At 42.5% G+C, this 143,560-nt stretch overlaps 8 protein-coding genes across 10 annotated transcripts in view; 4 read left to right on the forward strand and 4 right to left on the reverse strand.

Moving 5' to 3' along the window:
• Window positions 1–4,108, forward strand: part of LOC117384294 (uncharacterized) — a 12,292-nt gene extending 8,184 nt beyond the window's left edge. Inside the window, exons 4-8 of the mRNA XM_055228108.1 lie at window positions 542–784; window positions 884–943; window positions 1,376–1,465; window positions 1,539–1,573; window positions 4,034–4,108. Of these exons, the coding sequence (XP_055084083.1) occupies window positions 542–784; window positions 884–943; window positions 1,376–1,465; window positions 1,539–1,573; window positions 4,034–4,108 (503 nt within the window). The remainder of the gene's footprint in view (window positions 1–541; window positions 785–883; window positions 944–1,375; window positions 1,466–1,538; window positions 1,574–4,033) is intronic.
• A 1,781-nt stretch (window positions 4,109–5,889) lies between these two features.
• Window positions 5,890–12,669, forward strand: rwdd1 (RWD domain containing 1). 2 transcript variants are annotated; one of them, XM_055227703.1, is made up of 8 exons: window positions 5,896–6,077; window positions 7,447–7,512; window positions 9,603–9,733; window positions 9,932–10,075; window positions 10,642–10,774; window positions 11,422–11,484; window positions 12,332–12,461; window positions 12,507–12,669. In XM_055227703.1, exons 1-7 carry the CDS (start codon window positions 6,005–6,007, stop codon window positions 12,439–12,441), a joined length of 720 nt encoding a protein of 239 aa, XP_055083678.1. In that variant the 5' UTR covers window positions 5,896–6,004; the 3' UTR covers window positions 12,442–12,461; window positions 12,507–12,669. The 2 variants fall into 2 exon arrangements, with proteins under 2 accessions (XP_033836775.1, XP_055083678.1); XM_033980884.2 differs by having other exon boundaries at window positions 5,890–6,077; window positions 12,332–12,669.
• Window positions 12,670–13,945: 1,276 nt separating this feature from the next.
• LOC117384296 (amine sulfotransferase-like) lies at window positions 13,946–26,597 on the reverse strand. The gene is made up of 7 exons (XM_033981584.2): window positions 26,543–26,597; window positions 24,398–24,541; window positions 22,631–22,848; window positions 17,805–17,931; window positions 15,232–15,326; window positions 14,590–14,770; window positions 13,946–14,114 (listed from the first exon to the last, which is right to left on the reverse strand). Exons 1-7 carry the CDS (start codon window positions 26,595–26,597, stop codon window positions 13,990–13,992), a joined length of 945 nt encoding a protein of 314 aa, XP_033837475.1. The 3' UTR covers window positions 13,946–13,989.
• A 3,206-nt stretch (window positions 26,598–29,803) lies between these two features.
• On the reverse strand, window positions 29,804–44,057 carry zufsp (zinc finger containing ubiquitin peptidase 1). Its single transcript, XM_033980599.2, has 11 exons — window positions 43,938–44,057; window positions 42,878–43,345; window positions 42,276–42,377; window positions 40,984–41,088; window positions 39,875–39,984; window positions 39,270–39,438; window positions 37,102–37,290; window positions 35,141–35,306; window positions 34,333–34,493; window positions 31,812–32,032; window positions 29,804–29,938 (listed from the first exon to the last, which is right to left on the reverse strand). The coding sequence occupies exons 2-11, from the start codon at window positions 43,335–43,337 to the stop codon at window positions 29,891–29,893; spliced, it is 1,731 nt and encodes a 576-aa protein (XP_033836490.1). The 5' UTR covers window positions 43,338–43,345; window positions 43,938–44,057; the 3' UTR covers window positions 29,804–29,890.
• A 7,659-nt stretch (window positions 44,058–51,716) lies between these two features.
• adcy3a (adenylate cyclase 3a) lies at window positions 51,717–83,560 on the forward strand. Its single transcript, XM_033980598.2, has 22 exons — window positions 51,717–51,938; window positions 56,956–57,339; window positions 59,177–59,874; window positions 61,077–61,226; window positions 64,980–65,110; window positions 65,344–65,455; window positions 66,726–66,853; window positions 67,807–67,965; window positions 68,381–68,546; window positions 69,251–69,370; window positions 69,473–69,615; window positions 70,178–70,339; window positions 71,138–71,225; window positions 73,953–74,069; window positions 74,546–74,832; window positions 75,386–75,467; window positions 76,481–76,639; window positions 78,119–78,265; window positions 78,592–78,705; window positions 79,162–79,288; window positions 80,620–80,744; window positions 82,543–83,560. Exons 3-22 carry the CDS (start codon window positions 59,200–59,202, stop codon window positions 82,720–82,722), a joined length of 3,372 nt encoding a protein of 1,123 aa, XP_033836489.1. The 5' UTR covers window positions 51,717–51,938; window positions 56,956–57,339; window positions 59,177–59,199; the 3' UTR covers window positions 82,723–83,560.
• Window positions 83,561–91,228: 7,668 nt separating this feature from the next.
• LOC117384378 (WD repeat-containing protein 26-like) lies at window positions 91,229–113,217 on the forward strand. 2 transcript variants are annotated; one of them, XM_033981686.2, is made up of 14 exons: window positions 91,229–91,881; window positions 97,112–97,211; window positions 98,784–98,840; window positions 99,707–99,843; window positions 101,445–101,542; window positions 103,195–103,351; window positions 103,470–103,608; window positions 104,291–104,431; window positions 106,554–106,673; window positions 107,234–107,379; window positions 107,660–107,868; window positions 108,610–108,804; window positions 110,677–112,609; window positions 112,700–113,217. In XM_033981686.2, exons 1-13 carry the CDS (start codon window positions 91,541–91,543, stop codon window positions 110,697–110,699), a joined length of 1,863 nt encoding a protein of 620 aa, XP_033837577.1. In that variant the 5' UTR covers window positions 91,229–91,540; the 3' UTR covers window positions 110,700–112,609; window positions 112,700–113,217. The 2 variants fall into 2 exon arrangements, with proteins under 2 accessions (XP_033837577.1, XP_055083669.1); XM_055227694.1 differs by having other exon boundaries at window positions 110,677–112,643; window positions 112,734–112,775.
• A 9,013-nt stretch (window positions 113,218–122,230) lies between these two features.
• cnih4 (cornichon family AMPA receptor auxiliary protein 4) lies at window positions 122,231–126,522 on the reverse strand. Its single transcript, XM_033981137.2, has 5 exons — window positions 126,438–126,522; window positions 124,756–124,824; window positions 124,552–124,664; window positions 123,976–124,116; window positions 122,231–122,351 (listed from the first exon to the last, which is right to left on the reverse strand). The coding sequence occupies exons 1-5, from the start codon at window positions 126,504–126,506 to the stop codon at window positions 122,324–122,326; spliced, it is 420 nt and encodes a 139-aa protein (XP_033837028.1). The 5' UTR covers window positions 126,507–126,522; the 3' UTR covers window positions 122,231–122,323.
• A 1,945-nt stretch (window positions 126,523–128,467) lies between these two features.
• LOC117384341 (cytochrome b5 reductase 4) lies at window positions 128,468–142,892 on the reverse strand. Its single transcript, XM_033981642.2, has 15 exons — window positions 142,415–142,892; window positions 139,866–140,019; window positions 138,602–138,702; window positions 138,440–138,521; window positions 138,271–138,355; window positions 136,849–136,906; window positions 136,688–136,781; window positions 136,497–136,529; window positions 135,030–135,152; window positions 132,156–132,296; window positions 131,945–132,088; window positions 131,285–131,435; window positions 131,053–131,139; window positions 129,867–130,028; window positions 128,468–128,557 (listed from the first exon to the last, which is right to left on the reverse strand). The coding sequence occupies exons 1-15, from the start codon at window positions 142,502–142,504 to the stop codon at window positions 128,503–128,505; spliced, it is 1,560 nt and encodes a 519-aa protein (XP_033837533.1). The 5' UTR covers window positions 142,505–142,892; the 3' UTR covers window positions 128,468–128,502.
• Between the last annotated feature and the right edge of the window lie 668 nt (window positions 142,893–143,560).

Raw genomic sequence — 143,560 nt, forward strand, 5'->3', positions numbered from 1 at the left:
GGCGGAGTTATTCGACACCACCTCCTGTCTGCGCTCACAGGCCCCGTCCAAGCTCCTCCCACCACGTGACGTCAGAATCAGAGCGCTGGCTGTTAGAGCGGAGCTAGACTAAATCTTACAAAGCTAACTATAAGGTGCTTTGAGGATTAAAAACATTTAAAAAGTTCATGTTGTAAAAGCTGGATGCCCTGTCAGAACACGAGAGCTTTGAATTCTTAAACGACGCTTCGTGCTCTGGGCTCAAACTCCCCGGAGCTGCAGTACCTGGAGTGGCCACTAGTCGATCTCGTCGCGGAACATGAGCGCTCCTCGTGCTCTCGCCACACGGCCCCTCCTCAATATCACCTGAATATCACAGTTACAAAACGCACTGATCTAAACACTTCCCCTTTAAGATCAGGGGAAACACAGCTTAAAGGGGAGGTCAAATTCAGATAATGAATTTCTCTGACGACACATTAATGAAGAATACCTCACCCAAATGGAAGAACATATGTAAATAAACAGTACTGCCCTCTAATGTTTCATATTTGTACTTCAGTTTCCTTTTCCGGCATACCGTATTCTGCAAAAGTGAGCTGTCGTGTCCATCCAAACGACGGACTCTGTGGATTCCTGGTCAAACTGCTGGTCCAGGGCTTGGATCATGACGGTTTCAGGGTCTGGACGTCCGAGTGCTCGGCTCATATCAGTTACTCAGTGTCTTTTCCTCCTTCTCCTTTGAATCTGAGTGTGGACTGTGAAGTGACCGACCTGAAGTCTGACCACGTCCAGGTGTTTCCGAGTAAGAGCCAGGACTAAACCCAGTCACATCGTTACAAAAGCTTTAAGCCGTTAAAATAAATAATAAACAATGACTGAATATTACTGTTTATCTTTTAAGTTTTTGAAAGAGGAAACAAGACCGAGGTCCAGACCGAGGACGACTCTGAAGAATCACAGGGTAAACTTCACTCAGACGCCAAGTAAAAGTAATGAAGTACTGTATTTAAGTAAACATTTAAGTGTCTGCACATCACTTAAGTACATTTTACAGTGTGTACTTTTAACGTTTACTTCAGTACATTTGAGAGCAGTATCTGTACTTTCTACTCCACTATGGACTGAAAAGTAAAAGTATTTCTTATAGTGAGAGACCTGCTCAGGGTTTATTTTTAACACAAAAATACACAAATACAAACTTCAATTTTCTGTTCATGACGTTTATAAGATTTATTTTTACACTTTAAGTTCATTTTTAAACAGGTACTTTAATACTTTTACTTAAGTTGATTTTTAATGTGATACTTTTACTTGAGTATTTTTTTCTCCAGTATCTGTACTTTTACTTAAGTAACATAATGTGCTGTCTCTGTGTGTCGCTCTCCCTCCACAGACGCGCTCTGGCTCGTGGCGGTGCTGATGCTGGTGCTGCGTTCAGTGGAGGTGCTGATGGTTTCTGTCGTCATGGTGATACTGCTCCGAGGTCAGACACGGCTTTAATATTAAGTCACATTTTTATAACTTTCTTGTGTCTCTAACGCCGCTCGTCTGTGCAGAATACGCCCGCCGCAGTTCTGCCGATGACCACCAGGTGAGAAATGTCACCGTTTTGTGTGTGATCATGTGTGCACTCGTGTGTTTTGTGTGTTTTGTGTGTGATCATGTGTGCACTCGTGTGTTTTGTGTGTGATCATGTGTGCACTCGTGTGTTTTGTGTGTCTTGTGTGTGTCTTGTGTGTGTTCTGTGTGTGTTCTGTGTGTGTTTTGTGTGTGTTTTGCCTGGCCCTCCTCCGCCCCCCTCCCTCCTCCTTGTCTGGCCGATTTTTCTTGTTTTGTCTGATTTTTCCTGTTTGTTTTTGTGTGTTGTTTGTTTTTGTGTGTTGTGTGTTTTTGCGTGTTGTTGTGTTTTTGTGTGTTGTTGTGTTTTTGTGTGTTGTTTGTTTTTGTGTGTTGTTTTGTTTTTGTGTGTTGTTTTGTTTTTGTGTGTTGTTTTGTTTTTGTGTATTTGTTTTTGTGTGTTTGTTTTTGTGTGTTTGTTTTTGTGTGTTGTTTGTTTTTGTGTGTTGTTTGTTTTTGTGTGTTGTTTGTTTTTGTGTGTTGTGTGTTTTTGCGTGTTGTTGTGTTTTTGTGTGTTGTTGTGTTTTTGTGTGTTGTTTGTTTTTGTGTGTTGTTTTGTTTTTGTGTGTTGTTTTGTTTTTGTGTGTTGTTTTGTTTTTGTGTATTTGTTTTTGTGTGTTTGTTTTTGTGTGTTTGTTTTTGTGTGTTGTTTGTTTTTGTGTGTTGTTTGTTTTTGTGTGTTGTTTGTTTTTGTGTGTTGTTTTGTTTTTGTGTGTTGTTTTGTGTGTTGTTGTGTTTTTCTGTGTTGTTGTGTTTTTCTGTGTTGTTTTGTTTTTGTGCGTTGTTGTGTTTTTGTGCGTTGTTTGTTTTTGTGTGTTGTTTGTTTTTGTGTGTTTTTGTGTTTTTGTGCGTTGTTTGTTTTTGTGTGTTGTTTGTTTTTGTGTGTTGTGTTTTTGTGTGTTGTTGTGTTTTTGTGTGTTGTTGTGTTTTTGTGTGTTGTTTTTTTGTGTTGTGTGTTTTTGTGTGTTGTTTTGTTTTTGTGTGTTGTTTTGTTTTTGTGTGTTGTTTTTGTGTGTTGTTTGTTTTTGTGTGTTTGTTTTTGTGTGTTTGTTTTTGTGTGTTGTGTGTTTTTGTGTGTTGTTGTGTTTTTGTGTGTTGTTGTGTTTTTGTGTGTTGTTTTGTTTTTGTGTGTTGTTTTTGTGTGTTGTTTGTTTTTGTGTGTTGTTTGTTTTTGTGTGTTGTTTGTTTTTGTGTGTTGTTTGTTTTTGTGTGTTGTTTTGTTTTTGTGTGTTGTTTGTTTTTGTGTGTTGTTGTGTTTTTGTGTGTTGTTGTGTTTTTGTGTGTTGTTGTGTTTTTGTGTGTTGTTGTGTTTTTGTGTGTTATTTGTTTTTGTGTGTTGTTTGTTTTTGTGTGTTGTTTTGTTTTTGTGTGTTGTTTGTTTTTGTGTGTTGTTGTGTTTTTGTGTGTTGTTTTGTTTTTGTGTGTTGTTTTGTTTTTGTGTGTTGTTTGTTTTTGTGTGTTGTTGTGTTTTTGTGTGTTGTTGTGTTTTTGTGTGTTGTTTGTTTTTGTGTGTTGTTGTGTTTTTGTGTGTTGTTTGTTTTTGTGTGTTGTTGTGTTTTTGTGTGTTGTTGTGTTTTTGTGTGTTGTTGTGTTTTTGTGTGTTGTGTGTTTTTGTGTGTTGTGTGTTTTTGTGTGTTGTTGTGTTTTTGTGTGTTGTTGTGTTTTTGTGTGTTGTTGTGTTTTTGTGTGTTGTGTGTTTTTGTGTGTTGTGTGTTTTTGTGTGTATATCTCGGTGGCTGAGTGGCTCATGTCTCACAGCAGAAGGTTTGGTTGATCCCCGGGTTAGCCCTTTGAGACAACTGTTGTTGTGATTTTGGGCGTTACAAAAATAAATGAATTGAATTGTTTTGTGTGTGTCTTCTGTATGTTTTGTGTGTGATCGTCTGTGTCATCATCTTTTGACTAATACGTCTCTCTCGTTGTTTTGTGTGTGTTTGGTGTGTGTTTGTGTGTGTTTGGGGTGTGTTTGTGTGTGTTTGGTGTGTGTTTGTGTGTGTTTGGTGTGTGTTTGTGTGTGTTTGTGTGTGTTTGTGTGTGTTTTTTGACTAATACGTCTCTCTCGTTGTTTTGTGTGTGTTTGTGTGTGTTTGGTGTGTGTTTTGTGTGTGTTTTGTGTGTGTTTTTTGACTAATACATCTCTCTCTCGTTGTTTTGTGTGTGTTTGGTGTGTGTTTGTGTGTGTTTGGGGTGTGTTTGTGTGTGTTTTGTGTGTGTTTTTTGACTAATACATCTCTCTCTCGTTGTTTTGTACGTGTTTCCAATAATAACATAAAGTTTAGACGTTTTTCTTTTTCTTTTTTTGCACTGTGGTCCATGTTGTTAAAACCATTTTCATAAAACCCTCACAGGGACAAAATGAGAAGAAGAAGAAGAAAAACAAGAGTTGTTTCTTTCAACATAAAAGTCCTGTGTTGTTGTTTTTGTTTTTCTGCAGGAGACAATAAGACAAGTCCAAAAAAATAAAAACCTGAACCAGGGAGGAGTCACTGATCTGAGTCAGCGTTATTAAAATATATTTACTCTTTTTCTATAAATAATGCAAATAAAGGCGCTTTGTTCAGCTCCAAACTCTTGTTCAGTTTCTTTATTTGTCCAGACTCTTTCAGAGTAAAGTGTGAAAATACAGAACAATATAAACAAAAACAAACAAAACAAACATCTGCACAGGTTTAAAACAATAAAAACATGAGCAGGTTAATTATAAATGTTTATCTTCACATTATTAAAGTGTTTATGTTTATCTTCACATTATTAAAGTGTTTATCTTCACATTATTAAAGTGTTTATCTTCACATTATTAAAGTGTTTATCTTCACATTATTAAAGTGTTTATCTTCACATTATTAAAGTGTTTATCTTCACATTATTAAATTGCTGCTGTGACTCCAGTTTTTCAAATGTTCCATTTTTGTAAAGTAAAATAACCAAAAAATGTTCTCTCATTTCATTTCTGGAGCGGCACGTTTTTAGACAGAGACACTCATTAGATCTTGGATTAGAAATTCTTCTCCTCCTCTCTCCCCTCTCCTTTCTCCTCTTCTCTCCTCTCTCCTTCTCTTCTTCTCTCTGTTGTTCAGTTTTTAGACAGTTCAGTTTATAAATACAAATACATTTTATAAGTTTACACAGAGTTTTTCTTCTGACTGATCACGATGGTGAACTCACTTTTTCATGAAGTGAACAGGACAGAGTCGACTCTTTTTGTTCATCTTGTGTCTGTTTGTGTTGTTTATGTAACTGCTGTTCTGTTCTGCTGTTCTTGGCTCTTGTTTTGACCAGGGTTATGGCCGACAGTCGCACTTGTGTTCAGAAAATAAATCGAAGACCAGAACACTAGAGTATTATAGTGATGTGACGTTTGTGAACGAGTCGGCTCTTTTAAACGACGCACAGAAAAACATAACAGGCCAAACAAATGTATTATTATTATTATTATTATTATTATTATTATTATTATTATTATTATTATTGTTATTATTATTATTATTATTTTATTACTATTATTATTATCCATCCATTTTCTTCCGCTTATCCGGGGCCGGGTCGCGAACCGCCACCTTAACGTGGTGGAGGGGTTTGAGCACCCGAATGATCCTGGGAGCTATGTTGTCGGGGGCTTCATGCCCCTGGTAGGGTCACCCATGGCAAACAGGTCCTGGGAGACGGGTCAGACTAAGAGCGGTTCAGAAGCCTCCATGGAAAGAAAAAGATCAAGGCCAGTTACGTCGCCCGGACTGGCGTTACCGGGGCCCCACCCTGGAGCCAGGCCTGGGGTGGGTGCTCGGCAGCGACCGCCTGGTGGCCGGGCCTTTCCCCACGGGGCCCGGTCGGGCCCAGCCCGAAGAAACGACGTGGGGCCGTCCTCCCGTGGACCCACCACCTGCGGGAGGAGCCATGAGGGGCGGGTGCGGAGAGATCCGGGTAGCAGTATTATTATTATTATTATTATTATTATTATTATTATTATTATTATTATTATTATTATTATTATTATTATTATTATTATTATTATTATTATTATTATTATTATTATTATTATTATTATTATGTTTTAGATGCAGTACCGTAGGTTACTAGTGAATGAATTGGACCAGATTAGCAGAGAGCCGATACAACTGTGGATCTAAACTCATAGATAATTGTGGCTTTTAATCCGGCAGTATAAGGTTAATTATATAAGAGAATTCACAGTATGGATAAATAAAAAAATAACATTTACACTATTTTCAATGTAATAAACGTTAAACTAATCTAAACCGTGTCAGACCAGAGTAGCGGACTCGGACACATCGATGTCTCCTCTGCGCAGGCGCACTGTGCGGACATGCGAGCAGCGGCGTGATGTGGTTTCTCCGTCCCAGATAACCCGAAAAAAACCCTCAAAATAACCCGAAAAACCTTCAAAATGACGGACTACGCCGAAGAGCAGAGGAACGAGCTGGAGGCCATTGAGTCCATCTACCCGGACTCCTTTACAGGTGACACATTTATCCAGAAACATCCAGGGAGCTAGCACTGTTAGCATCGACATGCTAACAGTGACGTTTGAGACAGAACCAGGACAGAAAGTGAAGAAAAGCGCGTTTGAGCAAAGATATTTTAATATTACACAGTTATAGTTAATGTTGTGTAAGTGATTCGTGGAATTAAATAACTTTGTTCTGATGGTTTATTTACAGTAGATCATTAAGTCTCCCTCTACAAAACATGCACATGCACAGTATTTATGTTTATATAATGATTTATACACTGTCCTTATGCTTATATATGATTTATACACTGTCTTTATGTTTATAAATGACTTATACAGTCTGTGATCACACATACACTCTGTTTATGTGTCTGTATATGCTTTATACAGTCTATGATCATATTATTATCCATTCATTTACACATCTAGTTGGTTCACAAAGGATAAAAGTATTTTAGCAGTTAACCTCGGTGTTGGGAAGTATCAAAAACACATATTCTGAATACTAACTTTGAGTAACTGTTCTGGGACATGGACCTGTCATGACAACACATAAATAAACCATGATACTGAAACTAACTGACACAAAAATGTCAGATGCCGCTGAACTTTCATTACATCATATTTGATCAGGGCATAATAACAGTGAGTCTTACTGTCCAGATGCCCTTCCAGACATACTGTCATAAACCTTTATATAATGAAAGTGCAGATTAAACTGGAGCAGACGAGCTTTCAGACTATAACCTGCATCATGTAATCGGAGTAAATATTTTCATAAATGACAATTATTTGAGCTCTGATCAGTACCAGCAGAGCGTAAACCCTCCTGTTCTGAGGAATGGATTTTTAAAGGCCCATTTTAGGCTCAACTCAGCTGTTTCCTCGTCACACACAGACCTGGAGTTGTATTTTGTTTCATTCTCACATGTTTAACACACAAACCTGCACATTTAGGCTGAGTTCTTCTCTCAGACTGAAAACACTCTGTTCCACCTTGTGATGTCATCATGTGGTGATACAGGAAGTGCTCCACTGTGTTTTTAAACTCCACACACCTTCATTTATAGAATCATTTGGATCATTTCAGACCTAGAGTTTCCACTTATCTCGACTGAACTAAAGGTAAAAGGAGGAGGAGTTAATGTGAAAACTACCACTTAATGACATCACAAGGTTCTATGAGTGTGTTTTTACCTCTGATCTGAAGTGCCACAGACTCCGCTGGTCTTAGGTCCAGGAGTTTCACACTTTGACGCTCTGATGGACGCTGCATAAACCATCTCTACTGTTTCTGCGTTCTGTGATAACTCATTGCATTTATTGTCTTTGTGGCTATTTATTTAAAATGAATCTCCTGTTTTTGTGTTTCTTAGTTCTTTCAGACAACCCCACAAGTTTCACCATCACGGTCACATCAGACGCTGGAGAGAATGGAGAAAGTGAGTATTCAAGCTTTTACATTAAGAAATCGACTCGATACTGATTCTGATTTCACACTGATAATAAAAAAAACTCTTTCTTTAGACACTGTGCTGTTCCACATTTAATGTTGTGCTTTGTGTTCTGTTCCCATCTGTTATATGTGTGTAATCCCTCAGTGTCCAGTAGGTGTCCCACTTGCTCCTGGTTTAGTCCTGGTTTAGTCCTGGTTTAGTCCTGGTTTAGTCCTGGTTTAGTCCTGGTTTAGTCCAGCAGGTTCATAGTGGTCTGTGGGTCTATACTAGTCTATGTCTTATACTTAGATGCAGACAGTGCACAGTGGACTTATGTTTATTTATATATATATATATATATATATATATATATATATATGCGTTTGTGTTGTGTGAGTTTGTGTCTGTGTGTGTGTGTGTATTTGTGTCGGGGTGTGTGTTTGTGTGTGTGTTGTGTGTGTGTCTTATACTTGTGTCACATCATTTCTGTCGGTGGGACTTTTTTAGTAAGTCTACATCACTTATGCTCCGCCCACAAGTCTACATCACCCATGCTCCGCCCACAAGTCTACATCACTTATGCTCCGCCCACAAGTCTACATCACTTATGCTCCGCCCACAAGTCTACATCACTTATGCTCCGCCCACAAGTCTACATCACCCACACGACAATCCTCCATAAATAAACAAAAACATGACACAAACTGTGCACTATGACGTGACAAACCTGGTGTGATGTGCAGGAGTTTCATTAGTGGGATGAGGCTGATTGTGTTGATAGTGCTCTGAAGGGGGAGGGGCTTAGCACAGAGAGCAGAGGGAGAAGAGACTCAGAGCGGCAAAAACAAAAGTGAAACTGTTAATATGTTGTTTTGGGCAAATGTAACTTTTTCAAAACAATAAAAGGAAACATAGAGGTGAATACCCCGTAGAGGTGAATACCCCCGTAGAGATGAATACCCCGTAGAGGTGAATACCCCTGTAGAGATGAATACCCCGTAGAGATGAATACCCCGTAGAGATGAATACCCCATAGAGATGAATACCCCGTAGAGGTGAATACCCCGTAGAGATGAATACCCCGTAGAGGTGAATACCCCGTAGAGATGAATACCCCGTAGAGGTGAATACCCCGTAGAGGTGAATACCCCGTAGAGGTGAATACCCCCGTAGAGGTGAATACCCCGTAGAGGTGAATACCCCCGTAGAGATGAATACCCCGTAGAGATGAATACCCCCGTAGAGGTGAATACCCCCGTAGAGGTGAATACCCCGTAGAGGTGAATACCCCCGTAGAGGTGAATACCCCGTAGAGATGAATACCCCCGTAGAGATGAATACCCCGTAGAGGTGAATACCCCGCAGAGGTGAATACCCCCGTAGAGGTGAATACCCCCGTAGAGATGAATACCCCGTAGAGGTGAATACCCCCGTAGAGGTGAATACCCCGTAGAGGTGAATACCCCGGTAGAGGTGAATACCCCGTAGAGATGAATACCCCCGTAGAGATGAATACCCCCGTAGAGGTGAATACCCCGTAGAGGTGAATACCCCGTAGAGGTGAATACCCCCGTAGAGGTGAATACCCCGTAGAGATGAATACCCCCATAGAGGTGAATACCCCCGTAGAGGTGAATACCCCCGTAGAGGTGAATACCCCGTAGAGGTGAATACCCCGTAGAGGTGAATACCCCCGTAGAGGTGAATACCCCGTAGAGGTGAATACCCCGGTAGAGGTGAATACCCCGTAGAGATGAATACCCCCGTAGAGGTGAATACCCCGTAGAGGTGAATACCCCGGTAGAGGTGAATACCCCTGTAGAGGTGAATACCCCGTAGAGGTGAATACCCTGTAGAGGTGAATACCCCGTAGAGGTGAATACCCCCGTAGAGATGAATACCCCGTAGAGGTGAATACCCCGGTAGAGGTGAATACCCCGGTAGAGGTGAATACCTCGGTAGAGATGAATACCCCGTAGAGGTGAATACCCCCGTAGAGGTGAATACCCCCGTAGAGGTGAATACCCCGTAGAGGTGAATACCCCCTCTACCGTGTGTTGTTCTGGTCATAGTGAGTAACTTGTCGTCCGTTTCAGCCGTCGAAACCACGTTAAAGTTCACGTATGTGGAGAGTTATCCCGACGAGGCTCCGCTTTGGGAAATCCAGTCCCAGGAAAACCTGGAGGACGGAGACGTGGAGGAGATACTGACACTACTGCAGCAGCAGGTGGGTCCTGTCCACACTGTCCCTACAGGGGGCGCTATCACTGGTGTCTGAATGTCCAGTCCTGTGGTTCAAATGTATTTTCATGCTGATGTAAGAAAAAGCATCATGTGTAAACTGTTATGATGTTCGACCACACAGATCTGCTTCCTCCTCAGGTTTTGTCTTTTGTTTTGAATATTTCTGTTTTGTTCTGAACAGGCAGAAGAGAACTTGGGCATGGTCATGATTTTCACTTTGGTCACGGCCGTTCAGGAGAAACTCAACGAGATCGTGGACGCCATAAAAACCAGAAGAGAAGAAGAGAAGCTACAGAAAGAGAAGGAAGCAGAGGAAGCGGAGAAGGTGAGAGCAGAGTTTAAAGGTCCTGTACTTCACAAAACTGACTCTGTGAGGTTTAATCTATGTTATATGTCCTCCTCGAAATCAGACCTGGAGTTGTGTTTTGTTTCATTCACATGTTTGAGTCACACTTTATTATTAGTCTGTTACATCTACAAAGCTCAAAATGCGACGTTCCACCTTGTGATGTAATCGAGTGGTAGTTTTCAAGTGAACTCCTCCTTTTACCTTTAGTTCAGTCGAGATAAGAGACAACTCCAGGACTGAAATGAAACAAATGATTCTAGAAATGAAGGTGTGTGGAGTTTAAAAACACAGTGGAGCACTTCCTGTATCACCACATGATGACATCACAAGGTGGAACAGAGTGTTTTCAGTGTTTTTATTTCACTATTGTGTCTGTAAATCAAGATATGAACATTAATAACAGACACATCAGGTCCTTCTTTCCCCGAGGTCGCTCCTGTTAGCGTTAGCCACAGGTTTGATTGACAGCGTTGCACATTTCTCTGTCATTTCTGTGCCGTTTGTGGCTTTGACTTATTTCTTTTACTCTGGTTCGTTGACAGAAAGCCTTCCAAGGCACAGTCGTCACAATAGAAAACTTTTTGGCCTGGAAAGCCAAGTTTGAGATGGAGATGACAGAAATCCGGAAGAAAAGGCAGAAAGAGGAGGAGCAGTCGGGGAAGAACAAACTCACAGGTAAAAGAACTAATTTTACCCATTTAAACACGCTGTGCCATGTTTTTACTGTTTTAAAAACGTGAAAAACAGAATTAGTTCATTTAAACAGTTTGCAGTGGTCCAGCTATTCCTCACTGATCTTATGCATTCAGAACATCCTAATTACTCACCATGATGAGTTTATAAGCACTTTTCACAATTCTGAGACCAGGGCGGAGTTTTGTAACGGTAAAGAATAAAACTATACCACAAAACAGATATCACCAGATTCTGTGAGTTCACAAACTCCAGAATCCGTCGTGCAGCGATACGCCCGACAGGTGGTTTGTGACCAATCACAGAGCAGCACTGAGGTTTGTGTAAGCCAAAGGTCAAAGGTGAAGCATCAAGTGAACCAAAACGAAGATGCCGACAGGTCCTGTTTTAGCTTCAGTCCGACTGTTTGAGTCGTGCAGAGGGAAGAGCTTTGTGCTTTTGTCAACATGGCAGAGCTTTTCTCTCAATGGAACAAAAGTTTGATTTTTCATCTTATTTGTTTTGACGCTTCGACCATCAGATTCAAATAATCGTCATGACGTTCCGTGTTTTCTTTGGGATAATGTGTAAAACTCCGTCTTTGTGAGACAGTTTTCCTTTAAGCTGTTTTGAAATGTATTTTTCTGTAGGAAAACAACTATTTGAGACAGACCACAATCTCGACACTTCAGACATCCAGTTTCTTGAAGATGGTAAGACTTTTGTTTCTTAATCTATAAAAAAAATCTGTGGTGTATAAAGTGACCAGTGAATAAAAAACACACTGCAATCAATGCACAGAACCCCTTTACTTCAGGAAAAATATCTGAATTTGAATCAGCAAAACATAAACACGGTCAGTCAAACATTTGGACTCACCTTCTCATTCCATGTTTTTTATTCTTCTTTTTCTTTGTCAAAAGATATTTTGTAAAGTTATTTAACTTATTTTTCTTGCGACACACTTCCACGTTTCTTATATTTGATGTCTTCTGTGTGAGTATAAAATGTAGTAAAAATAGAGGAGACTTTGAAGATTGGAATATAAAATATAAAAGATGTATTTAGTCGAGTTATTTAAGTCCATTTATCTTATTTCATATCTGATGTTTTCTGTTTATAAAATGCAGAAAGTAAAGAACATTGACTGAGAGGGTTTGTCCAAACTTTTGACAGGTGTAATTTGGACACAAACAGGAGATGTTTTTAGCTGGAGACTCAGTTTGTGTTTCCAGTTTCACTGCTTAAATGCAGTTAGTTTAAACCTAAATGGACTCGGTCTGATCTGAATCGTCCATCGGTCGATCACTGATCAGTGCGAGGTCCTGCCTGTGAGGTCCGGCCCGCGAGGTCCGGCCCGCGAGGTCCGGCCCGCGAGGTCCGGCCCGCGAGGTCCGGCCCGCGAGGTCCGGCCCGCGAGGTCCTGCCTGTGAGGTCCTCAGCTGGTTTAGGCGCTGGCAGCTCAAGTTCACTGACTGTAGCACCATTGTTTATGTAAGAGCTACGGGTCACACATTATAATTTTTGTTCATTTCTAATCTGTTTTTTTCTCTTTTGTAGCTGGAAACAACGTGGAAGTGGACGAGTCTTTGTTCCAGGACATGGAGGACTTGGATTTGGAAGATGATCCAGACTTTGACCCTTTGGAGATGGGCAGTGATGAAGACTGAAGGACCTCAGAGCGGAGGACCTCGGACCGGAGGGTCTGGGACCAGGGGGCCTCAGACCGGAGGACCTCAGACTAGAGGACTCTTCTCAATCCAGTCCAATGCAAAAACTCATTTATTTTCTAAAGACTCTGCAGCTCGTGGAAAAACCTGCCTAACAACATAATCATGTTTATTACATTTTTATTTCATCAAATGGCTGAGCAATTAAATTTAACAAATACAGTAAAACATGGTGCTCTTTTTCTTAATGACATCCTATGACCAGGAGATGGCGCCAAAACGACACAGCGACATAAGAGAAACTATTTCTCACAGTGCAGAAGTTCAATGAGCAGTGAGCAAGTGATTTTGTGACTTCAAAAAAGCAAAAGTCAAAGAAAATATAACAAATTTAATAGAGTTACAGTAAAAGGACAACACGTGTAGTGGAAATAGTGAGAGCTTTATGTTTTACACTGATTCACCACAAGAGGGCGCTCAACTCATGTTAAATACTAAGACTATTGGAAATACACATTCACATGTTTTGTTTGTGTCGCTTTCAGATGACATCACAACATTCTATAAACTGATATTTAATACAGATGACAAAGTAAATACAGTTCAAACGCAGGTCACAGAAATGATCAGCCTCAACATTTATAAAGAGAATTCTGTCTGTAAAAAATAAACACGCACTGCCTGGTCAAAAAAAAGGTCACACTCTAATATTTGGTTGTTCCTTTATCTTTGATTACGTCACATTCTCTGTGTCATTGTTTGGATTTCGCTTCTGCAACGTCACAGATTTATTTCCATCCAGTTGTTGCGTTAATGTTTCTCCTGTTTCATTGATGCTGGTCGAGTCTGACGCTGCTCAAAGCTTCTCCAGCTCAAAGATTCTCACTGGGGTTAAGGTCTGGACTCTGTGGTGGACGTGTGTGAAAATGACGTCTCATGTTCCCGAGTCACAGTCTGAGCTCGATGATCCTGACATTGTCATCTGGGAATATGCCCAAAGATCCACTGATGGAATAACCTGGTCACTCAGTATATTCAGGTGTCAGCTGACCTCACTCCTGACTCGTACCTACAGGCTCGGACCTTTTTGCTTAGTTAAATCCAGGTGGAGACTTTTTTTGTCCAGGCAGTGTATTATGAATGAACATTTTGAGTAACTATTCTGGCACAGTTACGTTTTCATTTGGTAGTATTCAGAATAAATAAAATTGTCTAAAATCAAAGAAAGACATGGTGGTACTTTGACCTGCAAAGTTCGATATATCGCTGAAGAAAATACGTAACGTACGTAAAAAAAATCAATCCCTAGTTTAAACACTGTTATAAATGGACAGTATTGCTCCCTAATGTGCTATAAACACACACTGATGACATTATCATTGTGTCATTTTATTAAAGCTCCATCATTAGTTTAAAACATTCACAACATAAGTGTGCTTGGACACTTTCAGATCAGTAACAGACAAAATAGCTAAATTAAAACTAAATTTGTACACTATGTAGTTTTTTCTCTCATGATGCTCTGGTTTTGAGGTCAAAGGTCACAGATTAAGAGGTGTCTCTGATGTCCCAGATAAACGACACAGGGACATCCTTCATCTCTCGTTCGAAGACTTTGTCAAACCGTTCATTCTGGGTGACGGTGAAGTGGTTCTTCCAATCTCCAATAGTTCCTGAAACAATGTCAAAATATCTGTCAGTATCACAGAGCGTATAAAGACGCGACTGAGTGTGATGTCACCACGGCGTTCGGCTCCAAATGAAGCTCATCGAGGCCAGAGCAGGTGTAGGAGCCAATTTGAAGCTGAGTTGCATATTTAAAATTCTGACCGCGAGTATCATAGCAACCAAAGAGCCAATCCAGAGCGAGGCTGTTGGAGATAACGACCCTTCCAGGTCACAGCGGCGCTTAGCAACGCTGTCAATCAAATCTGTTTTCAGATCAAGGTTTAGTTTGTTTTCATCCCTGACAGTTTGGACTGCTCACTAATGCTCTTCTGCAGAGTGGTCACATGATGTTGCAGTGACTCCTTTTCGAGAGATGTGCTTTTGTTTTGTTTACAATGTACATGTAGTAAACGTGATTGTTCTTTTCTTTTGGCACTAACTCGAAATAAACCAATCAATCAAAGGTTGAAAAAGCCGTACCTTTCCTCATGAAGGTGCCCTCTTTGTGGTCTATCAGGTTTGGATGAGCCCTTTTGTAGTTTGCCTTTGACATTTCCTTCATGTTTTTAAAGGTGCTGTGCTTCACCACCTGCTGCACCTCATCCTCAGTCAGTTCAATGCTCAGGAAGTCCGCCATCTTCTTCACTGCAGATGTGAGATCCTAAAACACAAAAAGACGCTACGGGTGATGTCACACTCACTTTATACTCACTTCTTTATATAGACTATAGTTTGAACCACTGCAAACCGTTTAAAATTAACTGTGGTCGTTCGGTCACAGTGATGGAATTACCTCTACATATCAGCTGTGTCCATTTATATTTACAGTCTGTTCTTGGGACTCGACTCGGACTTGAGGCAAAAGACTTGAGACTTGCAAAACAATGACTTGGTCCCACCTCTGGTCTTTGACGAGGGAACGACATTATACCAAAGTAGAAAGTTAAACAAAAATATTTAGCTTAATCCCTCCTTTTTAAATATAATTATGTAAACTACGTTTTAATGAAATGTGCAGTCATATTGTCTTTACAGTTTGGAATGTGTTTGTACAGGATAATAACACAAATATATGTGAGAGTTTTCCCAAATATAACTATTTAAAATGGTGTATTTTCTTACCATGATCATTTCTTCATAAGTGATGAACAGCATGTTTACTTCATCTTTGTGAAGATACCAAGACTTAATGTGTTCAAACCAGCTTCCTCCCAGCACTGCAACAGACACAACACTCACATGTTACAAAATGGAGTGAAACCATCGTCCTGTGGACCCACCACCTGCAGGAGGATCCCTAAGGGGCCGGTGCCGAGAACACTGGGCAGCAGTCGAAGGCGGGGAACTCGACGACCAGATTTCTGGACATGGAGACTGGCTCTGTGGACATGGAATGTCACCTCGCTGGGAGAGAGGAGCCTGAGCTTGTGCGGGAGGTTGAGCGTTACCGACTAGATATAGTCGGCCTCACCTCCACACACAGCTCGGGCTCTGGAACCCAACTTGTTGAGAGTGGCTGGACTCTGCATTTCTGTGACATTGCCCACCACATGTTGGAGTTCACCCTGGTGAACGAGAGCGTCGCGTCCCTGCGCCATCGGGTCGGGGAAGGGTCTCTCACTGTTGTGAGAGAGGGCTGAACAGCAGTGCAGAGCACCCAATCGTCTTGGAGTCCCTAGGGAGGGGTACTAGAAACACCGACTGGGGATTCCATTGTTATCATGGGGGATTTCAAAGCGCACGTGGACAAGGACACGTGGAGGGGAGTGATTCATAAGAATGGTCTCCCTGGTCTGAACCAGAGTGGCGTTCTATTATTGGACCTATGTGTTAACCACAGTTTGTCCATAACTAACACCATGTTCAAGCACAAGGGAACAGACTAGAGGTTAATGATCTTTTTTTTTTTTTGACCTCCGGCCATGTGTCTTGGACACTCGAGTGAAGAGAGGGGCAGAGGTCTAAATCATGAGGAGGAAGCCGGACAGACCTGGCAGGTCCCAAGCGTATCATGAGGGCCTGGCAGAGCACTCTGTTGGCAGGGTCTTCAACTTGCACCTCCAGAAGACCTTCTGGGGATGTCGCTATTGTCCATGCGGCCGCTCATAGCTGTGGTCATAAGGTCTGCGGTGCTTGTCATGACGGCAATCCCCTAACTCAGTGGTGGACGCTGGAAGCAAGGGATTTTATCAGGTGGAAGGAGTCCTGTCGAGCCTTGTTGGCTTGTGGGGCAGCTGATGGGTATCATGGGCACCATCTGGCCAAGCGTGCTGCAGCCCGTGCGGTTGTAGAGGGAAAAACTCAGGGTTGGGAGGAGCCCAGTCCTCCTCCTTACATAGGGCTGTTAAACAATGGAATAAACTCCCATCAGAGATACTGAGCTTAAACAGCCTCACAGCCTTCACAAAGAGCATGGTTATTAGCAAACCAAACGTGCACACATTTAGCTAAAAGAATGAACCATTGATTGTAAGATGTGAATGAAAGTATACATATGTGTTACTCGCTGTGCTCTGCCAACTACTGCAGAAGTGTGAGTGTGTATATGATTATATGGGTATGGATGTTAATTGGATTAAGTTGCTACATGGACAGGTTTGCATTTTAAATCGTATTGGGTATGCGTGTGCGTATATGTAAATTTTAACGTTGACCCCTCCCCCTGAGGACTACAGATGAAAATTAGCTATTAAACTAGAATCTGGTACAAGCATCTCTGCCCTTGCGCTTAATGTAATTGTACATTGTCCTATTAAATAAATAAATGAAATGAAAATGAAGTTCGGGGCGGCCATGGACGAGGACCACCATTTGACCTTAAAGAAATTCTGGCAAACCGTTCAATGCCTCAGGACGGGGCAGCAGCGATTCACCCACACTTTACAGTGTGGGTGCACGTGCAATGGAAGATCCTGGGGAGCCAGAGGCAGACTCACCCAACACCCTGGCTGAGGTGGTTAAAGCTCCTCAGCGGCAAGGCTTCAGGCGTGGATGAGATCTTTCCCAAGTACCTCAAGTCTCTGGGTGTTGTGGGGCTGTCTTGGCTGACACGTCTCTGCAACATCTTGCGGCAGTCAGGGACAGCACCACTGGACCACACCCTCTGGTCCCACTGTTTAAAAAGGGGGGAGAGTGTGTTCTAATCACAGGAGAATCACACTCCTCAGCCTTCCTGGTAAGGGACGGATGGAGCGTGAGATTGACAGTTGGATCGGTGCAGTGTCTGCAGTGATGTGGTCGCTGGTCGGTCTGTTGTGGTAACAAAGGAGCTGAGTTGATTTACCTCAATCTACGTTCCTACCCTCACCTATGGTCATGAGCTCTGAGTAATGACCGAAAGAACAAGGTCGTGGATACAAGCGGCTGAAATGTGTTTCCTCCACAGGGTGGCTGGGCGCTCCTTTAGAGATAGGGTGACGAGCTCAGTCACACAGAAGGAGCTCGGAGTAGAGCCGCTGCTCCTACACATCGAGAGGAGCAGCTGAGGTGGCTCAGGCATCTGCTCAGGATGCCTCCTGGACACCTCCCTAGGGAGGTTCATGTCACACTGGGAGGAGGCCCCGGGGAAGACCCAGGACGCGCTGGAGGGACTATGTCTCTCAGCTGGGCCTGGGAACGCCTTGGGGTCCCACCGGAGGAGCGAAAGGAACAGTGTAAGAAAATAGATGGAATAATTATAGAATTGCATTTGGTACCTTCTCCGTTCATGAACTTGTCAAAAAAGTCGTCAAAACTCTTGGGCGTCTCCAGGAACTTGGCGATTTTGTGGAAATAGTAGAAGGACACGAGAATGTCTTTGGGATTTCTGGCCACATAGATCACCTGAAATACACCACATTACAACATTACAACAGGCTGCAAACGTTTCTTAAAGATGCTCTGTGTAACATTTCTCATTGGGGTCCAGCTTGTCTCCATGGAGATGGTGCTTTGCTTGGTGTGACAAGCAAAATGTGGCAATAAACTTATATCCCTTTTATTTATTGAAGTGCAGCTGTTTTATTGCTATACTGTGGAACATTCCAGTCAGAGAAGTACCATTTCCATGGAGACAAGCTGATCTCCACCCTTCTCCACAAAACTTAGTCAACCTTTTTAAATCAACAAAAGAATACTGTTTGGAGCCTCTGAATCTTCACTGGATCTGTTATGTAAATCAGCCATGTTATTGGGCTCCATCTTGGCAAATACTCAAAGACTGGAAAGAACCAACGGGGCCAGTGTTTGAAAAGTGGCTTAATGAACTGATTTATGTCAGAAATTTGGAAAACTGCACTTTTTGAACAAGACGAGACATAGAAAAAAAAATCTAGAAATCCATATTGACTAAGCTGGACTCAAACCTTGGACAAACTTAAAAACTTTATCAACTGTAAAGAGTACAGGTCTAAAGAAGCTTTAGAAAACATTTCTGAGTGACCTTGATCCATTTCAGTGAAGACTACTTGACGAAATAGCTGTTACTGAGTACTTAAGAAGGACCTGATTTGTCTGTTATTAATGTTCAGATCTTGATTTACAGACACAAAATGAAATAAAAACCCCAGGATCATGTAGAGGGTTAATACGAACATTTAAGACCAGAATGACGAGAGGGGACACAGTTTTTACACAGAAAGTGAATTGGAGCCAGAGTCAATGGAGTCGGAAGTGCACCCATGATCACTTCCTGTTTGGAGCGTGGTGGCTAGCAGGTTAGCTACGTCCAATGTGTAAACATGGTTAGAGTCTTCTTGGTGGTTACGTGAAGCAGGGCCACTAAATACTGTCAGTGTGTATTCTGTGAAGTGCTTCCAGATTATTACTCCGATGTCTGTACCTGTTTTTTCACATGTATTTCAGCAAAATGTAGACTTGCCCCAGTACAGATAGCAGCTCTTGAGGTCTGTCTACATCCAATTATAAAATGTGTAACCATCTAATAATCAGTAAGTGCACATTAGCATGCTAGTTTACCGTCATTGAATAACTGGCAAATAGTAAATGGCCACATTTTTATATAACTTTTCCAACTTCAAGGCTCAAAGCACTTTACATCAAGGAACCACTCACACGTCCACTCACACACACGTCCACTCACACGTCCACTCACTCACACGTCCACTCACACGTCCACTCACACACACGTCCACTCACACGTCCACACACACATCCACTCACACACACGTCCACTCACACGTCCACTCACTCACACGTCCACACACACGTCCACTCACACACACGTCCACTCACACGTCCACTCACTCACACACACACACGTCCACTCACACACACGTCCACTCACACGTCCACTCACTCACACAAACACACGTCCACTCACACACACGTCCACTCACACACACGTCCACTCACACGTCCACTCACACACACGTCCACTCACATACACGTCCACTCACACGTCCACACACACGTCCACTCACACGTCCACTCACACGTCCACTCACACGTCCACTCACTCACACGTCCACTCACTCACACGTCCACTCACACGTCCACTCACACGTCCGCACACACGTCCACTCACACGTCCACTCACACGTCCACTCACACGTCCACTCACACACACGTCCACTCACACGTCCACTCACACGTCCACTCACACGTCCACTCACACGTCCACTCACTCACACGTCCACTCACACGTGCACTCACTCAAACGTCCACTCACTCACACGTCCACTCACACGTCCACTCACACGTCCACTCACACACACGTCCACACACACGTCCACTCACACACACGTCCACTCACACGTCCACTCACTCACACACACACACGTCCACTCACACACACGTCCACTCACACGTCCACTCACTCACACACACACACGTCCACTCACACACACGTCCACTCACACACACGTCCACTCACATACACGTCCACTCACACGTCCACACACACGTCCACTCACACACACGTCCACTCACACACACGTCCACTCACATACACGTCCACTCACACGTCCACACACACGTCCACTCACACGTCCACTCACACGTCCACTCACTCACACGTCCACTCACACGTGCACTCACTCAAACGTCCACTCACTCACACGTCCACTCACACGTCCACTCACACGTCCGCACACACGTCCACTCACACGTCCACTCACACGTCCACTCACACGTCCACTCACACGTCCACTCACACGTCCACACACACGTCCACTCACACGTCCACTCACACGTCCACTCACTCACACGTCCACTCACACGTCCACTCACACGTCCACTCACACACACGTCCACTTACACGTCCACTCACACGTCCACTTACACGTCCACTCACACGTCCACTCACACGTCCACTCACTCACACGTCCACTCACACGTCCACTCACACGTCCACTCACACGTCCACTCACACGTCCACTCACTCACACGTCCACTCACTCACACGTCCACTCACACGTCCACTCACTCACACGTCCACACACACGTCCACTCACACGTCCACTCACACGTCCACTCACACGTCCACTCACACGTCCACTCACTCACACGTCCACTCACTCACACGTCCACTCACACGTCCACTCACTCACACGTCCACACACACGTCCACTCACACGTCCACTCACACGTCCACTCACACATTCACACACCATTGCACACAGACACTGGGGGTGAGGTGGGTTAAGTGTCTTGCCCAAGGACACAACAACAGGATTCATCTGTCACTCCGTCGACCTGACCGCTGTACCATGATGTTCACGTCGAGAGTGGGATTCCAACTGCCAACCATCAGTTGCCACCACTTTACCAACTGAGAAACTGTCGCCCAAATTTTAACATGAACTAATGTTTTTCATGTTTTTAAGACGACCTTTAATGTTTGTTCTGTCCTCGGTTTGTTAAAGTTTGATTATTCACAAATGACACTGGATTTGTGTTATTTTAACTGAAACAACCTGCTCCATCGGTAGATAATTTACTTTGACATAATATGAAGTTAAATATTTATTTTTGCACTTTCTGTTAAGCCTAGTTCAGTGGTGACTTGTTTTGAAGAGGCGTGTGCACATAAACCCCGTGTCCCACGCCCTCTGCTGGTTCACTCTGTGTCCTGGTAGTTTCCATTTATTTATTTTTTTTACCTGAACTTGTCCCAAAAACTATGATTTCTCATGTCACTAATAATTTTGCTGTTGAGGTGACACCCTGCTCCACTAACAAGCCGGACGTCTGGAGATCGTCAACACAGGAAAACCACATTCACAAGTTTACAACCTTTATAAAAGGATTATAATAAACAGGACGCTTTTTCTCCTTGTTTACAACACTCAAAACTGAGTTCTTTAAAAGGACCAAGTTAGTGACACTGATTAACTTTTCTAACATCAACTCTCAGAGAAGGACTCCAGCCTCAAAGGACCCTAAGCCACAGGGGTCAGGGGCCATCTGGTCTTCTGCCTTGAGAAGGAACAGATTCCATTAATAAAGATGTTATTTTTGACATTAACGTCTAGATTCATGTACAATATTGTGAAACTGCACTGTGGAAATATCTCATATGTCTCAATGTTTTACTGATGGAAACATTGATCCGTGTCACATTATATCACTATAATCTGATTACAGTTGTTACATTTGCTAGATTCAAAGTCAGCAAAGTCATATTTGATTTCAAACTGGGTTCAACTTAAAGTTAGGCTACTCTATCTAAGACACACCTACAAAATCGACAAAGGGAACACCTCCCAAGACCACTGAGATAAAAAGGCAGCGACATCAAAATGCACTGACTGGATACTTCCATCACGATCCTCCTCATTGGTCCAGTCCTCACCTCTGACCCCAACAGAGTGAGCCAAGGAAGACCAACTGAAGACTGCACCACAAGACCAGGACATGTCTTTAAACTCAACCTTCAACCACAAGATTCTTCAGTTGATGCACACAAACTCCCCGCATCACCTCAGAACCACCCCCAACCTGCTGCAATTCTGCTCAACGAGGAGCCGCCCGCAGACTGCCTCCTGGACAGAGAGCTGCGACCGGAGGAGCCGCCCGCAGACTGCCTCCAGGACAGAGAGCTGCAACCGGAGGAGCCGCCCGCAGACTGCCTCCTGGACAGAGAGCTGCGACCGGAGGAGCCGCCCGCAGACTGCCTCCAGGACAGAGAGCTGCAACCGGAGGAGCCGCCCGCAGACTGCCTCCAGGACAGAGAGCTGCGACCGGAGGAGCCGCCCTCAGACTGCCTCCTGGACAGAGAGCTGCACGTCTGGCCCTGTGTAAGACCCAACCTTGTGGCGTAATATGCAGAGTTTGTCTTAAAAAGGAGATAAAAATTCCCCTTTGAGATTCATTTGAAGCCTAATTTAATCTAATGTAGTTCCAATTACAATAGAAGTGTCTTTTACGTCGAGATTCCCCAGTGACTAGACTCACATCTTTGTAAAGTATTGAAGTGTGTGCTCTGGATCCCAGGCAGCAGTTACTCAAAATTAGTATTCAGATTAGTATTCTCGTTATTCAAATACTGCTTATATCTAACAAGCTCTTTTTTGATACTGACCTTGCCCTTCCTTTGGGTGAGCGCCGTGGGCATGAGTTCGAAGGGCAGGTGTGTTACTCTCATGCGTGGGGACTCTTCTCTGGTGAAACGCTCAGGTTGTCCTTTTAGTTCAATCCAACCCACTGCGTCTGAGCTTGTATATATGGTCCTCATATTGGCAGACCTCAAGTCGCCTTTGGACTCGAGCAACAGCAAGATCTGCTGCATCCAGATGGTCCCTGAATAAAAGAGGGAAGAGAGGACAGGGTGGCTTTTTTTTTAATGTAAAGTAAATTGGAGCCAGAGTTGATGGAGCTGAAAGTGCCCACGATCACTTCTGATTTGGAATGTGGCAGCTCACAGGTCAGTTATATCCATTTATATATAACAGTCTATGGCAGTGATCTACAGTGGACATGTACTTTTTTGTGCTCTATAGTTATAGTCCATGACATCCATGGATCAGTGTTATATTTTGCACATTTTAAATCACAATATTCATCTAAAATTACTTGATAAAAGAAAAATTTGCTGTTTTCCATGTTGGAAAATTAATTATGGTGCCCCCATCCAACGTGCTTGAGACCATCTCTAAGGAAGTGCCCGGCCACCCTGCGGAGGAAACCCATTTCAGCCGCTTGTTTCCACGATCTTGTCCTTTCGGTCATTACCCAGAGCTCATGACCATAGGTGAGGGTAGGAACGTAGTTTGAGGTAAATCAAGAGTTTTGCCTTTGGACTCAGCTCCTTCTTTACCACAACAGACGATACAGCGACCGCATCACCGCAGACGCAGATCCAACTGTCAATCTCACGCTCACCACCCACCCGGAGAGGGCACCACCTTTTTCCAGTCGAGAACCATGGCCTCGGATTTAGAGGAGCTGATTCTCATCCCAGACACTTCACACTCAGCTGCAAACCACCGCAGTGCTGCAGGTTCTGACTCGATGAAGCATCAGGACAACATCATCTGCAAACAGCAGAGATGAAATCGTGTGGTTCCCAAACCAGACCCCCTCCGGCCCCTGGCTGCGCCTAGAAATTGTGTCCATAAACACAATGAACAGAACCGGTGACAAAGGGCAGCCCTGGCGGAGTCCAACATGCACTGGGAACAGGTCTGACTCACTGCAGAGACACAGCTCCTGCTCCGGTCATACAGGGACCGGACAGCCCTTAGCAAAGGGCCCCGGACCCCATACTCCCAGAGCACCCCCCAAAGGACATCATGGGGGAAATGCCTTCTCCAGATCCAGAACACACACGTGGACTGGTTGGGCAAACTCCCATGAGCCCTTGAGCACCCAATGGAGAGCGAAGAGCTGGTCCAGTGTTCCACGATCAGGACAAAAACCACACTGCTCCTCCTGAATCCAAGGTTTGACTAACAGATTCTCCTCTTCAGTCCCTGGAATAGACCTTATTGGAAAGGCTGATGAGTGTTTCCCCTTTAATTGGAACACATGTTTTATCAATAGAAAGTGAATTGGAGCCAGAGTCGATAGAGAAACGTGCCCATGATCACTTCCTAACACACGTGTCGTAATGTTCCCTCATCAAAAACATGACTGAAATGGTTTTCTGATTCATTCGTACATGTTTGAGTGATCGGTCCTATTTGAACCCTCCTTACAGTTAGTTGTACGACACCACGTCACTTGATTAAGGCTCCGCCCACAAACCAACGTCACCAGGAAGCTCTCTGCAGCTCTGGTGGTCGGTTATTATGATTATTATTTTCCACTTTACTTTTCCATCTCAGAATATAGAAAATCAGGGTCTTACCTGATTTGGGGAATGTGACAGCAAACACATCGGAGTCCCTGATCTCGAGGTCCTTGATCTGGTCCACCTCATGGGGCACGTGAACCTCACTGACGAGCCGGAAATGGTTGCGCCGCCAGAGGGGCGGGGCCTTGTGCCCTGAAACTAAAGAGGAGAAGCCTCAGTGGTTCATTTGATGTCATTATACATAAGATGGACAATACGCTAAAAAGTCCAAATATCAGCCCGATATATGTGTCTATCCGCCTTACATCTCTAGCAGAGGGCGTGTTTGTTTTTACATCTATTTGCTCTTAGTTGTAGCTCTGTACACAGATACAGGCCTGCAACGATTATTTTAGTACGTCACTACTCAGAGCTACGTTTTTAGTCGAATAGTCAAACAAGTTTTATGGTAAATGGTCATAATTTTGTACAGCAGTTTTCGATCTTCAAGGCTCTTTGTGCACTTTACATCAAGGAACCACACACACATTCACACACACCCCTTCACACACACACATTCACACACACCCCTTCACACACACCCCCTCACACACACACACACCCCCCCCCCTTCACACACACACATTCACACACACACCCCCACACACACACCTTCACACACACATTCACACACACACCCCTTCACACACACCCCTTCACACACACATTCACACACACACCCCTTCACACACACACATTCACACACACATTCACACACACACCCCTTCACACACACACATTCACACACACCCCTTCACACACACCCCCCCCCACACACATTCACACACACCCCTTCACACACACACACATTCACACACACCCCTTCACACACACACATTCACACACACCCACATTCACACCCCCACCCCCACACACACCCCTTCACACACACCCCTTCACACACACACATTCACACACACATTCACACACACACATTCACACACACATTCACACACACATTCACACACACCCCTTCACACACACATTCACACACACCCCTTCACACACACATTCACACACACCCCTTCACATTCACACACACACATTCACCCCCACACCCCCACACACACCCCCACACACACATTCACACACACACCTTCACACACACATTCACACACACACATTCACACACACACCTTCACACACACACATTCACACCCCCCCCACACACACATTCACACACACCCCTTCACACACACACACATTCACACACACACATTCACACACACCCACATTCACATTCACACACACACCCCTTCACACACACACATTCACACACACCCCTTCACACACACATTCACACACACACCCACACACACACACCCACACACACCCCTTCACACACACATTCACACACACCCCTTCACGCACACATTCACACACACACCCCCACATTCACACACACACATTCACACACACACCCCTTCACACACACATTCACACACACACCTTCACACACACATTCACACACACCCCTTCACACACACATTCACACACACCCCTTCACACACACATTCACACACACACATTCACACACACACATTCACACACACCCCTTCACACATACATTCACACACATTCACACACACACATTCACACACACCCCTTCACACACACACCCCTACACACACACCTTCACACACACATTCACACACACCCCCACACACACCCCTTCACACACACACACACACACACACCCCCACACACACATTCACACACACCCCTTCACACACACATTCACACATCAGTGCACACAGACACTGGGGGCAAAGGGGGTTAAGTGTCCTGCCCAGGAAGTCGTGTCCTCAGGAGCTGGAATCGCACCACGTGTGCGTCAGTGGATCTGACTCAAAGGTTGGAAAGCTGAACTTTGTTTTGAATCAGTTGACAAACGCTCTACCAACTGAGCCACTGTTGCTGCATAAATCCATGGAAATAGGAAGTTAAAAATCATACTTCATAACTTTTCCATTCGGATAAATAAGTTTTGTGTCATACTGTGGAATGCATGATTTTCAGTTTTTCAGAGCAATAAACAAAACCAAAATTAAACGATGGTTTTGTTATAATCTATTCTAGCTAAAAAGTTCCATATTGTGGCTTTAGGTAACATTTGGAGCACATGGTACAGTGTGTAACAGCTGTGTGCATTACACTTACACAGAAGTTGTGAAAAAGGCTTTTTCTCCATGTCCTCACTTTTCTGTTCGTCCATCTTTGTTTCAGAGGTTTGTTCTCCGTGTATGTCACTTGAATCCATCTGGAAAATGCAGGATACACACCAAATCCAGAGTTTTAGAGTTGAAATAAAAAATGCCTGTTATATGAATCCCAAACTTTCTGGTCACGACTACTGAACATATACAGGAAAAACAGTTTGAGTGGACATTTAAAGTGGACAGGTGGGTTATTTAGTTACAGACAGGTGGGAGTGGATTTACAATTTTGAATGGTGAGGACCAAGTGCATCACATCCCTGTGGATAATGAGGACACTGTGGTCAGTTTGAACCAAAATGGCCCGATTCGATACGAAGGAATAATCAAGGCAAGTTTATTTCTACAGCACAGTTGACACAGAGTAATAAGTAAGAAAGAAAGAAAGAGATTAAAATCACAATAGAACAAATCAAAACATAAATAATTATCAGAAAATGAACATTAAAAGAAAAAAGGCAGAATAAAACCCTTTTAGTCACATGCACAGCTAAACAGATCCATTTGAGTCTGGATTTAAACATCGTCAAAGTCAAGGCCTGAGTCACATCTTCAGGAAGGTTTTAACTGAACAAAACTGAAACACTGATTCACCAGGTTTAGTCCTGGTTTAGACCTGAGCACAGGACACATGTGCTCGTACTTCCTGGTTCTAGTCCTGACCCGAGCAGCAGTGTCTGGATGTTCTGGATGTTCTGGATGTTCTGTTCTGTGGCTCATTTGTAGAGTCCAGTGATCAGGACGTTACAGTCGTCTAATCTACTGGACACAAATGCAGGATAAGTCTCTCTCTGGTTTTGACAGTTTACCTTTGATTTTTCACATGTTTTTAGATGTAAAAAGCTGCAGATGTTACTGATTTGATGTGTCTGTTAAAGTTCAAGTCTGAGTCCATTTTTACCTCTAGATTTCTCTCCTGATTTGAAGGTTTTAGAGAGAGAGACTGGAGGTGACTGACACTTTCTCTATGACTCTGTGGCCAAAGATGATGACTTCATACACACATTCACACACACACACACACGCACCCCCACACACACACACACACACACACACACACACACACACACACACACCAGTGTACACAGACAAGGGGGGCGAAGAGGGTTAAATGTCTTGCCCAAGAAAACAAAAAGCAAATATTCATCATTTTGAGCACATGGTACAGTGTGTGACAGAGCTGTGTGTATCACACTTACTTGGTAGATGTGTAAAAATCTGCTTTTTCTTTATGTCCTCAATTCTTTGTTCATCCAACTTTGTTTCAGAGGTTTGTTTCTCCGTGTATGTCACTTGAATCCATCTGGAAAATTTTGTGTGTGTGTCCATCCATCCATGTTCTTTCTCTTATCCGGGCCCGGGTCACAGGGGCAACAGTCTAAGCAGGGACTCCCAGACTTCCCTCACCCCAGACATGTCCTCCAGCTCCTCCGGTGAGACCCCAAGGCGTTCCCAGGCCAGAGAGACAGTCCCTCCAGCGTGTCCTGGGTCTTTCCCGGGGCTCGGCTCAGCTCCTTCTTTACCACAACGGACCGATACAGCGACCGCATCACTGCAGACGCTGCACCGATGCAACTGTCAATCTCACGCTCCATCCTTCCCTCACTCAAGAACAGGCCCCCGAGATACTTGAACTCCTCCACTTGAGGCAGAAACTGTCCATCCACCCGGAGAGAACAAGACACCTTTTTCTGTCGAGAACCATGGCCTCAGATTTGGAGGAGCTGATTCTCATCTCAGCCATTTCACACTCGGCTGCAAACTGCCCCAGTGCTGCAGGTCCTGACTCGAAGAAGCATCAGGACAACATCATCTGGACCCTCTCCGGCCCCTGAATGTGCCTAGAAATTCTGTCCACTGGAGGGTGTGTTCTAATTGCAGGGGATCACACTCCTCAGCCTTCCTGGTAAGGTCTACTCCAGGGACTGGAGAGGAGAATCCGACCGATAGTTGAACCTCAGATTCAGGAGGAGCAGTGTGGTTTTCGTCCCGGTCGTGGACACTGGACCAGCTCTATACTCTCCATTGGGTCCTCGAGGTTCAGGCGAGTTTGCCACAGTCCACACGTGTTTTGTGGATCTGGAGAAGGCATTCGACCGTGTCCCTCGTGGTGTCCTTTGGGGGGTGAGTATGGGGTCCGGGGCCCTTTGCTGAGGGCTGTCCGGTCCCTGTATGACCGGAGCAGGAGCTGTAGGTAGGTAGGTAGTAGGTCAGACCTGTTCCTGGTGCATGTTGGACTCCACTGTCCTTTGTCACCGTGTGTTTATTCTTTTATTATTTTTATCCCAGTGTGAGGTGAGGAGAGTCTGGAGTTGGTAAAATCACTTTGTAAAACCAAAGCGTCAAAAGATATTGAGGCCATACACTTCAGACTGAATGACATGTACTTCTAATAGTACTACTAGTACAATTAGTACTACTAATACTAGTTCTACTACTCCTACTGCTGTTTATGTTCTACTTTACAGCCAGTCCATTGAAATGTATCCTGATTGTTGAGACTTTACCTCTGAGTTTTAAACTGAAATGCACTGAATTCTTCTAGGAGTCGTCGTCTTTTGTAAAACTACAGATCTGGACTGGATCTTAAACTGATCTTGAACCACCTAAAATACAACCATGTATATTTAACATTTTTCTTAAAATTTGATTGAAAAACAATCTTTCTTAGAATGATGACTCATAGTATTATTAGTTTAGTCCTGAGAGTCCGTACTTTATTACTCATCGTTTTGATTGTATTTGTTCCTTATTCATTTCTTGTCTGACAAATCCAGAGTGATATTTCTCTGTATTTCCCCAAAGCCTGAGGATCTTCTGGGTCCCCAAATAATACCACCCCTTTTATTTTACAGATGATTTAGACGTGGACACGTCACAAAGACTGAACAGTAGTAAATGTAAACACATTAAACACATTAATCTAGAGTTCATCCAGGATTCATCCAGACTTTTAAGTGTTTTCTTTGCTGTACTTATGGACTACCTTTGGAGACCCCCTGTAATGTCCCTGAAGCCCCACAGGGGGCCCCGGACCACACTTTAGATTACACTGTGCTAAAGCCTCTGCCTGCAGAGTCTCTGTTTAACATAAATGAGCCTCATCTGAAAGTCGCTCCAGTGTCACAGAAGTGTTTCCTGCTGATTTCACTGAGCTCACTGCCCTCAAGGATTACCCAGAATGCACCACTCTCTTGCAAGGAACAGGAAGATAAAAGACATTATGTTTATTTAAGGAAAAACACAACAGAATAAATACGAGCAGCATGTTTGTCCTGAGACGAGGGTCTGGTCACGGGATCCGCTCGGCGCGTAACGCCTTTGAATTCAAGAGGCGAATCTGTTAAAAGAAAACGACAAGTGAGTGAGGTTATATCACAACATGTTCAACTAGTCCAGAGACCTGGTTTAGACCTGGTTTAGACCCGGTTTAGACCCGGTTTAGACCCGGTTTAGACCCGGTTTAGACCCGGTTTAGTTCAGATCTGGTTTAGTTCAGATCTGGTTTAGTTCAGATCTGGTTTAGTTCTTCTTTAGACCTGGTTTAGTTCTTAAACCTGCGCTTGAATCCATCTGGAGTGATATTGACCTGGTTTAGTCCAGTTTTCATTCCTTGGGCAGATGGACCAGTGTAAACAGAAAATGCTGTAATCATTTAATTAAACATGGGAGTAATCAATGAACTGGGGCCGTTAGAGGAACACAGATTTCATTTTGGAGAAGTAGAAGGACAAATACTAATCCATACTAAAACTAGTACTGAACCAGATGCTAACGAGTATTCGGGACTGTAGGCCTTTAGCTGCCTTTAGATTAAAAGGATTTAAATGGGACGACTTAAGAAAAGAGAAGAAAGTGAGGGATTTACCAAAAAATAGAAAATCATTAGCCATTTATATGTAAAAAAAAAGGCAGATTAAACTCATAATACACAAGTCGTATATAAATACAATGCTTCCCAGTACGTTTTTCTGCATAAATAGTTGTTTCTGCATGAACGCCCCCTGCAGGTGTGTTCTTGTGAGTGCACTTTGGGGCACACACACATTACAGGGATTTGTTTATTGGTTGCCCTGATTTAGCTGGAGACAAACACAGGTGTGATCATGGTCACGTTTCCAGCTCCAGGTTTGTATATGACTGAGTTTTATTGATGATTTTACTGAGATGCTTTCAGTCGTATGCACAGACTTTGATGGTTTAGTCATTACAGGTGATTTTAATGTACATGTGGATAATGTGTTTGACAGAAACACTAAAGAGCTCAGGTCTGTGAAACCTTTGGTCTGACTCAGCACATCAGTGAGTCCAGAGGGCACAAAATGGTTAAAGATGAGCAGAAAGCTCCATGGAGGAATGATGACTCGGTCAGGGCACAGAAAAGGGAGGAGGGCCGAGCGGGAATGGAGTCAAAGCTCCAGGTTCATTATGAGATTTACAGAGAAAAGATGCACATGTACAACCACAGTTTATGTAGAACAAGAGAGAGGGATTTTTCTGACATTATTGGAAGTTGAAGTAACAACTCTCATGTCCTGTTTGCAACAGTAAACAGATTAACAAACCCCCCAGCTCCACTGACTCACTCTGCACCTGTAACTGACAAAACTGTCCCAGAGATCATCTCCAGTCTGAGTTCATCTACACCTCCATGTGTTACCCACTAAACTTCTAAAGTCTGTGCTCAGTTTGCTGTCACCACTCGTTTGCATAGTTAATGTGTCACTTCAATCTGGAACATTCCCAAGAGCTTTGAAAACTGTGGTTATCAAGTGTCTCCTAAAGAAGAGCAGTCTCGCCACAATATTGAACAATTATCGACTGATCTCAAATCTGCCATTTTTAGACAAAGTCCTGGAAAAAGTTGTTTACCAGCAGCTTATTAACTTTCTCCAAATGAACAACTCCTTTGATGTTTTCAGGCTTTAGACCCACAGACTGAGACTGAGGTCTACAGCCAATCGTGGGGCAGTAAGAGCATGTGGTACTGAAGAGGAGTCATCGATGTGGCTCTGGTTTAGACCTGGTTTAGACCTGGTTTAGACCTGGTTTAGACCTGGTTTAGACCTGGTTTAGACCTGGTTTAGACCTGCTTCAGTTCTGTTTTAGACCTGGTTTAGACCTGGTCCAGTCCTGGTCTGAGGTTCCTGACCTGACAGACATAAACACATAAACACACACACACACACACACACACACACACACAAACTGACCTGTTTGTCTTGCTCAGACAGGACGCCCTCTGCTGCCACCAGCTGGTACTGCCTGTGCTTCAGTCCAGAGGGAAACTTGCGCATTTGTCGCAGAGCCACGGAGACCGAGTCTGGACTGAGAACTCGTCTAACGTCCGAGGAAGAAGAACCAGGATCCAGCATCAACAGACAGAGCGCTCCACTCCTCCTCTGCTCCAGCCCCACCACCGTGCGACTGTGACCTGGACAAACGTTTTACTCCTCTGAGCTTTAAGCCAAGTTATAATGTTACCTCATCAACCAGTATATTAAGAGCGTAATACGTGTCCTTTAAAAATATAACTACAGATAGTTTGCCATGAAATTACATTGGGTTGTTCTGCATGTATGTCTGTGGAAGAATGTTCAGCAGTTACTATAGTGACACAATGATCACATTAGCAAACACCGATTTAAAGCTTTTTTGACTCAAGACAAAATACAGCATGGATTTAAACACTTTCAGGAGCCTGTGGTCAGTCCGAGCTCATGGTCCAGTTCAGGAGTTTGATTTCCAACAAAAAGGTGAAAAACTGTTGGCTAATGCTAATGCTAGCTTGTGACTGCAATTTAATGTGTGAGGGACATGTTTAATAGCACAAATCAACTCTTTCAGGGCAGTGCAAAGACTAAACTTAAACTTCAGTAAGAGCGCTTCAGACAAAGCAGTGCCTACAGTTAGCTTCACAACTCTCTTCTAATCTGGATGGTACGGAAAACAGTGTCCAGACCACCACTAAAACCTTCTCTAGACTTGCCCCAACCATAGACTGTTTATATAAATGGACATAGCCTCTGCGTTCCAAACAGGAAGCGATCGTGGGTGCACTTTGACCTCCATCGATCCTACACCTGCTCCAGCCTCGATGAGCTTCATCTGGAGCCGAACGCTGTGGTGACGTCACACTGAGTCCACTTCTTTAGACAGTCTATGGCCCCAACTTTTACAGGACAAATATTCTGTGTTTGTGTGGCTTTAAGTCCTGTTTAAAGATGCTTTTTGTCACTTTGGGATTAGTATTTCACATTTTGACCTTGAAATAATGTCTAAAAACACACTTTAAAATCTACACTCTCTTTTTCAATGAGGTTTTGGGGCGTTGGAGCTCCCTCTGCTGTCAGCAATGGGAAAAGAAACAAATTAAGACCTAAATTAAGTCCTTATACCCCGTGAATGCTACGGCTAATAGTGACGTTTTATGGACTATGGAAAAAGACTGGAGTTTTACCTGTGAAGCAACAAACCTGGCAAAATGCAAACTGAGCATTTGTGAGTGCTCAGAGAAGACAACTCAGGATGAGGGGATTAATTAAACGTGAATGAAGCAAAAATACAACTCCAGATATGTTTTTGAAAACAGGACGATGATCGAAAATGGTTAATAGTCCATCCATCCATCCATTTTCTTCCGCTTATCCGGGGCCGGGTCGCGGGGGCAGCAGTCTAAGCAGGGACTCCCAGACTTCCCTCACCCCGGACACGTCCTCCAGCTCCTCCGGTGGGACCCCAAGGCGTTCCCAGGCCAGAGAGACATAGTCCCTCCAGCGTGTCCTGGGTCTTCCCCGGGGCCTCCTCCCCCCGGTGGGACATGCCCAGAACACCTCCCTAGGGAGGCGTCCAGGAGGCATCCTGAGCAGATGCCCGAGCCACCTCAACTGGTTCCTCTCAACGTGTAGGAGCAGCGGCTCTACTCCGAGCTCCTCCCGTGTGACCGAGCTCCTCACCCTATCCCTAAGGGTGCGCCCGGCCACTCTGCGGAGGAAACCCATTTCAGCCGCTTGTATCCGCGACCTTGTCCTTTCGGTCATTACCCAGAGCTCATGACCATAGGTGAGGGTAGGAACGTAGATTGAGGTAAATCGAGAGCTTCGCCTTCCGGCTCAGCTCCTTCTTTACCACAACGGACCGATACAGCGACCGCATCACTGCAGACGCTGCACCGATCCGCCTGTCAATCTCACGCTCCATCCTTCCCTCACTCGTGAACAAGACCCCGAGATACTTGAACTCCTCCACTTGGGGCAGAGACTCACCACCCGGAGAGAGCAAACCACCTTTTTCCGGTCGAGAACCATGGCCTCGGATTGGTTAATAGTTAATTTTGCTTAATGTTCCTTTAATACTATTATATGTATTAGTTTATGATAAATTTCAACGTAAATTTTACAAACAAACCTATTCTGCAAAATCAACTTTTCAGAGTTTTCACCAGGTTGCAGTTATTTCCTTCTTATTTTTCCTCTAAAATTGTATTTGGACTGATTCATGTTTGAGTTTAATCTTTAATCGCTTATTTTCAAGATGCCATTTTGCCGATCGATCCCCATTTTCATCTCCACCTGTGCCACGCCCACTGTGCCACGCCCACTGTGCCACGCCCACTGTGTTCTTTGATGAAGTGGTTTTAGATGAATATTGTGATTTAAAATGTGTAAATTAAAACAGAATGATCCACAGAGATGAGAACCATAGAGACACAAGCACAATCGCACTGGTTTAAACCTTGGTGCTGCAGGTAAAGTGGCGGGAGTTTGGTGTGGATGATCCGAGGAGGGAGTCTGCCGCTGTTTTGTCCCAGGTGGAAGTACTGCCTGACCCACTCAAACAGGCGGGGGTGGGTGTCTCCAGGACCTGTGGGCTGGTGGAAGTCCACGATACGAGCCCTGAACGAGGAAAACATGAACATTAAAGAGGTATTACCTGCTAACACATACCATTTGAAACGCACCTGCTCCCCGTGCTAAGTCACTCCCCCTTCAGAGCACAATCAGTGTATATCCCACTAATGAAGCTTCTGCACATCACACCAGGTTTGTGAAGCTATAGTATATTGTTTTGTATCATGTTTTTTGTGTATTTATGGAGAATTGTCGTGTGGAACCGTGGGTGATGGGTGATGGGCGGAGCACTGTACAGAATCGTACTGTTAACTATAAAGAGGGTTTGAACAGGACCCAGGAGAGAAAATGCTCAACGATGCATCGATATTTTTAAACTGGGTGTTTTGACTCATTTAGACGTCTGCAGGAATCACACTCAACCTTCATAACACCATCGGCTGTTGTATACGGGTGTAGCTCATGTTTGTTGTGATGCACAGGTGTAGCTCATGTTTTTTAGCCCTTGGAGCCTGTAGGATGAGCCCAGCCTCGAGCCACTTGGATTAGACTAAACCTGTTTCCCCGCCTCTGTCCCCGCCTCTGTCCCCGCCTCTGTCCCCGCCTCTGTCCCCGCCTCTGTCCCCGCCTCTGTCCCCGCCTCTGTCCCCGCCTCAGTCCCCGCCTCAGTCCCCGCCTCAGTCCCGCCTCACCTGACCCGCAGTGAGGTGAGCAGACTGTATATTTCCGTGGCTCCGATCCAGGCTCTTGTTCCCTGGAGTCTGTGGTTAAAGTGGGACGCCCCGTGTGGATCCAGGCCCTCGCTCCAAGCCTCTTCGATCAGACGCTGCACCCGAGGGAGACTGGGCACCGCCATGTCTGCACCAAACAGAACACCGTTACCATGGACACGGTCAAATCTAACATCCCACCGTGATTTACACAAATGTAACTTCACACAAACCAACCCCTGTGTTCATTTAAAGGCACATTATGTAACATTGATACTTCAGAACATTTTCCTTGAAGATACATTTTATGCCAAACTGTGGAAGATTATAGCCAAAAGAACAACATTTCCATGGAAACAAGCAGAAGCAGGTCGTCCTCCTTCAGGCAAAGTAAGAGCCAGGGTCGTGGAGATGCAAGTCCACTCGGAGTAAGGATCTGTGATTTTCAGAGCAATAAATAAATGAAAATGACAAAGAATCTAAAAACAAAAACATGTTCAATCCTGGTCCAGTCCTGGTCCAGTCCTGGTTCAGTCCTGGTTCAGTCCTGGTTTAGACCTGGTTTAGACCTGGTTTAGACCTGGTTCAGTCCCGGTTCAGTCCCGGTTCAGTCCCGGTTTAGACCTGGTTCAGTCCTGGTTTAGACCTGGTTCAGTCCCGGTTCAGTCCCGGTTCAGTCCCGGTTCAGTCCCGGTTTAGACCTGGTTTAGTCCTGGTTTAGTCCTGGTTTAGTCCTGGTTTAGTCCTGGTTTAGTCCTGGTTCAGTCCTGGTTCAGTCCTGGTTCAGTCCTGGTTTAGACCTGGTTTAGACCTGGTTCAGTCCCGGTTCAGTCCCGGTTCAGTCCCGGTTTAGACCTGGTTTAGTCCTGGTTTAGTCCTGGTTTAGTCCTGGTTTAGTCCTGGTTCAGTCCTGGTTCAGTCCTGGTTCAGTCCTGGTTTAGACCTGGTTTAGACCTGGTTCAGTCCCGGTTCAGTCCCGGTTCAGTCCCGGTTTAGACCCGGTTCAGTCCCGGTTCAGTCCCGGTTCAGTCCCGGTTTAGACCCGGTTCAGTCCTGGTTTAGACCTGGTTCAGTCCGGTTCAGTCCGGTTCAGTCCCGGTTCAGTCCCGGTTTAGAACTGGTTTAGACCTGGTTTAGTCCTGGTTTAGTCCTGGTTTAGACCTGGTTTAGTCCTGGTTTAGACCTGGTTTAGTCCTGGTTTAGTCCTGGTTCAGTCCTGGTTCAGTCCTGGTTCAGTCCTGGTTCAGTCCCGGTTTAGACCCGGTTTAGACCCGGTTTAGACCCGGTTTAGTCCCGGTTCAGTCCTGGTTCAGTCCTGGTTCAGTCCCAATGAGACACAGGGACATTTAATTTTCTGTATTAAACATTAAACCAGTCCATATCTTTCTGTTTTTTAACTCTTGCTTCACCTCTGCCAAAAACACAAAACCTATGACATACTTGATTATCTGAAAAAAAACCAAAAAAACAAAACACAGAGACGGGACAGGAACAAACTGAGCTCCTGGGATCTTTTATAGTCATAAAATAAAATAAATGGTCCAGACAAAAGAGGAACATGCAGGTTTTATCAGACCATCACTAAACCAGAGTCTAAACTTTATACTCACATAAATAAATGTGAATGAACCTTTAATTACATCCAAAATACAGGGACAATTTAAACATTTTCGGACACATTAAATCATTATTAAATCAATGTTTAAAGTAAAGAGGCGTGGCTCGTCTCCATGGAGATGTTTTGGCATGTTCCACAGTGCCACAGTATGTATGCTGCTGGTCTCCATGGATATAGAAAAGATTAATGCTACACTAATATTCTAGAAAAAGTAATAACATCTCCATGGAGACGAGCAGACGGCAGACCCGCCACTGGAAATGTTACATGGTGCATCTTTAAGTAATTGCCTGTGATATGAGGGATATTGCTCTGTGTTTAGTACCTGGCAGGACAGCAGTGTATTGGTCCAGCCTGAGCAGGGAGGACAGCAGCATTTGGAAGTTCCTGTATCCGCAGCCCCAGCCTCGGTCCCCGTCTGAGGAGCAGAAGTGATCGGTGTCTCCGCACAGCCACACGTGGACGCAGTCTCCGCCTTCAGACTGGAAATGCTCTGACAAGGCCTTTAACACTCCTAAAACAGAGACAGAGACTTTACAGCAGCACGACCGTGAACATACTGTCACTGTAGGGAAATGTGTCCGCTGCATTTGACCCATCCTTCTGTCTCTGGGGCAAACGTAGACTGTATATATAATTGGACACACCTAACCCGCTCGCCACCGCCACAGACTCCGCCCCTCTCTCTGTACCTGCTGCTGTCAGACTCATTTTGGTCTTAAATGTTCGTATAAACCCGCTCTACATGATCCTGTTGTTTTTATTTCATGACTGTGTCCACGTCTTCTTTCCCCGAGGTCGCTCCCTCTGGCGTTGGCACCAGGTTTGATTGTGTCCACTCCCTGTTAAACCAGCGTGGACGGGAAGGGGCGTTACCTTCAACACACTCGCTTTTTGGTTGTGATTATTCTCGATCGGAATTCCAAATATGGCGCTTGGCTGCAAATCGTCCCTCCACCTGCTCCGGCCTCGATGAGCTTCATTTGGAGCTGAAGCTGTGGTGACGTCAGACTCTCAGTCACTTCTTTCTTCTTCTGTGGAAACCTCACAGGAACATCTCCAGATCTTGAGCTCGGCTTGGTCAGGAGGAGAACATGCAAACCAGACCCAGACACAGGAAGGCACGCCAGTTCAACCTGGGCTTCTTGCTGTGAGGTTAAACAGTTTTACTTTTTGCAAAAACAACTGTAATGAAATAACCGTAAGACGCATAAGTTTAATGCCATACTGTGGAACATTCCAGGCAACATATTGTGCAACTTCAATTCCTCTTCTTCCCAAGATTATCAATAGGAATATCAATGTTATCTGCCAAAAAAACAACAGACTAATACAACATTCTTCATCTCAGTGACTGTGAGCACCTGCGAAAAAAACATCAGGTTTTTATAAAGCAGCAATAATTAAGCCTTTATGTGAAAGTATGTAAAAGTATGTGAACTTATGTGAAAGTATGTGAACTTATGTAAAAGTATGTGAACTTATGTAAAAGTATGTGAACTTATGTAAAAGTATGTGAACTTATGTAAAAGTATGTGAACTTATGTGAAAGTATGTGAACTTATGTAAAAGTATGTGAACTTATGTAAAAGTATGTGAACTTATGTAAAAGTATGTGAACTTATGTGAAAGTATGTGAACTTATGTAAAAGTATGTGAACTAATGTAAAAGTATGTGAACTAATGTAAAAGTATGTGAACTAATGTAAAAGTATGTGAACTTATGTGAAAGTATGTGAACTTATGTAAAAGTATGTGAAAGTATGTGAAAGTATGTGAACTTATGTAAAAGTATGTGAAAGTATGTGAACTTATGTAAAAGTATGTGAAAGTATGTGAACTTATGTGAAAGTATGTGAACTTATGTGAAAGTATGTGAACTTATGTAAAAGTATGTGAAAGTATGTGAACTTATGTGAAAGTATGTGAAAGTATGTGAACTTATGTGAAAGTATGTGAAAGTATGTGAACTTATGTGAAAGTATGTGAACTTATGTGAAAGTATGTGAAAGTATGTGAACTTATGTAAAAGTATGTGAACTTATGTAAAAGTATGTGAACTTATGTAAAAGTATGTGAACTTATGTAAAAGTATGTGAACTTATGTAAAAGTATGTGAACTTATGTAAAAGTATGTGAACTTATGTAAAAGTATGTGAACTTATGTGAAAGTATGTGAACTTATGTAAAAGTATGTGAACTTATGTAAAAGTATGTGAACTTATGTGAAAGTATGTGAACTTATGTAAAAGTATGTGAACTTATGTGAAAGTATGTGAACTTATGTAAAAGTATGTGAACTTATGTGAAAGTATGTGAACTTATGTGAACTTATGCTCAAAAACAGCTGCACCATTTAAACTGAGCCTGGAACGTGACCACGAAGTGTCACCTGGAAACAAACCAAGGAAGAAATGATCAAACTGAAAAGGCTGGATCGGTCGATGGTTTGAGTTTGTTTCGTTTCTCAGGTCGTATGTTCTTGTTCCTCACCTCGAGTCCTGGTTTGGCCGTCGTCTCGCCCTGTCGCTAAAGACTCCATCATTTCCGCTCGTTTACAGTGAAACTCTGCAGGATCCATGAGTCCACGAGCCACAGCTCTCTCCAGTCTCTGCTCCATCTGTTTACGATAGCCCCCAGTGCCGTCCAGGCCAAACTCCTTCTGCAAAAACATGGATACGGGACAAAAGGATTCATAATTATACAAATAAACGAGATAACTAGATGTGCACATTTATTAGTGATGTCGTTTCTTTTCAACAGGGGAAAAGGTTTCACATCTGCCATCTGCTGGTGAAAAAAAAATCAAATTAACTTACAGATGGTAGGTTTAAAACTCCGTACTTTTATGCATTTATTTTTATTTAAGGATTTTTAAAAAGAGTGAAACTCATTGGCGTGTGATTTTATGTCCCAATAAAATTCAGTTTCACCACCTTTATATAAACAGCTCCCTGATAGAAAAGTCTTGTTTACTCAAAAGAAATAAATATAACTAAATATAATTAACGCTGGAGGAGCTGCTCGTATGAAGTGTTTGAATAAAATTAAAGTAGATTTAAACGACCAAAGTCCAAAATGCAAAAATATCGTCTCACCTGAAGCTTCTTGAACTGTTCCTTCTCCAGTCGTGCCTCTTCCTCTCGCCTCCTCTGCTCCTCTTCCTCCTGAAGTCTTCGGGCCAGTTTCAGGTCTGAGCCAGGACTCGCTGAGAACAGATCAAATATATAAGGACGCTGGAACTTCAACTTTTTCACTTAAAGAGCCAATTTCACACTGTTTAAAGGGCCATGTTCCTCTGTTCTCTGATCTGTTCTGTTTCCTCGTCACAAACAGACCTGGAGTACTGTATCCTGGTACAGAAAATACATAATACTATGTGAAACAAATATAAAGATGTTTTTAATCCTATGTTGTATTTTTAAACCATAATTTAAAAGAAACTGTGTAAAACTATTTAGAGTACTCAGAACACAGTCCTCTGATTGGTCCATGTGACTGAACACAGTCCTCTGATTGGTCCATGTGACTGAACACAGTCCTCTGATTGGTCCATGTGACTGAACATGTTACAAAACACATTTTAATTTAAGTATTCAGTGTTCTGTCATTAAATACATTTGAGAGTATTCTCCCTTCACTGTTAAAGACCTGGAGCGATATAGAATCTAACACACCTAAACCTAAACCGGGACTACACCTAAACCGGGACTACACCGGGACTACACCGGGACTACACCGGGACTACACCGGGACTACACCGGGACTACACCGGGACTACACCGGGACTACACCGGGACTACACCGGGACTACACCGGGACTAAACAGGGACTAAACAGGGACTGCACAGGGACTGCACCGGGACTACACCGGGACTACACCGGGACTACACCGGGACAAAACAGGGACTACACCGGGACTAAACAGGGACTAAACAGGGACTACACCAGGACTACACCAGGACTACACCAGGACTACACCGGGACTAAACAGGGACTAAACAGGGACTACACCAGGACTACACCAGGACTACACCGGGACAAAACAGGGACTACACCGGGACTACACCGGGACTACACCGGGACTACACCGGGACTACACCGGGACTACACCGGGACTACACCGGGACTACACCGGGACTACACCGGGACTACACCGGGACTACTGCAGTACTCTGTTATGACCTGGTGGAACAGCGGCTCTCACCGTTCACAGACGCCTCGTGGTCTAAATGCAGCTCCACGTGTTCCTGAAGAGTAAAACTGTTGGAGCAGACGACGGAGCACATGGGACACTGGAACTGACTCTGCCCTGGAACAAGAGTGAAAAACACATTCATTTATAGATATTTTACTAGTTTCACTGTTTTTTGAACTTTCTGTTAAATCAACAGTTTTGTGCTGCTGTGATTTTGAAACACGCCGTCGTCTCCAACCCGCACACTGCCTTATTTATGTTTACAAATGTGACAGAGAAATTATACTGGAGATTCAAAATGGCCACCTTCAGAAAACCCCTGGCCTGACTCAGAACTGTGCCCTCCATCACGGCACGCAGCCTGAGTCCAACGCTGCCCCCTGCTGGCACACCTATCCCTGCTTTATGTGGGTCACCATGGTCTTTTTGCTTTGGGGTGTTTTTTTTGGACACGGGGTTTGTTTGGTTAAGGGTTTTTCCAACGTCTTTAAAAATTAAGAACCAGAAAGTTAAAAAAAATGATAAAAAGCACTGAACCCTTATCTTTATTTTCTGGGTCCTGATTAAATATGTTTTGATCTGCGTTTGTCCAATAATCAGGTATAAGTATAAGCTAACGCAGCGTGCTAAGAGTTGTTACTGAACCAGGGATAAAAACAGGGACAGGATCAGGACTTTCTGTTCAGTGCGACACTCACTTATGATTTAATTATGTTTATCTGCTCATTTTCTCTGTGACGTGTTTGCGACGTCAGGGGAAAGCTTTGAATTAGAAATCAAGGAAATAATCAGAAGTGCAAGAAGTACGCCAGTCTGTTACTTAAGTAAAAGTACAAGTACAGGAGCAAAAAAATACTCAAAAGTATCACGTAAAAAAATCTACTTAAGTAAAAGTATTAAAGTACCTGTTTAAGGCGATTTTGATAAAGATTTTAGCTGAATTTCGTTCAACAGAAACAAAAGTTTTTTTCTATTTGTTTTTATTTGTATATTTTTGTTTTATTCAAATTCTGAACATGTTAAAATAAACTCTCAGCCATTTCAGCAGGTCTCACACAATAATAAAAATACTTTTACTTTCAGTCCAGTTCAAAAATGTAGTGGAGTAAAAAGTAAAGATACTGCTCTCAGATGTACTCAAGTAAAAGTAAAAGTACACACTGTAAAATGTACTTAAGTAAAATACAGATACCTGAAATGTTTACCAAAGTGTAGTACTTCACTACTTTTACTTTGTGAGGTTCCACGTCTGGAAACAGCACAAATACTGAGTCTGTAATGAGTTTGTTTTGGTCGTGTACCTTGTGTTTTCTGCGCTGGGTCCAGATGCAGCTCCACATGTTCCTGGAGGCTGAAAGAGTCACTATAGACGCAGGCGCACACGGGACACACAAACCGACGCTCTGAAACAACAACAAATATCAAACTGGGATTTTTCTGACAAGCATTGGAGTTTCAGGTAGATTTGCAATTTAAGTTTTGAATAAACATATTCTGCTCCAGGATAATTTACAAAAAAAAAAAACAAAAAAAAACAAAATCTGAACTGACAAACTATTACAAGGACATTTGAGAACATGTGTGTATCTAAACTACAGGGTTAGACGTTTGTATGTAGAATAAAACTCCATGGAGACACAGGGAGGGCATCTGACACAAAAATCCAAGAGCAGATTTGAACCACAAAAACTAAACAACAAACGTGTCAATCAGGCGCTACCAAACAGACAGAACGACACACAGCAAATATTCCATCTATTCTGATGCTTTCACTCAAAAATAGCAACAGTAAAAGTAATATTATTTGTGGCTTCAAATCAGTACTTAGATTAAACCGTGCATGGAAAAGTTTAATTTGCCATTGGCGCCCTCTGCAGGCAACAGTGGAAACAATAATAAAAACCTTTGTGTGGAGAGCTCATTCGTTTCTTCTTGTCCGCTCCACCTGTAGCTTCACTGTTGAGCTTCTTACCCTGTGTTTTCTGTCTCAAAGGACTCAAACCTGAACTCCTCGTATGACTACTGGCACACGCTTTAGATCTGACAGGAGAAGGGCTAGAGGTAGAAGAATTTTCACTGTCCAGGCCACTGCAATCTGAAGACATGAATAATTCAGGACTCGACAGATATTTAGTCAGATCTGAATTCGTTGAGGGATTGGTTTGGTGATTAGCTCTTATAGGAGACGTGTTTTGTTTGTCTGGGTGAGCCGTGTTGATATGAAGGCCGAGTTCGTCGTAGGAGACTCCAGACAGAGAGCAGAGGGGGCAGTCCATGGTGTTCTCCAAATGGCTCAGTAAAAGGTGAGTTTTCAGGTCCTCCTCCAGCAGCAGCTCCTCACCACAAATGTCACAGGTCAACATTGTGAAACCTGCGGAGACAAAGATAATGTTATATATGGTATTCATTTGATATTTATATGGTATTTATATGGAATTTATATGGCATTGTGCTTTATTGTAATAAAATAAAGGTCTTAATAAGTTTCTATCACATTAAGAGAGCACTACGGTGACTCCTAGTGGTCACTTGGGGTCATAACTGTTTCTGTTGTTGCTAAACACAAGAAATAAAATTATTATTATTTATTTATCTTTATTTCTACAGGGAGAGCACAATGAGCGTACTCAAGACTCTCTTTTTTACGGGTGCCCTGGTCAAATACAGAACAACAAAAGCAAAAACAAACAAAATAAATAAACACATAACTGCACTGGCTCATTTAAAACATTAAATCTGCGGAAATACTGCACAAGGAAAGGTCTACACGTTTGGGACATCGGACATGAATTAAACAAAAGGATCTACATCATTTCAGTCTTTAAGTCGCTGTTTTTCTTGCTAAAATTCACAAATCTCTAAAAAGCCCCATGTGATAAACGCGAAAACAACAACGTCTGCATTTTAAACAACAACAACATTTACGCTCATCACCAGCAGCATCTTGATCTGGAAATACTCACGGTTTATGAAATGTGAACCACTCGGTAAAATGCGGTTTATTTGCAGAGAAATGTTAGTTTTTGTTTCATTTCTGTTTTGAATTTGTTCAAATATAAACCGGATGTTGTTTCTTCTTCGCTGAGGGCGAGAGCAGAGCGCAGCGACACCCCCCGGTCACTGCGGAGAACTGCCACTGTTCACACAGTAACATGTCAGACTGTTTACACTTTTACAGGTCAGTTTTTAAAGATTATTATGTTATTTTAATGGATCCATGGATTTTACCAAGAAATTATGAATCATATTTAAGTATATTTCCAGGGATTTTTTAAATGATATGGACTGCCAAAGAATAACCAAAGGAAAATAACAAACAGGATTTGGGTTAGATCCTAAATACTTTAAATTAAACTAGACTTAGATTTAAACAGCAGTAGAAGAAGTACTCAGTTTTGTCACTTAAGTAAAAGTACAGATACTAGGGCAAAGATGTACTTAAGTAAAAGTATCACATGAAAAAAGTTACTTAAGTAAACGTGTTAAAGTACCTGTTTAAAAATGTACTTAAAGAGTAAAAAGTAAAAGTATTTCTCACAGATTTTGAGTCTTATAAAGCTTCAAATGTGATGATTTTGATAAAGATTTGAGCTGAATTTTGTTCATCAGAAACAACTGAATCGATCACTTTTTCTCTGTTTTTATTTGTATATTTTTGTTTTATTCAAATTGTAAACATGTTAAAATAAACTCTCAGACTTTTCAGCAGCTCTCACACGATAAGAAAAATACTTTTACTTTTCAGTCCAGTTCATAAATGTAGTTGAGTAGAAAGTACAGATACTGCTCTCAAATGTACTCAAGTAAAAGTAAAAAATACACACTGTGAAATGTATTCAAGTAAAGTACTTTGACAAAGGCTTAGACAAACTTTACTGATTCACGAGGGAAATGGACACAGCAGATTCACACACGATATAATAAAACAGATAATGACAAAGTGTAAATGGTAACAATTCAAATAAAAAGCAGAAATACCAAGAACCTGGTGTAAATAAGTCATGATTACTATATGTAAAAAAAAATGGTAAATGCAAAATATATCTTTAAATATCTTTAAGTTATAAATATAACTCTTTTCTGTGGCATTAAAGTCATTAAAATATCACTTAGTGATTAAAGCCACTGTGACTTTGAGCAAAAAATAGACTAAGGTAAAAACATGTTTAAAAGACAAGATGGAGGATACAAGTGTTTAGATATGTTTCCTCCACGGGGCGGCTGGGCGCTCCCTTAGACAGAGAGGAGAAGGAGCTCGGAGTAGAGCCGCTGCTCCTCCACATCCAGAGGAGCTGCTCAGGACGCCTCCTGGACGACTCCCTGGGGAGGTGTTCATGTCCCACCAGGAGGAGGCCCCAGGGAAGACCCAGGACACACTGGAGGGACTATGTCTCTCTGGCCTGGGAACACCTGGGGGTCCCACCGAAGGAGCTGGAGGAAGTGTCTGGGGTGAGTGAAGTCTGGGAGTCCCTGCTTAGACTGCTGCCCCCGCGACCCGGCCCCGGATAAGAGGAAGAACATGGATGTTTTGTTTTTTCCATTTTGTATATTTTCGTGAGTGGGCTTGCATCTCCACAAACCTGACTCTTGTTTGGCCTGGAAGAGCGCCTCCTTGTGTTTTGTTTTATATATAAAACATTGTTGACATATTTAAACATTATGCAGTGCACTTCCGCTCCGCTGAGGTTTTGTGCTTCGTCTAATTCAATTTACAGAGATTTTCCCTAATGATGCTGAGATTCCCTCTGAGCATCACACGAGCGTCCAGAGGATTACAGGTGGGATTAAACAGGACCGGTGTTTGAGAGATTAGGACAGATTATGAGAGTTTTAATCTGATAAAATGGGGCGTTTTCAAAATCACCAAACGCCCAAAATGTAATTGAACACAACACGTGTACTTTGTGAACGAGGGATTTTTATTTGACTTGGAAATGTAAACACTGTCCTCATTTTTCTCTTTATTTTACTATTTTCTAAGACATGAAATATATGAAGCAAGATGTACAGATTTATGTACAAACACGGCACATGAGCTTAAATAAGACAAATATAATCACGTCGCTTGTTCAGGGCTGGAACAAAGCTGCTTTTGTAGTTTGGGTTTTGCAGAGAGGTTTTTTAAACCTCCGTTGTGACGGGAGCAGCTGGACTCATTATTATGAGGATGGAAGTCGTCTTTTAAATGTCCTCTGCCAGCCTCCGTACCAGCCCAGAGTAAAGCCACGCAGGGTAAAGCTGAGATCAACGAGCTCGTTTTACCACCTCGTTCAGACTGTTTCTGTTTTTAAGAGACAAGTTTCCAAACCATGAAACAAAAGGATAAAACAGACTCAATAAAACATCGATTAAACAGTGTCAGACAGAGTCCATGTGAAGGAAGGTTAAAAAGACAACAAATGTGTCATTTACCATCTCATCGGGGTCGCACGCTGACCTCCTCATCGGAGTCGCACGCTGACCTCCTCATCGGGGTCATACTCACCTCATCGGGGTCATACTGACCTCATCGGGGTCATACTCACCTCATGCGCCCCCTGCAGGGCTCAGGCCTAAAAACACTGAATGAGAAGGGGGAGGGGCTTTAATTTCATCTTTGTGCGTTGCCCTTGACCCGTGGGCGCGGCTGGAGCCCGTCCAAGGCCGTTATTGATCTGAGCTCTGAGTTTGAGCGGAACAATCGAAACATGAACAAGCCACTGCAGAAACACGAACAGAAACATGAACACAAACACAAACAGACGCTGCCTCCTCCGTCACACCAGGACAGTGTCACGTTTAAGACGACGTCACTGTTCACAAAGTGCAGGGTAAATCTGTTTGAAACATTTAAAATGTGAAAAACAAAAAAGTTCATTTCAAACGGTTTGGTCCAAAGTTTCTCCTCACTGACCTGATACATTCAGAACATCCTAATGATTCACCACGATGAGTTTATAAGCACTTTTCACAAACTGGTGGCTCGTTAGCTATGTCCATTTAAATAAACCGTCTAAGGTCTCAAGCCCAGTCAAACGTGATCGTCCAATCAGATCTGTTTATTTGAGTGACACGTGTGAAACGAGGGAGCTCATTGGTCACTTGTGATTTACAAATAAAATCCCATTTCTTTTACACAGTTTAGGCTTTTATATCATGTCATGTCAGGCATCATCACGGCTCAGATAAGTGAGCACATGGATCAGTACATGAGCACAGAAGGACAAAGACGCCAGGGGAGCGCCCCCTGTGCTCATGTATTAAACCAAAACTAACAGAATTAAAGATATGCTCAGCATCCTCCTTAATGGAGTAAATATAAATACTGTAACAGAGACAAAGTACCTATGGGTCCATTTGGACCAGACTTTGTCTTTCAAAAAGCAGATAAAAAAAGTGCACAACTAGAACATCTCTTCCCTAAGACACATGAGGAACAGCCTGACAGTGGAGGCCCTTTACATATTTTAACGCCATGATGATCCACACATGACCCACTGTGTCCGGACCAATGAGACGCTCAAACCTCTCAGATCATCTACAATCAGGCTCCAGAAAAAAAACTTCATTATCACCACTGTAATATCCTGTAAATATAAAATATTCAGTTACAACAATTTAATTCTGTATTCAAATCTATGAAATGTATTTAAAATTATTAATAATGCAGCTCCACCTACACCGCATGTGTCAAACTCAAGGCCCGCAGGCCAAATGTGGCCCTCCACATCATTTTATGCGGCCCTCGACAGGGTAAATTAAAGGTATGATTGTCTTAAAATGTCATTTTATCAGGAGATCACAGTTACACAGCCATATTTTAACATCTACACAAATACATATTTAATATTTGCAACTTGAATAAGTAATAAATACAGAAACAGTTAACTAAAAAGTAGTTTATTTATTTTTATTTTTTAGATTTATTTTACATTTGGCCCTTTGAGGGCAGCCATTTTGCTGATGTGGCCCTCGGTGAAAATGTGTTTGACGTCCTTGACCTAAACTGAAAAAATATTAACTTTCTTCTGAACAAACTCCAGTCGGTCTCTGTGGTTCCAAACTGATCCTCGGCCTTTGCTCAGTCGCCTTTTCTTTTCAAACCATCAGACGGTGGGATCAGCTCCAGACTCTGTATTTTAATGTGTTCACCTGTTTATAAAACTGTGGGGGATTCAAAGCTTTTGAAAGAAAAATACAAACTTATGATCCTGTCGTAACGCCAGGGAGGACCAAAGAGGTGCAGAACTCGAGGATTTACAGTGTTTTATTTACAGTTAGTGAAAATATCAAACAATAGTCCAGTAATCTGACAAGCGTCGTGGAACAGGGAGCGAGAGCCCAGGGGCGTCGGGGGGAGCTGAGACGGGAACAGGGAACCACCGGGAGCAGCATGAAGACAGGACCGGGAACAGAACCAGAGGAAGGACAGGGCGGACAGGAGAGCGGGAGCCGGAACCGGAGGCGTGGAGTGGCCGGGGTCCAGGACGAGACAGGGAGGTGAAGGTGAGGAGTTTGACTGTAGGAGCAGGAGTCAGGAACAGAACCAGAGACCAGGAGCTGGGGAGGTCAGGAGAACCAGAACGTTGACACGCGGACAATCTGGCACCGAGTGTCTTCTCCCAGCTCCTCTTATCCACGGCAGGTGGTGATGATTACCCTGATGGGAAGCAGGTGCGGGAGGAGCCGGGAGCTCCGCCCAGCTCCAGGTTCAAGCAGGTGAGGGAGGGGGAAGAGCACACAGGGAACAACACAGGAGCAGAGACACGTGCCTCATGACAGATACTAAGCAGGATGTCGAACACGGTGGGTTCTACGGCAGAGTTACTGAAAAATCATATCCAGATCAACCAAAACAAGAACCGCTCTCTGGGAATTAGATTTTTCAGACTTCTGTACAGGTTCTTCTGTATCCCCCGCACGTACGAAGATTAAGCCCCCGTCCAGCGCTAGCAACCAGTAAATTTACCTGTCGCTAACAGCAACCGGCTAATTGAATAATTTTCATTTTAAACCCCTCCCATTTGGATTACTCATTTATCTTCTAAGAAATGCCTTTAGTTGTTCAGTGCAATGTGAGCACATGTCCCACAATGCACTGAGTTTGAACTAGAGTTGTTTCGTTATAGAGATAAAATAAATAAAGATCTGAATGAGAAGGGTGGCCCTGAAAATACAATTAATTTAAACAACTGAACAAACTAATTTGCATTTGTTTTTGGTGTATTTAATATTTATTCTGTTAATCACTATGGAAACATGTAACCCAGTGTTAAAAACATCAACACCTGATGCAGACCTCGTTTGGCGACGTCCAAGGCGACGTCCGAGGCGACGTTAGGTGACGTCTCTCGAGTCCGAGGCAACATCTCTCGAGTCTGAGGTGACGTCCGAGGCAACGTACAAGGCGACGTCTCTCGAGTTCGAGGTCACGTCTCTCGAGTCGCCCTCATCATGGTTGGATGAGGCAGGTAGTCGCACGAGGGTCTGGCCTAAGGAGCCACACTGGCCCTGATCACCACTAGGAGCCAGAGTGTTTGTGTAATGCACTTTAAAGATGTTTTATTTTAAAGATGTTTTATTTTAAAGATGTTTTATTTTAAAGATGTTTTATTTTAAAGATGTTTTATTTTAAAGATGTTTTATTTTAAAGATGTATTGACTGTGCACTCTAAAAAAGGAAACTAGTAATTACCACATTTAAACTGTTTCATTTGATTTATTCATATGGTCATTTTGTAATTGTGAATATTTTTTGTGAATACTTTATTATTATACATACAGTATGTTTATTATTTTGTAATGGATGTAAACAGTATCAGAAGAGTACTATAGTAATATATTGCATTATTTTAAAGTACTTTAATCTGGCCTTGTCTCCAGGTCACGTTTGTTTCAGACCTGCAGAGGAAAAACACAGTGAACACTGAAAGAACATTGAACAGACAATAACAGACATGGAAAAGAACTTCAAGGACGATACTATGCCCAGGTATATTTTATTTATTTATATTTAAAATACAGCACGTGCTGTATTTTTGTTCATTGTAAAACAATTCTTGAATCCACTCATAATTTGACTTCTAATATAAATCATTTTTCACTTTAACTCAAAGTGTGGTCAGTGTGCTCTGTTGTTTTTCTCTGTGCTCCTTCGTGTCTAGAGTCTGATCTCTTTTCACTCTGGTACTAACAGTAAAGGTAACTACATCACAATATCCAAATACGACAAAAAGGGACAAAACGCACCTAAAGTCCTACAAACAGTTTAATTAAACCCATGGATAACACGCAAAGTTAAATGTCTGAACATCATCTACAAGGCATTCTTCATTTACAGACATTTAAATGACTTTTTCATTGTTTTTAGGAAGTTCAACAAATTATATATATATATATATATATATATATATATATATATATATATATATATATATATATACACACACACACACACACACACACTGGAAACCCTGAGGTCAAAGGTGGAAACACCTCTAAAGGTCGTGGAGAATGAGCCAAGATCCTGTGGGACAGACACAGACAGAATGGACCGACCGGACACTGTGGAGGAGAAACGACAGAGCAAAGATCTGGACATCACAGAACCAAGAGAACATCAGGAAAAACATGAGAAACTAGAGAAATACCAGGGGCTCAAAGAAGAGCTGGAGAAGGTCTGGAAGGTGAAGGCCTCAGTGGAGCCCGTGGTCATCGGACACTCGGGGCAGTGACCCCCAAACTGGAGCAGATCCCAGAAAAACATCAGACATCTCAGTCCAGAAAAGAGCAGCAAAGACACTGTAGAACCATCAGGCTCCCAGGAGGACCTGAGCGTGGAAAAAGAGGGGATGAGAGAGACCACCCGCAGAGGGGGAGGAGGAGATTTTAGTTTTAAAGTTTTATTTGGTGCATTTTGATCAGTTTAAGTGGAGGCAGTGAGATCAGATCAGACTTTTCTTTACTCTGAGTTTTTCTTTGTTGTTGTTGGAGTGAGACTCGACACAGAGACTCATCACATCCTCCTCTCTCACTCCCTCCTTCTCCCTCTCTCTCTCAGTCTCATATTCATAAATACTCTCCCTCTTTCTCCCTCTCTCTCACTATCAATCTCTCCATATTTATAAATATACATATACCGTTTATATACTCTCACTTCCTCCTCCCTCTCTCTGTCTCTCTCCTCTTCTTCATCTCTTTCTTTATCTCTGTCTTTCTCTTTCTCTCTTTTCTTTCTCTGGGAGAGGAGGTGGAGACAGACACAAAATGTGGAGATGCTCGAGTCAAGTTAAACCTGATGCACAAACACCAAACCGGAAATGCAGCAAAATAAAATTTACAAAATAAAAGTTTACAAAATAAAAGCTTACACTGCAAAACGTTGGTAGTTTTTATTCAGAAAATATTTTTTTGATCAGGACATCGATGAACACTGGGCTCAGGGTAAATCAAAGAAAGAAACTCACAAAAAACAAATCAAATCAAATAATCATCAAAAAATGAACATTACAGGAGAAAAGTGCAGAATAAAACACTTTCAGTCACAGATAGTCCTGGTTTAGTCCTGGTTTAGACCCTGTTTAGTCCTGGTCTAGTCCTGGTTTAGACCCTGTTTAGTCCTGGTCTAGTCCTGGTTTAGACCCTGTTTAGTCCTGGTTTAGTCCTGGTTTAGACCCTGTTTAGTCCTGGTCTAGTCCTGGTCTGTGTTTTATTGTGAAAGGACACCGGATGTAGTCGTGTCCTCTGTTTGACTTGTCCGTGGACGTGTTCCGTGTCTCAGTTGAAAACACCCAGCTCCGGCTCCAGCTCCGGCTCCGATTCTCTGCAGGTTCGAGTCTTTTCTCGGTTCCCTTCGCGGCTCCAGACTAAACCGGGCCAAACCGGGCCAAACCGTGCCGCGCCGTGGAGCATCTCGTGCGTAAATCCTGCGGGACCGTGGACCCTCCCCGCGCACGAGGCGGTGATGACAGGCTCCGCATCTGGAGGTAAAACATGTGAATCTGAGTCTTTTTCGCACAGAAGCCGCAGTTGGAGCGTTTTTCCGCAGCGCTGTGCCGCTCTGTGCCGCTCTGTGCCGCGCTGTGTGCGCCCCCCGGACCCTCCGCTGACCGAGCCTGTGTCCGTGATGCTTTGCGCGCAACATGTAGCTCATTTTAGGCCTGAAGTCCCGGCTCAGTGTGAAGAGCCAAAAGAATCGACTCCTGCTCATTTTGATCCAGGAGGTTTTTATTAAAGAGCCGCAGGAGGATTTAGGCCGCGGCGTCTGAGGAAGAGACCAGGGTTTGAGACCAGGGTCTGGTCCAGGGTCTGGTCCAGGGTTTGAGACCAGGATCTGGTCCAGGGTTTGGTCCAGGGTCTGGTCCAGGGTCTGGTCCAGGGTCTGGTCCAGGGTCTGGTCCAGGGTCTGGTCCAGGGTCTGGTCCAGGGGTTTGGACAAAAACTGGAGATAAAATGTGTTTTAGTCAAAAGAGGAAATGACACGTGTTTAACCAGAGACAACAGGAGGAAAATACATGTTTAACACAAACCTGCAGATTTAGGCTGAGTTCTTCTCTCAAACTGAAAACACTCTGTTCCACCTTGTGATGTCATCATGTGGTGATACAGGAAGTGCTCCACTGTGTTTTTAAACTCCACACACCTTCATTTCTAGAATCATTTGGATCATTTCAGTCCTGGAGTTGTCTCTTATCTCGACTGAACTAAAGGTAAAAGGAGGAGGAGTTAACATGAAAACTACCACTTGATGACATCACAAGGTGGAACAGAGCATTTTGAGGTTTGTAGATGTAACAGACTAATAATAAAGTGCGACTCAAACATGTGAATGAAACAAAACACAACTCCAGGTCTGTTTTTGAGCGTTGGAGCATGAGCTCGATGACACGTGTACGATGTGGGCGGGGCTGTCGTGAACGTTGGCTCAGATTTGGAGTCGTGTTTGTGGCCGTCAGCCCCAGGGCAGCTGCAGGAGTAAAGAGTGAATAATAGACTTTGAGAACAGGTGCTGCTGTAAATCGTGTTAATATCGTGATGTGGTGAGTCTGTCCAAATGTGCTGTTCCTTAAGTCTCCAGTAGAGGCAGATATTTTGTTTTGGTTGAACCTGTCGCCTGAAGAATAAACTCAGAGGTTTATTTAACATTTAACACATGACCACACGGCTCCTCACACGTTTATGGTTAAATAAAAAGACTGGTGGGAGATTTTAGTCCATTTTAGTTGCATAATTTGGGCAAAATAATCAAAATCAGCAAAATCATCTACATCTACATCGACAGATCTTATCGCTCATCAGTTGCTCCGGATTCTAAACTCTCGGCGTCGGCCATGAAAAAAAAACAACAAAAAACATATAATTCGATGTCGACTGATTATTACAAAAATGTCTGAGTCCAACCTGGAGATCGACTGAAACGACAGAAGCAAAACTGAAAAATAAAGTGTTTTTTAAAAGTACATCCCCCACGTGTGAGAGCCGCATGAACCAAATCACTCTGAGGACTGAAAGAGGACAAAAAGAGGACAAAAAGAGGACAAAACGGGGACTAAATGAGGACTAAATCCAGCAGCAGGTTCAGAGACAGGACACACTCGTGGTCACTTCCTGTTTGTAGCATTAGCAGGTTCGCTCTGTCCGTTTATATAAACAGACTATGGTTCCTTCACATTGTGACGTTCCGTCGGTTCTGTCCCTCTGTGGTGTCGACAGAGGGACAGGGGCCGTGGAACCGGCACATTTAGACTCAACTCCATTAAAACTAAAGGCAAAATACAAAGAGAACAGCACACGGAGAACGGAGAACAGCGCACGGAGAACGGAGAACAGCGCACGGAGAACAGAGAACAGCGCACGGAGAACAGCGCACGGAGAACAGCGCGCGGAGAACAGAGAACAGCGCACGGAGAACAGAGCACGGAGAACAGCGCGCGGAGAACAGAGAACAGCGCACGGAGAACAGAGCACGGAGAACAGAGAACAGCGCACAGAGAACAGAGAACAGCGCGCGGAGAACAGAGAACAGCGCACGGAGAACAGAGAACAGCGCGCGGAGAACAGAGAACAGCGCACGGAGAACAGAGAACAGCGCACGGAGAACAGAGAACAGCGCGCGGAGAACAGAGAACAGCGCGCGGAGAACAGAGAACAGCGCGCGGAGAACAGAGAACGGCGCGCGGAGAACAGAGAACAGCACGCGGAGAACAGAGAACAGCGCACGGAGAACAGAGCACGGAGAACAGCGCGCGGAGAACAGAGAACAGCGCATGGAGAACGGAGAACAGCGCACGGAAAACAGCACACGGAGAACAGAGAACAGCGCGCGGAGAACAGAGAACAGCGCGCGGAGAACAGCGCGCGGAGAACGGAGAACAGCGCGCGGAGAACAGAGAACAGCGCGCGGAGAACAGAGAACAGCGCGCGGAGAACAGAGAACAGCGCGCGGAGAACAGAGAACAGCGCGCGGAGAACAGAGAACAGCGCGCGGAGAACAGAGAACAGCGCGCGGAGAACGGAGAACAGCGCGCGGAGAACGGAGAACAGCGCGCGGAGAACGGAGAACAGCGCGCGGAGAACGGAGAACAGCGCGCGGAGAACAGAGAACAGCGCGCGGAGAACAGAGAACAGCGCGCGGAGAACAGAGAACAGCGCGCGGAGAACAGCGCGCGGAGAACAGCGCGCGGAGAACGGAGAACAGCGCGCGGAGAACGGAGAACAGCGCGCGGAGAACGGAGAACAGCGCGCGGAGAACGGAGAACAGCGCGCGGAGAACGGAGAACAGCGCGCGGAGAACGGAGAACAGCGCGCGGAGAACAGAGAACAGCGCGCGGAGAACAGAGAACAGCGCGCGGAGAACAGAGAACAGCGCGCGGAGAACAGAGAACAGCGCGCGGAGAACAGAGAACAGCGCGCGGAGAACAGAGAACAGCGCGCGGAGAACAGAGAACAGCGCGCGGAGAACAGAGAACAGCGCGCGGAGAACAGAGAACAGCGCGCGGAGAACAGAGAACAGCGCGCGGAGAACAGAGAACAGCGCGCGGAGAACAGAGAACAGCGCGCGGAGAACAGAGAACAGCGCGCGGAGAACAGAGAACAGCGCGCGGAGAACAGAGAACAGCGCGCGGAGAACAGAGAACAGCGCGCGGAGAACAGAGAACAGCGCGCGGAGAACAGAGAACAGCGCGCGGAGAACAGAGAACAGCGCGCGGAGAACAGAGAACAGCGCGCGGAGAACAGCGCACGGAGAACAGCGCACGGAGAACAGCGAACAGCGCGCGGAGAACAGCGCGCGGAGAACGGAGAACAGCGCACGGAAAACAGAACAGCGCACGGAGAACAGCGCACGGAGAACAGAGAACAGCTGCTTAAACAGGAGAAACTTGCACCCCCACGAGAACAGCACAAGACACAACTGTTCTGTTCAGATTTTTGTCCATGTTCTAGTTTTAGATGAATATTGTGATTTAAAATGTGTAAATTTTAACAAAATGATCCACAGAGGTCACAGATGAGAACCATAGAGACTCAAGCAAAGTAGCACTGGTTTAAAACAGACAAATGTGAAGTGAATGTACAGTTACCCAAACAGTGCAAAAATATTATCCCATTATTATTATTCAGGTTTTTTCCGTGTTCTGATACCAACTCGATACAGCGGCTTTAAGGGGGCGGAGCTAATCACTGTACCTGTTATTTCAAGTAACGACCGAACTTTGTATTAAAAGCTCAAATATTCTGAGAGTTTCTGGGCCAAATCCCTCCAGTAAATAGTTTTATTACATCAGTTTATCGGTCCAACCAGGATATCGACAGAAACGATATTTGGATGGAGCCGATATTTGAGGCCTGTCGGGTCTTTGTAATGGAGAGGCCCACAGCCAATCGTCTGTCAGGAAGGTCATGTGGTTTGGGGGGGTGTCATTGGGTGAAATGGCTCAGCAGGGGCGTCGACGGGGGGGACTGAATGGGTCTGTGGTCAGGATAATCACTGTATCGACTTGTTCAGGAAATGAAACATGGAACAGTGTTTTTGGGGTCAGTATTTCACCTTTTCTTTGCTCCACTGGGACATTTTTGGTTATTTTGTGTCGACATGATCAGATTTAAGGCGTAAAAGTTTGAATAAATAACAAACTAACGACTAAATTAAAAACTGGGACTAACTCTTGGGCCAAACTAAATATTTATTGAAAATATTTAACAACATCTGCCTGTTTTTCAGAAGAGGAGGATTAAATCTGAGGCGACAGGAGCAGATCCTAATGAGTCAACAGAAGTGGAACGTTTTACCAAAGCATTCTGGGGTTCGTAGTGTTAGCGGTGCGAGCTCTGTACTGGCGCGGCGGCGCGATGCTCTGATAAATATTTGTATGATCTCACAGGTCAAATTGAGTCTGACGTGTTTTATTCTGCTGTTTATTCACTGCAGCTCATGATTTTAACAATATTGTAGATTTATAATAGTTTTTGTGGTTTAAATCGGCTCTTGGGTTTTGTGTCAGTGGCGTTTCAATATTATCGTTTATCATCTATATTTCATCAGCGATATATCGACCTTCAGATTATAACACATGACAGTCCAGTATCGGTATCGGTGCTGCTGTGTTACTACTGACTGTCCAGTTCATTCTCTGGAGAATTAAGAGTTTTAAAGTACGATGTGGCTCAAATACCGAACAAAACATGTTTATAAAAGTTTATCAAAGGCATTTTAGTCAATTTTGGAAGCACCGAGTGAGTGTGACGTCACCTCACCGAGGCTAGAGCAGGTTTAGCGGTGAATTTGTAGCTCCATGTTTGGAATTCTGACCACGAGTATAATAGCAACCAAAGAGCCAATCAGGAGCGAGGCTGTAGAAGGTAACGCCCCTTCCCGCGCACACCGCTGGTTTACGTACCACATTTATACAAACAGTGTATGGACAAGACCATTTTACGTTTATCACATGAAAAAATCTGACAGCTGCTTTAAACGTTAATTCTTCATCTCTTTCTTCTGTTTAGGTTTTTGGAGCAGTGACGATGAAGAAAACTGGACGTCAAACAGCCCAAAATGTCCTGGACCAAACGTCTGAAAACACGAGCTCAAAAAGAGAGACACGCAAACATAAAAATCTACTCCGCAAATGTGGAAGTATTTAGGACACTGTTTCTAAAATGCTGAATGAGATTTGATCCGGGAGGAGGTGCATTCGAGGGACACGGGATTAAACGGCGTCGTTGTGAACATGTAACAGAGGAGACGTCCGAACGCACCACAGGCCTGACAGTCAAACTCTGGGGCAGAAGTTTTGTGTTTACATCACACTCATGAGCGAGACGGAGGAAACGCCATGAGGGAGACGGAGGATCTGAACTGGGACTAACGGCTTCTTTTGGGTTAAACAGGTAAGAACGACCCGGTTCATTTTAATTTAAATTTAAACATTTAATTTGACATTTTTCATGTCATTTTAATGTTTTTTATGTATTTTATGAATGTATTTTCTTTATTTCTATTTTTTATTTTTATTTTAAAGCCGGGGCACTCAGTAAGTTTAGGACAAAATCTTTACAGTTTTTATTATTATTATTATTTTTTATTTATTTATTTATTTATTTTGACGTCGACGTTTCATCTGTGTCTGGACTGGGCTCATTCAAACCTGTGAATGTCTCGGTTCAGATTCAAGTCTTAAATAAAACGACATAAATGTCACAGGTCGAAGGTGCGACTCCAGCTCCACAGATGAATGATGTGGTTGTGTCCTTGGGCAAGACACTTAACCCTCCTCACTCCCAGTGTGTGTGCACTGGTGTGTGTGTGGTGTGTGGTGTGTGTGTGATGTGTGTGTGTGATGTGTATGTATGTGTGATGTGTGTGTGTGTGATGTGTGGGTGTGTGTGGGGGTGTGTGTGTGTGTGATGTGTGTGTGGTGGGGGTGTGTGGGGTGTGTGTGTGTGTGTGATATGTGTGTGTGTGTGTGTGTGATGTGTGGGGTGTGTGTGTGTGTGTGTGTGATGTGTATGTGTGTGTGATGTGTGTGTGTGATGTGTGTGTGTGTGTGTGGTGTGTGTGATATGGGTGTGTATGTGTGTGTGATGTGTGTGTGGTTCCCTGGTGTAAAGTTGGACTGTGTTGTATAAAATGAGCGTTGACCAAAGTCGGTCCAGTGGCAGAAAAACCATGATCTGACCAAAAGCACTTTGTAGATTCTCCTTATGTAAAAACTCACTCCGCTTCATTTATGTTTCTAAAAACTCTGTGTCGTTTGTTTCTGTAAAAACCTCATTATTTTAAACTCTTTAAAGGCGTCCGATGCCATAAATGTTCTGTGATTTTATTTAATTTAATTTTATTATCTGTTTTTCTTTTAATTCACTCGTGGCGTCTTAGCTGCGTGGACACACTTGGTGGCGTTACCTGCCCGTCTCCATAGAGATGAATACATTTTATGCCATACTGTGGAACATTGGAGCAAAACAACATCCAGGAGAACAGAAGGTTTTGGACCGACTGTTGCTTTTTAATCTAAAACACACATGGATCAAAGTGCTGCTGTCTGTGGGCGGCACAAACACACGTACAGATTTATCAGGATAAAGTCAGACGCCCACCTGTGCTTGAGTCTCTATGGTTCTCATCTCTGTTATAATTTACACATTTAAATCACAAAATTCATCTAAAACCAAGTATGAAACAAGTCCAGCTGATTTCAAGTTACAAAACTGTGGTGTCCAATAGGAGCTGACGTCGTAAACGTCGTCACAACAAAGCGCCGCTGTGGCGCCCCCTATGGACAGAGGCACGTCACACTAGAGCAGCGGATTTTTTCATTTGTACCAAAATGACGACGCGACGCTGCAGAATCTGAGTATCAACGATTAAGAAAATAAAACTGGAGAAGGAAGTGCGGATGTCACAGTGGGCGTGGCACAGTGGGCGTGGCACAGTGGGCGTGGCACAGTGGGCGTGGCACAGTGGGCGTGGCACAGTGGGCGTGGCACAGTGGAGGTTAAACGGGGCAGATCGACAAAATGGCGTGTTGAAAATAGTGGATTAAAGATTAAACTCAAACATGAATCAGTCCAAATAAAACTTCAGAGGCTCAACCAGAAGAAACGACCAGAACGAGGAGAAAAACTTTGAAAAGTCCATTTTGCAGAACGCGTCTGATTTGAGGTGATAACTGTCAAACTGTTTTCCTGTAGCGTTACTAAACCTTTCTTCTTTCTTCTCTTGCAGGCTGACTCGTTCATCCCTCCATCATGCCTCGTAACCGTGCGTTTTCGGAGCCGGAGTACTCTGCGGAGTATTCGGCCGACTGCTCCGTGACCTTGCCCTCTGACCCCGGTCAAGCGGTCGGACGCACACACGAGGTCACCGTCCGCAGCTCCGGGTGCTGCCTGTGCCTGCCCCGGTTCATGCGTCTCACCTTCGCTCCCGAGTCTTTGGAAAACCTCTACCAAACCTACTTCAGACGACAAAGACACGAGACGCTGTTGGTTTTGGTCGTTTTTGCCGCTCTTTTTGACAGTTACGTAATCGTAATGTGCGCCGTGGTGTATACGGGTGACAAGCTAGCATCTGTGCTAGTAGCGTCGCTCGGGCTAGCCGCGGACATCGTTTTGTATTTGTTGTGTCGGTTTGGGCTGCTCCCAGATCGAGTGTCGCGCCGCGTGGTGCCGTACGCGCTCTGGGTGCTCATCGCGGCGCAGATCTTTTGTTATTTGGGGTTGAACTACGCTCGATTTCACCAGGCCAGCGACACGGTTGGATGGCAAGCGTTTTTTAGCTTTTCCTTCTTCTTGACGTTGCCGCTAAGACTGACGCCGATTGTGCTGATCACTACGGTGTCCTGCGGCGTCCACACTTTGGTGCTGGGAGTTACAATCGCACAACAGCAACAAGAGGAAATACAAGGAGCCTCACTGGGACGGCAGGTACGAATATACACGAAAAAAACATCACACTGTGATTAGACCCGGGACTGGACCCGGGACTGGACCCGGGACTGGACCCGGGACTGGACCCGGGACTGGACCCGGGACTGGACTCGGGACAACATTGGGAACTGGACCGGGGACTAAAGTGGGACTAAAGTGGGACTAAAGTGGGACTAAAGTGGGACTTAAAAAACATAATAGTTGTTGATGTTTACGTTTCGAGTTTCTGAAGTTCAGACGGATGATTCATCTGTGAATCATTCGTCTGAATAAAAACACAAGGATCATGGTGGATTTGGCAGGAAAATGATTTTACAGAAACATAGAGCTGAGCAAAGTCCAGGGTGAACTTCCTCCTTAAACGTCACGTTGTCTGAGTTTGTGCTTGGTTCCTGCCTGTGGTTTCATCCCCTGAACAAACGTAGTGTATTTGTTCTGTATTTGTTCTGTATTTGTTCTGTATTTGTTCTGTATTTAACCAGCCCATAACCAAATACTCCAACCAGTTCAACAGTGAAGTAACAGGAACTCAGGAGGAAGTAGCTCTTAGTTTTGTTAAACAGTAAATAACTTCATGTATTTTATGAAACAGCTGCAGTTGACTTAAAGGTTAGCTCATTTTTACAGCTTGTCAAAAGTCATTTAGAATTTAAATGACTCTCTATAAACCTGTTTCAACTGTGTATTTTGAAATGTGATATATTACTACAGAAAATATCACTGTAAATATGTTCAGTTCAGTTTTGCAGTTGCCCAGAGCTTTAGAGCAGAGATGCAGCACAGACAGTTTATATAAATGGACATATCCAACCTGCCGCCGCCGCGTTACAAACAGGAAGTGATCACCTGCTCCATCGACTCTGGCTCCACTTCACTCTCTGTGTTAAACTGTCTCCTCTCTGTGTCCTCTCTGTCCTCTCTGTCCTCTCTCTGTCCTCTCTCTGTCTCTGCTGCTTCAGACTCATCCTGGTCTTAAATGTTCGTATTAACCCTCTACATGATCCTGGGGTTTTTATTTCACTTTTGTGTCTGTAAATCGAGATATGAACATTAAAAACAGACACATCAGGTCCTTCTGTCCCCGAGGTCGCTCCTGTTTGTGGTTTATTTACACAGTATATTTGTTTCCGCTCTTGTTTCATATAAATATAATCTATGAATTGACCGATACAAACCGTTACTGTTCTGTTCTGTTGCAGCTGTTGGCGAACGTGCTGATCTACGTGTGCTCCATCGCCGTGGGCATCATGTCGTATTACATGGCGGACCGTAAACACAGGAAGGCGTTTCTGGAGGCGCGACAGTCACTGGAGGTCAAACTCAACCTGGAGGAGCAGAGCCAGCAGCAGGTCAGACACTTCATGTGACCATTATTCACACAAAAACACTTAATAATCCTCTTTGTACAAACATAAAACCAATGTATCTGTGTCTTTAAAGCCCTAATGTGTCATTTTTTAGCCTAAATATAGACTAAAGTAATGTTTTCATTTTATTTTTTTATTTTTGATGTGTTTATTGGACCAGAAAACACAGAAAAACACACGTCCTTACTGTGAGCGAGCGTGCATCTCCACAAACCTGATTCTTCCTGCTTGTTTCCATGGAAATGTTTTCCTGTAATATTCCACACTGTCCCACTTTACTGTTGTTGTGTCCATGGGCAAGACACTTAACCCCCCTCAGCCCCAGTGTTTGTGTGTCTGTGTGTGTCGGGGTGTGTGTGTCTGTGTGTGTCGGGGTGTGTGTGTCTGTGTGTGTGTCGGGGTGTGTTTGTGTGTGTGTCTGTGTCTGTGTGTCTGTGTGCGTCGGTGTGTGGGGGTGTGTGTGTCTGTGTGTGTGTCTGTCTGTGTGTGCGTCGGTGTGTGTGTCTGTGTGTGTGTAGAAAAGTGCAGTATAAAAACGTGACTATTATTTAAAAGTTAAAATTAAAAGTGACATTTTAACTAAAATAATCAGAATCATCCTAAAAGTATCGGTATCGGTATCGGCCATGAAGAAATCCACACCAGTCAATGTCTAATCGTATTAAATCCTGAAATAACGACCACTTTTGCTAGTTTTATATATTTTAATTCATTTTAGATTCATTTATTTGTAATGTTTTGTACAATGACTCTAGTTTCTATATTTTTATGAATTTTATATTATTTTATTTGTAATATTTCGTGCGTCTTAACTTTTCACTCGGTCGATTATTTCAGGCCGTGAACCAGCGGCTCGGTTCATTTCCACTGATTTGCATTGAAAGAAATATGGAAATGCTAATAACTAACTCGGCGAATGCTAATGGGGCTAACGCCGCCGGAGTCGAGAGGTAACCGGGCGCTGTGATTGGCCGTGGCCGTTACCGTGGCAACTGGCCCTGTGAGACGGCGATGTCATCAGTAATCACGGCTCTGGAGGAGGATATGGAGACGTCTGTGAGGATTTCATTTTTCCTCAGTGTTTTTGAATGAGCAGCGATGGTTTAAATGGAAATGCAAATCTAAGCTCACGGTTTATTATTTTACATTTATATTTTGTTATGCAAGTGTATTTTTAACCTGTGTTTTTACCACAGTGTTGAAGTAACTAAATACTTGAAAATATCCATGGGTTTCACTCTGTTTAGACTCGATGTTTCAGCCCGTTAAAGATCAAATGTTTTGTTAATTACTCTGAAAACTCTGCATAAATTTAGAATAATGAGAAAACAGTTACTTTAATCTGGTGATTTCTCTCTCACGATAACACATTCTGAAGTCCGATATATCGCTGAAGAAATATAGACGATAAACGATAATATTGAACCTCATTTCTGCCACTGACACAAAAACAAAACTGTTCTAAATCTACAATATTTTTAAAAATCATGAGCTGCATTAAATAAACAGCAGAATGAAACACTTTAGTCGATAGTTTGAGTCTTTAACGAGTCAGACAAGTTATTTATCCAAACTTTTACGGCTTAAATCTGATCATATGGACAAAAAATAAATAACCAAAAATGTCCCAGTTGTGCAAAAAAAAAAAAAGGTAACATGAGAAAAACTGACCCCATAAATATTTCCATCTGTCGTTCACCTTAATTCTGTGATTATCATGAGGCCTGTGCGCGACCAAAATGTTTTTTCTGTATTTTGAACAGGGCGCTCATGAAAAGAGTCTAAGTCCCGTCTCTGGGTCTTTATACATTTAAAATAATAATAATAATTATTATTATTATATTTTCTCTATATCTCCATATTCCCTAAAGACAAAAGTCTGAGTCACTTTGGAGCCGTTTTCACAGTGTGGCTCCTGAGTTTGAAGCTTTGGACGTCGTTTAGAAAAAGAAATTATTAATAATCCAATCCAATCCAATCCAACTTTATTTCTAATGCACTTTAAAAACAACAGAGTTGACCAGAGTGCAGTACACAAGAGACATTTTAAAAACACAGATAAATGACAAACATACAAATAAATAACTACAGACTGTACACTATAAAAATCAACATATCAATAAAAAGCTAAAGAGAAAAAGTGCGTTTTAAGAACTGATTTAAAAGTAGAGAGTGACTCAGCCTGTCTAATGTGCAGGGGCAACCCGTTCCACAGTTTGGGACCAGCCAAAGAGAAGGCCCGGTCCCCTAGAAGTTTCCTCCTAGTTTTTGGGACCACTAAGAGTGAATGTTCTGCAGACCTGAGTGAGCGAGCGGGAGTATAGGGATGAAGCAGGTCTGACAGATATTGCGGAGCGAGGCCATGGAGGCATTTAAAGACAAATAAAAGAATTTTAAAATCAATAAAACATAATAAATAATAAAACATCTATGAGTTTAACAAATGTGGACTGAGTTAATAATTCTCTGTAAATCTGTTTGTCTCTTGAAAGGCACTGTATAAATCCACTGCATCATTATTATTATTATTATTATTATTATTATTATTATTATTATTGTTATTATTCTGTAGGTCCGTGCAGGCATTGGCCCTGTCCGTATGTCCACACTCTCCCTACAGGGGGCACTATTTAGAAGTCATGACATTTTTAGTGGTGTCTGAGGCCGTGTATTTGTCGGTTTCACTTCATCAGCTGCATTTGAAGGACAATTATGTCACTTCCGGCGCGACGAGGCCCGTCCCATTTCATGCACCCGATAAATGCGGCTGAAAATGTGCCAGCGTTTCCATGGAGACTGTGAACGAAGCGTCCGAGCAGACTTCACACACTGATATATCCCATCACGCATCATAAATAATTACAAATAAAACTAATCGTTCAGTGTCACACATTTAGATCATGAGTCAGCAGCTGTCACGGTTGCGTCGTAACATAAACGCACAGACAGCGGTTGAAGTGCGCTCCGTGGCCCGTCCCATTTCAGCACGATGGGACACAGAGGAGAACCCTCTGTTGGCGGGTACATTGAACGGTGCGTCGGACGGTGCGTCGGACGGTGCGTCGGACGGTGCGTCGGACGGTGCGTCGGACGGTGCGTCGGACAGAAAACCCCAGTGGACAGAGACGGGTCTTTAACTGGACACAACACGACTGAAAGAAGCAGAATCTCTGGTTTATGTCACTGTGGATCTGATCGTGAATAAAAGTCTGAAATCTTAAATAAACGGTTGCTGTGTGACGTTGCTAGCGTTAGCCTCTGACTTTAGCTTGAGCTGTTTAAAAGACGACAATTTCCACATCTCAGATAAAAAAAATAAAACAAGTCATTTTAGGTGAGATCCATAAAGACCTGAGCCAGTCCAGTCGGATCAGTTTTTATGACACAAATCAACTTTTATCAGAGTTTAGCCTTTTTTTTCACCCAGACCCAGTCGCACGACCCGAGTCGCACGACCCGAGTCGCACGACCCGAGTCGCACGACCCGAGTCGCACGACCCGAGTCGCACGACCCGAGTCGCACGACCCGAGTCAGATGACCTGAGTGACATGACCTGAGTGACATGACCTGAGTGACATGACCTGAGTGACACGACCCGAGTCAGCTGTGTCTGAATCTGTGAGCGAGTCTCTATAGAGTCCACTAAAGATGTTGGGCTGTGGAGTGAACCAGGGGTCAAGGGTCAGAGGTCAGGGGTGGACATTTGGACCCACTGTGTCTGTGTTTCCCTGTAGGAGCGCCTCCTGCTGTCCATTCTCCCAAAGCACATTGCAGACGAGATGTTACAGGACATGAAGAAAGAGCAGAGTCAGAAGGAAATGCAGCAGTTCAACACGATGTACATGTACAGGCACGAGAACGTCAGGTACAGATCAGCTTAGATCTGTTTATGTTTTATTTCTGTGTGATTTGTTTTATTTCTGTGTGATTTGTTTTATTTCTGTGTGATTTGTTTTATTTCTGTGTGATTTGTTTTATTTCTGTGTGATTTGTTTTATTTCTGTGATTTGTTTTATTTCTGTGTGATTTGTTTTATTTCTGTGTGACCCTGTTGAGCCACAGTAAAATACTGAGTTGTTTTATGTCTTGTCTCGTCAGTATTCTTTTCGCAGACATCGTGGGCTTCACTCAGTTGTCCTCGTCCTGCAGCGCTCAAGAACTCGTCAAACTCCTCAACGAACTCTTCGCTCGATTTGACAAACTGGCTGCAGTAAGTCAAATAAAAAACACAAAATAAAAGTTTCCTGTTCTTCAAACATGCATCAAAAACCTGAAACGTGCCGTGATTTCAGTATGCTCCCATTTAAAGGTGCACTCTGTAACTTTTCTGGTGATGGGTCTGAGAGCTGCTGGTCTCTATGGAGATATTATTGTTTTGCCTGAAATGCTCCACAGTACGGCATTAAATATATCTCATCACAAACAGACCTGGAGTTGTGTTTTGTTTCATTCTCACATGTTTAACACACAAACCTTCAGATTTAGGCTGAGTTCTTCTCTCAAACTGAAAACACTCTGTTCCACCTTGTGATGTCATCATGTGGTGATACAGGAAGTGCTCCACTGTGTTTTTAAACTCCACCTTCACTAGAATCATTTGGATCAGCTCCTGGAATAGCTACTTACCTCGACTGAACTAAAGGTAAAAGGAGCTGTTAACATGAAAACGACCACTTGATGACATCACAAGGTGGAACAGAGCGTTTTGAGCTTTGTAGATGTTACAGACTAATAAAAAAGTGTCACTCAAACAAATGAAACAAAACACAACTCCAGGTCTGTTTGTGAGGAGGAAACAGCGTTAGAACATGGATTAAAGCTACAGGAGTCAGTTTTGTGTGATACAGGAGCTTTAATGCCATCTTATGGAACATTCAAGGGACAGCAATAACGTCTCCATGGAAACAATTTCATTTATTTATTTTATTTTACCTTTATTTTACCAGGCAAAACATTAAGAACAATTTCTTATTTACATTGTTGGCCTGGGCCAGAGCAGCCGGGGGGAGTTAGACTCACATCATTTCATTAAAAAACATTTACATCTGTCTCTAAAAATCTCCTTTTGTATCATCAGTAAAACATTTACACGTCTTTAAAAATGACCTTCAGTTTACATTTAAAAGCAGAAAGAGAAATGAAGGAGTCCAGTTAAGTTCAAGACAAAAAGGTTTAAGATTGTCTGAAAACTCAAGAAAAAAATACAAAATGAATTAAAACGGCTCATGTTCAGTCCACGGGCCTTTTAACAGTTTGATTTTACACAAAAAGGTGAAAAACTGTTGGCTAATGCTAATGCTAATGCTAATGCTAATGCTAGCCCACACCAGCTCACCTGTCGTAGTTCCAGCCAAATCAACTTTCTCTTCAGACTGATTCACTTCAGGCTCTTCAGACAGAGCAGTGCCTACAGTTAGCATCAGATATACGATCCCTAAATTATAAATCTCTTATAATCACAAAAATATGTTCGTTTTCAGAAATACCACCAGCTCCGGATCAAGATCCTGGGCGACTGTTACTACTGCATCTGCGGTCTGCCGGACTTCAGGGACGACCACGCCGCCTGCTCCATCATGATGGGACTGGCCATGGTCGAGGCCATTTCGTGAGTGTCCCGGGACTGTGGGCGGTGACGGCGCCATCTGGTGTCAGTCACGTGACCTGTATTGATCAGAGCCACAGATTGAAATTGATGTTTTGAGGAATGAAAGTCAAGTCAGACATGAGGCTGTTGGACCGGTCCTGAGTTTGCAAAAATAAAATAAAATCATTACTGTAAAAAAGTTGTAGGAATGAAGACGTTTGTCTCATTCAGTGAAGACAAACGTCTTCATTCAAACGTCTTCACTCCTACGATTTATCCAGTGACAAATAAAAATAAGATAAAAAAGATTAAAAAAACACCCAAACATCACAAAGATTAAATATCAAAAGTAGAACATATTCCCATAAAGCTGCATTGTGTAACTTTTCTATTGAAGATGCCGAGAAAGTTCCACAATGTGACATTAAACCTCTTGAGCCGACTCACTACTTTCCACAGATCTGACCTATAACTTGTGCTTAGTCGTGTTACTGCTGACTCCAAGGAGATGGATAAGCTGAAAATGCCATACTGTGGAATATTCCAGGCAAGGCAATAATAATAATAATAATATCTCCATGGAGACCAGATGTAGGCGAACCCTCCACCTGAAAAGTAACATAGTGCAACTTTAAACAACACATTTAAAGTTGCACTATGTAACAATAAAACAATAAAAGGAAACATGGAGATTTAAATATGTGACAGTTAATACCCCGTAGAAGTAAATACCTCCTCTTTAATACCCCGTAGAAGTAAATACCTCCTCTTTAATACCCCGTGGAAGTAAATGCCTCCTCTTTAATACCCCGTAGAGATAAATACCTCCTCTTTAATACCCTGTGGAAGTAAATACCTCCTCTTTAATACCCCGTAGAGATAAATACCCCTGTCAAAGTCTGAAGTGACATGTTGGGGGTGTGATCCTTGGCATGATCCTTGGCGTGATCCTTGGCGTGTTAAACTCTTTGCAGGTATGTGAGGGAGAAGACGCAGACGGACGTGGACATGCGTGTGGGCGTCCACAGTGGGACCGTCCTGGGCGGCGTCCTGGGGCAGAAACGATGGCAGTACGACGTCTGGTCCACGGACGTCACTGTGGCCAACAAGATGGAGGCCGGCGGGATCCCGGGGTCAGGCTTTTATTTTGTTTTAATTTGTTTTTCTTTAGGGGAACAGCTGATCTAAATTTGACTTGTGAGATTTAAATAAGAAAATCACATGATATTGTCGTGATATTGTCACGATATTGTGATGATGATGTCATGATATTGTGATATCGTCGTGATATTGTGATATTCGTGATGATGTTGTCATGATATTGTTACGATATTGTCGTGATATTGTGGTGATATTGTCATGATATTGTCACGATATTGTGGTGATATTGTCGTGATATGGTGATGATATTATCGTGATATTCCATTTTCATGACGTTATGTGCCTTAAAGTTCACAGAGTTCATTTTGTGTGAAACAGGAGCTTTAAACGTTTCACCTGCTCCATCTTTAAATCGTCCTCATAAACTGCTGTTCCTTCTGTTCTCAGGCGTGTTCACATTTCCCAGAGCACGATGGAGTGTCTTCACGGAGAGTTCGACGTGGAGCCGGGAAACGGAGGCGACCGCTGTGACTACCTGCGAGAGCGCGGTATCGAGACCTACCTGGTGGTGGTGCCCAAGGGCCCCGTGGGCAAGAACGGCATCAATGGAGTCGTGAGTGCGGCTGAGGACTCGTACTTAATAAAAATAAAATCATAGGAAGGACCACAACTTATGTTTGCGATTCCTGCTCCCACAAATGAGAGCTGCTGTTGTGTCCTTGAGCAAGACACTTAAATGTCTGTTTTCTGTTGGAACAAAACTGACTCTTGTATTTTTAATCCATGTTCTAATTCTGTTCCTCCTCAAAAACAGACCTGGAGTTGTGTTTTGTTTCATTCACATGTTTGAGTCGCACTTTATTATTCGTCTGTTACATCTACAAAGATCAAAATGCTCTGTTCCACCTTGTGATGTCATCAAGTGGTAGTTTTCACAGTAACAGCTCCTTTGATCTTTAGTTCAGTCGAGATAAGAGACAACTCCAGGACTGAAATGATCCAAATGATTCTATAAATGAAGGTGTGTGGAGTTTAAAAACACAGTGGAGCACTTCCTGTATCACCACATGATGACATCACAAGGTGGAACAGAGTGTTTTCAGTTTGAGAGAAGAACTCAGCCTAAATCTGCAGGTTTGTGTGTTAAACATGTGAGAATGAAACAAAACACAACTCCAGGTCTGTGTGTGACGAGGAAACATTAGATCAGATCAAAAAGTCACATGGACCTTCTTTAATATTTGTCATTATCTCTTTTGTTTATTGTTTTCTTGTGTTTTTATTGTATTTTGTTGTATTTTGTTGTTTATTTATTAGAAGCTGTCTGTCACCTCGTCCAATGGGAACTCTCCTCTTCTCATCAACACCACAGAATGTAACGGAAACGTGACCACGGGCTGCACCACGCCGGAGGAGCCGGACGAGCTCGACGCCAGGGTAAAACATTTATGTACAAACAGGAGACTTTACAAACGGTTTAAAGTCGTAAAAATAAATAAAAAACACACTGAACGAGAGAGTCCGATCTTCTTCCCACAGGTGGTGAACCCGTCGTTCCCAAACCCGCGGAGGAGGCTGCGTCTGAGGGACCTGGCGGAGCGAGTGATCGACGCTCAGGAAAACGAACAAGAGCTGAACAAACTGTTGAACGAAGCTCTGCTGGAACGAGAGACAGTGCAGGCGTGAGTTTGGACCCGGACCAGACCCGGACCAGACCCGGACCAGACCCGGACCAGACCCGGACTAGACCCGGACTAGACCCGGACTAGACTCGGTTTCAGTCCAGGTCTAGTCCAGGTCTAGTCCAGGTCTAGTCCAGGTCTAGTCCAGGTTCTATGTTCATGTTACTCGGAAACTCTGCCATACTCTGGAACATTCATCTGGACTGGATGTTCCAGAGTGTGGCATTAAAATGACCAGTTGTCGTGGAGACACTTTTTAAACTGTATTTTTATTAGCAAGAAAAACACATGGAGTTGATATAAAGCAAAGCAATGAAGAAAAGTTCCATAGTGCACCTTTTAAACTGTTAAACCTCAGTCTGTCTCAGGTCTTTCCCCTTTCTCCTGTGGAAAAGATGCCACGTGCTGGTCTCCATGGAGATGCTATTACTTTGTTTGGAATGTTCTACAGTTAGGCATTAAACTTTTATATTAAACGTCTGAACAGATCTTTAATTTCAGAATAGTTCTGATTTGAATCTAACTTGTTGTACATATATTTATATATTTTTTGTTCTCTCAGTTTAAAGGGGAAACACACAAACAGTCTGTCTCTGCGTTTCGTGGACCCGGAGCTGGAGACACGTTACTCTGTGGAGAAGGAGAAGCAGAGCGGAGCCGCCTTCTGCTGCTCCTGCGCCGTCCTGCTCTTCACCGCCGCCATGGAGGCTCTCATAGACCCCGGGTGAGGGACGCACACGGGAGGGACGCACATGGGAGGGGGGACGCACACGGGGGGGACGCACACGGGGGGGACGCACACGGGGGGGACGCACACGGGAGGGACACAGATTTACACCACAGAATATCAACACGTCACTTATGACACACATGATTCTTTTCGTTGCTGTGATTCTCGCCATCGGAATTCCAAATATGTGACTTTACTCCACATCGTCCTGTTCCTGCTCCAGCCTCGAGGAGCTTCAGTTCTCACTGAACTCCGCCGCGTCACACTCCGTGACGTCGCACTCCGTGACGTCGCGCTCCGTGGCGTCGCGCTCCGTGGCGTCACACTCCGTGGCGTCACACTCCGTGGCGTCACACTCCGTGGCGTCACACTCCGTGGCGTCACACTCCGTGGCGTCACACTCCGTGGCGTCACACTCCGTGGCGTCACACTCCGTGGCGTCACACTCCGTGGCGTCACACTCCGTCGCTTCTTTACCGTCTGTGGTTTTGTCACTAATGAAATGATCAGGTCTTGGATATTTCATGGCAAAGTACAAAGTGTTTAATACGACGAGTCTGTGTCTTGAGTCTGACGTCATCGTCTTTCTGGAGTCTGGTTCCGACACCTGAAAAATCTGGAAAATAAATTGTCCTGTTTTCCAGAAGTTGAAATGACCTGGAAAATGTATTTTGTCCTTGAAAATGTCTCCACACTTTGGTGTATTATTGAATATCAAATTAATAAAAGCTTTTTCAATTCAAGTTTTGGTTTAGTTTAATAATAATATTTTTCTTTGCTCTTTTATGAAAGGCTGATCGCAAACTACATCACGTTTGCCGTGGGAGAGGTTCTGCTGCTCGTCCTGACCATCTGCTCGCTGGCGGCCATCTTTCCCAGGGTCAGTGAACGCACCGCACAATCATTAGATTTTAAATAAAACATCAAACGCACCTCTCGACTCCAAACATGCAAATTGTGAACGAAGGACTTTGTAGTTCAGTGGATTCAAGTTCAAGAGCTCTTAAAGTTGTATTAGGTAATTGGCGGCGTAAACGACACTCGTCCAAACGTCGTAATTATAAAGTATAATTTTGAACAAGACAAAAACGATAATGATTTTTGCAAAGCTTCTGTTGTGATTCGTCAGATTAAAACATTTATGTAACTTGATCTTTACCGAGCACTTTAGTTTAGTTTATATTTATTCCAGTCGTTGAAGTGGTAGTAGAGGTTATGTAGTTGCAGTAGTAGTACTAGTAGTGTTAGTACTCGCCTGTTAATATTTGTTGACAGTGATGGAAGAATACTTTGAAAATGTATTTAGTGACAGAATACTGAATGCCCAAATAAAAATGCATTTTGTAATTTATTCTGATACATGGTCCAATCCACAGACTGTTTATATAAATGCACAGAGCTAACCTGCTAGCTGCTGCGCTCCAAACAGGAAGTGATCGTGTGCGACTTCCTGCTCTATCGACACATCATTTTGGTCTTAAATGTTCGTATTAACCCTCTACATGATCCTGGGGCTTTTATTTCACTATTGTGTCTGTAAATCAAGATCTGAACATTAATAACAGACAAATCAGGTCCTTCTTTCCCCGACGTCGCTCCTGTTAGCGTTAGCATTAGCGTTAGCAACAGGTTTGATTGACAGTGTTGCTAAGCGCCCGCTCCCTGTTAAACCAGTGGTGTGGGCAGGAAAGGGCATTACCTTCAACAGCCTCGCTCCTGATTGGCTCTTTGGTTGCTATGATACTCGTGTGTGTGTGGTGTGGTGTGTGTGTGTGTGTGTGTGTGTGTGTGGGGGGGGGGGGGTGGTTCCTCGGTGTAAAGCACTTTGACGTTTACCTTTTACACCTACAAATAATAAATACAAAAAATATATTCATAAATTTATATCAAAATAATCCTTTGGCTCTAGTTTATTTAAATTGGAGCAGTTCGAATTCAGAGTCTTTATTTTATTTAAATTAATCCGTGTTCAGTCTTTATTTTATTTAAATTGCTCCTCGTTCAGAGTCTTTATTTTATTTAAATTAGTCCGTGTTCAGTCTTTATTATATTCAAATTGCTCCTCGGTCAGAGCGTTTCTGTTCTGACCTCTGTGTTGTTGAAAAGCTCTCACTTCCAGGCTGTTCATTATGTTTTTGGCACCCCCTCTGAGCTTTTGGCTACTTCCTGTTTGTGGAAACTCCGATATATCGATACGTCCCGGTGGAGCGGGGCCAGTATTGATCCGCACAGAGTCCGGCGCGGCCGACCTCTGACGCGGTGTGAAGATGCGCTGTCACTGTTAAAGCCGCGGGCGTTTGGAAGTCGAGTCGATAAAGTTTTTCACATTACAAAATGTCCGACCATCAGCTTCAGTTACACGGTCCAGAGTGAAGCGGCGAGGCGTAAGGCGGTCATTGTATAGCTGTGTGCTCTCCGGGCGTAACACACAATAACACAATACACCGGCCACTGCAAAAGAACGATCGCCCCACTGTTTGCCCCGGGACAGGGGGACCTCCAGCTGGTGAAGGGTCAAAATCTCACACAAGTAGGAAGGAGCAAGACCACTGAGTGCATTAAAAACAAACACCAGAATTTGAAAATGAATTCTGAACTGGACAGGGAGCCAGTGCGAGGACAGGACGGGGGGACGTGGTCATGTGACTGTTAGTGAACAGACGAGCTGCAGCGTTTTGCACGAGCTGCAAACGGTGAAGACCAGTTTGATGAATCCTCACATAGAGTGTGTTACAACAGTCTATGTGGGAACTGACAAAGGCATGGAGCTTTCTCCAGGTCACCATGGCTCAAGAAGGTTTAACCTTTGCCAGGGGGCGGAGCTGAAAGAAGCTCGCTCTGACCACAGAATCTATTTTTTTATCAAATTTTAGACCACTGTCCAATTTCACCCCCAAATTTTTGGCAACGTGGTTGAAGTGGGGGCCCAAAGCAACAAGACCAGGAGCTGAGATACTGGGCAGGTTGGATGTTCCAAACACACATTCTGTTTTGTCCTCATTCAAACAGAGACAAATCTGGGACAGCCACAGTTTAAAATCATCTAAACATCTGTTGACTGTCAGAGGAACTAGGGACAACTAGACAAATAGAAGGAAGGACACGTTACACTTGGACTTAGACAACATCAAAATTAGGACTAAACCAGGACTAAACTGTGATCACACAATAATAACACAAATATAACTTTAAAAATGCAAAGAGTTGTGTTGTATTTACTATCAAATAATAAGAGAATCTGGCAACTTTGGGGCAGATTGAAAACAGAAATGTGACAAAAAACACAAAGCAACTGAACAAAATACAGGTTTAAAATAAGAAAAGTAAATTAGATGCACAAATAAAAGATGCAGGGAGCACAAACGAACGAATTTCAGATTATTGCCTCAGATGGAGTAAGTTTTAGTTCATTTTTATAATATTTAAAGTGACAGTATGTAACTTTCTGGAGGTGGCCCAGCATTTGAATGAATCCAACTTAAAGCCACACTTTGGAACATTCAGGATACTCCTGGGTCAACGGGGTTTGAACCTTAGTATTTTCAGAGTGACTCATTTCTCCCAGAATGCACTGCGATTTAAACAGTCAAACTGTATTTCTCTGCAGGTTTTTCCAAAGAAGCTGGTGTCCTTCTCCACGTGGATCGATCACACGCGCTGGGCCAGAAACACCTGGGCCATGGCGGCCATCTTTGTCCTCACCACGGCCGACATCGTGGACATGGTGAGCTCCTGAGACTCGGATCACACCACACACACATGCACACACACGTACACACACATATACACCCACACAGCCCCTCCCACTCCGCACACAGCTCCACCCTCTCCTCCTCACACAGCCCCACCCTCTCCTCCTCACACAGCCCCTCCCCCTCATCACGCAGCCCCTCCCACTCCTCACACAGCCCCACCCTCTCCTCCTCACGCAGCCCCTCCCCCTCCGCACACAGCTCCACCCTCTCCTCCTCACACAGCCCCTCCCCCTCCTCACACAGCCCCACCCTCTCCTCCTCACACAGCCCCTCCCCCTCCTCACACAGCCCCGCCCCCTCCTCACACAGCCCCGCCCCCTCCCTCTCTCACACACAAATAGGATGATCTTTAGGTTTACTCTAAAATCTGTTTTTCACAGTGAAAATTGTCATGTAAAGTGTTTGAGTAAGATTAAAATCTGACGTCTTGTGTCTTTGTGTCCAGTTGAGCTGTTTACCTCGTCCATCAGACCCCTCCTCCCCCACAGCCCCGCCCTCCCCCCCCCTGTCTCCCTCCTCTGGACCGGGACGAGGGGGCTGTCCCGAGAACCCAAAGTACTACAGCTACATCGCGGTTCTCGCCCTAATGGCCACGACGATGCTGGTCCAGGTCAGTCACATGGTCAAACTCACGCTCATGCTCCTCATCACCACGGCAACCGGCATCGTCAACATCTACAGCTGGAGGGACATCTTCGACCGCTACGACAAAGAGCGCTTCCAGGAGTACAGGTAACCACGGGGGCGTGGCTTAATGAAAGAGTAAAAGTAAATGAGATACAAACAAAACATGGAGGTAGAACAGAGGAAGGTTCATGTTGTTACTTCAGACGGAGGAAGTCACGTCTGTCCAAGTCTGATATATTTTTATTAAAGGTACAGTCTGTAACTTTCTGTGGGTGACACGACATCTGCATGAATCCATGGAAACAAAGTCAAAACCCGAATTATCCATGAAGACAGATTTGTTTTATGCCACACGGTGGAAGATTATACAACATTTCTGTGGAAATGAGCTGAAAGAGGCTCTGGGCCAAGTATGAGTCAGGTTTATGGAGATGCAAGCCTGCTCAGAGTAAAGGCTCATGTTTATCTGTTTAAAAAAAGTTTCATACTGTGGCTTTGAGTTAAGTTAAGTCTGTGACTTTATAATAAAATGACGAGTGGGTGGAGCCATAAGCCTCACTTCCTGTTAAAAATACAAGAAACAGTATTTACAACGATCAGCCTTTATGGAGTCAGAGGATTTATACCAATAAGAATAAACTTTCCTGTTTTGTTTCAGCCCAAACTTGGTTCCCTCCAAATTCACCATGACCGTTATGATCTTTATTATGATGGTCAGCTTCTACTACTTCTCCAGACATGTGAGTTTACTACAACTACAACTACAACTACATTTAAAACAGGAGCAGGTGTGAGTATAAATGTCTCCACATTATTAAACTGCTGCTGTGGCTCTGTCCAGTTTTGCAGTTTATTCCATTTTTAGAAAGCACATTTCAGTTGTAGAGCGGCATGTTTTTAGACGGAGACATTCAGGAGATCTTGTATTATAAGTTTTATTTATATATATATATATCAAAGTTCAACAAATAAGTGGTATTGTTGTAACATCAGGTGCAGGTGCGGACCAAGGAGTGCAGACTCGGGGCAGATTTACGGTGTTTATTTACAGTTCATGCAGAAACAATAGTCAATAGTTCATTAAACACACACAAGGAGCGGCAAACCAGGCGGGCGTAGTGTAGATCAGGAGCAGGGAAAGCCAGGACTGGAACGAGGGCAGGATCGGGAACAGGACCAGGGCAGACCGATCAGGGGTAGTCTGGACTGTACCGGAGCTGGAGCGCAGAATCAGGAGCAGGGACGAGCGAGAGCAGGAATCTGGAAGGTGCAAAAATCCAATGAGTATCGAGCAGACGGGTAACAAAATGCAAAAACTGAGCTGGAGCATCACGTTGACACACGGACGGTCTGGCACCGAGCGTCTTCTGCCGAGCCCTCATATACTCGGCAGCAGGTGCTGGTAACTGTGCTGATGCGCTCCAGGTGCGCGCAGGAGGAGTAGGAACTCCGCCCAGCTCCAGATTCAGGCAGGTAGGGGAGGGGCAGAGCACACGGGGAGACAGATAATGCAGGCATCATGGCAGGTAGATTGAATCAGTCTGTCGTCGTGGTCTCTTATAAATACATTTTATAAATATGTGTTGTTTTAATAAATACATTTACACAGTGCTGTTCTTCACACAGCGATGGTCGACCTTCTTTTCCGTAGATGGTTTAATGTTATGAAACTGAACCTTCAGATCCTCTCAGTGCTTTAAGTCTGAAGTGTCCGTGTTTATTACATCTCCATCTTCCTCCGTCTTTGCTGCAGGTGGAGAAACTGGCCCGGACTCTGTTTTTGTGGAAGATCGAGGTTCACGAGCAGAAGGAGAAGGTTTACGAGATGAGACGCTGGAACGAGGCTCTGGTCACAAACATGCTGCCGGAGCACGTGGCCCGACACTTCCTCGGCTCCAAGAAGAGGGACGAGGTTTCCAAATTTCAAACTATTACTTCAGATGGAGTTTTTTTTTTAAACAGAGTATGTAACTTTCTGGAGTTTGGACGTCATCTGCATGAGTCTTAGGGGCCCAGAGTTTAACTATCGTCCTACTGAGGGCCCATGTGAGGCTTCTTGCCCCGGGCCCCCAAATCTGTCGAGGGGCCTGTTTTTAATGAGCATTTTAAAAGTACACAGGCCTGTTGTTATGACACATTTTGTTGTATTTTGTTTTTTTTAACCGTTTTCCTAAAGCAGGAATAAATACTTTAGTTTGTTAGTGTCAATAGTGAGCAGCAGGTGGCGTACTACACACACACACACACACACACACACACACACATACACACACACATATATATATATATATATATATATATATATATATATATATATATACATACATACACTCAGAGACTGGAAACATCATTTATTTCCTTTAAACTAATAATAAAATAAGACCAAACTGATCCAGATGTTTTATGTAACATGTTTTTATCTCTCAGGTAACGACAGAACAGCTTTGTGTAAATAAAAGTTCAAACATGACGAGATTTTCTGAGCTGAATATGAGCCGTAAATCATCTTCAATCAATTAATTTGTTCAATCATAATATTAATAATTAGAAGCCGATGTCTGATCCCAGAATCATATCATCTCGTGATTATCATGATACTTCCATACTAAGGTTTTATTTCATTTTTTTATACTTTTGGAGTTATTATTTCACCTGTTGTGTCTGTACATGAAAAAAATTAATCCCGATCTGGGAAATGGCTGATCCCTGACGTTTCCTACTGAAGCACAGAACTGAAAATGTGAAATTATTCAATACATGTTACAGATATTCACAACCACAACCTTTTTTTTTCTTTATTTTTTCTAATTTCTCCATTTTATAAACACACAGGAGACATCAGATAAATGGAATTAAGTAGTAAAGAATTTTTTTTAAATTGCTCTACATTTTTTTAAATATGCAAATATCCTTTGCTTTGTCAACAAATATTTATTATTTTTCTTCACTATATAATTCCATATATCTGATGTCTTCTGTGTGTAACATGTAGAAAGTAGTAAAAAATAAAGAAAAAAGCACTGAATGAAAGAGTCTAAACCTCTGACCGATGTCATGTTATTAGATATTCATTTATGATATGAACCATAGAGTCGTGTGATCAGTAGTGATTTATTATAGGGCCGTGTTTGGCGGCACGGTGACTGAGTGCCATCACTCATGTCTCACAGCAAGAAGGTTGGTTCGATCCCCGGGTCACCAGGCCTTTCTGTGTGGAGTTTTTCATGTTTCTCCCCGTGTCTGGATGGGTTTCCTCCGGGTACTCCGGTTTCCCCCATCAACCAAAACATGAACGCCCTTCGAGACAACTGTTGTTGTGATTTTGGGCGTTACAAAAATAAATGAATTGAATTGAATTGAATTGTTTATTTAGTGTTTTCTCCCGTCGCAGGAGCTGTACAGTCAGTCGTACGATGAGATTGGCGTTATGTTCGCGTCCATCCCAAACTTCTCTGACTTTTACACCGAGGAAAGCATCAACAACGGAGGCATCGAGTGTCTGCGCTTCCTCAACGAGATCATCTCGGACTTTGACAGTGTAAGACAAATGTTTATGTTATACACACAGATCTGTGTTTAAAGATGCACTGCGTAACTTTTCTGGAGGAGGGCAAGCTGTCTCCATAGAGATATTATGTCATTATCCTGGAGGTTCAGTGATCAGACCCGGACAAGAGCGTCTGAAAAAACGCTGTGGTTGACGTCACACTCACTAATTTCTCACCTCTTTAAAAACTGCCCAACCGTGGAGCTGCCAGGCGCCCTCTGCTGGACCGTCACATAGTTCAGCTTTGAATGTTCAGAGTCTCATTTCAGGCACCAGCCCATTTGAACAGCAGAAGTTCATTTATGATTCTGTTTCAGCTTTTGGATGAGCCTCAGTTTCGGTGTATCACCAAAATCAAGACGATCGGCAGCACGTACATGGCGGCGTCCGGGGTCACGCCCGACGTCTCCAACGGATTCTCCTGTGTCAAGGTTTGCACTGGGCCTCAGGGGCTTTTCTGTCTTTACCATAAAGACTCTGAAACTTTTCACACAAAGTAACGCCAAAGAAAACATTTGGCTTTCAAAGTGCCACCAGGACTAAACCAGGTCTAAACCGGGTCTAAACCGGGTCTAAACCGGGTCTAAACCAGGACTAAACCAGGACTATTCCAGGTCTAAACCAGGTCTATAATATATATATATATATATATATATATATATATATATATATATATATATATATATATATATATAAAATCCAGTTCTAAAAGGACAGAAAATGAGGAAATGCCCAGATTAAATAAAATTAGTTGAAAATGTCAGAGTGAAGTCACCTGATGCATCGAGTGGAGCTTTATGAAGATTGAGTTTGTTTGTGATGATTTTGTGATGTGTTTGTTTGTGATGATTTTGTGATGCGTTTGTTGTCGGTTCTGTTCTGATCAGAAGGAGGACCTGACCGACCGCGAGCGCTGGCAGCATTTGGCGGATCTCGCAGACTTCGCTTTGGCCATGAAAGTCACGCTCATGAACATTAACTACCAGTCCTTCAACAACTTCATGCTACGAATAGGTACAGTATTTACATTACATCTTTAGAATTGTATTTTTGTGTCATCGTCTCCATGGTAACGCACTTAACCCCACAGCCCATTTCTGTCACAGTTGTATACTCCACATACGTCTGTATCTGTACTTTTACTTAAAGTACATTTTAAACAGGTACTTAAATACTTAAGAGTAAAAAGTAAAAGTATTTCACACCAGTGTTGTTCAAGTGTAAATGTAGTGATGTAGATTAAAAAAATTAGACATAATTTGTTCAACAGAAACAAAAACAAATCAGTGTCTTAACTTTTCTTCTGAATTTTGTACAGTTGTCCCTCGCTATATTGTGGTTTACCTTTCGCGGTGTCAGTGTTTCATGGATATTTTTTTTGTGCAATTTTGCGTGTTTTTTTATGAACGTGCATTATGTTCTGCGTCCTGATTGGCTGTTGGACTGTAGACCATTGTGTCGTGCGTCCTGATTGGCTGTTGGACTGTAGACCATTGTGTCGTGCGTCCTGATTGGCTGTTGGACTGTAGACCATTGTGTCGTGCGTCCTGATTGGCTGTTGGACTGTAGACCATTGTGTCGTGCGTCCTGATTGGCTGTTGGACTGTAGACCATTGTGTCGTGCGTCCTGATTGGCTGTTGGACTGTAGACCATTGTCCATCAGTCTCCTCCGTGCCGTGTCTCCTGTCCAGTACAGAATGTGTTCAGACAAATTTACATAAACGTTGGATCTCAGTGTGACTCTGAAGTGCTGTACGTTTGCGATTTGTTTTCTCCCCGACAAAACCCACAATGTCGATGAAACGTTCTGCACCGACAAAGACGCCTACGAAGGTTTGAACTTTGAGAGAGTTTAAACGAGAGAGAAATGTGAGAAAATGTTAACGCCTGTGTGAGAAAAGTGTATAAAGTGTGTGGTGAGGGGTTTTACAGCAAAAACAGAGAGAATAATGTAAAAAATAAAGCTGATGCTTCACAGATTTCGCTTATTACGGGTTATTTTTAGAACGTGACCCTGAGATAAACCAGGGACCTGTGAATTTATTTTTCTTATGCTCAAACCGAAGCTTGAACTTGAAAACTTTAGCCAGGATGTTTCCACGAACATGATAAAAATAACTCCTCAAATGCACCGATGTAAACTACACCTACTGCTCTCAGATGTAGTGAAGTAAAAGTAAAAAGTATCCACTGTAAAATGTACTTAAGTAGTATTTTCTAGACACTTAACATCAAACACAGTATCACAAACATAGACTTGCACTGTTCTCTGTGGTTCTATGACAAGAAATGATGGCTTATTTTTATTATTTGTATTTTGAAAGATGCTTCATATTCACCTCAGGTTTAAATAAAGGCGGAGTGCTCGCTGGAGTGATCGGAGCTCGTAAACCTCACTACGACATCTGGGGAAACACGGTGAATGTGGCCAGTCGTATGGAGTCGACTGGAGTCATGGGAAATATACAGGTTCACAGGAAATATACACACTTCCTCCACAAACCACACCCTTCTGCTCCAACCACAGCTCCACTGGCTCCCCATCACGCCGAGCACAAAACTCTGCTTCTCACATTCAAAACCGTCCACAACTTCGCACCTCCATCTCTCTCTGAGTTCTTCCTCATTGCCACGCCTGTCCCCTCCTTCTTCCTCCTCTTCCTCCTCCGCCTCCTCTTCTTCCACCCTGGAACACCCTCCTTTTGACCTCACTCTCAAACTTCAAATCCTGACTCAAAACCTCCCTCTGATGTTTGAATCATAAGAGAAACAACTGTCCCGGACATTCCTCATGCAGTTGCTTCTTTATGGTTCTCATGTCTTTTAAGAGTTAGTTTTTTTTCTATAAACCTTGTGGAGTTAAAGGACACACATTATACTCTGTTAAATCTTCAGTATCTCCTATAAATCTAAGTTAAACTCACTACATTTTAGCAGTAGATAAACTGAACCTTCTGACAGTTAAAATTCTATCAGTACTTAAACTCGGGGAAGTAAAAATAATGTTTTTTAAGTGTTCACCATTTTCGTTTTCGCCCTGAACATCTCAATCCAACTCACTTTGCGTCACATTTAAAGCATTTCCGGGTTTATGTCTCTTATTTGATTCTCGATGTTACGTTTCGTTTATCGTCTGAGGTTTATTCACAAACACATTTTCTTTAAGATCGACCCACAGGAAGAAATCAGGACTAGTCAGGTCTGTGGAGATACTGCCCCCTGTCTTTGACAAACACTTATTATTCCTTTAATGGCGTTTACTCTCGGGGCGTCTCTGGGATTAAAATGTCGAATTTGACCCATGTGACTCAAAGTTCCACTGGACACTGAGGCTCGTTCCTCGGGGCTGGATTTGCTCAGATTAATGTGGGAAGGAAATAAAAAATATTTAGAAACAAAAGAGTTATGAATTTACAAAATAGACTTTTTTCCCTGGAGCTGTATTCTTCTTTGTTGAATCCTGTTTAATAAGTCGTTTCCCTCTGAGCACTTAAAATACATGCAGTTTATAATTTCCCGGGATTGTTATGTCACAGGTAAAAGCTGGGAGGTCTCCTGTTCTGTTTTCAAGTCCATAAGTCTTTGCCAGACTCATTCTACGGATTACTCCTGCAAGCTTCTGTTGGCATTAGACGTACACCGATATTGGCTCTTTCATGGCAGATGTGATATCGATTGTTTAGAATCTAGACAAAACATGGATGATAAAGTCTGCTGGTATTTTTTGGCAGATTTTGTTTTTTTCCCCAAATATACAATTTCACTTGATTGTAAACATATCTATTCAATTCAATTCATTTATTTTTGTAATTTTGTAATCTACCACCCTGTTTTACTACAAATTGAATAAGAGCTGTGTCGTCACCTTTTGTGCAGTGTCGTCTTTGCACTAAACTGTTCAAATGAAGCTCAACCCAAACGCTAGAAACCAGATACACCAAAAACTGCAAATATCTAATATCTGCTCATTATATCGGTCTGTTTCTAGTTAGTGTATCAGGAAATGTTGCTAAAACCTAGTTGTGGTTTGCTTATTCAATAGTAATTCCCTCTTCGGCCAGTAGATGGTGATCTAACCCCAGTTTCCACTATTGTAGAAACACAGAAACAAGATGTGCAGGTCGTCATTATTTTACAAACCCAAAGCAAAGATGCTCAAAATCAAGTTTAATGACCAAAAACAAAAGTCATGCATAATGTTTGTCCTTTTATTAACAATTGTGCAGTGCATTTTGACATGTCACTAAACCGAGTGTGTCTCCCCCAGGTGGTGGAGGACTGCTACAACATCCTGAAGGAGTACGGGTTCCGGTTCGTCCGTCGAGGGCCCATTTTTGTTAAAGGCAAAGGCGAACTGCTCACGTACTTCTTAAAGGGGCGGGACAAACAGGGCTCCTTCATTAACGGCTCCTCTGTTACGTTGCCGCATCAGGTGGTGGACAGTTAAGGACGAGTGGCTCCGCCCAAAGGCGATGATTTTCATAATGGACAGAACACTGACTTTCCTGAAATCAACCACTGTTTAACCTTAACCATTCTCGAGACATGGGCTGCCATTTTGAGGACCAGCAGAAATGGTAAAACATGCCAAGAGGTCGTAATGGAGGAGTTTTATTTCCTTAATGATTCACGATGCCAAGCTTAAAACTTCAAATTATGTGTGTTTTTTATTTTATTTGTGGAAAGATAGAAGAAGTTAAATGTTGCTCAATTACGCAATTTTTAAAGTTATGGTATGTAACTTTTTGGCCAAAAAAAGGCTAAAACATTTTTAATTTTGTGTTTTTATTGCACTGAAAAACTGCGTCCTTACTGTGAGCGGGCTCGCCTCTCCACAAACCTGCCTCCTCCTCATGATACTTGTTTCCATGGAAATGTTGTCCTGTATTCCACAGTATGAAGAATGTTCCAAAGTATGGTTTTAATTTTCTATGGAATCATGCAGATAATGTGCCACCTCCAGGAAGTTACACACTGTGCCTTTAATTATTTATATGGTCACATTTTTATTTAGGAACATCAAGGAACCACACACACATTCACACACCAGTGCACACACACACACTGGGCTGAGGGGGGTTAAGTGTCTTGCCCAAGGACACAACAACAGTCTTTATCTGTAGGAGCTGGACTCGCACCATCAGCCTGTGGGTCAGTGATTCTGACACAGAATCAATAATGTTTATGTTGAGAGCGGGATTCAAACCGGCAACCTTCAGATCAGTGGACAAACACTCCACCAACTGAGCCACATTTACAGTTAAAGTCTGCCGGGTTTGGGTTGAGGGTGGTGTTGAGGGTGGTGTTATCTCCAGCTCCATGTCAGGTCCATTACTTGTATAATGTTAAACATCCACACGGGAAAATGTTTAGTGTCAAATCTATTTTTTGTTTTATTATTATTATTATTATTATTATTATTATTATTATTATTATAAGATCATTATTATTAAGATCATATTTTACCATTTGAAACATCTGAAACAAAATGTGCCTGTAAAAGTCTTGGTTGACGTAGATTCTAAAATTCACAATTATTTATAATTAATTAGTTTTTTGTTTTTTGCAGTTTCTTTAACCTTTTTCTTTTAGACGATAAACACATTTACATTTTTTTTCCTCAAAACTATAACTTCTTGTTCTCAAAATTACAAAATTAACTGCAAAAAAAGTGGAAAAAAATCTGATACATTTTTGTTTTTAAGATAAAAATGCAATTTTATTCAATTTTCGCAGCTTTTTGGACAGTTTTCACGTAGAAGACAAACTCAAATATTCTGTTTCCAAATCTTAAAATCATTTCTCAATATGTCGCCGTCTCAACTGGACGTTTTTGAAGGACACTGTGGGACATTTCTGTAACCGTGGTTCTATCTTTCCACAAATATAACATGTGTCAGAGTTGCCGTGGAGAGTGTGGGTTTCTGGTGCATGTGTGTGGATGTGTGTATGCAGGTGTGTGGGTGGGGGTGGGTGTGCAGGTGTGTGTGTATGTGGGTGCGGGTGTGTGTGTGTTTGTGTGCGGGTGCGGGTGTGTGCAGGTGTGTGTGTGCGGGTGCAGGTGTGTGTGTGTGTGGAACTTTTTCATCTTGTTTTGAACTGATTTGAGGTCAGACCCTGAAGGCCTCGTGGACACAGTGATGGGAAGAAAACTGAATCTTTGGAATATCCAAAGTCAGTCACACTGTGGGACACACTGAGTGAAGAGACAGTAGAACATGGAGGAGGAGAGATCGATCGATATGGGGATTTTTTTATGGCCGATACCGACAGTTTAGAATCCAGAAAAAAACGATTGCCAATATTTTTGGCCAATTTGAATATTTCCCACAAATGCTGCTGTTAAATGTGCCACAGACTCACAGGCGTCACACCACAGCCCTGAGAGGCCTGTGTTGTCACGTTTTGTGCAGTTTTCTGTTTGCACGAGTCTTAAAAGCTTTATGTGTGTTTTTTATGCAGCAGGTCGGGCAAATCGATATTGGCCTCTGCTGGAGATGCAAGGCCGATACCCCATACCTTAAAAAGTGCAAATATCGGCTCGATATATCAGCAGCATATGGGTCTCTCTCTATGGAGGTGAAATTCTAACGGTATAAAATGGAAGTGCCTCACTGTAGCTGCGGTGGAAGGAAAACACCTTCAAATATTTAAAAAGTTCAATCTTTTCATTACAGCAAAAAAGTTAAAAATAAAAATACTTGAAATGACTTTGAACAGATATATTTTATTATCTTGCACTAAAGGAGCACCATGTAACTTTTCTGGTGGAGGTCAGCTGCCGCTTGCTCGTCGCCGTGTTGCCTGAAATGCTTCACACTACGGCATTAAACTGAACTATGTTGGGTTTGTCTGAGATCGAGGTGTTTGTGTTGCTAAAAGAAATCACTTGAAAAATGTGTATTTGTGCTGTAAACGTCGTCACCCTTCCACAGATCTGACTTCCTCCTTGTATCCATGGATGTAGATACATTTAAGGCCGTACTGTGGAACATTCCTGACATCTCCATGGAAATCAACCAATGACAAACGCTCCATATTAGGCCTTTACCTCTGGACAGTTTTGATTCCAGCACACAGATGTTTAGTTTTCCTTCCACTGTGAGCCGATCGCTACATTTAACAAAAACAGATTATTCTTTGTCCAAACATTGTATTTTGAACTGTTTAAAATGTTAAGAATGTGGAGGTCTGGGGTCTGTACCTGTTGTAAAGCCCACGGCTGTGCTCTGAAAATGGGATAAGTGCAATAGATCCCTCCCTCTACTTCTCTCTGAACCATCTCTTCCCCTTTAAACTGTATTTTTATAATGTCATTTCATTTAGTTGTATTTATGTGTAAATATAGAGTGTTTAATGATCGCAGATGTATTTATTTCAGAACTATGGCGTAATCTTTGGTGCAGGTTCATTCTTTTTTTTTTGTTCTTTTTGTCAGACCAGAGTTTGTTTACCTGCTTTCACTTCCTGTGTCCTTCCTGAGCAGCGTCACGTGATGGTTTAGGGGAAGCTTACGCCCCCTGCTGTCTGCCTTCTGCAGGACTGTGTCCTCTGTGTGACGTGGTCCACAGTCTGTAAAGACGTGACTGAGCGAGTGTCACGTCACCACAGCTTCAGCTCCACATGAAGCTCATCGGGGCTGGAGCAGGTGTAGGTATTTGGACTTCTGACCGTGAGTGTCATAGCAACCAAAGAGCCAATCAGGAGCGAGGCTGTTGAAGGTAACGCCCCTTCTCCTCCGCACTGCTGGTTTAGCAGAGAGCGGGGAATTAGCAACACTGTCAGTTAGAACCATTTGGAACCTGGATTTAAACATCGTCAAAGTCGAGACCTGTGTCACATCTTCAGGAAATAAAATTGAAAAATTGAAATAGGAAGAATGTTCCAGGTTTAAACAACAAAACTGAAACACTGATTCACCAGGTTTAGTCCCGGTTTAGACCCGGTTTAGTCCTGGTTTAGACCTGGTTTAATCCTGGTTTAGTCCTGGTTTAGTCCTGGTTTAGTCCTGGTTTAGTCCCGGTTTACTCCCGGTTCAGTCCTGGTTCAGTCCTGGTTCAGTCCCGGTTTAGTCCTGGTTTAGTCCTGGTTTAGTCCTGGTTTAGTCCTGGTTCAGTCCTGGTTCAGTCCTGGTTCAGTCCTGGTTTAGACCCGGTTCAGTCCTGGTTTAGTCCTGGTTTAGTCCTGGTTTAGTCCTCCTCATGTGAGATGTTCTTTGGTGCTGGTCCAGACTTGTGGCTCCTGTAGCGCAGAGACTTTAAAGCAGCTCTGTGTGAACTACACCTACACCGTCACTACACCATCACCGTCACTACACCATCACCGTCACTACACCGTCACTACACCTTCACTACACCATCACCGTCACTACACCGTCATGTGACACTGAGGACTCTACAGGCAGTGAAACATTAAGCAGTTAAACTTTTGGCTCATTCAAACTGATTCTTTTGTTTCTTACACAATGAAAATGTGAAAAGTGCCAATGATAAATAATAATTAACGTGGCTTCAATGTCAAAGCTCTGACCACAGCTGTTTACTGCACATTTCAAACATAACCTCATGATTCTGTTTTCAATTCTTTGTTTTTTGTCCAAGGTTTTAAAAAAGGCCCATGACTCTGTTTCTGATCTAATGTTTCCTCGTCACACACAGACCTGGAGTTGTGTTTTGTTTCATTCTCACATGTTTAACACACAAACCTGCAGATTTAGGCTGAGTTCTTCTCTCAAACTGAAAACACTCTGTTCCACCTTGTGATGTCATCATGTGGTGATACAGGAAGTGCTCCACTGTGTTTTTAAACTCCACACACACACTCTAGAATTATTTGGATCATTTCAGGCCTTAAATAGCCACTTATCTCTACTGAACTAAAGGTAAAAGGAGCTGTTCACTTGAAAACTACCACTTGATGACATCACAAGGTGGAACAGAGCATTTTGATCTTTGTAGATGTGACAGACTAATAATAAAGTGTGACTCAAACATGTGAATGAAACAAAACACAGCTCCAGGTCTGTTTTTGAGGAGGTTAGAAGATGAATTAAAGCTACAGGAGTCATTTTTGTGTGATACAGGACCTTTAAAGGGAATATTCAAATATTTGCTGTTTTTTGTGCAGTTAAAAAGTCAAGCAGAATAATCCATTGAGAAAGATACTTATTGTTTTTCTTTCAAATTAACCACAAACTAAATAACAAAATTATATCCATTAAATCATCAACTTGTAAATGTGTCACACAAACAGGTCCAAAAATACACATTAAAATATGTTAATGCTGATCTATATGTGTGTGTGTGTCTGTGTGTGTGTCTGTGTGTATTGTGTGTGCGTATGTGTGTATCGTGTCTGTGCGTATGTGTGTGTATTGTGTGTCTGTGTGTGTGCGTGTGTGTTTGTGTGGTGAGTGCCTTGAAGGTGGAGCCTTATAGAAACATGTGACCATTTTCCATTTATACTGTGGAACATTCCGATAAAAGCATTACACATCTCCATGGAGACAAGCAGGTGGCCCCAGAAAAGTTTCACAGGGACTTTTAAAGTGAAACATTCAAACTGCAGCAGGATGGTTCCAGTGGTGCTGTCTGCTCATCTGACACTAAAAGGGTCTATAGCGCTGACAGTGGTGAAAGAGCAGAACTACACCGTAGCTCAAATCGAGTTGGTCTGAGTTTTATTCACAGTTGTGGTTCGTGTTTGAAGTTTAAAGAGACTGGTTTAAAGGAGGTTCATGTTGCTCTTTAAGTTGAAGTCTGTGTGTCCTCTTAAGCTCACATTTATACTGTGTGTCCTCTTAGGTCACATTTATACTGTGTGTCCTCTTAGGTCACATTTATACTGTGTGTCCTCTTAGGTCACATTTATACTGTGTGTCCTCTTAGGTCACATTTATACTGTGTGTCCTCTTAAGGTCACATTTATACTGTGTGTCCTCTTAGGTCACATTTATACTGTGTGTCCTCTTAAGCTCACATTTATACTGTGTGTCCTCTTAAGGTCACATTTATACTGTGTGTCCTCTTAAGGTCACATTTATACTGTGTGTCCTCTTAGATCACATTTATACTGTGTGTCCTCTTAAGGTCACATTTATACTGTGTGTCCTCTTAGGTCACATTTATACTGTGTGTCCTCTTAAGGTCACATTTATACTGTGTGTCCTCTTAGGTCACATTTATACTGTGTGTCCTCTTAAGGTCACATTTATACTGTGTGTCCTCTTAGGTCACATTTATACTGTGTGTCCTCTTAAGGTCACATTTATACTGTGTGTCCTCTTAGGTCACATTTATACTGTGTGTCCTCTTAAGGTCACATTTATACTGTGTGTCCTCTTAGGTCACATTTATACTGTGTGTCCTCTTAAGCTCACATTTATACTGTGTGTCCTCTTAAGGTCACATTTATACTGTGTGTCCTCTTAAGGTCACATTTATACTGTGTGTCCTCTTAAGGTCACATTTATACTGTGTGTCCTCTTAGATCACATTTATACTGTGTGTCCTCTTAAGGTCACATTTATACTGTGTGTCCTCTTAGGTCACATTTATACTGTGTGTCCTCTTAAGGTCACATTTATACTGTGTGTCCTCTTAGGTCACATTTATACTGTGTGTCCTCTTAAGGTCACATTTATACTGTGTGTCCTCTTAGGTCACATTTATACTGTGTGTCCTCTTAAGGTCACATTTATACTGTGTGTCCTCTTAGGTCACATTTATACTGTGTGTCCTCTTAAGCTCACATTTATACTGTGTGTCCTCTTAAGGTCACATTTATACTGTGTGTCCTCTTAAGGTCACATTTATACTGTGTGTCCTCTTAGGTCACATTTATACTGTGTGTCTACTCTTAAGGTCACATTTATACTGTGTGTCCTCTTAAGGTCACATTTATACTGTGTGTCTACTCTTAAGGTCACATTTATACTGTGTGTCCTCTTAAGGTCACATTTATACTGTGTGTCTACTCTTAAGGTCACATTTATACTGTGTGTCCTCTTAAGGTCACATTTATACTGTGTGTCCTCTTAAGGTCACATTTATACTGTGTGTCCTCTTAAGGTCACATTCATAATGTGTGTCCTCTTAAGGTCAGATGAATAAAATAAGAACAAAACCAAGTGGGTTTTTTGTGTGTGAATATTTTGAGGGTTGTCTTGTCTCCTACATTTTTCAGGCAACTGAGAAACAATCTGCAGCCTCCCATCTGTGGTTTAGGGCTTTAAAGATTTGCTCTTGGGTTCAGTTAGTCCTGTTTCAGTCCTGCTTCAGTCCTGTTTTAGTCCTGCTTCAGTCCAGCTTCAGTCCTGGTTTAGTCCTGTTTTAGTCCTGTTTCAGCTCAGTTTCAGTCCCGCTTCAGTCCTGTTTAGTTTGTTTTGATAAGAGGTGTGTGAAAGTTTAAACTCTTCCTTAATCTGAGACCTAAAGGTAAGTGGATAATCTCACTTAATCCTCTGGAGAAACTTGACTTTTGTCTCCTGAGTCAGTTTAAGGTTGTGAAAAGTTCAGATACGTCTCAGCTTCTGCCAGACCGTTTCATTTCATCATAATAAACCCATAATTTATTGTGAAAACCTCCATTATCTCACATAACAACACCAAATCTGCATATTGCCAGTACTTCACATAAGTATAAGTACTATGTGTACAAGTACTTTGGTCTATCCCATTATTTTGGCCCATGATTCCACGTTTCCAATTTGCTCTAAACTTTGTGCAAAATAATTCACATATTCTCATATAATCAAAGGTTTGGACAGACTGTCTTCTACATTTATATCCCCACAGACAAATATATGAAGACCCCAGAGACGTCCTCCTCCAGTGGGACCCTGAGGCGTCCCAGCCCAGAGTCTGGTCCCTCCAGGACACGCTGGAGGGACAATGTCTTCTGTCTGTTTATAAAATGTTGAAAGTGGTGAAAGAAAAGAAAACAGAATGAGAGGCCGTGTCCAAACCTTTGCCTCGTTGTGTAGGTCGTGTAGATTGTGTAGGTCGTGTAGATTGTGTAGGTCGTGTAGGTTGTGTAGGTCGTGTAGATTGTGTAGGACGTGTAGGTTGCGTTTATGAAGTTTATTAGACTCTTCAAATGTTATTATTACTACAAAATACTGCAGTAGATGAACCTTGATTTTCTGAACAGAACTACCTCACTACAAGTACTCAGAATTCTGAGTTTTGTTTTGGATTTTTTTTTTTTTACAAAAAAACCCTTACCACAGGCTAACGTTCTAACAACAGGCTAACGTTCTAACAACAGGCTAACGTTCTAACAACAGGCTAACATTCTAATGACACCCACAGGCTAATGTACCCACATGCTAACGTTCTAATGAAACACACTGTTTCTAACATCCCACAGGCTAAAGTAATCTAACAGACGTTCCAACGAGAACCACAGGCTAACCTTCTAACAGCAAGCTAACGTTTTAATGAGAACCGCAAGCTAAAGTTCTAATGAGAACCACAGGCTAATGTTCTTTGAAGGTTTGGGAGTAAACCTTTGGAGAATGTCTCATGTTCGGTTCTCTAAATGTTCTGGGAACGTTAGTTTTTTAGTTATAATCTTTAGAGAAGTACAGATGTGCTAATGTTCTAAAGAAAATAGAAACCACAGCTGTTGTGATGTTATATATATATATATATATATATATATATATATATATATATATATATATATATATATATATATATATATATATATATATTCTTGTCATATTTTGTACCTTAGTTTTAAAGTATTTAAAGTCTTCAAATGCAGCCCTGTGATTGGTCCAAGTAACAGAAAACACAACACATTTTAATGCAGTATTTCAGTATTCTGCAGATAAAAACGTTCTCAAATGTTCACATCTCTTAAATATAAAATTCTTTGTGATCCGGTCCAGTGGCGCCTCCTGGAGGCGACGCCTGGACAAAACGTGAAGGAATTTCCGCTGACGTCACTGCGTATGTCCATAACAAGGCTGCAGCTGTCTGCGAGCGCAACAATAACAAGCTCGACCCAGACGCTTCTGTGCGTAAAAACGGGCCTGACAGCGCACAGAACCGACAGAACCCGACAGAACCCGACAGAACCGACAGAACCCGACAGCACCGGGCCGTCCCACACCATGCGGGCCCGGGACTGAGCCTCCTGCTCCGTGTCGCGGGTGAACACTCGGCCGCAGCGGAGGCGCTGCATCTGGGTCAGTGCGTCGGGCCCGTGTCGTTTCCTCTGAGGCGGAGCGGAGCGTCCAGAGCCGCGGTGTCGTGAACATGCAGACGAACGGAACCGGCCCGGAGCCGCAGACCGAACTGTCACGGCCCAACGGAGCCCAGAACGGAGACTCCACACCGGGAGAAGAGAACGGGCTCCCGCCTGTGTCCAACAGTGATGTCGCCAACAGTAACTCACTGAGCAACAATAACACCGGACTGAACACCGGACTGAACACCGGACTGAACACCGGACTGAACACTGGACCGAACCCCCCGGGGACAGAGGACAGGCCGCATCAGGACGTCTCCTCCGCGGGGAAAAAGAAGAAGTGTCTGTCTCAGTGTGAGGAGGATGTGATCAGACTCATAGGACAACACCTGCACGACCTGGGGCTCAAGTAAGTCCTGGGGAGGGGGGGAGGGGGGTCAGTGCAGGGGGAGGTCAGTGCAGGAAGGGGGGGGTCAGTGCAGGGGGAGGGGGTCAGTGGGTTGACTCTGGGACACGGTGTTGTCCTCATGTGAATGTGCACGTGTCTGTGGATATAATGTGACTGTAGTGTGTTTAAAGGGCCCGTATGACTCTGATCACACACAGACCTGGAGTTGTGTTTTGTTTCATTCACACGTTTAACACAAACCTGCAGATTTAGTTCTTCTCTCAAATTTCAGTCCTGGAGTTGCCACTGAACTAAAGGGATGAGACAATAAACAAAAATACTTTATAATAATCGATTGTGGGACATTGTATAACATTTTATAATAGATAGATAGATAGATAGATAGATAGATAGATAGATAGATAGATAGATAGATAGATAGATAGATAGATAGATAGATGGACAGATATTACAGTGGGACAAAAAAAAATTACTCATCCACCAATTGTGTAAGTTCTCCCACTTAAAAAGATGAGAGGCCTGTAATTTTCATCATAGTTTCACTTAAACTATGAGAGACAGAATGAAAGAATCCAGGAAATTACATTGTAGGATTTTTAATGAATTAATTGGTAAATTATGGTGTAAAGTAAATATTTGGTCAATAAAAAAGGTCATCTCAATACTTTATTATATTCCCTTTGTTGCAGTGACAGGTCGTTTTCTGTCTCCAGAGGTTTTCACTGTTGCTGTAGTTTGGTCCACACAACACGGACTTTCAACTCCCTCCAAAGATTTTCTATGGGGTTTTCCTCATTGCCCGGGCGTGTGTTTGGATCAATGTCACACTGAAAGACCCAGCCACGTTTCATCTTCATTGCCCTCACTGATGGAAGGAGGTTTTACTCAAAATCTCACGACACATGGCCCCATTCATTCTTTCCTTTACACGAATCAGTCGTCCTGGTCCCTTTAAAAAAAAACAAAAAAACAGCCCCAAAGCATGATGTTTCCACCCCCATGATTCACAGTAGGTCTGGTGTTCTTTGGATGAAACTCTGCATTCTTTCTCCTCCAAACACGACAAGTTGAGTTTTTACCAAAAAGTTGTATTTTGGTTTGATCTGACCCTGTGACATTGTCCCAATCCTCTTCTGGATCATCCAAATGCTTCTGTCAAACTTCAGACGGGCCTGGACATGTCCCGTCTTAATCAGGGGACACGTCTGGCACTGCAGGATTTGAGTCCCTGGTGGTGTAGTGTGTTACTGATGGTCCCTTTGTTACTTTGGTCCCAGCTCTCTGCAGGTCATTCACTCGGTCGTGTGGTTCTGGGGTTTTTGCTCATGTTCTTGTGTCATTTTGACCCCACGGGGTGAGATCTTGTGTGGAGCCTCAGATTGAGGGAGATTATCAGTGGTCTTGTCTTTCATTTTCTAATAATTGCTCCCACAGTTGAAAAGCTGCACTTTTCTGGACTGAGATGTCTGATGTTTTTTCTGGGATCTGCTCCAGTTTGGGGGTCACTCCCTCAAGTTCTCCGATGACCACAGGCTTCACTGATGCCTTTACCTTCCAAGCCTTCTCCAGCTCTTCCTTGAACCCCTGGTTTTTCTCTAGTTTCTCATGTTCCTATTTCCTGTACACTGTGCCACTTGGTTATGTCGCTCCATGTTTGTTTCCCTGCAGCGTCTTACACCTGCAGTCATGTGCTGGTCTCAGGGGCCTCTTTGTACAGCCTACACTTGGGTCTGGTCTGGTGTGGTAGATCTGGGCCTCGCTCTGGTGCTCAAGGCAGGAGTCAGTTTTGATGCAGGACGTTTAAAGGTTTGTTTTGGTTGTTTTTATTATCGTGTGATTCTAACGGGACATTTGAGTCTGAAACCTGCTCGTTCTCATTGGTTTGACATCTCATGGCTTCATCTGGAATGCCCTAGTGTATGGCATTACATTTCTTTATCTCCATGGAGACAAGTAAAAGACCAAGTTACGGGTCAGATCTGTGTGTAACTCATGTGATTTAATACATGCAAACTGTGGGCTATACAGGTTTAATGTCATGCTGTGGAACATTCCAGGCACAGCTATAACAGACAACAGGTGGTGCCGTGGCGACCGTCAACCAATAGTTACGCAGTGCAGCTTTAAAAATAATGTGTTTGTCTCACAGTATATCCTTCACTTTATGTTTGAACACAGAGATGAAGAATCAACAGAAAATAAACACAATTAAATATATTTATATAATGTGATGTTTTATTCATTTTGTCTGGGCTTTGTGTTCGTTTAGTCGAGGTTTATTTATGATCCAGTCCTGGGTTGGTCTTGGCTTAGCTTTTGTTTAGTCCCGGTTTAGTCCCTGTTTAGTCCCTGTTTAGTCCTGGTTTAGTCCTGGTTTAGTCCCGGTTTAGTCCCGGTTTAGTCCCGGTTTAGTCCTGGTTTAGTCCTGGTTTAGTCCTGGTTTAGTCCTGGTTTAGTCTTGGCTTAGTCCTGGCTTAGTCCTGGTTTAGTCTTGGCTTAGTCTTGTCTCACACTGGAGCTGCTCAGTATTTATGACCCTGAATAAGTCGCCATTTTAATGTGTCTAATATAACACAGACTTTAGTTTTTTTGGACTAAATAAGCAAAGAAAGTTTATATAAAAACAAAAACTACATTTAACCGTTAATTATTTTGGCAGTTACTTAAATTAAGAGGGACCAGTTCTGGGGAGTAACTGAAAACATCAACCAAAAATACACATTTTGAATACTATTTTTAAGTACAGTGGACAGGGAGCTGCAGGGGGGTCAGAGGTCACAGGTTAGGGGGTTAGGGTCAGATGGTGGACAGTGAGCTGCAGGGGGGTCAGAGGGGTAGTTTTCACGTTAACTCCTCCTTTTACCTTTAGTTCAGTCGAGATAAGAGACAACTCCAGGACTGAAATGATCCAAATGATTCTATAAATGAAGGTGGAGTTTAAAAACACAGTGGAGCACTTCCACATGATGACATCACAAGGTGGAACAGAGTGTTTCTTTTCAGTTTGAGAGAAGAACTTAGTATGAATGTGCAGGTTTGTGTGTTAAACATGAAACAAAACACAACTCCAGGTCTGTTTGTGAGGAGGTTTGTGTATTACACAGATGAGAGCAGTGCATTATGGGCCTTTAAACCTCGTATGTGTTTGAGACTGTTGTTTATGTGACATATTTGTATCACACTCAGACAAAAGACTTTTACAGCTGAAAGAACGCGGGCACCTCCCAGCTCAGACTGAGCCATGACAAAGACATTTTCCCCAGTAATTCCTGTTTTTTTTGCAACAACACTACCTCAAGTGATTATATCAAAGCTAAACAGAAGCTAACAGGCTAATGGAGCTAACAGGCTAATGGAGCTAACAGGCTAATGGAGCTAACAGGCTAATGGAGCTAACCTCCGACCTCCGGAGGTCACATCCGGACAGCACACACAACACACACAACACACACAACACACACACAACACACACAACACACACAACACACACAACACACACAACACACACACACAACACACACACAACACACACAGCACACACACAACACACACACAGCACACACAACACACACACAACACACACAACACACACACACAACACACACAACACACACAACACACACACAACACACACAACACACACAACACACACACAACACACACAACACACACAACACACACACAACACACACACACAACACACACACACAACACACACACAACACACACACAACACACACACAGCACACACAACACACACACACAACACACACAACACACACACAACACACACACACAGCACACACAGCACACACACAACACACACAACACACACAACACACACACAACACACACAGCACACACACAACACACACAACACACACACAACACACACACAACACACACACACAACACACACAACACACACACAGCACACACAACACACACACACAGCACACACAACACACACAACACACACAACACACACAACACACACACAACACACACACAGCACACACAACACACACACACAGCACACACAACACACACAACACACACAACACACACAACACACACACAACACACACAACACACACAACACACACACAACACACACACAACACACACACACAACACACACACACAACACACACACACAACACACAGCACACACACACACAGCACACACAACACACACAACACACACACAACACACACAACACACACAACATACACATAACACACACAACACACACACACAACACACACAACACACACACAGCACACACAACACACAGCACACACAACACACACACAACACACACACACACACAGCACACACAACACACAAAACACACACAGCGTTTGGTAAAATGTCTCAAGTGAAATGGTCCAAATATTTTATTATGAAAATGGAGGAGCTCAGAGTCAGAGGACAGAGGGATCGATATATATATATATATATATATATATATATATATATATATATATATATAATTTCAGTTACAAATGTTTGTATTGCAGTAAATACAATAACTTAAATTCAGTGAGTGTGGACGCCACTCCACAGATCTGACCTGTAACTTTGCTTGGTCACCTGCTTGTCTCCATGGAGATAAACAATTTTATGATACAGACCCAGAAAAGTTACATAGTGCTCCTTTAAGGATTTGCATTAATCAATAAAAGAGACGGTACAGAGTGAGGTGTAAAAACACGACTGCACCAAAAAACAGGACTAAACCAGGTCTAAACCAGGTTTAAACCAGGACTAAACCAGGTTTAAACCAGGACTAAACCAGGTCTAAACCAGGACTAAACCAGGTTTAAACCAGGACTAAACCAGGTCTAAACCAGGACTAAACCAGGTCTAAACCAGGTCTAAACCAGGACTAAACCAGGTCTAAACCAGGTCTAAACCTGTTGAATCAGTGTTTGAGTTTTGTTCAGTTTAAACTTGTCTCTTTCTTCCTGTAGATGTGACTCAGGCTCAGTTCTGTTTGTCTGTGACTCAAAGTGTTTTATTCTGCTCTTTTCTCCTTTAATGTTAATCTTATTATGTTTATTTGTGATTATTTATGTTTTGATTTGTTGTATTGTGATTTTAATGTCTTTATTATTCTGTAAAACACTTTGAATGACTTTGTGGACACATCGTGCTGTACAAACTCGCCTGTTTCCATCGTTTAATGTAAAAACTCATGTTAAAGTGACGTTCTTGTTTCTGCAGTCAGACCGTGGATCTTCTGATGCAGGAGTCGGGCTGTCGTCTGGAGCATCCATCAGCCACAAAGTTCAGGAACCACGTCATGGAGGGAGAGTGGGACAAGGTGAGCCACGCCCCCTCATGTGTCTTTATTTCTGCAGAGAGAGCCCAGTGTGAGCACAAGACTCTTTTAATGCAGAACAATACAAACAAAACCAAACTAAAGAAACACCCGCATAGGGCCATGCTCTGTTCCACCTTGTGATGTCATCAAGTGGTAGTTTTCACATTAACTCCTCCTTTTACCTTTAGTTCAGTCGAGATAAGAGACAACTCCACGACTGAAATGATCCAAATGATTCTATAAATGAAGGTGTGTGGAGTTTAAAAACACAGTGGAGCACTTCCTGTATCTCCACATGATGACATCACAAGGTGGAACAGAGTGTTTTCAGTTTGAGAGAAGAACTCAGCCTAAATCTGCAGGTTTGTGTGTTAAACATGTGAGAATGAAACAAAACACAACTCCAGGTCTGTGTGTGACGATTAAACATTAGGACAGACCAGAGCGTCTGGGGCGACAGTGGCTCAGTGGTTGAGTGTTGGTCCCAACCCGAAGGTCAGAGGATCGAGTCCCGCTCGGACCAAGTTCTGTCGTTGTGTCCTTAGGCAAGACACTTCACCCACATTGTCTAGTATAAAAGTGGTGTGTGTGTGAATGATGGTGGTGGTCGGAGGGGCCGATGGCGCAGATTGGCAGCCTCACTTCTGTCAGTCTGCCCCAGGGCAGCTGTGGCTGTATCTGACCATCACCAAGTGTGAAAATGAATGAATCATGAGTCTAGTGTAGAGAAAAAAGCACATTACAAGTGTAAGACATTATTATTATTATTATTATTATTATCATGGGACTTTAATGCCAGTTAGTTCCATTGTGCTGATTTTAATGTCAGTATTTAAAGTATAAAAACTCTATATTCCCAAGTTCACTTTGAAGGAAAAAAGTAAAAGTGATGAATGTTGAAACCACAGAAACACGCCCCCTGCTGAAAACAAAGGGTATTACTTTGAGGCGGTTTAAACTCAGTCAAAATATCAGCTGCCGGAATCAGAGACGTTTTTTATAAGGGAAGATACTACCACCTAAATGATCCGATTTATGGACTAAACCGGGACTAAACCAGGACTAAACTGGGACTAAACCTGGACTAAACCTGGACTAAACTATCATTAGTCTGTCTACATCTCCAAAGCTCCAAACGCTCTGTTCCACTTTGTGATGTCAGAGTTCGGTGAAGGTGCGGAGGAGGAGCCAACGTCGATCGGTGAATCAAATGAATGAAGCAACATAATTCAGGATATGTTTTTTATTTTTAAAGTTATTTTTTCATATTATGAGACCTGTGACAGTCTAAACGATGTTCTGTCCTTAAACCTGAGCAGGTTTAGGCTCTACATGAACATCACGTCCTCACCACAGGGAGAACGATGCTCTTGTTGGGTCAAAGTCGTGCGATGTTATTTTTAGACTTTTATGTCTCACCTTGAACCAAACAGCTGTTTGTGACGGAGCCGGGGGCAGTTTGTCAGGGACTAAATGTGTCGATATGTGTGACGTGGTCCGTGCGTTTGTGTGGAGTCTCTTCTTTACAAATGGAATTCATGAAAAGTAAAATAGTTTTTGTTTTTTCTTCAGGCTGAGAGTGACTTGAACGAGCTCAAGGCGCTGATGCATTCTCCCAGTGCGATTGTGGTAAGTTTAGAAATGTTTAAAGTACGAAGCCTAAAATAACTGTAATCACAACTGAACCTGGCTTTCCAGATCCTTAACCTACAGGACACAGTTTATGGACATGCCTCGTGTGAAAGATCAGACCCTCCAGATTCACTCCCTGAGCTGCAGAGGCCGCACTAGCACTGAGTCCTGATTGGCTGCAGGTGCTGAGGTTTAGGGACTGACCAATCAGATCAGAGAGTCGGGGTTTAAACAACTGCATTTAGTCGTAGGAACTGGGCGGAGTCGGGACTCGGGGTCGGGACTCGGGGTCGGGACTCGGGGTCGGGACTCGGGGTCGGGACTCGGGGTCGGGACTCGGGGTCAGGACTCGGGGTCAGGACTCAGGGTCTACTCCAGTGTTGGAACGTAACAGAGTTAAAATAGTGAAGTACTGTACTTAAGTACACATTTTATGTATTTGTACTTTACTTAAGCACATTTTAAAGTGTGTACTTTTTACTTTTACTTGAGTAAATTTGAGAGCAGTATCTTTACTTTCTACTGCACTACATTTATGAACAGGATTGAAAAGTAAAGGTATGAACTGCTGTTGAAAAGTCTGAGGCTTTAATTTTAACATGATCAGAACAAAACAATCTTTATCAAAATCACCACATTTGAAGCTTTATAAAGATTAAAATCTGTGAGAATTACTTTTTACTCTTTAAGTACAGTTTTTAAACAGGTACTTTAATACTTTTACTTAAGTAGATTTTTTTTTTTTCATGTGATAGTTTTACTTGAGTATTTTTTCCTCCTGTATCTGTACTTTTACTGAAGTAACAGACTGGAGTACTTCTTCTACTGTGTGTAAACGTTCGTTTCTTCTTCTACTGTTACAGAGGATGACGTTCCTGCTGCTGCAGCAGAAGTACCTGGAGTTCCTGGAGGATGGCAAGGTCCTGGAGGCTCTGCAGGTTCTGAGGGCGGAGCTCACGCCTCTGAAGTACAACACAGAGCGGATACACGTGCTCAGCGGGTCAGTCACTGCCACCTGTGTGTCAGATGCCCTCCCTGTGTGTCAGATGTGTGTGTGTGTGGTTCTTTTGAGTGAGGTGGAAAAGTGCTACATAAAAAAGTGGCCAGTATATTCTCCTTATTCACTGTTAGCTCATTGTTAGCTCTTCGTTTGCTCATTGTTAGCTCATCGTTATCTCGTCATTTGCTTGTTGTTAGCTCATTGTTAGCTCGTTGTTTGCCCGTTGTTAGCTCGTTGTTAGCTCATTGTTAGCTTGTTGTTTGGCAGTTTTTTGCTCGTTGTTTGCTCGTTGTTAGCTCATTGTTTGCTCGTTCTTTGGTTGTTGTTAGCTCATTGTAAGCTCGTTGTTAGCTCATCGTTGGCTCGTTGTTGGCTCGTTGTTGGCTCGTTGTTGGCTCGTTGTTGGCTTATAGTTAGCTGGTTGTTGGCTCATATTTGGCTCGTCGTTGGCTTGTTGTTTGTTCGTTGTTGGTTCGTTGTTTGGTCGTTGTTAGCTTATTGTTAGCTCGTCGTTTGCTCGTCGTTGGCTCATTGGTTCGTTGTTTGGTCATTGTTAGCTTATTGTTAGCTCGTCGTTGGCTTGTTGGCTCGTTGGTTCGTTGTTTGTTCGTTGTTTGCTCGTTGTTTGGTTGTTGTTAGCTCATTGTTAGCTCGTTGTTAGCACATTGTCACATTGTTGTAAATGCAGGGCTCTGGTGTTAAACGCTGAGTCCGGCTGTGGGGGCGACTGTTTGAGGAGTAGTAAGATGAGCAAAAATGAGTCAGTGCTGCAGAGCTGCGAAACACAAACTGAAACAGAAACACTGAGCACGAGGAAACGAAACAAACTGAAACAGAAACACAGAGCACAAGCAAACGAAACAAACTGAAACACTTTAGGAGGGAACAGTTTGACTTGAGTGTTAGGACATGGACAGTGGGCACGACAGACCAGGACAAACATGGGTTAGTTCTGATTTAGACCTGGTTTAGTCCTGGTTTAGTCCTGGTTTAGTTCTGGTTTAGATCTGGTTTAGTCCTGGTTTAGTCCTGGTTTAGACCTGGTTTAGTCCTGGTTTAGACCTGGTTTAGTCCTGGTTTAGACCTGGTTTAGTCCTGGTTTAGACCTGGTTTAGACCTGGTTTAGACCTGGTTTAGACCTGGTTTAGTCCTGGTTTAGACCTGGTTTAGTCCTGGTTTAGACCTGGTTTAGTCCTGGTTTAGACCTGGTTTAGACCTGGTTTAGTCCTGGTTTAGTCCTGGTTTAGTCCTGGTTTAGTCCTGGTTTAGTCCTGGTTTAGTCCTGGTTTAGTCCTGGTTTAGTCCTGGTTTAGTGTGTAAATTGTATTGTGCAGATACTAAAAGTGAATAAACTCTAGGGGGCGACAGTGGCTCAGTGGGTCAGTGTTTGTGACTGATCTGAGGGTTGGCGGTTCGAATCTCGCTCTTCCAGCTCCCACAGATGAACGCTGTTGTGTCCTTGGGCAAGACACTTAACCCCCCTCACCCAATGTCTGTGTGCACTGGTGGGTGTGAGTGTGTGTGGGGGTGAGTGTGTGTGTGTGTGTGTGTGTGAGTGTGTGTGGTTCCTTGTGACCGTTTATTCGCCGGTTTATTCGCAGGTACCTGATGTGCAGTCACGCTGAAGACCTCCGAGCCAAAGCCGACTGGGAGGGAAAGGGCGCCGCGTCTCGGACCAAACTCCTGGACAAACTACAGAGTGAGTCATTACGATTTAAATAAAACAAACAAAAGGTCGTCACAATAATGATCTAATGGTGGCAGAGTGGTTAGCACCGTCACCTCACAACAAACAGGACCTGCTAGCCGCCGCGTTCCAGACAGGAAGTGGTCATGTGCCCACTTCCTGCTCCACTGACTCTGGCTCCAATTCACTTTCTTTTGAAATACTGTGTCCCCCCTCTCTGTAACTGCTGCTGTCAGACTCGTCATTTTGGTCTTAATTGGTACTTTTTCTTTGCAGTAGTGGGAAATTTTAGCTTTTTTTTTTTTAAATAAGATTTGGGCTGTAGAAAGTTAAATAAATAACTTCTATGACTCATTATAGACACAAACTGACTTATGTGCTGCGTTCTGTAATTTCATTATTTCGACTCATGTTTTTGTTTTAATATAGTAGATTTAGATTCTTTTTTGGGGATATTTCTGCTTTATGAGTTGGTTTATTATCTATATTTACGTCAGCCTTATATCACACGTCACGCCATCTACTGGTCATTTCAGTGTTAGTGTAGTCAGACATTTTGGATTGTGTGAAACACTGGAGCGTGTCTGACCCACATCGGCGCCGACGCACTGACGGCTCTGAGGACGACTCTGAGCTCGCAGCACAAACACGTCAAGGTAAACACGTCTCCCAAACAAAACTGTGCCTAAAATAAAACCAATATGACACGTTTATGTCACAATGAGGAACATTCCAGGCAAGAGACAAGCACCAGGAAAGTTACGTAGTGGAGCATTAGGTTTTTATAGAGGCTAATCTGGACCAGAGTTCTATATTTGGAATTCCCCAAGTGTCATATCAACCAAAGAGCCAATCAGGAGTGAGGCTGTTGAAAGTCCGCACGGCTGGTTTAACAGGGAGCAGGTGCTTAGCAACACTGTCAATCAAACCTGTTGCTAACGCTAACAGGAGTGACCTCGGGGACAGAAGGACCTGATTTGTTTGTTATTAATGTTCACATCTTGATTTACAGACACAATAGCGAAATAAAAAGGATCATGTAGAGGGTTAATACGAACATTTAAGACCAGAATGAGTCTGAAGCAGCAGAGACAGAGAGAGGAGACACGGTTTTTACACAGAAAGTGAATTAGAGCCAGAAGTGCGCCCATGGTCACTTCCTGTTTGGAACGCGGTGGTGGCAGATTAGCTATTTCCATTTATATAAACAGTCCATGGTTGTATGATTGTGTGGAGTTGGGCAGTTGTGGGCTTGGTTGGTTGGGTGAATGTTTTTTTGTTGGGTGATTGGGTGATTGTTTTTTTTTGGTTGGGTGGGTAATTGGGTAATTGGGTGATTGTTTTTTTTGTTGGGTGATTGTTTTTTTTTTTGGTTGGTTGGGTGATTGTTTTTTGTTGGGTGATTGGGTGGTTGTTTTTTTTTGGTTGGGTGGGTAATTGGGTGGTTGGGTGATTGTTTTTTTTGTTGGGTGATTGTTTTTTTTTTTGGTTGGTTGGGTGATTGTTTTTTGTTGGGTGATTGGGTGGTTGTTTTTTTTTGGTTGGGTGGGTAATTGGGTAATTGGGTGATTGGGTGGTTATTTTTTTTGGTTGGTGGGGTGGTTGGATGGAAATGTGTGATTGTTTTGAATGACTTCATAAATAAACTTGGACCTGTGTCCTAGCGTACCTGCCCCCGTCGGTGATGCTCCCTCCTCGAAGGCTCCAGACTCTGCTCAAACAGGCTGTGGAGCTGCAGAGGGAACGCTGCCTGTACCACAACACTAAACTGGTCTCTGGACTGGACTCTGTGTCTCTGCTGCTGGACCACACCTGCAGCCGGTAACTGTGTTTAAATCTGTCGTAGGAGTGAAGAGGTTTGTCTGCATCCAAGCCGCGGGTTGGATGCGCAGACAAACCTGGACCAGACCTGATCTTTGGGTTTTTTGTTTTGTTTTAGGAAGCAGTTCCCGTGCTACACTCAGCAGATCCTCACTGAACACTGTAACGAGGTTTGGTTTTGTAAATTCTCCAACGATGGAACTAAACTGGCCACAGGCTCCAAAGACACGACCGTCATCGTGTGGCAGGTTGACCTGGTGAGCTCAGGGCATTAAAGCACACTGTGTAACTTTTCAATGTCTTGTATTTACACCACAAAAAGATATGAGTTTATATAAGTTAAAATCCCAACATGTGTTTCTTTAGTTGTAGTTATAGAGTTATGTGTTTATGTGTTTATTAGATTAAGTCATAATCTAGAATATGTTTTTAGGCGGGCATAGTTAGACCTGGTTTAGTCCTGGTTTAGTCTTGATTTAGTCCTGATTTAGTTCTGGTTTAGTCCTGGTTTAGTTCTGGTTTAGTTCTGGTTTAGTTCTGGTTTAGTCCTGGTTTAGTCCTGGTTTAGTCCTGGTTTAGTCCTGGTTTAGACGTGGTTTAGTCCTGGTTTAGCCCTGGTTTAGTCCTGGTTTAGTTCTGGTTTAGTTCTGGTTTAGTCCTGATTTAGTCCTGGTTTAGTCCTGGTTTAGACGTGGTTTAGTTCTGGGTTAGACCTGGTTTAGTTCTGGTTTAGTCCTGGTTTAAATCTAAATGAATATTGTGATTTAAAATGTGTAAATTGTTACATAATGATCGACGGGGGTCAGAGATGAGAACCATAGAGACACAATAGGGCTGATTTAATCAGTACCTGAGAAAATGTCTTGTTTAATCCATTCTTGACGTGTTTTTCTGTGCTAAAAAGGTTAAAATAATAAATAAATGTGTTTGTTGTGGCAGGAGACTCACAGTCTGAAGATGCTGAAGACTCTGGAGGGTCACGCGTACGGCGTGTCATATCTGTCCTGGAGCCCTGATGACCTTTACCTCATCGCCTGTGGCCCTGACGACTGCTCCGAGCTCTGGCTGTGGAACGTCCAGGTAACACACAGGAGCTGCTTTATCTGGGCTTATAGCTCTGGTTTAAGGTTTATTGTAAATACTTCTATAAGTATAAATATGTATATATGTATATTTATAAATATGTATTATATGTATATATCAACATCAAATCAAAACTGCAATTTGATATGGTGCAATTATTTATATACAAGAATATCCTCTGCAAAGGACAAAATATATTTTATGCAGGTTTTTTTTGTATGAAGAAATGTGCTCCGTGCAGTTTAGACGTCTGGGGGGTGGTACGCTCCACTGTTAAATGACTCTATATTAATATGTTAAGTTTGCACCGACATTGAAGACCTTAGACCCTCCTTAGACCCTCCTTAGACCCTCATTAGAACCCTCCTTAGACCCTCCTTAGACCCTCCTTAGACCCTCCTTAGACCCTCCTTAGAACCCTCCTTAGCCCCTCCTTAGACCCTCCTTAGACCCTGTTTAGACCCTCATTAGAACCCTCCTTAGACCCTCCTTAGACCCTCCTTAGAACCCTCCTTAGCCCCTCCTTAGACCCTCCTTAGAACCTGTTTAGACCCTCATTAGAACCCTCCTTAGACCCCCCTTAGACCCTCCTTAGACCCTCACTAGACCCTCCTTAGACCCTGTTTAGACCCTCCTTAGACCCTCCTTAAACCCTCCTTAGACCCTCCTTAGACCCTCCTTAGACCCTCCTTAGCTCTTCTTTTTATGCTCCTGGAAATGGAAACATTCTGTTTATTGGTTTATATTCTGCGACGTAAATCTAAATTCTCCTGGAGCTGAGCAGTTTAAAGTGTCCAGCCTCGAGATGCAAATCCCAGAAGCTCAGATCTGGAGTTACTAAGTGCTGATTAATTCCTGATTTACAACAAAGGCGATCTGTGTCCTGGGCCGCGTCCCATTTCTGTTTTCTGCCTCCTGTTTCCTCGACTGTCAGTCAGAGCAGAGAGCCAATAAGATACAAGCAGTTCCGCTCTCCCATCTCCTCGGGGGCGGGATTTAAAGTGAAGGAATCGAGGCTTTGAGGAGACAAGTGCACAGAACTAGGACGCACCCGGCTCTCCAGGACGACCACCTGTCATGTGACTATGGTGGCCCATCTGTCCACACTTCATCCACAAAACGCTCACTCTTTTATCTCATTTACAAACACTCGTTCTTCGGGCGTTTATTCTGTTTCTTGGGCTGCTGTGGACACAAAATCATGTTTGTTTGACTTGTTTTTGGCTTTAAAATGAGAAAATGAATTGATTCAGAAGGAAGTGGAGCCGACGTGTTGTCAGAGGAAAACCTTCTCCACTCCACGCTTTAGGATCAGTATCGGCCCATATTGATCTTTTTGGACACCGGCCCATTCTCTGTGTTCTGTTTTTGAACAAATGAGCCAGTGTTTAAACAGAATCTGCTGCATGTCACACAAACAAGTGACTAAATACTTTTCACTGGGATAAAATCATTATTTTATTATTACAAACCTGAAAAGTTTATTTGTGAACATGGGGGGCAGTATATTGTTTCATTTTTTGTGGGTATTGAATCTAATTGTTTTATTTGAGATTTGATATTATATTTGTTCAGTATAACTTGATGCACATTAATTAATTAATTAATTAATTTATTTATTAATTACTTTATTTACTTAATACTCATTTAAAAAATGAAAGAGAGAAAGGGCATGTGTATTATAATATTAAATTGAACTATATATTAAAGGCACACTATGTAACTTTTATGACAGAGGGTCCACCACTTGCTTGTTTCCTTGGAGATGTTATTTATGTTCCGCAGTATGGCATTTAAATCGTCTGTCACAATGGAAACAAGCATTTTTATTTGCAATAAATGTAATAAAATGCCACACTGTGGTGCATTGTGTGGTACATTATAGACACAATAGTGAAATGAAAATAATAATGTTCTTCACAGTTTCAGAGCAATAAAATGCCACACTGTGGAACATTAAAGCCAAGGCAAAAACAGCCCCCACCACCAGAAAAGTGCAGCTTAACAACTACAAATGTAAATCTGTTCTGTCTGAATTGAACTCTTCACTTTGTTGCCAGATCCTGAGATTTTCCTTTAAAAATGGAGTAAGAATATAATCTCTCCCCTGTGTGAGCAGACGGGCGAGTTACGGACCAAAATGTCTCAGTCTCACGAGGACAGTCTGACCAGCGTGTCCTGGAACCCAGACGGGAAGCGCTTCGTCACCGGTGGGCAGCGCGGGCAGTTCTACCAGTGTGTGAGTACAGACTCTGCCACCAGGGGGCAGCACAGTCCGGTCTGTCTGAACAGGACGGGCTCAGAGTTTGGGCGGGAAACCTCTGAGAAAACCAGTCGGGGCAGCAGTGACTCCAGGGGAAACTTTCCTTGTGTCTTTAAGCAACACACTTCACCGCCTTTATAATGAATGTGATGCTTTTATGGTGAATGTGATGCTTTTATGGTGAATGTGATGCTTTTATGGTGAATGTGCTGAGTGGCGGCGGCGGTCAGAGCGGCTGATGGTGCAGACTCGTGGCCTCACTTGCATTAGTCTGCCCCAGGGCAGCTGTGGCTTCAGACGTACCTCCCCACCGAGTGTGAATCAATAATGACTCTGTTTTTTAGTTGTTTTCTGTATCTCTTTAACGCTCCTCCTTCTCTCTTCCTCTCTATCTCTCCTCACTTTTTCCCACCCTCTTTCTCTCACTCCAATCCCTCTCTCCTCTTCTCCCTCTCACCTCTGTCCCCCCTCCCTCTCGTCTCTCTGTCATCCCCCTCTTGTCCCCCCCCTCCTCCCTCTATCCCTTCCCCTCTCAGGACTTGGACGGGACGCTGCTGGACTCGTGGGAGGGCGTGCGTGTGCAGTGTCTGTGGTGTCTGAGTGACGGACGCACAGTTCTGGCGTCGGACACTCACCAGCGAATCAGAGGCTACAACTTCGAGGACCTGACGGACAGAAACATGTGAGACTTTTCTCTCGGACGTGTTCACGGACCTCGTTTATTTTTATTTTCTCTGTTGTTTCTCGTAGTAACAATAATCACAGAGTATTTTTTCCATTCGATCAGAAATGTTTTGGTTTGAGGACAGAAATATCACATGATTATTCTGCAGTTTGTTTTTTACTTTAATGTAATTTAACCATCGCAGTATTTACGTATAATAGTATACATCTATTTTACTATATTTCTCGTCCTTGCTCTGACTTGAACCGTTTCTTTAATCTTGGACTGTTTGTTTCAGAGTGCAGGAGGACCATCCCATAATGTCCTTCACAGTTTCTAAAAATGGCCGCCTGGCTCTGCTGAACGTGGCGACTCAGGGCGTGCACCTTTGGGACCTGCAGGACCGGGTGCTGCTGAGGAGGTACCAGGGCGTCACCCAGGGCTTCTACACCATCCACTCCTGCTTTGGGGGACACAACGAGGACTTCATCGCCAGCGGCAGCGAAGGCAAGACTCAGGATGTGAAATTTAACAAAACAAGAAACACTTATGGGCGGAGTCAAAAACTGTACTTGGAGTTAAATGGCCTGTAGTAACAAAAGTGACTCCTGTAGCTTTAATCCATGTTCTAACGCTGTTTCCTCCTCAAAAACAGACCTGGAGTTGTGTTTTGTTTCATTTGTTTGAGTCACACTTTATTATTAGTCTTTTACATCTCCAAACCTCAAAATGCTCTGTTCCACCTTGTGATGTCATCAAGTGGTAGTTTCAAGTGAACAGCTCCTTTTACCTTTAGTTCAGTCGAGATAAGAGACAACTCCAGGACTGAAATGATCCAAATGATTCTAGAAATGAAGGTGTGTGGAGTTTAAAAACACAGTGGAGCACTTCCTGTATCACCACATGATGACATCACAAGGTGGAACTGAGTGTTTTCAGTTTGAGAGAAGAACTCCAGGTCTGTTTGTGACAAGGAACAGATCAGAGAGCAGTGCATTATGGGCCTTTAATCTTTTGTGCATTATTGAAATGATCAGATATACAAAAAAAACAACAACAACAACTTGCATTCTAACCACGCACTTCCTGATTCTCTGATATTGAAACACTTAGACGCAGCTCACAGTGGCCTCATTTTGACATTAAAAGCTGCCTTTACGGAACGTCTGCCCTGGGACGAGACGAACTTAAATATATGAAAAAACTAAACTTTGTGCGTCTCATTTCCGTGTCTCGTGTCCATCTCAGATCACAAAGTGTACGTGTGGCACCGTCGGAGCGAGCTGCCCATCGCAGAGCTGACCGGCCACACTCGGACGGTCAACTGTGTGAGCTGGAACCCCGCGGTCCCCGGGCTCTTGGCCAGCGCCTCAGACGACGGGACGGTCCGGATCTGGGGCCCGGCTCCGTTCATGGACCTCCCAGAAGCAGAGGGCCTCAGCGGTACGTGGGAATGGACTTGATATCAGAAAAATAACGACTCCAGTGTTAAACGTCCTGTGTGGGAACTTTTTAATGTTTGTAGTACAGTAAGATTTGATCTGGAGAAAGTTCAGTAACTTTATCGACTTTTACAGCTTTTGTTTACAAACAAAATTTTACTTTTAGAAAAGGGTTTAATGGGACTCGTCGTCTTTAGGGTTTTTGAGTCAGTGGCAAAAAGTCCACTTCTTTATACAGACAATGAAACTACTGAAACTTCTAAGTGAGGCTAGTAGTAGCTAGCAGGACGACGTCAGGGGAAGAATGTCAATGTTCATATCTTGATTTACAGACACAAGAGTGAAATAAAAACACAGGATCATGTAGAGGGTTAATACGAACATTTAAGACCAGAATGAGTCTGAAGCAGCAGAGACAGAGAGAGGACAGAGAGAGGACAGAGAGAGGACAGAGAGAGGACAGAGAGAGGACAGAGAGAGGACAGAGAGAGGACAGAGAGAGGACAGAGAGAGGACAGAGAGAGGACAGAGAGAGGACACAGTTTTTACACAGAAAGTGAATGATTGATGGAGCAGGAAGTGCGCCCATGATCACTTCCTGTTTATGGCGATGGAGCTATGTCCATTTATGATGTAAATGGACGTAGCTCCGTGGCTCCACCCCTGTTTATCACAAGATTATTGAATTGCGTTTGTGGCACCAAAGTATCCAGTTTTACTTGTTATACCTGTGCCTAGTGGAGGAAAGACAGTACCACCTGAAAACATATAGATTTAAGTGTAAATAAATAGATTTAAGTGTAAATAAATAGTGTATAATTTGTCCTGATGATCCCGACTGTAAAAACTGAAAGCTTCTGTGCATCAGTTTCAGTCACATGGCAGTATTTGTGTTGTCAATTGGTACGACAGCAGTTCTAATTTTTCATCACTCTGAAACCTGTGGATAAATCACAGTGTAGAATAGTTTTCAGAGCAAAGGAAAATTCTGTTCTGTAACTGGACAAAATTTGGCTGTTCGTCGAAGACACGTCTTCAGTTCTGGTCAGATTCCTGCTGGACACTGCCTTATATCTGTCTGAAGGAGGAGCTAACACACCTGAAGCTAACACACCTGAAGCTAACACACCTGAAGCTAACACACCTGAAGCTAACACACCTGAAGCTAACACACCTGAAGCTAACACACTTGTTTGGTGACAGTTTCTATTTGTTGGCTTGGTCTAGAAACCATAAACAGACAGGTGCGGTAATCTTCATCTTTTCTACAACTTTTATCCAGTTCATAGACTGTTTATATAAAGAGACATAGCTAACCTGCTAGCCGCCGCTATTGTGTCTGTAAATCAAGATATGAACATTAATAACAGACAAATCAGGTCCTTCTTTCCTCGAGGTCGCTCCTGTTAGCGTTAGCCACAGGTTTGATTGACAGCGTTGCTAAGCGCTCGCTCCCTGTTAAACCAGTGGTGTGGGCGGGAAGGGGCGTGACCTTCAACAGTCTCGCCCCTGATTGGTTCTTGGTTGCTATGATACTTGTGTTCAAAATTCCAAATATAAAACTGCTCCAGTTTAGCCTCTACACCTGCTCGAACCTTGATGAGCTTCATGTGGAGCTGAAGCTGTGGTGACGTCTCACTCCATCAGTCACTTCTTTACACAAACTATGATCCAGTTACAGAATTTTGTTTCTTTTTGCTGTGGCTCAGACCTGGACATTTACTTGAGATGGTGGTGTCTATTTTACATTTCATAAAAATGGGAAACTTAAATAAGCCTAAATTATTTCTACAAAGGTTTTTTTCATCTAAAAGTAAAACCATTTTTCATTTCGCTGAATATTTCTTGCTAAACCTCTGTGTTTGTGTGACAGAGTGCCGCAGCATGGACAGCTGATAATCGCTCCTGCCACTTGGACTTTTCTCTCACCTGATTGGACAAAGGGACGAATTTTCTGAACAGCCATTGGACAGCGGCTCGTATGTGGGCGGGGCATAAAAAGGGAGTCAAAACCAAAACGATGAACCAATGGAAACACTGATGTCAGGCTCCCGTTTTCAAAGCCCCGCCTCCTCCCCTTTGGACCATGAAACCCAAATCTTACTATTTATTACCAATATTATTATTTAATCTCCAGAGAAAATGGAGGAGCTCTGATGAGAATCGACTCGCGGCGTGTTTGAAGGATGTATCGCCCACTTGAAGAAATACTTGTTAAATTGAAATGCTTTTAAATATTTCGTTTTTGTCCCGGTTTACATCGCTTTGACGTGCACAGACGGAGCATGTTGCCTAGAAGAGAAGTCACTTTTGAAAAAGAGGTCACTACGTTTGGGTTCAGATGGAGGGAGGAAGTCTTTTTTGAGCATGAAGAGCGCCCCCTGCACTTAAAACAAAGCACTATATTAGTAAAAGTCAAAAGTCAAAATCTGTAACCAGACAAAAAGTTGTAGGAGTGAAGACGTTGGACGAGCAGCCAAACGAGCCTCTTCTACAAGCCTCTTCTTCAGTTGGCTCGCTCTGTTGTTCTCTTTGTTTCCTTTGTTTGCTTTGGGACTGAGGATGGAGTTATAGATGGGAGAAAGATGATGTCTAAGGCCCAGATTAAGTAAGTACTTTATGAAGATGTGAGTCTGGTCGCCGGTGAATCTTCTCGAGTTCAGATCTGAATAATCTTGAATAATCATGAAATCGTCATAACACTAAAATCATGACATCGTTTCAGTTTTCAAAATGGCGTCTGCTCTTCCTGCCTCCATCTGAACTCTGCACTAAACTGGCTCCTGTTTGTCGTTCGCTGCCTGATTTAAACCAATCGCTTTTTCCTTTTGGCCTTTGACGTTCTTTTATTTATTCATGTGCTGTTTTTCCTGTTACACCTTTGAGCTTTTAACTCCAGATTTTGTTTATTTTTCAGCGTCTCATGTTGTCTGTTTTCTTGGATTGCTGAAATGTTTATGAAATGTATTTATTTGAATTTTTAAGTTTGTTTAAAATGATTTTGTGGTGGAGCAGGTTTGGTACGGCACACTCACGGAAAAACGCCAACGTTTTAAAAAAAACGTTCCTCATATTCAATGATCAGACCAAAGCCAAATCAGTGTGACTCATTTTAAAGACCATTTTGTGCCATTTTAAACTATAAATAGTGACGACAAATTCTGATTATGTAATGTTGTTAATGAAATCGTTAAAAAGAGAAAATACTTTTAATAATATGTCACTAAAATATCTTAACCCTCCTTTATCCTTAATCAATGCAAAGTTTTGATCATTTAAACATAAAAGTTGCAGTATGTAACTTTTCTGGTCATGTGCCCATCTCCATGGAGATGTAATTGATTGGCCTGGAATGTTCCAGGGTATGGCATTAAACCTATTTAACTATAGTTGTTTTCATTTCTCATAAATACCTTGAAAAACATCAACAGTTCTTATGAGCGGGCTTGCCTCTCCACAGATCTGACCTGGAGCTCAGCCTGATGGACTCACCTGCTTGTCTCCATGGAGATAGATCATTTATAGAGCGTACTGTGGAACATTCCAGACAAGCAAAGATAAATGTCACTAAGTGCCATAACATTACTATGAAATTATTCAAATAATTAGAGTAATAGACTCTGTGCACGACAGCGCCCCCTGTCTGTGAGCGTCACTACTGTCCAGGTTTATCTCTGAGGTTTTTGTCCAGACACTAAAATGAATAAAGATTTAAAGATCAGACAGTGGACAGGGAGCTGCAGGTGGGTCAGAGGTCAGGGGGTCAGACAGTGGACAGGGAGCTGCAGGTGGGTCAGAGGTCAGAGGTCAGGGGGTCAGACAGTGGACAGGGAGCTGCAGGTGGGTCAGAGGTCAGGGGGTCAGACAGTGGACAGGGAGCTGCAGGTGGGTCAGAGGTCAGGGGATCAGACAGTGGACAGGGAGCTGCAGGTGGACGTCACTGTCACATGTTAAACACAAATAAAATGAAAACTTCACCAGACACGTCTTTGTTTAGAGACGTTGGCTCAGTGCTAATGCTAATGCTAATTTTGAGGCATAATACACATTAAACCACCACAAACTACAGTTATTTTTATAAGCAGAATACTTCAGTCTTTATTTTAATACATTTTAATTTTAATAGTAGTTCATTTTAATAATTTTCTGATTTTAATAAAAGTGTTTGTTAGCTCTGAGACAGTGAGCTAGCTAGCATGTGCACAGAGCCAGTAAAATGTGATGTAACAAAATAATAATAATGTCTTACACTTGTAATGTGCTTTTTCAAAGCCTCTACACTAGACTCATGATTCATTCATTTTCACACTTGGTGATGGTCAGATACAGCCACAGCTGCCCTGGGGCAGACTGACAGAAGTGAAGCTGACAATCTGCGCCATCGGCCCCTCCGACCACCACCATCATTCACACACACACCACTTTCATACTAGGCAATGTGGGTGAAGTGTCTTGCCTAAGGACACAACGACAGAACTTGGTCCGAGCGGGACTCGATCCTCTGACCTTCGGGTTGGGACCAACACTCAACCACTGAGCCACTGTCGCCCCATAATGACCAGAATTCAAGAAGTTATGAGTAAATAAATAAATAATATATTTAATCACACTTCAAGTTTTATAAACAGGTTTTAATTTTTGTATTTAATAATATTTTTTTTTTCCAGTGACCGAATCCACGTGAACATTTCTCATCCATTTTTCCCATAAACTTTCTGAAAAAGGCACATATGAAAAATACATATGTTAAAGGCGAACTGAAAACACTTAGGCTGAGTTCTTCTCTCAAACTGAAAACACTGTGTTCCACCTTGTGATGTCATCATGTGGTGATACAGGAAGTGCTCCACTGTGTTTTTAAACTCCACACACCTTAATTTATAGAATCATTTGGATCATTTCAGTCCTGGAGTTGTCTCTTATCTCGACTGAACTAAAGGTAAAAGGAGGAGTTACTGTGAAAACTACCACTTGATGACATCACAATGTGGAACAGAGCATTTTGAGCTTTGCAGATGTAACAGACTAATAATAAAGTGACTCAAACATGTGTGAATGAAACAAAACACAACTCCAGGTCTGTTTGTGAGGACGTTAGAACATGGATTAAAGCTACAGTTTTGTGTGATAAAAGACTTTTCACATTTGAATTTTTTGAAATGTCTGTGGGAAAAATGAAATGAACTGTTGAGCTCCATTATGACCCAAGACGAAAGAAAAAAATAGGCAGCATTTTGTATCGTCTTTGCACTTTGTTAATGCAGCTGGTCTGTATCTGAACATGTTCAGTTTTCTCACAGATTTCTTGTTCAGTCACGTTTGGCTTTGGTCAAAGAACAAAAACTCTGCTCACACTGGCACCGCTGTGGTACAAAAACAAATGCTTTGATTTTTAGGTTAAATATTAATAACAAACCTCTTTTAAATCAAATATGCACATAAATATTTTACTCATCTGTTTCATAAAACTGTGAAATTCTTGGTTTAGACCCGATGTTTTCAACAGATTTACATTTGTCAAGTTTGTGAAGAGAAACAGGAAGTGTCCCCGGGTCCGTGCGCCCCCGGGTCCGTGCGTCCCCGGGTCCGTGCGTCCTGTCCAACCAGGAAGTAAATTTATACTTTAGGAATCATTTATGGAAATGTAAAACTAAATTTAAATCAAACCTGTTCTTCAAAGAAACTTTTCAAATGTTTAAGCATTTGACGTACACGCCCACGAGGACACGCCCGCTATGACACGCCCACTATGACACGCTCACTATGATGTACACATTTCCTTCTCCAGTTTTATTATTTTATTGTGATTTAAAATCTGCAAATTATGACATAATGAATCAGAGATGAGAACCATAGAGACACAAGCACAATATGACTGATTTAAAAATATCCACCGTGTTTACTCCGTCTATGCACGTCCTGGTTTAGGGTTTCAGTCCTGGTTTAGTCCTGGTTCAGTTCTGGTTTAGTCCAGTTTCAGTCCAGTTTCAGACCAGTTTCAGTCCTGGTTCAGTCCTGTTTCAGTCCAGTTTCAGACCTCTTTCAGTCCTGTTTCAGTCCAGTTTCAGACCTCTTTCAGTCCTGTTTCAGTCCAGTTTCAGTCCAGTTTCAGTCCAGTTTCAGACCTCTTTCAGTCCTGGTTTAGTCCAGTTTCAGTCCAGTTTCAGTCCTGGTTTAGTCCAGTTTCAGTTCTGTTTTGGGCCGATAGTTGGTGCCAGTTTCAGCAGAGTGTGTTCCTGTGGGTGTGTCGTCGGCACCGTAGATGTTGTGAATACTTTTGTAACATAAAGACTTGTACAGAGATTTTTCCTAAAGTCTCCGGATCGTTGCCTGATATTCCTGATCCGTGCTGTAGTTCCTCTGTTAAGGCATGTTCCCTCGGGCGGCTTTACGTTTCAGGCTCCCACTTATTACAATGGGACTGGACTCAATTTAAATAATAATAATAATCATTATTATTATTATTATTATTATTATTATACTTTTATAGAACAAATGAGATGTTTACTTTAAAGATGCACTATGTAACTTTTCACTACTTGCTCGTCTCCATAGAGATGTTATTGCTCTGCCTGGAATGTTCCTTAGTATGGCATTAAGCATTTTATTCAATTGCACTCATTTTTATTGCCCAAAAATAACTTCTTCTTGCTGTGTCTGGGCTCTCCTCTCCACAGAACTGGCTGTAACTTGGCCTAGTGGCGTCACCTGTCAAGAAAACAGATGAGTTTAATGCCACACTGTGGAATATTCTAGACAACAGTAACATAGTAAACACACTCACACAAACACACACACACACACACACTCTCTCACATACACACACAGACATACACTCTCACACACACACCCCCTCTCACATATATATACACACACACACCCCACACCCCCCCCCCCCACACACACACACACACACTGGGGTGAGGGGGGTTGAGTGTCTTGCCCAAAGACACAACAGCAGCGTTCATCTGTGGAGCTGGAATCGCACCGTCGACCTGTGGATCTGACGCTCGATCTGTGATGTTTATGCCGAGAGCGGGATTCGAACCGACAACCTTCAGATCAATCAACAAACTCTCCACAGAAACACTTTCAAAATGGATAAGTTACACAGTGCAGCTTTAAATAACTGATGATAAATGTTTAAAAATATCCCAGATTGCACTTTATGAGTTTGGATCTAAACACGTGTCAATCGTGTCATGAAGGTTTAGTTCATCATGAAAATACAACTTTACAACAACAATATTAAAATGAAACTCACCTGTGCATGTACTGCTATTGTGCCCCTGTGCAAGACACTGAGGAAGGGCATCTGACGTAAAAGCCGACCAAAACAACACGCAACTCGTCCTGCGTTTTAAAAAAATAAAAACATGAATGAGTAAACATGGTGTTTAAGTGGGAGCCTCTTCAGAATCACCAGCTTTGCGTCGTCACAAACTCCGGTGTAAAATGGCCGTCTCTCCGCACTCGTTTTGGTGTTTTTAATCATTTCTTTTCCTTCGCGCTGGCGTTCCTGGCGTCTCTCTCTCGCTCTGAAATCAGGACCTGTTGTTTTGTAAAAGTTCGCAGACGGATTGATAGACGCCATTTTGCATTTTAACCGTGTTATTACAAAAGTGATTGTACTGTTCTGTAATGTTCTGTAGGAGAAGTGTCATGTAACAGATTTTAAATAAAGTATTCAGGGGTTTAAACAAAATAAAACGGCTTTACTGTTATTAACCTTTTTAAAGATACACTGCGGAGCTTTTCTAGTGTACGTTCTCCGTTTGCCTTGATTGAATGTTTCGCAGCATGGCATTAAATGTTTATACACCCACCGAGACACCAGGTGGCACCAGGTGGTTAAAACTACGTTTTGTTTAATGCCATACTGTGGAACATTCCGGCAGGTGAAGCAATAATCCCTATTTGGACTCCACTAAAAAGTTCCACTGTGCAACTTTAACGTATATTTTTAGTAGGCTTCTGTTTTCAGTTTCTTGTTTATAGCCACAGCTGCCCCGGGGTCGACTGACAGATAAGGTGGGTAAAGTGTCTTGCTCAAGGACACGTAGACTGTATGTATTTGGGCCATGCTGAGATTGAACCACAGACCTTCTGGTTGCGAGGTGAAACGACTGACTGTGCCACCCAGCTGAAGATATTGTTTGTTCAGCTGAAGAAACAAGCTGTTTCTTCAGTTGTCCTCTTTGTTTCCTTTGTGTCCACAGATTTAAACTTCGTCTTTTGGTCACATTTTTCAAGGCACTCAAAGCACTTTACAACAAGGAACCACTCACACATACTCACACATTCACACACACCCCCACACACCCCCACACACACATTCACACACCAAGGTGGGTTAAGTGTCTTGCCCAACACAACAGCAGCATTCATCTGTGTGAGTTAGAATCGCACCGCCAACCATGTCAGTGGATCAGTGGATCTGACGCTCAACCAATGATGTTTATGTCAAGAGCGGGATTTGAACCCCCAACCTTCGGATCAGTGGACAACTCTACCAACTGAGCCACTGTCGCCCCTTTTGACATCAGAACTAAAAAAAGATGGACCAGTGCATCTCCAAATAAAACAAAACACTTTAAACTTGTACTTATTTATGAAACTTCAGTAGTTTTTTCTCCAAATGACAATGACACTGCATAAAAGTTTTAAGAGGAAAAAGAAATTCACATTTTGAGAAACTGAGGCTGAAACGAGGATCATCAGGACAAAAACAGGAATGTGACACCAAAGACCCTCCTGTGTCGGAACTGAACCAACGAAGAAGTACTGGAGTCTGAAGGGCTCTTTAGACCTGGTTTAGACCCGGTTCAGACCTGGTTTAGTCCTGGTTCAGACCCGGTTTAGACCCGGTTTAGACCTGGTTCAGACCCGGTTTAGACCTGGTTTAGACCCGGTTTAGACCTGGTTTAGTCCTGGTTTAGACCCGGTTTAGACCTGGTTTAGTCCTGGTTTAGACCCGGTTTAGTCCTGGTTTAGACCCGGTTTAGTCCTGGTTCAGACCCGGTTCAGTCCTTTCACGTTTAAGGCAAATTCTAGCTGAAATGTAAAATGAATAATGGTCATTTTAAATTACACACTGAAACTGTCCATTTGTTCTGTAGTTAAGAAAAAGTCAAACTGTTTTTAATCAGTGAATTTAAAGTCACACTACGTAACTTTTTTTAGTGTGGAGGGTCCACTTCCTGCTTCTCTCATTTAAATATTATTTCCCGGGTTGTACATGTGTTTTCATTCATACATAGTCCAACCCTAAATAAAAACATGCTTCTTTTTAGCAGGATTGCCGCTCCACAGATCTGATTTGTGCCTTGTGGCGTATCTGCTTGTCTCCATGGAAATGGCTCATTTAAAGTCACTAATAAAAACAAGCAGGTGGCAACAGTTTGAATAGACAAACACAAATAAGAACTGGAATGTTCCACAGTATGACATTAAACTCATCTCCATGGAAACAGGCAGGTCACTTTACAAGGCCATGTTACAGGTCAAATCTGTGGAGAGGCGAGTCCTGAATAATGGCAGAATAGATACGTTTATTGCTATACTGTGGAACTTTCCAGGTAAAGCAACGACATCTCCACATCTCCCCCCCGACCCCCAGCGAAGTTACATGTTGCAGCTTTAAATCAAGAAAAAAACAAAACCAAAAAAACAAAACAAACACTTCATATAAAAACTGAGACAAAGATTGTACAGGAAAAGGCCACAAAAGGCCACAGGCCCTTTTCACAGAGACGCTCCTGGTTCTGGTTCTGGTTCTGGTTCTGGTTCTGGTTTGGTCCAAGCGCGGAGCCGCTCTTCTTCTTCTTCTGTTCATTCATTTTCTAACATAAATCACTATTTAAATGTCAGACAGAAGATGATCACAGACGCCGTGTTAAGACTTTACGATGATGTGAGCTCTTAACCAGAGGAAACTTGTGTTTGTGTCTCAAAGCTAATGCTAATGCTAATGCTAATGCTAAACTAAATCTCAAAATAGAACAACAATTTTATGAAAATACAAAGATGAGCCCATTGTTTTTCTGTGAAAAACCCTTCAGAGCGTAGCACTATTTCAGCATCAATAATTAATTTTAATTTCAGTTAGCATTAGCATTAGCTTCAACACACAAATCCCAAATTTTCTAAACGCAGAAGCTTCCTCTGGAGAAGTATGTACATCGTAGTAAAGGTCTGGACGTGCTGTGATTATCGTAACTCTGTCTTGTTTGTGATTCGGCTCATTTCCAACACATAATGAACAGGAGGAGTGACTCGGCGCTTTCTGAGCCGTGACGTGACAGCGAGAACGCCGTGAGAGCGCAGCTAGAGCGAGAGCGCCGCGAGGGCGAGAGCGCCGCGGCTCTGTGAAAAGGGCCTGATGTCACAAAGACCTTTCAAACATCACATTTTAAGACTTAAGCCAACATTTCAGAGCCAAGTTTAAGATTCTCATTTGTTCTGACAAATGTTTAAAAACAAACAAATATTAAATACATTTATGTGACAAGTTAAAGAAGCACTGTGTAACTTTCCTGGTGAGGGGTGTTGATATTGTCTTCCCGCGTATGTTCCACAGCATGACGTTAAATCATAGATTTATATCGCCATAGAATCACCATAGAAACAAGCAGATGGCCCTCCAAGGTCTGGGCCAAGTTACAGGTCAGGTCTGTGGAGAGGCGAGCCTCACAGTACCATGTTCATTCTTATAAGTGGAGTTATCACTAAACAAAATCGTGCATTCTGACTGATAATGCCATACTGTGGAAAATGACAGGCAAAGCAGTTCAATCTCCATGGAAACAAGGAGGAGCCAGACCCCCTCCCACCCCACCAGAAAAGTGACTTAGTGCAGCTTTAAATACAAGTCTTTTTAAACCAAGCCCCAAAGTTTTTTTCACGTGCATTTCTGAAATCAGGCGATAAACTGCGTCTGTGTCGTTCTGTGGAGTGTTTATGTCGAATCAAAACATTTAATACAGAAATAAAACACATCAGTGCTACAGCTCCGCCCCTGCGTCACAAAAACGCCACGAGGAAATAAAACACATCAGTGCTACAGCTCCGCCCCTGCGTCACAAAAACGCCACGAGGAAATCACAAAAATAAAAGTTTAAAGATGGAAAACTGGAACCAGCCAAAACATTATGACCCACAACAGCGTAAGTCTGGGTCAGTCTGGGTTTAGTGAGTCCAGGAGTCTAACAGGTTTAGTCAAGGTTTAGACTTAGTTTGGTCCTGGTTTAGACCTGGTCTTGGATTAGACCTGGTTTAGATCTGGATTAAACCTGGATCAGGCAGTTTAGAGAGTTTAGACATAGTTCAGTCCTGGTTTAATCCTGGTTTAGTCCTGGTTTAGTCCTGGTTTAGTGCTAGTTCAGTCCTGTTTTAGTCCTGTTTCAGTCCTGGTTCAGTCCTGGTTTAATCCTGGTTTAGTCCTGTTTCAGTCCTGGTTCAGTCCTGGTTCAGTCCTGTTTTAGTCCTGGTTTAGTCCATGTTTAGTCCTGGTTCAGTCCTGTTTCAGTCCTGGTTCAGACTTTAGCTCCTCTTGTGGTGGGTGGTCATAATGTTCTGGCTGATTCCTTCATAAAAACACGTCTGATGTTTGTTCCTGTGATGAAATCTTAAAGTAAAACATTTAACTTTTATTACAGCATAAGTTTGTTCACTGCTACGTTAAAACACTGTTGAAGCTCGTTGTTCCATGAGTTTGCTCATGTTTACTCCGGGTTATGGGTCTGGAACCTTTGGTATTGCACTTTACATCAAAACTCTGCAACATTTGTAATAGAAAACAGGATTGTTTATAGCATCAATTACTGTAATAAAATTACAAAGTGACTGATGCTATAAAAATCGAATATTTGGAGTTTAAAGCTCCTGTATCACAAAAGTGACTCCTGTAGCTTTAATCCATGTCCTAATGTTTCCACCTCAAAAACAGACCTGGAGTTGTGTTTTGTTTTATTCACATGTTTGAGTCACACTTTATTATTAGTCTGTTACATCTACAAAGATCAAAACGCTCTGTTCCACCTTGTGATGTCATCAAGTGGTAGTTTTCATGTTAACTCCTCCTCCTTTGACCTTTAGTTCAGTCGAGATAAGAGACAACTCCAGGACTGAAATGATCCAAATGATTCTATAAATGAAGGTGTGTGGAGTTTAAAAACACAGTGGAGCACTTCCTGTATCACCACATGATGACATCACAAGGTGGAACACAGTGTTTTCAGTTTGAGAGAAGAACTCAGCCTAAATCTGCAGGTTTGTGTGTTAAACATGTGAATGAAACAAAACACAACTCCAGGTCTGTGTGTGACGAGGAAACATTAGATCAGATCAGAGTCGTGAAACATGGACCTTTAAACTAAAGTGATTATCAGATATGTGCTAATTAATGAACTTGAAACATAAGAGCCATTACCAAAAAAACAAAACAAAAAGAAACACATGTGGTCTTTAGTTAATCTCATAGATAATTGGCCTCCATAAAACAATTTTACTGTTGTAAGTCAGTGGAAAAAAAACAAAACCAGACCCAGACCATTCAAAACTCTGGAGTTTGTTTCCATTGTACATTATTAAAGGTGCATTATGTAACTTTTGTAGTGTAGGCTTCTTTTCTCGATGGATGTCCTTACTTTGCCTGGAATGTTCCACAGTATGGCATTAAATCAATCTATTTCCATTGAGAATTAGCAACAAAAGCAAAGGTAATGGTTCAATAAATGCAAGATATTTGTTTAAAGGCGACATGACTCTGTTCTGATCTGTTCTCATGTTTCCTCGTCTCACACAGACCTGGAGTTGTGTTTTGTTTCATTCTCACATCTTTAGGCTGAGTTCTTCTCTCAAACTGAAAACACTCTGTTCCACCTTGTGATGTCATCATGTGGAAGTGCTCCACTGTGTTTTTAAACTCCACACACCTTCATTTATAGAATCATTTGGATCATTTCAGTCCTGGAGTTGTCTCTTATCTCGACTGAACTAAAGGTAAAAGGAGCTGTTCACTTGAAAACCAGACTAATAATAAAGTGACTCAAACATGTGAGAATGAAACAAACTCCAGGTCTGTTTTTGAGGAGGGAACAGTGTTAGAACATGGATTAAAGATCATAAGAGTCCATTTTGTGTGACGCAGGAACATACCAGGATATACAATAAAATGTCCATGGAGATAAGCAGGTGTTGGAAAAGTTACATACTGCACTTTTAATGATGAATAGATGATGCAGACAAGTGGTTCTCAAATACTTACATCATATCTAAAGCTACGAGAGGCAGTATGGCACATATTTTTATACAACTGAACATTTTTGGACAATTTAGATGTTTTTTGTGTCTTTTCTTGCCCCAGAGCCAGTGTTTGAGAACCAGTCCTCTGTGTGATGTACAGAGTGGATGTTTGCAAATAAATGCATGAGTCTCTTCAGCTCAGCCGTTCACAGGCTGCAGTTTGAGAGAAAAAGAACCCAGGCGTTTGAACCTGATTTGATTTGGCGTTTGGATCCTCAGTCGTTGATGAGCGCGAGAATCATGCTGTAAGAGAGAGAGAGAGACACTACGTCAAATGAAAGTACGGGTTTTTATGGTTAAAATTTGGCTTTTATTTTATGGTTTCAAAATAAAAGCCAAAGTTAAATCTGTCAACTGGACCAAAAGTTGTAGGAGTGAAGACGTTTCGCTGCTCATCCAAGACGCTTCTTCAACTTCCCAGAACTGAAGCGACTTTTACGATGGATCAGACCTGGACGACTGAGGAATTACACAGCTGTCAAACCTGTTACTAACACTAACAGGAGCGACCTCGGGGAAAGAAGGACCTGATTTGTCTGTTATTAATGTTCATATCTTGATTTACAGACACAATAGTGAAATAAAAACCCCAGGATCATGTAGAGGGTTAATACGAACATTTAAGACCAGAATGAGTCTGAAGCAGCAGAGACAGAGAGAGGAGACAGTTTTTACACAGAGAGTGAAATAGAGCCAGAGTCGATGGAGCAGGAAGTGCACCCATGATCACTTCCTGTTTGAGGCGGCTAACAGGTTAGCTATGTGCATTTATAAATACAGTCTATGGCTTTTACACTTTGAAACTAAACTTTAAATCCTCTTCAGGCTTGTGTTTGATGAGGGAACAAGAAGAACATGGGAGGAAGCTCCAAAAAGTTGATTTTGCATAATAACCCCTCATTTACTCTGACAAGACTGAACATGTTTATCAGATAAATGTTTCAGTTGTCTGTAGATTTTAAAAAACACAGCATTCTGCAGGAGAAATTCAGGATGAAGCTGGAAACTACTGTTCAACTAAAGTGATTCTTTAAACAATACACAAGGCCGAGTGATGCTTTAGCTTCACACACTGTAGTCCTGGGTCCAGTCCTGGGTCCAGTCCTGGGTCCAGTCCTGGGTCCAGTCCTGGGTCCAGTCCTGGGTCCAGTCCTGGGTCCAGTCCTGGGTCCAGTCCTGGGTCCAGTCCTGGGTCCAGTCCTGGGTCCAGTGCTTTGTTTTCAGATTTTGAGTCTAAAAAAGCTTCAAATGTGGTGATTTTGATAAAGAATTTTGAATTCAAGAAGTTTGTTCAACAGAAACAACTGAATCCATTGTTTTTTTTCTATCTGTTTTTATTTGTATATTTTAGTTTTGTTCAAATTCTGATCGTGTTAAAAAATAAACCCTCAGTCTTTTTAAAAAGTCTCCCACAATAATAACAATACTTTTACTTTTCAGCCCAGTTCATAAATGTAGTGGAGTAGAAAGTACAGATACTGCTCTCAAGTGTAATCAAGTAAAAGTAAAAAGTACACACTGTAAAATGACTTAAGTACACGTTTTATGTATCAGTACTTTACTACTTTTTCTCAGAATCTTCATTGAAATGAAGAGTAATCCCTGAACAGGCTGCTCCAAATCTAAAGGCAGAAGTTGGCGGAGCTGAACGAGGTCAATAGTTTAAACCGTTAAGTGTTTACTGTTTGTACTTTCTCCCTCGCGCTCTCTGTCCTCCCTCTCTCTGTCCTTCATGTCTTCTCTCCTCTCCCTGTCCTCCCTGTCCTCTCCCCGCTGTAGTGTCTGTCCTCTCCCTGTCCTCCACGTCCTCTCCCTGTCCTCTCTCCGTCCTCTCCGTCCTCTCCCCGCTGTAGTGTCTCTGCTCTACCTGTACAAGTAGATGAAGAAGCAGAGCAGATGGTAGCCCAGTTTGATCATGGCTTCCTTCATGTGAGACTTGAGCTGTCCGCGGTTGTGGATCTCAGTCGGGTCAAAAACTCCCATATTCCCCAGCGGCACCTTCACGTACCTGCACACACACATACACACACACCCCCACACACACACGCACACACACACACATTTGGTTAATTAAAAAAAAAATCTAAAACTTTCTCCCGTCAAAGTAAACTGAATTAGTAATATTAAGAAAGTTAAATTTGTGAGTCTAGTCCCCACCCTAGTCCCTGATAACTTTATAAATAAACTAAAAAACACACATTGTTTTATCAGAGCCAGCTCAGTAGATTTAGTCACACTCCTGTGTGTTGAGAACTTATAGCTGTACGTAACGCTAAAGATGTTACGATGTTTGTTCACAGCTATTCTAAAATCCTTCAGTTATTCATTATTAAAAGAAGCTCAATTTGGAGCTCGAAGGCAGCTCTGTGATAACTGGAGAGCATTAGAAGCATTTGAGAGCAGAACAGAGCAGTTATATTTGTGATTTTAAATGAGATTTTACCTGTAAATATTCCAGACGGCGACAGGGAAGTTGAGCAGAAAAATGAACCAGTGCAGAGACACGAGCATCAGCATCGTGGAGAGACACTGGCCGATCATCTCTGGGATCACCCACTGAAACACAACAGGAAACATGAAGAATCAGGACCACACACAATAGTAAAGGAGGATTAGACTGTAGAGAACTGGGCAGGATTTGACTCACTTTGTTGAGTTTGGAGCAGCAGGCTCTTGCATTGATATAATCACATTCGAGATCCGACAAAGTTATGATCTAAATATGTGGTTAAGGACACATAAATATTTGGGAAAACGCTGCAATGATCTGATATTGTGTGTTTAGTTCAGAGTGGACACCTTTTGTTGTTCTTGCATCATCTGTTTATGTGTTTATGTAACTGCTGTTGTTTGGACACAAGTTCATGTGAAGGTTCCATTGGTCAGTTACTGGTCTCTTTTGGAAACTGGCTCTAGTGAGTTGAGACTGCTGTAGTTTGGCTCCTGTTTTGGACATGGTTTACGGCCTACATTCTATCTTGTGTTCAGAAAATAAACAACCAGGAGGAAAGAAGAAATGTGTGGGTGTGTCTGGAATAAGACCTCAAAATTATTATAATAATCTCACAGAAAACAACTATGGAAACAGAAGTACTAGTGTCTCCATAAGTGTGAAGACTGTGATAACTGTCCAATCCCTCCACGTAATCTCCTTTTGCCGTTTAACAAAATAGTAAGTTAATAATTGATTCAGACATCACTGATCGATTAATTAACTGAACGATTACAGCCCTGGCTAGAATGTTGATGTCATTGGAAGAAGGTAAACTACACGCAGCCAGTAAGAGCTAAAGTACTCCCAATAAAACAATAAAAACATCAATGTACACTGACAAGAGTTAATACAAATTACTTAACCTTAACCACCTACTTCATGAATGAAATCATTGTGAAAAGTAGTGATTTGACAAGAACCAAGCAAATCTCATTTAAAACTGATAATATTTATAAACATCCAGAAATTACCAACGATGATAATAAACATTTAAACTAAATAAATGTCTTCACTGATCTGTTCTAATGTTGTTTCCTCGTCAAAAACAGACCTTGGGTTGTGTTTTGTTTCATTCACTTTTAACACACAAACCCTGCAGATTTAGGCTGAGTTCTTCTCTCACATTGAAAACGCTCTGTTCCACCTCGTGATGTCATCATGTGGTGATACAGGAAGTGCTCCACTGTGTTTTTAAACTCCACACACACACACTCTAGAATTATTTGGATCATTTCAGGCCTTAAATAGCCACTTATCTCTACTGAACTAAAGGTAAAAGGAGCTGTTCACTTGAAAACTACCACTTGATGACATCACAAGGTGGAACAGAGCATTTTGATCTTTGTAGATGTTACAGACTAATAATAAAGTGTGAGTCAAACATGTGAATGAAACAAAACACAACTCCAGGTCTGTTTTTGAGGAAGAAACAGCATCAGAACATGGATTAAAGCTACAACAGTCCATCCTGCGCAGGGTGTGACTTTTAAAAACAAGAGGGTTTTCGTTTTCAAATTCACACTTTACTAAAGTCATGATCGCTGTCAACCCGCGTTTACACATTTATTGTTTTGCTTGAGGACTTCAAACTTTCTATTTATCCGTATCGATGATTAACTTAGTTTTAAACCTAAACTTTGACAGTATTTGACCGCGCCTTGTCGTAAGTTGCTGCAGTTTAAACCAGAGCCGTTAACACCCGGCGGCTAGTGCTAACGCAGCTAGCCCCGGATGCTAATTTCTGTCAAAAACAAAGGAATTAAAGCTGGTAATGACACAAACTTGACGCTGAATAGTTATCACAAATCAGATACACCATCGCACGAAAAGGATACGAAATAAACTGCGAGGAAAATGAGCGCACAGCAGTCCACCAGGGACAGAATGAACACGGCCGCCTCCATGTTTGGGACCGGGCTTCTTCTATGGCCGCTGCTCTTGGGTTTGGTGTAAACTGAGGATTAAGGGGGTGTGGCGCCCTCCACTGGACTGAAGAGGGAATGACCAGATTTTAAGTTCGATTTCCATTCTATCCTCGCATACAAACAAACAAAAAAAAAAGCAAAACCACTGATAAAATATACTTGTTTTAGATTGTAATTAATTGATTTGTCCAAAAATTATTCCCGGATTGTTTTATTGATTTTAGTAATTAGCAATAAACACCTCTAGATTCAAGATTCTAATTGGATTCCAGGCAAAAACCACTGCACTTGTCCCCATTATTATTGTAACAATACATAAAATAAAATGATAGCAGTAGTCATCCATCCATCCATCCATCCATTTTCTTCCGCTTATCCGGGGCCGGGTCGTGGGGGCAGCAGTCTAAGCAGGGACTCCCAGACTTCCCTCACCCCGGACACGTCCTCCAGCTCCTCCGGTGGGACCCCAAGGCGTTCCCAGGCCAGCCGAGAGACATAGTCCCTCCAGCGTGTCCTGGGTCTTCCCCGGGGCCTCCTCCCGGTGGGACATGCCCAGAACACCTCCCTAGGGAGGCGTCCAGGAGGCATCCTGAGCAGTCATAGTAATTGTAATAATAGTATGTCTCATGTTATGAATAGACTTTAAAGCTGCTCTGCTTAATAACATCTACAGCTTTTTACCACCTAAAAAACATGTAAAAAATCTAAGGTAAACTGTCAAAACCAGACTTAGACTTATCCTGCATTTGTCTCCAGTAAGTTAGACTACTGTAAAGTCCTGCTCACTGGCCTCTCCAAACGAGCTTTTAATGTTCATTCTATGATTAATTATGTTTTGATTTGTGTAACATTAATGTCTTTCTTATTCTGTAAAGCTCTTTGAATTACTTTGTGGACCAGTTGTGCTGTACAAATAAACTTGCCCTGCCTTGATTCTTTGTCACATTATGATTGTCGTGTGACTGAGTGTATTCTGCTTGTGCTGAATTACGCTGCCTCTTGCCCAGGTGGTCATTACAAATAAGGTGTTCTTAATTAACTTACCTGGTAAAATATTGAATAAATAAAATAAATACATAAAACAGATATTAATATTTATGCATATATTTGTGTGAGAAACAAACGTGACCGCCATGGATGCTGTCAGGAAAATAAAACCTATGAAAATATAAAAGGCATTTATCGAGCTGTGGCTTTATTGACCCATACAATGCAAAGGAATGGAGCGAACTGAAAACAGTTTGCATAAAGACCCCTAGATATAATTATTGGGCCTTCTACACACTCGCCAACAGAACCACGGTCAGGCCACGCATACCTCACTGACCAATGTTCCTCACTTACACAAATATATGAATAAAAATATAAATAAAAATAATAATACAAAAATTTATACAATTATTATCATTATAATACAGGGAGGTGTTCCAGGGCATTTCCCACTGGGAGGAAGCCCCAGAGAAGGCCCAGGACACGCTGGACGGACTATGTCTCTCTGACCTGGGAACGCCTTGGGGTCCCACCGGAGGAGCTGGAGGAAGTGTCTGGGGTGGGAAGTCCGGGAGTTTTGGCCGAGACCGCTGCCCCAGCGACCCAGTCCCAGATATGTGGAAGAAAATGGATGGAATAATATAAAAATAATAGTTATAAAATGCATCACAATTACACATGTATAAAAAACACTACAATAACTTGAAAGGAAAGAATCTGACATTTCAAACAGAACATAACGTTTTAATTGACAGCAGCGTTCTCCAATTAAATAAATGCATACACAAAACAATATGTAAAAGTGCAGAGCAGACATCTTGTTGAATATTGTTGCATATAGTGACAGATCTGTATAAATGCCCAGGTTTACGGCGTCCATGATGGCAGTGTGTCCAGTTCAGTGTTTTCGCTCCGTGCATAGAAATATATAAAGTTTTTTCAGAGTTTTAAATAAATCTTGTCTCATTGTAGGCACGTCTTTAGCTCAGCCCTGGAAGGTGTGTAGCTCTTGTTCATCAAAGCCCAACTGCTTCAGCAAACTGCAAAGAAACAGGAAAAGTTCATATCAGGCAAAAAGATGAGCAGTATGAACGGTGTATGAATGAATAAAGACATACTAAGTAACTTTTCTGGTGGAGGGCCTGTCAGGGCTTGTCTCCATGGAGATGTTATTGCCTTGACTTAAATGTTCAACAGTATTGAATTAAACTTATCTATTCATGGAGACAAGAGGGTAACACCACAAGGCCAAATTACAGGTCTGGTCTCTAGTCACTGAAAGTTAGGTTAGGTGTCATATTGGACCCTTCACTTAACTTTAAAAATCACATTAAAAAGACCTATAATGTCTTGTAGTTTAACATTGCAAACTTTCGACATATAAGGAACGCGTTATCACTAGAAGCTGCAAAGTTTTACTTTGATGCCATGATCATATCTCATATTTTATATTGCATATCATCATGGTCTCAGACTAACCTAACAGCTCTAAAATCTCTTAGATCTTTACATAATCAGGCCCTGAAAATTCTGGATAAAAAGCCAAGGCGTTACCATCATTAACATGTTTTAGAAAAATATAAAATGCTAAGTTTTGACAACTTGATCAGGTACTCTGATATCCGTCTGGTCCATAAAGTTTTACATGACGCCGCCCCACCTCCTCTTAAGACCTACATCCAGCCTCGCTCTTACAAGTAGAGTGTTAAGGTCTGTGTCTAGAGGCGACTGCAATGTTCCTAAAAAAAGTCTGCCCTGTATCAATCAGCCTTTTCCTATAAAGCATCAAGGAATGGAATGGGCTTCAATCTAAAGAACATGACTGATTTTTACAGCTTTTCACAGGCCATCAAAAATTGGATTCTGGAGCACCAAACATGCTCACACTAACAATACCAGACGGATATTTTGCCATCATATTACCCTTGTGGGTATCACCTGATGGCCCCCAGATTACCAAACCAATACCGTTACATTACATTGCACATTGCACTTTTAACTTTGACGGGTATTTTGCCATCAGATGTACATTACATTACACTACATTACACATTGCACTTTTAACTTATAAATATTTATTTTATTGTATATTTGTATATTGTAAAGTTGTTTTGTGTGTGTGTTGTCTCCCCTTCCCAGGACGACAGATGGAAATTAGCTATGAGCTACAATATGGTACAAACATATCTGCCACTGTGCTTAATGTGACTGTACACTGTCCTAATAAACCAAAAAATGAAATGAGAAACATACGTCTGATTTAACACAAGCCAGTGGTATCCAATTAATTTATTTATAAATAAAACCATATTATTCACTTTGCTGAATGCTAAACACACGCATACGTACCCTACAGTGATGTCAGTGAATGCGTTGGGGCCACAGACGCAGGCGAAGCTTTTAGACTCATCTGGTTTGGAGACTTTTTCTTTGAGCAAAGCCTCGTTTACTCTGCCTCTTGCTCCACTCCAGCTCTCACTCGGCTCTGATAAGATGTACTCCACTTCAAACCTGAAAAATAAATGGTCACATTTTTCTATAGCGCTTTTCCACCTTCAAGGCACTCAAAGCGCTTTACAACAAGGAACCACTCACCCATTCACACACACATTCATACATCAGTGTACGCAGACACTGAGGGCGAGGTGGGTTAAGTGTCTTGCCCAAGGACACAACGACAGCATTCATCTGTGTGAGGGCTAGAATCGCACCGCCAACCTACGGATCAGTGGATCTGACCGCTCAACCAATGATGTTTTATGTCGAAAGTGGGATTTGAACCGCCAACCATCAGATCAGTGGACAAACACTCGCCCTATATACACCCTAAATACATCATAATGCAATTACTGTTAAAACACGAGGTGCTGTAGACTTAGTTTTGACATGGGTTGGTCCCGGTTACGACCCGGTTACGACTGTTATGACCTGATTATGTGCTTTAAACTCTTGTGGGGTGTTTCTAGTTTTCAGTGCTCAGTATGTGTCTGCTGGTCATAATATTACACTACCAAAAATATAGAGTTATAGAGTTTGATTTTAGACTTCATCACAAACAGCCACACCATGAAATGAATAATCCAGGTATTATTAGTAAATTTATTTAAACTACTCAAATCATGTATACTCCTGTAGACCTGGGACTAGCCCTGGGCAAACTACGGCCTGGGGGCTAGACACGGCCCTTTGGTTTTATTAATCCGGCCCGCCAAATGTGACCAAATTATATGCTATGTTCACTTAACTGAAATTTAATAAAATGAATGTAGTTAATGCATTTGGAAAACAATTTGTACAATGAGCCTTACATATTCATGCTTTGCTTCATGTTACAGGCCAAATCTCTAATGTTTATATATATATATATATATATATATATATATATATATATATATATATATATATATCCTGGACCCGCCCCTCTGTCAAAGTTTAGAACCCACTGTGGCCCCTGTGTCAAAAAGTTTGCACAGCCCTAGTTCTAGCCCGTGGACCCGGGCCCAGGTGGACCCGGGGTCGGCCTGTACCCCTGTACCTTTTGTTTGTAGCTGCCAATTCGTCCAGTTCACTCCGCCACAAAATGTCTTCTTCTTTTCGATTAAAAAAAAGAAGCTTTGTTTTCCTGCAAGCACATGGAAATACTTGATTTGAACTGATTTCAATTTCCTTTTAACTTGAAAAGTTATGTCAATTTTTGCAGTCCATTATTTCTACAAGCATGACATTTAAAAACAGTATTTCTATCTAAATAATACTTAATCTTGCACCTGATGGTGTCGATGTCCCTCAGTGCTGTGTGAATGAGGCGGGCCATCGGTGTTAAGCCTGTTCCTGCAGCAACGAGGAAGAGGTGAGTGACATCACGAAGGGGGCGGAGACTGAAGCTGCCCTCTGGACCACTCACACTGATGCTGTCACCTAGGAGACACAAAAAAAAAATAATTATGGATTATGTACTGTTAGGCTTAAGGTACTGTTTATATTTGTCTATTTCATGTCACATTTTACATTGCTACCTGTATTTTATCTGGTTCAATAAATCAGTAAACAAATGAAATGTGAAATTTGGCTTTCTGTTATGCTGCACCTTCATTATGGAATGAACTGCAGAGTCCTGGCCATATTAAGATATAAATATTAAGATATTAACCATAAAACAGGTCAAAACAACTGGAATATGACAATTTAATAGCACATTCCATCCAGCACATGGATGTGTTCTGTCTATAGTGTGACATTACCAGGGGTCATGAGGTGCAGGTGTGACATTACCAGGGGTCATGAGGTGCAGGTGTGACATTACCAGGGGTCATGAGGTGCAGGTGTGACATTACCAGGGTTCATGAGGTGCAGGTGTGACATTACCAGGGTTCATGAGGTGCAGGTGTGACATTACCAGGGGTCATGAGGTGCAGGTGTGACATTACCAGGGTTCATGAGGTGCAGGTGTGGTGTGAACAGTCCATCAGGATAGACTTTGATCATGAGGTAGAGGTCTGAGTCTGGAGCTGAGTCCTGAGGGGTCCAGAGGGTCCGGTCTACAGGAGTGTAGGGCCGCACCACTTCTGCGTCTGAGGAGAGGGGACAAAATCATTCATACATCTAACAATCATAATCTGAAGTGTTCACAGCCCTCACCTTCAATGTGAGCTCTGAGGTAGACGTGTTTTCCCACAGGCACCTGCATCATGGTCCCTGGAGGCAGCTGCAGCCTGTAGACCTGTGTGTTGTGGTTCACTTCAGTCCGAGACACCAGGACGCAGTCTCTGTAAAACACAGCTGAAAAAAAATCTTGAATTAAAGGAGGATTTAGTACATTTGTGGCTAGTCCGGGTTTAGTCCGGTTTTAGTCCGGGTTAAAATGTATTTTGGAGTCAGAGATTGGACCAAGTTTAGTCCCGGTTTAGTCCGTGTTAGAATGCCTGATCTCTGAAGCTAAGCGGGATTGGGCCTGGTTAGTACTTGGATCGGAGACCACCTGGAATGGGTGCCATAGAGGGGCAGCAGTGGCTTTCTAGTGTGAATATATGTGTGCGTTTGTTTGTATGTGGTGTTGGTGGTGGTCAGAGGGGCCGATGGCACAGATTGGCAGCCTCGCTTCCATCAGTCTAACCCAGTGGTTCTCAAATAGTGGGGCCCCAGGGGGGCGCGGTGAGATGCCAGGGGGGGCGCGTATGACTCCGGTTATGACACTGTAGATACTGTAGACAGCGCGTACACAGCGCGCACAGCAAAGAACAGGAGAGAGCGAACAGATCGTGACACTTTTGCTAAAGAGACAGTATGGAAAACATTTTAACAGGGATGAAAAGAAAGGCGGATAAAAACGGAGGTAATGAGACGCACCCGAAAAGTAAGACGAGGAAGTCTGATGAAGCGTATGGAGCACTTGGCTTTACCGTGACTCCGGTGGGACACGAGGACAGACCGGTGTCTGCTGTGGCAGTGGACAGTATGAAGCCAAATAAGTTAAGGCGCCTCATTACACTTCAGTCACGCTGATAAGACGCTGGAGTTTTTTCAGCGTAAACATGTCAAATATTAACAACAATCATCCACTTTGTGAATGTCACTTAAACCAGAGAGCACTGTTAGCATCATAAGGTGGCATACCAAATTGCTAAAATACTTGTTTTAATTTGATATTTTGGGGGGGCATTATAGAAAATAATTGAGAAGCACTGGTCTAACCCAAGGCAGCTGTGGCTACAGCGGAAGCTTACCATCAGTGTGGAGTGAATGAATAATGCACAAAGTTGTAAAGTGCTTTGGGTGACTGGAAAGGCACTGTATCCAGTGCATTACTATTATTATTATTGTTATTATTTTGTTAACATTAAGTAAGTCTTAAGTCATCTTAATAATAATAACAACTTTATTTATATAGCACTTCTTGTTTTTGTCTGTAGGCGGCACGGTGGCTCAGTGGCTCATGTCTCACAGCAGAAGGTTTGGTTGATCCCCGGGTCGCCCAGGCCTTTCTGTGTGGAGTTTTTCATGTTTCTCCTCGTGTCTGGATGGGTTTCCTCCGGGTACTCCGGTTTCCCCCATCAACCAAAACATGAACGCCCTTCCAGACAACTGTTGTTGTGATTTTGGGTGTTACAAAAATAAAATGAATTTAATTGAATTCAAAAACTAGTTACAAAGTGCTTCACATCATGTAAATAACTCACATACACACAAACAATAAAACAATTAATGACCTGCAACAATGACACATTTTAAAAATGAAAACATATTTAACATAACATACATTACTACAGAGACAAGAGGACTGGGAGGGCATCTGTGGTACGGCACTAAACTGGTTCAAGTCCTATTTAGAAAACAGGGAGTACTTTGTTGAAATTGGAAAATGTGTCTCATATAAAATGTCCCTGACCTGTGGGGTGCCCCAGGGGTCAGTCCTGGGGCCCCTGTTGTTCAGTCTCTACATGCTGCTGTTAGGACAGTTAATACACAACAATAATGTGTCACACACAACTCTGCAGACGAGTCAGATCTATGTCTCACTGCAGCAGGTGAATATGGACCAGTGGATTCACTGCATCAACAGATCAGTGTGTGGAGGAAAAACAACTTTGTCCAGATAAACTCAGACAAGACTCAAGAGAAACAGAGAGAAAGTGTCACCTCCAGACTCTCTCTCTAAAACCTTCAACTCAGGACAGAAATCTAGAGGTAAAAATGGACTCAGACTTGAACTTTAACAGACACATCAAATCAGTAACATCTGCAGCTTTTTAACATCTTTAAAAAAAAAAAAAAAAAAAGCTTTTTAACATCTAAAAAACATTGCAAAAATTAAAGGTAAACTGTCAAAACCAGACTTAGAGAGACTTATCCTGCATTTGTCTCCAGTAGGTTAGACGACTGGACTAAACATGGAGAATCAGCGTTTCAGTTTTCTGCAGCTAAAACCTGGAACATTCTTCCTGAAGATGTGAGACAGGCCTCTACTTTGACAATGTTTAAATCCAGGCTCAAAACGGTTCTGTTTATCTGTGCATATGACTGAAAGGTTTTTATTCTGCACTCTTCTGTTTTAATGGTAATTTTATGATGATTATTTATGTTTTGATCTGTGATTTTAATGTCTTTCTTATTCTGTAAAGAACTTTGAATTACATTGTGTATGAATTTTGCTATACAAATAAACTTGCCATGCCTTGCCTACAGTAAGCCATTCTACAAAAGTTTTTTTTTTAATTAGATTAAGAACCTATGGCAGTGCGTTCCAGAGCCTGACTGAAAAGCCCCTGGCCCCTCTGGTCAGAAAGTGGAAAAGACATATTTACAAAGCTGTAGTCGTCAAAATGTATGTGTGAATCTTAAAAATTAGTAAGGAATTGAGAGATAGCCAGACAACTGAGTCAGGTTTTGCAATTAAATCCAATCTGCAACTAAAATAGATTTCACAGAGTGCATATTTTAAAAACGTACCAGAGCATTAACCTTAAAGAGATGGATATACATTCTAAAAATACAGGTTGTGTCTTTAAGTCTCACCTCTGTCTTGTTTTCGTACAAATGTGTTGTGTGACTCCAGCGACTGACCAAGACTCGCCCATTTTCCTGCTGTTCGTTTGCGACATATGACCTGGATCTTTCCCACTGAGAAGGCCGTTTGAACTGAGGACAAATATGAAAATATGTGAACACAAGGAGAGTAAAACTGTTATTAACAAGACTAACAAGATTTAAAATTAACTACTGGGTTGGTTCAATGTCTCCATAATAACTGATAATAAATTAATAATACCCATAGCCTATGTAAAGAAGTGAGTGTGACATCACAGCGTTCAGCTCCAAATGAAGCTCATCGAGGCTCGAGCAGGTATAGAGGCTAATTTGAAGCTGAGTTACATATTTAGAATTCTGACCGCAAGTATCATAGCAACCAAAGAGCCAATCCAGAGTGAGGATGTTGAAGGTAACACCCCTTCCAGCCCACACCACTGGATTAACAGGGAGCAAGCGCTTAGCAACGCTGTCAATCAAACCTGTTGCTAACCCTAGCAGGAACGACCTCGGGGAAAGAAGGACCTGATTTGTCTGTTATTAATGTTCATATCTTGATTTACAGACACAATAGTGAAATAAAAACCCCAGGATCATGTAGAGGGTTAATACGAACATTTAAGACCAACATGACGACTCTGAAGCAGCAGAGACAGAGAGAGGGGATCACTTCCTGTTTGTAACGTGGCGGCTGCAGATTAGCCATGTCCATTTATATCAGTGCTTCTCAATTATTTTCTATCATGCCCCCCCTATAAAGAAGAAAAATTTTTGCCCCCCCCCCCCCAAAAAAAAAAATTAAATAAATGAAATGATATAATGAAATTTAATTAAATATCAAATAAAATTTAAATTAAATAAATATCAAAATAATACGTTAAAATTAAATAAATATCAAATTAAAACAAGTAATTTAGCAATTTGGTACACCACCTTACATGATGCTCAGTGCTGCTGCTTTAAGTGACATTTATAAAGCGGAATGATTGTTGTTAATATTTGGCACGTTTACGCTGAAAAAACTCCAGCGTCTTATCAGCGTGACTGAGGTGTAATGAGGCGTCTTAACTTATTTGGCTTCATACTGTCCACTGCCACAGCAGACACCGGTCTGTCCTCGTGTCCCACTGGAGTCACGGTGAAGCCAAGCGCTAAATACTCTTCATCAGACTCCTCCTCGTCTTATTTTTCGTGTGACTTTACCTCCGTCTATATCCGCCTTTCTTTTCATCCCTGTTAAAATGTTTTCCATAGTGTCTCTTTAGCAAAAGTGTTTCTTGTTCACTGTCCTGTGTCACGATCTGTTCGCTCTCTCCTGCTCTTTGCTGCGTACACGCTGCGTACAGCGTGTACAGTACTAGTGTCATACGCGGAGTCATACGCGCCCCCCACGGCATCTCACCACGGCGCCCCACTATTTGAGAACCACTGATTTATATAAACAGTCTATCATACCTGAAACATTTTCTTCCATTTCCTCCGTGAGTCCTGAGAAAACAGAAGTGACATTAAAATGAATGTAACCAAAAAGGAAATAAAAAAATGTAATATTCATAATCAGAGCTCAAAGTTTATAAGAGACAGATTTCCACCCTGTATTCTCATAATATCTATATCTGATTATCTATAAGGTAAAATAAACTCACTTAAATGAATCATATAGGACATTTTGTGTAGAAGAACCTCGATTCGTAACACACCATCCCGAAGATCGACAACTGTGCAGCCTGAACTGGGGATCTGGAAACAACAACATTTATTTTTGTACAAATGAACAAATAAACAAATAAACAGTTTTGTGTGTCACCTTTCTTTTAGCATAAACAACAAGATGAACTGTGGAGTCTGTCTGGAACCAGTCGTACCTGAAGCAAACACAGATAAAATAATATGATTTAATGCATTTTAAAGACATTTTGTGCTTGTGTCTGATATTAAGTTATAATCTATGACATCTGTGGATCATTATGTTGCATTTTAGACATTTTAAAATCACAAAACGGCTACGCAACACTTCTGCATCCTATGTGTATCACTGATTAAGAAAATAAAATTGGAGAACAAAGTACAGAGCAGTGGGTGTGGACTGGAGGAAGGGGGTAGATCAGAGCAATGACGTGTTGAATACAGGAGAAAAAGATGCACGAATCACTCTAAATACAACTGTGAGAGGGTAAATGAGACAGAGCACGCGCCTGGCAAGCTCACTGTTAGCACCACTACTTCCTGTCCAGTTTTATCTCGGAGTCATGCTAAAAAACTGATATTTGTGTCTCAATGTTAACGCTAAGGCTAATTTTGAGGCACAATAAACATGAAAACATTGCCACAAACTAAAGTATTCTACATAAAAAAAATAATTGGGTAGTTTTTATTTGAATAATTTGAATTTTAATAGGTTGTTTCTTTTATGTTTTCTGATTTTAATACAAGTGCTCGCTTTTAGACACAGTGAGTCTATTATAACAAGGTTAAAAGCTCTAAAAAGTCAGTATTGCGGAATACGTCTCATTAACTGCCCAATTTGAGTAGTGTGAAGTGAGGTTTAGTTTAGTTTATTTGTTTATCCACCAGGAACAATGTAAATAAGCAACAAAACCTAACATGACTTAAACAAAAGACTTATTATGTTTGTAACAGGTTTTAGCAAAATTGTTCATTTCTACTTACAGTCCCTCGACAGGCTGACGTCAGAAATGGTGTACAAGCCCCGACGTGTAAGGTGAACATAAAAACACGAGCTAACACAGTGTACAAGTATGTTTATATTAATCTAATGACTCATCCAGTCAACCCAATATGTAAAATCATTATCCAGCTGCTGCATTCAAGGCATTTAAGGCAAATGTGTCATGAGGATTACTTCATGGTCATCACAAACTACTTCAGCTTCAGTTATTGAATAGAACATGAGCTATTCACTGTGTAGTTGATTGAAGAGTATTTAATAAGTGTAATAAAAAATGTGGTCCTTACATGTTCTGTGTTTTTAAAACTATATCAGTATAAACAGGCCCGTCCACAGAGGGGGCCGGGGGTAAGAAGCCTCACATGGGCCTTTAATTTAAATAAACAGGATGCAGGTCAAATTCTGGGCCTCTAAAAGTCTGAGGCCCGAGACGACAGACCCCTTTAGCCCCCTACCCCCCTAAGAGTTTTTTGTGGGACTGCTTCATAATCGCACTATAACTTTTTTTGTGATATCAAATTATAATCTTATTTTACTCACCGTGGTCGGCCATCTTTCTCTGGGGGTGGAGCGACTGTGGTAAGTGGGACGAGGGTGGTTGGTGCAGGAGGAGGGGAGATGACAGCTGTAAAGAAAATCATAATAATAAAACCAAATAGTGAACAGACATAACTGGAACCACAGATGCACTCAGGTCATGTCTAAATACCATTGTTTGTGATAGGCTTTGTGGACATCCTTCCCACCAGACACTCTTTTAACATGGACTCATAGTTCACCCAGCGATGAACCTGGACACAAACATCAGTAAAAACATGATATATTTTGAGTACTAGGTATTATAGGGTTATTTGATATTATGGAGACTTGCCTGGTCAAACAGGTCTGTGCCGTCGATGCCTGCGGCCCTCATCAGCTCCTCGTCTCCTCCAGGGTGGAAGTCCATGTACGGAGTGACGTTATAGACTAAACCTGAAGAAAGAGAAAGTCTAAATCTTTAAAATACAGTGATCCTTCGTTTATCTCGGGGGTGACGTTCTAAAAATAACCCACAATAGGCAAAATCTGAAGTATCATCTTTATTTTTTACATTACTCTCTATGTTTTTGTCTGTAAAACCCCTCACCACACACTTTATACATTTTCTCACATTTCTCTCTCGTTTAAACTCTCTCAAAGTTCAAACCTTCGTAGGCGTCTTTGTCGGTGCAGAACGTTTCATCGACATTGTGGGTTTTGTCGGGGAGAAAACAAATTGCAAACGTACAGCACTTCAGAGTCACACTGAGATCCAACGTTTATGTAAATTTGTCTGAACACATTCTGTACTGGACAGGAGACACGGCACGGAGGAGACTGATGGACAATGGTCTACAGTCCAACAGCCAATCAGGACGCACGACACAATGGTCTACAGTCCAACAGCCAATCAGGACGCATGACACAATGGTCTACAGTCCAACAGCCAATCAGGACGCACGACACAATGGTCTACAGTCCAACAGCCAATCAGGACGCACGACACAATGGTCTACAGTCCAACAGCCAATCAGGACGCACGACACAATGGTCTACAGTCCAACAGCCAATCAGGACGCACGACACAATGGTCTACAGACCAACAGTCAATCAGGACGCACGACACAATGCACGCTCATACACTGGAAAAAAAGCATGCAAAACTGCAGAAAAAAACATGAAACAGCGAGACCGCAAAAGGTGAACCGCGATATACCGAGGGACAACTGTAACTAATTGGATTTGTTGTATTTTTTTATGATATATATAATATCGTTTCTTCTCGTTGAGCCTCTGAAGTTGTATTTGGACTGATTCATGTTTGAGTTTAATCTTTAATCCACTATTTTCAAATGCCATTTTACCGATCTGCCCCCATTTAACCTCCACCACCTGTCCACCTAGTCACTAATACAAATGTTCCAGTTCAATGTGTGAATTCACCTTTTGGATATTTAATGTCAAAGTACAATGTAATAGACTCTCTGGGAGTACTAGAATCTGAAAACCACCAAAAGAGAGTAGAAGCTGAGTTTTTGTTTACATTTTGTCTATCCTTTACTCTTATCCCCCACCACCTCTCTCTACCTCCCTCTGCTCCGCTCAGATAAGCTCACCTCTGATGCACGTCCAGCAGTCCTCTCTCGTGTTGTGCATCTGTAGTTCCTCTGGAGTCACTTCTATGAGCCTTCCTCTCAAACCTGTCAGATCTTTGCCACTCTTCGCAAATCGGATCCAGTCCATCAAACTGTGACCCGGCTTCAGAGCAACCTGGAAGAAAAACATATACAGAAAGAAAAAGAGTTTGTTAATAGATTTGGTTCATTCTATGTCATAACCATAGACTGTATAAAGCAGCGGACTGAGTAAGTGTGATGTCACCACAGCGCTCGGCTCCAGACAGATGAAGCTCATCGAGGTTAGAGCAGGTATAGGGGTGAATTTGGAACAGAGTTCTACAATTACAATTCCGACCGCAAGTATCATAGCAATCAAAGAGCCAATCCAGAGTGAGGCTGTTGAAGGTAACGCCCCTTCCTGCTTGTAGCGCTGGATTAGCATGGAGCGAGTGCTTAGCAACGCCGTCAATCAAATCAAATCAATCAATCAAATCTCAAACACTAGCAGGAGCGGCCTCGAGGATCATGTAGAGTGGGTTAATATGAACATTTAAGAACAAACAGAAGAGTCTGACAGCAGCAGTTACAGAGAGAGGGGTGACAATATTTCAATGTAAAGTGAACTGGAGCCAGATTCAATGGAGCAGGAAGTGCGCCCATGATCACTTCCTGTTTGGAATGTGGCGACTAGCACGTTAGCTATGTCCAGTCATATTTACAGTCCATGATCATAACAAGGTCTACATCAAGATTATCTGTTAATTGATTTTCATTATTATTTAGCGCAGGGCTGTCCAAACTACGGCCCAGGGGCCAAATGCGGCCCTCGGACCAATTTTTGTTGGCCCTCATGCCTCTTCTTAAACTGGCCCAACTGATCAGGAAGTATTTTTTAGTACAAATTGAAGAGATTCTACCTCTATAACCTGAATAACATCACACTGCATTGTGACACAGACCTAAAAATAATCTTCCAAGTCTTACCAAACGTACAATGTCTCTCTCAAACCTGTGTAAAATGCACCGTTTGACTGTATCGACACTGGTCTGTGACCCTCCGCTTCAAATATGTTTCAGTATTGATATATGTTTCCCTTGATGAAAAAAGTTTGGACACCCCTGATTTAGGGGAGCGAGTGTGTGTGCATTTGTGTTTAGCTGTATGTTGTTTATAGAATAGTATTTGAACAATGCAACCCAAGGTAATACGTTTTTAATTTATTTTTTGGTCAAAGTACCATACCATATAATTTTAGAAGCAAAATTAACTAGCATAGTAGCATGTAGCTACTATAGCTATGGCTATATAGCATGTCTATAAAGCTAAAAACTAGTCACTGTGTCCAAATATGAAAATCAGCTCAGAATTGTCCCTGTACCTGCTCCAGCCTCAATGAGCTTCATTTGGAGCTGAAGCTGTGGTGATGTCACACTCACTCAGTCACTTCTTTATACAGGCTACGATCTCTAGTTTAAATAAGTGCTTTTTGTCTTGTCTGTTTATGCCACTCTTAATTTAATGATTCTAAAATCTGCTTTCATAAACCTGGTCACAGACTAAAGGAATGGTTGTGTATAAGGGTTTTCATCAGGGGTGTAGCACCAAATTCTGGGCCCTTGTGACTTCACTAGTTTCAAAGTGAGCAAAACTGGAGGGCAGGTGACAAACTATGGTAGAATTTTATGTTTAAATTGACAAAATGCAGCTTTTTAGTTTTAGTTTATGGTTAATATCTGTGTAATGACTGAGCCTAACCAGATAGAAGGAAAACCAGTTAACAAAGTCTCCTCTGTCAGCCCAAAACAACTGCAAGAGAATTAGTTTTAGTATACAAAATTGTTGCATAATAATGATAATAATAATAATTATAATACTACTACTATTATTATTATTTATTATTATTATCAGTAGATTAATATAGCATGTTTCTGGACCCAAAACCAAACAAAAATATGAGTTTGATGAACATAAGTTCTGGAGAGTTAGTTCAGTATTGGTTTAAGATTCAAACATTAGTGTGAGTTTAAGTCATGGCAGTATAGAGCATTTATAACAAGTTTTTGGCTAATTTCATACAGTTTTGGGTCTTTTTGACCCCTTTACCTCACACCCTCCACGGTCAGGCTCAGTGGCACCTTGTTCCTCCTGGGTTTTGGTTCTTTTTGACCTCACTCACCTTGTTCCTCCTGGGTTTTGGTTCTTTTTGACCTCATTCACCTTGTTCCTCCTGGGTTTTGGTTCTTTTTGACCTCATTCACCTTGTTCCTCCTGGGTTTTGGTTCTTTTTGACCTCACTCACCTTGTTCCTCCTGGGTTTTGGTTCTTTTTGACCTCATTCACCTTGTTCCTCCTGGGTTTTGGTTCTTTTTGACCTCATTCACCTTGTTCCTCCTGGGTTTTGGTTCTTTTTGACCTCACTCACCTTGTTCCTCCTGGGTTTTGGTTCTTTTTGACCTCATTCACCTTGTTCCTCCTGGGTTTTGGTTCTTTTTGACCTCACTCACCTTGTTCCTCCTGGGTTTTGGTTCTTTTTGACCTCACTCACCTTGTTCCTCCCGGGACCGGTCGATCCTCCCGGGGAAACCCGCTGCTGGGAGCTCGGAGCCGGGAAACACTGGGTCGGGATATTCAACATGTTGTGGACGTTTCTAAAACACCTCCAATTCCGAATAAAATCTGTCAAAACAAACTGTAAATGAGCATGAATCCTCAGACTAAACTGCAGTCTTCATCGTGTCTTCCTGGTTCCAGATCTTTGTGTTATTTCGTGAGGCATGTTTGTCTAAACTGCAGTGTGGTTAGCTCCACGGCTAAGCTAACAAGACATCACCACGGAACGCCTTTATTTTCATTTAACAACGGTCTACAAAGTGTCAGTCGGGTTTTCTGTCTTAAATACACGACAGCAGTAGTTACACAGCAGTAACAGCGCGCATAGCTTCAGTTTTGAGGAGTAATTCCGGACGCTTCACACTTCTGTAAAAACTACAAACGGATCACGTGAGGTGACGTACGGGTCACGTGAGGTGACGTACGAGTTGCCAGATCAAGTAAAATAGTTTTCCGCGTATTGTCGTTTTTTTTTTTTTTTTTTTTTTTTTTTTTTTTTTACAGTGGTTACAGAACACGGAATACCTGTAATAAATGTATTTTGGAAAGCTGTTTTACTTTGAGCATTTAAATGATTGTGTAAAATGCAGAACTGGATTAAAAAAAGCTTTATGTCTGTTTCACTGTTTGTTCTACATTTCATTCACTAACTGGAAATGGAAAAATCACACATGCACACATTACAAGAGCTGTGTTTTCTATTTTTCTCACTAATATGGTGCAGTTTGAAGCCTAAGATTTGTAATCAAGTACTGGAGTGTGTTCCTTTTAATTTAGGAAAGAAAATGTATTCTGAATACCACCAAATGAAAAAGTAACTGTAGCAGAATACAGTTACTCACAGTGAGTATTCAGAAGACATATTCTTAGTACTCAGTTACTTCCCAACACTAATTATAACTGAAGCACAGACTGTACCAAACAAAATAATAATAATCCATTTGTAGACTGTACAGAATGACAAGGCAACATCATATTCAGGTTATTTTGTATTGTATGTTATTATATATTAATCAGTTATTTATTTTCACACCAATGTTAGTTCATTTATCTGTTATCATCCATTTGTTTTGTTGTATTC

This window comes from Periophthalmus magnuspinnatus, chromosome 16, assembly GCF_009829125.3.
Source record: "Periophthalmus magnuspinnatus isolate fPerMag1 chromosome 16, fPerMag1.2.pri, whole genome shotgun sequence".
NCBI classification, from domain to species: domain Eukaryota; kingdom Metazoa; phylum Chordata; class Actinopteri; order Gobiiformes; family Gobiidae; genus Periophthalmus; species Periophthalmus magnuspinnatus.

Bases quoted from the DNA above. Each gene is read 5' to 3' on its own strand.
- rwdd1 (XM_033980884.2), top strand. From the start codon at position 6,005: ATGACGGACTACGCCGAAGAGCAGAGGAACGAGCTGGAGGCCATTGAG. The intron at 9,734-9,931 runs GTGGGTCCTGTC...TGTTCTGAACAG, and splicing joins TGACACTACTGCAGCAGCAG to GCAGAAGAGAACTTGGGCAT. The intron at 10,775-11,421 runs GTAAAAGAACTA...ATTTTTCTGTAG, and splicing joins GGGGAAGAACAAACTCACAG to GAAAACAACTATTTGAGACA.
- LOC117384296 (XM_033981584.2), bottom strand. From the start codon at position 26,597: ATGGACGAACAGAAAAGTGAGGACATGGAGAAAAAGCCTTTTTCACAA. The intron at 17,932-22,630 runs GTCAGTATCAAA...GGTGTATTTCAG, and splicing joins TCACCCAAAGGAAGGGCAAG to GTGATCTATGTGGCCAGAAA. The intron at 15,327-17,804 runs GTACCAAATGCA...TGTCTGTTGCAG, and splicing joins CAAGTTCATGAACGGAGAAG to TGCTGGGAGGAAGCTGGTTT.
- zufsp (XM_033980599.2), bottom strand. From the start codon at position 43,337: ATGTTGACCTGTGACATTTGTGGTGAGGAGCTGCTGCTGGAGGAGGAC. The intron at 39,985-40,983 runs GTGAGAGCCGCT...ATCTGTTCTCAG, and splicing joins CCACGAGGCGTCTGTGAACG to CGAGTCCTGGCTCAGACCTG. The intron at 35,307-37,101 runs GTACTAAACACA...TGTTTGGTGCAG, and splicing joins ATACACTGCTGTCCTGCCAG to ACATGGCGGTGCCCAGTCTC.
- adcy3a (XM_033980598.2), top strand. From the start codon at position 59,200: ATGCCTCGTAACCGTGCGTTTTCGGAGCCGGAGTACTCTGCGGAGTAT. The intron at 78,706-79,161 runs GTTTGCACTGGG...TGTTCTGATCAG, and splicing joins ACGGATTCTCCTGTGTCAAG to AAGGAGGACCTGACCGACCG. The intron at 79,289-80,619 runs GTACAGTATTTA...TATTCACCTCAG, and splicing joins CAACTTCATGCTACGAATAG to GTTTAAATAAAGGCGGAGTG.
- LOC117384378 (XM_033981686.2), top strand. From the start codon at position 91,541: ATGCAGACGAACGGAACCGGCCCGGAGCCGCAGACCGAACTGTCACGG. The intron at 103,352-103,469 runs GTAACTGTGTTT...GTTTTGTTTTAG, and splicing joins CTGGACCACACCTGCAGCCG to GAAGCAGTTCCCGTGCTACA. The intron at 106,674-107,233 runs GTGAGTACAGAC...TTCCCCTCTCAG, and splicing joins GCGGGCAGTTCTACCAGTGT to GACTTGGACGGGACGCTGCT.
- cnih4 (XM_033981137.2), bottom strand. From the start codon at position 126,506: ATGGAGGCGGCCGTGTTCATTCTGTCCCTGGTGGACTGCTGTGCGCTC. The intron at 124,825-126,437 runs GTATCCTTTTCG...CCACATATTTAG, and splicing joins TTTTCCTCGCAGTTTATTTC to ATCATAACTTTGTCGGATCT. The intron at 122,352-123,975 runs GTAGAGCAGAGA...TCTCTCTTACAG, and splicing joins TTCTTCATCTACTTGTACAG to CATGATTCTCGCGCTCATCA.
- LOC117384341 (XM_033981642.2), bottom strand. From the start codon at position 142,504: ATGTTGAATATCCCGACCCAGTGTTTCCCGGCTCCGAGCTCCCAGCAG. The intron at 136,907-138,270 runs GTGAGTAAAATA...TGTTTGCTTCAG, and splicing joins GAGAAAGATGGCCGACCACG to GTACGACTGGTTCCAGACAG. The intron at 136,530-136,687 runs GTGAGTTTATTT...CTGTTTTCTCAG, and splicing joins GTCCTATATGATTCATTTAA to GACTCACGGAGGAAATGGAA.